A 116,684-nucleotide genomic window follows, 5' to 3' on the forward strand; every position below is an offset into this window, starting at 1 on the left:
AGATAGTTTCGAAACAAATTCAGATTTCTGCTTTAATCTGGAGCCTTCTAAAAATTGCAAGACATGACCAGACGATGATAAAAGATGTTAAAGAAGACATGGGGAATCTAAAATTTGCATTCCACGACATGTCTATTCATCTAGGCAGAAATCCTAACGAATTTGTTTCTCGTACTCATACAGAGTAGATCCGAAGAAAATGAAAAAGACAGAAAAGATTTTATTTCACGTTAAAAGCGTCTATGTATCTATTGATACGTATTTCGCTTTAATAAAGCTCATCAGAATAGTTATTCATAGCCGTTCTTAACGTGAAAAATAAAATTCTCTGTCTTATTAGAAGTAACAATAACATGACTTCGTTATGGACGCAATAGCGACATCTGATAGAAAAATCGGTAAGATAGTTTCGAAACAAATTCAGATTTCTGCTTTAATCTGGAGCCTTCTAAAAATTGCAAGACATGACCAGACGATGATAAAAGATGTTAAAGAAGACATGGGGAATCTAAAATTTGCATTCCACGACATGTCTATTCATCTAGGCAGAAATCCTAACGAATTTGTTTCTCGTACTCATACAGAGTAGATCCGAAGAAAATGAAAAAGACAGAAAAGATTTTATTTCACGTTAAAAGCGTCTATGTATCTATTGATACGTATTTCGCTTTAATAAAGCTCATCAGAATAGTTATTCATAGCCGTTCTTAACGTGAAAAATAAAATTCTCTGTCTTATTAGAAGTAACAATAACATGACTTCGTTATGGACGCAATAGCGACATCTGATAGAAAAATCGGTAAGATAGTTTCGAAACAAATTCAGATTTCTGCTTTAATCTGGAGCCTTCTAAAAATTGCAAGACATGACCAGACGATGATAAAAGATGTTAAAGAAGACATGGGGAATCTAAAATTTGCATTCCACGACATGTCTATTCATCTAGGCAGAAATCCTAACGAATTTGTTTCTCGTACTCATACAGAGTAGATCCGAAGAAAATGAAAAAGACAGAAAAGATTTTATTTCACGTTAAAAGCGTCTATGTATCTATTGATACGTATTTCGCTTTAATAAAGCTCATCAGAATAGTTATTCATAGCCGTTCTTAACGTGAAAAATAAAATTCTCTGTCTTATTAGAAGTAACAATAACATGACTTCGTTATGGACGCAATAGCGACATCTGATAGAAAAATCGGTAAGATAGTTTCGAAACAAATTCAGATTTCTGCTTTAATCTGGAGCCTTCTAAAAATTGCAAGACATGACCAGACGATGATAAAAGATGTTAAAGAGTTAAAGAAGACATGGGGAATCTAAAATTTGCATTCCACGACATGTCTATTCATCTAGGCAGAAATCCTAACGAATTTGTTTCTCGTACTCATACAGAGTAGATCCGAAGAAAATGAAAAAGACAGAAAAGATTTTATTTCACGTTAAAAGCGTCTATGTATCTATTGATACGTATTTCGCTTTAATAAAGCTCATCAGAATAGTTATTCATAGCCGTTCTTAACGTGAAAAATAAAATTCTCTGTCTTATTAGAAGTAACAATAACATGACTTCGTTATGGACGCAATAGCGACATCTGATAGAAAAATCGGTAAGATAGTTTCGAAACAAATTCAGATTTCTGCTTTAATCTGGAGCCTTCTAAAAATTGCAAGACATGACCAGACGATGATAAAAGATGTTAAAGAAGACATGGGGAATCTAAAATTTGCATTCCACGACATGTCTATTCATCTAGGCAGAAATCCTAACGAATTTGTTTCTCGTACTCATACAGAGTAGATCCGAAGAAAATGAAAAAGACAGAAAAGATTTTATTTCACGTTAAAAGCGTCTATGTATCTATTGATACGTATTTCGCTTTAATAAAGCTCATCAGAATAGTTATTCATAGCCGTTCTTAACGTGAAAAATAAAATTCTCTGTCTTATTAGAAGTAACAATAACATGACTTCGTTATGGACGCAATAGCGACATCTGATAGAAAAATCGGTAAGATAGTTTCGAAACAAATTCAGATTTCTGCTTTAATCTGGAGCCTTCTAAAAATTGCAAGACATGACCAGACGATGATAAAAGATGTTAAAGAAGACATGGGGAATCTAAAATTTGCATTCCACGACATGTCTATTCATCTAGGCAGAAATCCTAACGAATTTGTTTCTCGTACTCATACAGAGTAGATCCGAAGAAAATGAAAAAGACAGAAAAGATTTTATTTCACGTTAAAAGCGTCTATGTATCTATTGATACGTATTTCGCTTTAATAAAGCTCATCAGAATAGTTATTCATAGCCGTTCTTAACGTGAAAAATAAAATTCTCTGTCTTATTAGAAGTAACAATAACATGACTTCGTTATGGACGCAATAGCGACATCTGATAGAAAAATCGGTAAGATAGTTTCGAAACAAATTCAGATTTCTGCTTTAATCTGGAGCCTTCTAAAAATTGCAAGACATGACCAGACGATGATAAAAGATGTTAAAGAAGACATGGGGAATCTAAAATTTGCATTCCACGACATGTCTATTCATCTAGGCAGAAATCCTAACGAATTTGTTTCTCGTACTCATACAGAGTAGATCCGAAGAAAATGAAAAAGACAGAAAAGATTTTATTTCACGTTAAAAGCGTCTATGTATCTATTGATACGTATTTCGCTTTAATAAAGCTCATCAGAATAGTTATTCATAGCCGTTCTTAACGTGAAAAATAAAATTCTCTGTCTTATTAGAAGTAACAATAACATGACTTCGTTATGGACGCAATAGCGACATCTGATAGAAAAATCGGTAAGATATGAATAACGGCTATGAATAACTATTCTGATGAGCTTTATTAAAGCGAAATACGTATCAATAGATACATAGACGCTTTTAACGTGAAATAAAATCTTTTCTGTCTTTTTCATTTTCTTCGGATCTACTCTGTATGAGTACGAGAAACAAATTCGTTAGGATTTCTGCCTAGATGAATAGACATGTCGTGGAATGCAAATTTTAGATTCCCCATGTCTTCTTTAACATCTTTTATCATCGTCTGGTCATGTCTTGCAATTTTTAGAAGGCTCCAGATTAAAGCAGAAATCTGAATTTGTTTCGAAACTATCTTACCGATTTTTCTATCAGATGTCGCTATTGCGTCCATAACGAAGTCATGTTATTGTTACTTCTAATAAGACAGAGAATTTTATTTTTCACGTTAAGAACGGCTATGAATAACTATTCTGATGAGCTTTATTAAAGCGAAATACGTATCAATAGATACATAGACGCTTTTAACGTGAAATAAAATCTTTTCTGTCTTTTTCATTTTCTTCGGATCTACTCTGTATGAGTACGAGAAACAAATTCGTTAGGATTTCTGCCTAGATGAATAGACATGTCGTGGAATGCAAATTTTAGATTCCCCATGTCTTCTTTAACATCTTTTATCATCGTCTGGTCATGTCTTGCAATTTTTAGAAGGCTCCAGATTAAAGCAGAAATCTGAATTTGTTTCGAAACTATCTTACCGATTTTTCTATCAGATGTCGCTATTGCGTCCATAACGAAGTCATGTTATTGTTACTTCTAATAAGACAGAGAATTTTATTTTTCACGTTAAGAACGGCTATGAATAACTATTCTGATGAGCTTTATTAAAGCGAAATACGTATCAATAGATACATAGACGCTTTTAACGTGAAATAAAATCTTTTCTGTCTTTTTCATTTTCTTCGGATCTACTCTGTATGAGTACGAGAAACAAATTCGTTAGGATTTCTGCCTAGATGAATAGACATGTCGTGGAATGCAAATTTTAGATTCCCCATGTCTTCTTTAACATCTTTTATCATCGTCTGGTCATGTCTTGCAATTTTTAGAAGGCTCCAGATTAAAGCAGAAATCTGAATTTGTTTCGAAACTATCTTACCGATTTTTCTATCAGATGTCGCTATTGCGTCCATAACGAAGTCATGTTATTGTTACTTCTAATAAGACAGAGAATTTTATTTTTCACGTTAAGAACGGCTATGAATAACTATTCTGATGAGCTTTATTAAAGCGAAATACGTATCAATAGATACATAGACGCTTTTAACGTGAAATAAAATCTTTTCTGTCTTTTTCATTTTCTTCGGATCTACTCTGTATGAGTACGAGAAACAAATTCGTTAGGATTTCTGCCTAGATGAATAGACATGTCGTGGAATGCAAATTTTAGATTCCCCATGTCTTCTTTAACATCTTTTATCATCGTCTGGTCATGTCTTGCAATTTTTAGAAGGCTCCAGATTAAAGCAGAAATCTGAATTTGTTTCGAAACTATCTTACCGATTTTTCTATCAGATGTCGCTATTGCGTCCATAACGAAGTCATGTTATTGTTACTTCTAATAAGACAGAGAATTTTATTTTTCACGTTAAGAACGGCTATGAATAACTATTCTGATGAGCTTTATTAAAGCGAAATACGTATCAATAGATACATAGACGCTTTTAACGTGAAATAAAATCTTTTCTGTCTTTTTCATTTTCTTCGGATCTACTCTGTATGAGTACGAGAAACAAATTCGTTAGGATTTCTGCCTAGATGAATAGACATGTCGTGGAATGCAAATTTTAGATTCCCCATGTCTTCTTTAACATCTTTTATCATCGTCTGGTCATGTCTTGCAATTTTTAGAAGGCTCCAGATTAAAGCAGAAATCTGAATTTGTTTCGAAACTATCTTACCGAAAAATAATTTTGTTATATTATCACTCAATCCACATCTACTTACAAAAATTGAATGTATTTCCAAAATTTGAAGACAGCTAAAAATATGTCAGATTAGGTATAGGGAATGCTATACCATTTAAAAAATTGTATGTTTACTATATCACGTAGTTATTAATCACCCTGTAGAATTCCACATATTTTCCAAGAATGGAGAACATCATTGCCTACATTTTTTATAAACAAGTTTTTTGGATACCATACTTCAAATAGGATATTCATATTTCATAATAATTATCAATTTTAAAGCAAGGAATGTTCTATGAGATCCGTTTTTTTTGTGTGCAACTAAGTAGTTTTTTCTAAGTACTTGTGATTTAATAATTAAAACAAGACTATTTGACTCATAAGAATGTCTTTAATTAAAATATATTATTCTGTATTACAATGATACCTTAAATTTCATGAAAGGACAATAATAATTTTAGTTTTTATTTAAAACTTTTCAATTCAAATGTTAATGGTGAAAATTGAATGACAATTCATTAATGAAACAGAATCACAATATAAATATTATATTGATTACACATTATTAATATTTACTAACAACAACTGTAAAAGTAAGTAAAAAATTAATTCAAATATAATTTAGGGATTATTCAAAACTTCATGAACCTTGGAAATGCACAGGTTCGAACAAAAAAGGAATAAAAAAATATTGACCATTTTAATTTCATACTGAATTCAATACAAAGACAAATAAATGTTTTCAGTAATGTCGGATTTTATAATTTCGGTCGTACATTGACATCACGAAATGAGTGACTCAAGTTCATGAAATTTTTTAAGACCAATACATGTTTTACTGTAGAAAGAAACATAACATAGAAATAAGTAAACTATACAGGATAATTCAAGTGTAGTCAGAAATATTTATTAATACATCAATTTTACTACAACTATTTAAATCTACCACCTATTATTAAAGTTTCCAACTGGTCGATTGAAATCTGGAGCTGGCAATCTCTGTAAACCTCTTGGACCTGGTCTTGGTCCACCTCTATTAAAGTGATCATTGCCTCCCCTCGAACTATTAGGTCCACTCATTCTAGGACCCATAGCTCTTGGTGCTCCAAGTCCTGCCATCCCTCCATCGGGATGACCGAATCCCCTATCAGGACCGCCAAAGCCTTCAAGATTTTCTTCCATTCTATTTGGACCCCCACCAAATCTATTGGGGCCTCCAGCACCAAATCTGTCTGGTCCTGCAGGCATCCTCACCGGACCTCTTGAGTCAAATCTATCTGGTCCAGGAATATCAAATTTATCCGGACCGTCAACCCCGAACCTCTTAGGTGGTCCTCCAGGGCCTAGTCTGTCTTGAGCGCCCAGTCCAAATCTATCAGAAGCTCCAGGCCCAAAGCGATCTGGTCCTCCAGGTCCAAACCGTTCGGGTCCTCCAGGTCCAAACCGTTCGGGTCCTCCAGGTCCAAACCGATCCGGCCCTACGGTACCAAGCCGATCTGGTCCGGGTCCAAACCGGTCTGGTCCCCCAGGTCCAAACCGGTCTGGTCCCCCAGGTCCAAACCGATCCGGTCCCCCAGGTCCAAACCGATCCGGTCCTCCGGGTCCGAACCGATCTGGTCCTCCAGAACCAAACTGATTTGGTCCTCCAGGACCAAACTGATTTGGTCCTCCAGGACCAAACTGATTTGGTCCTCCAGGACCAAACTGATCTGGTCCTCCAGGACCAAAACGATCTGGTCCTCCACGTCCAAATCTATCTTGTCCAAACAGATCTGGTCCTCCAGGTCCAGGCCCCAATCGATCAGGAACTCTTGCTCCCATCATGCCTGGACCGCCAACTGGCAATCTATTTTGATCGAGTGGAAATCTATCAAAATTATTTCCAAATCTATCCATGTTCCCTGCGTCACCTGGGCCAAACCGATTAGGACCAAATTTATTTGGTCCAACAAATGCTAAAGGATTGTCTTCATTTGACGAAACCTTATTATCGTCTGATTTAAGTTGCGAAAGATCAAAATTCAATTTATGTTGACTTCTCTTTGGAGATCCAGGATTAATATTTGTGGTAGTGGGGTCATTTGAAGTCATACTTTTAACGTTATTTACTATACTAGCGAGACTTGCAATATTAATATTCAATAGTTTACTTAAATCAACATTCGTCATAGAAGGATTCGATGAAGGAGGTTTCCCCAATCCTAATAAATCAACACTTTTTGATGTTGAAGCATTCTTCTTGGTAATATTACTCATAAGATCCGATATTAAATCTTTAGCACTCTTTAAGTTAGGTTTTGAGCTATCGTACTTGAGGGTATCTGCTAATACATTTTTTGTACGTTCAATTTCCTTATCTTTGACTGATTTAACGACATCGTCAAATGAATATTCTTCTTCATCAGAATCTACCGTTACCTTCTTATCCTGTTTATCTGATTCTGTGTCTTTTTTTTCCTCGTCTTCATTTTCTTCCTCGGAATCAATGTTGACAAGCTGAAAAATATCTAAAATTAAAATGTGTGAAACATTTGGAACACAATAATTAATTAATGAAGATAGCACCTTTGACTCGAAGTAAATTACTTAAGATATTATTTTTGTAAAATTAGCAGTTAGCGTATTTGTACGAGGTCCCACTGCAAGATAACTATGTTCATAATGTGGTTAATCAAACTCACATTTTTACACATATTTAAAAATAGGAGAATACATTGATAAGGTTGCCAGTCAACGCCACTGGTTTAAAGTGTCCGTTGTATGCGTTTTCAAGCATGCGTTGATAGATAGTGTAAATAATATACATATTATCACTTTTCAAACCAGTGTCGTTGCGCGCTATCTCTATTTTATTTTATCTTTGATACCTCACGTGTTTTCTCAGGCAACCTCATATCATATTAAAAAAAATTAATTTGATTTAAAATTTATTTAATTTGATGTAAAAACATGTATATACGTCATGAGCAGCTTATGTTATTTAAAAAATAAATGAACGAAATAAAAATGTTGTTAAAAAATTAATTATCATTAATTGAATTGTTTGCGGCCACTTTTTGACTGGCAATCTGTTATCAATGTATTCTATTCTTAAATGTATGTAAAATCGTGAGTTTGATTATTTTTAAAGAGGACATTTTAAGAATTTACTTATTATATGACATATTTCGTATATCAAACTCAAAATTAGGATAGATGAACTATAGTAACAGATGACATACTGATCAAGTACGACAATGTTGGGTATTTGCTTCTTTTCGGTTCAATATATTTCATAACAAATTTGACAGTCTTGAAAATACGGAATACTAAATAAAGTCAAAGGATCTAGTCAGGTAAAGCGCTCATCTTTACGTAGGCTTACAGTCAGCGATTCTTGTTTCACTTGCGATTTTTACTGTTTACGTAGACAGTATACTTGTTGTGTACTTTAAACTGTTTTAAAATGAGTGAAATGCGTAAACGTAAGTACAAGTCAATAGAACAGAGACTACAAGCTCTGGAAAGATTGGACAAAGGAGAATCCGTGCAAAGTATTTGCAGAGATTTAAACGTGTGCAAAAGTACAATCAACGACTGGCGGTGCAATAGAAAAACTATCGAAGGCTTTTGTACACAGATTGAAACTAAAAAAGTTTTACAAAAGCGTTGCACACTGAGAAAAGCAAAACACGAATTGGTGGAAGATGCTCTGTGGTTGTGGTTCGTTCAAGAACGAAGAAGAGGAACCCCGTTAAGTGGACCAATCCTAAAAGAGAAGGCTATGATCTGGCATTCAAAGCTTCAACCAGAAGAGGCGTTCTCGGCTAGTGAGGGATGGTTCTTCAGATGGAAAAAGAGACACGGGGTCCATTTTATTGGAGTGTGTGGCGAGAAGCTGTCAGCAGACCCAACAGCGGCCAAAAATTTTTCTGCAAAATTTAAAAAAATCATAGGTGAGCAAAACTTGAGTCCTAAGCAAATCTAGAACATCAAGGAAACTGAGTTAAATTTTAGACTTCTGCCAAGAAAAACCTTTGCCACCCCACAAGAAATATCTAAGGCAAGATTTAAAGTCAGCAAAGAGAGGATAACGGTCGCCTTATGTTCAAATGCCTCGGGGAACAGCAACACAGCAGCAAAACCGAGAGCGTTTAAGAACATAAACATGGAAACTCTACCAGTGTATTACCGGTCGCAGAAAAGAGCATGGATGGACACATATTTGTACAGGAAATGGTTTGTGTGCGAATTTGTTCCGAAAGTGAAAAACCATTTGACAAAATTAAATCTGCCCATCAAAGCACTTCTACTGCTTGACAACGCGCCTACTCACCAGGAAGGTCTTTAGTGTGACGATGAAAAAGAAATTAAACTGCTGTTCCTGCCCCCCAATGTAACCAGTCTTCAACAGCCAATGGACCAAGTGGTCATTGAGTGCTTCAAGAGAAAGTATCGCCGAAAACTGCTTTCTGAAGTTCTTTCCAAACTGGAGGCTGATGACAACTTACACCTCTTAAAAGTGCTGAAGTCAGTTAATATGAAGGATCTTGTGTACATGTCGGTCAAGGCATACGACGAAATACCACCGTCGACGTTTGTAAAGTCTTGGAAAAAACTTTGGCCAAATATAAAAGATAATATTGACCAAGGAAACACATCAGCAGATGAGCCAAACAACATTCTTATTAACGAACCTAATGACAATGCAGCTCTATTGCACGACCTTCAGCAACAGCCGAACAGTGGTCCCATTGTTGAAGAAGATGTTTTGGAGTGGATCAACTTGAAAAGGAGCTACACAACGAGGTTTTCAACGACGACGAAATCGCCGAGTGTGTCATTCGCCAAGAAAAGGAGAAGGATAACGACACAGATGATGCTGAGAATGAAGAGGAAGATGAAGAAAATAAAATGAGTCACGCTGAAGACAAAGCAACTTTGCAACTGGCAGCTACCTACGTCGAACAGCAAAAAGAAGCAACTGTCATCGATGTAATGATTATTAAAAAGTGGCCTGACTTTGCACATCAAAAATCATTATAAAAGAAAATTAAAAAAAAATTACTGACTTTTTTTAGTGTTTGAGAAGCCAAACCACCAATGTGCAATATTTTTAAATTTTATTAGGCCTAGAGTTCTGTAAGTATTGTTTTATAGTATTTTTGTAACGGTCTAACAAGTGCTTTGTTTTTGTACAAATGTACAAATAATAAATCATACCACTCAGGGCATATCAACATTTGACATATTATCAGTACATAAATAAAATGAATAAAAAGAAAATCGCTGAAAACTTCTAAACTTTAGTCTACTTACATTACTATTATTAACTGAACTGGGACTGTTTTGGTCATGTTTAGAGTTTGGCTTATCTTCATCATCATCGTTTTCTGTTTCTTTTTGATCATCTTTATCTTTAGAATTTGAATCTAAACTGACAAATTTCCTTAATTTTTCTACTCGGTCGGGTTCTTGAAGCTCTAGCTTTTTCAAATAATTTATTAGATTGTGTTGTTCTTCAGTTGACAGATCTTTGAAATTTTGCAAAAGAGTCTGTAAATCTGAATCTGATAGGTTTTCCATATTACTTGTAGAATTTTTCCCTGGACTTGGAGTTAGAGGTTCTGTTAGTTGATCTAAGTTGACGTTGTCTGAGGGTTTATTTTGAGATCCTGCACCGGTCATCATTTGTAGGAATCCTGCAGTTGTTACAGGTTTTGTTGTAACTTTGGACGCTTCTGCCATAGCAACCTAGAAAAGAATACATATAATAATACATACGATAAATTAATATTAACATCACTGAAAGGACAAATAAAGATTAAATAACCTTTTCTATAATTATGTTTATTATGTTGTCCGTTTGCAACTGGAAGCTCATTAGCTCATAGCAAAAACAGATTTCTTTAAGTAATGTGTCATCTTTGGGTTATCTGCATGGTGTACAACTAATTACTTAAAATCATCACAAATAAATATTACTTACCACTGCATTAATAAGTTGTTCCAATTCAGCTTGTGTGACATCTGTTTTTCCTTGAGCTATAAGGGCGTTAGCGATTTGTCTAGCAATAGCAGCTTTATCGACCCCAGTACCAGAGTTTTGTCCGGTTTCCTTTGGAAGAAGTTTTTCTCGGTGTTTCTTTCTTTGACCAGCCTGGTGTATCAAAGCCGCTATCTTCTTTATAGCTTTTTTGTAAGCTCGTTGTTGAATATGGTCTACTAGCCCAGCAATCATTTGACCTATGTAAAGCAATATTTATATAAAAAGAAAAAGACAGTGAGGATTTGATATATAGTTGATTTGATATTAGTTTACGGATTTCATTATTTATATTTTGCTTTAGTAGAACTTATAATATTTCTACAAAAATATTATTGTCAACGAAGGCTCATTATTATGTTCAAACTTTAAGCTAATCGAGTAAAATGAACTAGCAACAGTAAAAAGTTGAAGCAGTGATATAGACTGTTATTTATGAATTTATTGGTACAATCAATTAATAGATGTGGCAACAAATTTACTATAGTCTGTCACACATTGACTTTTACGGTACAGGTTCTTATGACCAACAGTGATGCCAAATTTGATCAGAAACAGGTTTGAAGCAAATACACTTTTTTTCTATACCATAACTATAAATCACTTAGAAATTAATATTATTGACTTTTGTGGCTGTCAGGGGTTCTAAAACATTTTTTTTTTTGAAAAATACCTTTATGTGAATAAAATAAAAATAATTTTGTATAAAACATTTGTATAATAATGTATTTAAGCGCATAAATATGTTAAACCTTAATTAATAAGGTATCGACATAAATAATTCAAATGTATTTAAACTGTGTATTACTCCCGTCTTCCTCACTTTCACTGACACTGTCGTCATTAAGGTTTATTATAACTGGATCGATATTGTCCAGTAAATTATCGATATTCCACATCCGTTTTTCTATGCTAATTACGTGTTGCACGTAATGCTTCCATTTTTGTGAAGTAACTTGAGAGTACGCTTTATGTATTAGATTTTATACTTGTTCCTTCTTTAAGTTTATGTTTATGTCTTGCCACAAATCTTTTTATTTCACTCGGTATAATCCTCGATATGGAGGTAATCTTAGCAGCTTAACATTCTTACTTTTTGCAATTTCATCTATGATACGCTCATCATACTGCGATTTAAAATGAGCTACAACGTCCAACAGTTGGGATTTTAGCTATTCTAAATAAACATCCTTTGAATGCAACCACTCCTTTATTTCTTCCGTATTGTCAGAATTGCTCGGAATTCTTTCCAACTTCCTGGAGTGATACGACGCATTGTCCCTTACTATTACAGCTTTATCGGAAATATTTGGAAGAAGTTTAGTTTTAAACCAATTTTCAAAAGAGGTCCATCCATTTTGTCATGATAGTCTGCTGTATTTTCTTTGCTAAACAAGTTACTTCGGATCCATTAACAAAACCATCTTTACTTCCTGCATGCAGTAAAACGAAGCGTTGGCCACGTGCAGTAGGGGGTTTCAAGCCTGTAGTGAGTCCACGAACAAATGCATTCCTACGTGACGATACGGAAGTGTCCCTTCCATTCATAATTGACACTGTGACCAATATTTACCTATGATTCATCCAAATATACAATGCTGTAGTTTTGTTCCCGAATTGTACGAATTTCTCGCAAATATCGATGGCACCAAGAAATAATTTCGGGTTTTTCTATCAACACTGACTTTCTGTCCCGTTTTGTGTACACAAATCCCATGTCGTTTATTATTCTATGCAGTGTAGTTCTAGAAAAAATAGGTAGATGTTCGTCTTTATTTACTACTGCTAATAGAGAATGTAATGTTGAGGGTGTATTCTTATGAAAAAAATCATGCACTATTCGACGAATGCTACTCTTTGTTACTTCATCGTAAGTTTTATCACGCGATAATGAAATTAGCTTGTTCTTGGATCGTCTCTTTGCTGGTTGTAATCCAACTGCCGAGGAATTTTCTTTTCTTACAGAGTAAATTGTTTTTTCAGAAATGCCGGTTTCTACTGCCACTGTTTGTATTATTTTTGAAAGTGAAACATATCCTCGATTTACACGATAATTCATCATGTTGACTAAAATTTATTTCTCCCCTAATGACAATGCCTTCCCTTGGAGGTGTTTCAGAGTACCGTTCTCCATTAATAAATTCAATTGTTATAACACACAAAACCACAATAATAACTATAGTTGATATGAACTTCAACATTGAATCAAATGAACTAACTAAAAAATGAACTAACTAAAATTAATTTCAAGTTTACAATTTATACTAAATTTTAATGAGGGTGTAAAAACATTAAAATGACATTAATTTCAGGTTAGAAATCAGTCATTAAGAATAACAAAAAACTGCAATTAAGATCCAAATTTTCCAAATGAGCAATGAGTTACTCAATACAATGTTATCAGTAATAATTATAAGCTTATTTGATATTCTTTTTTATAATTTAATTTAGGTGAACTGACCATCAACAATTATAATTTATTTATTCTTAAGTGTTGTAGTGTATATATAATATAAAACTTTACTTATACTTGACTGATAATCTATTTTATATTTTTCTTGACATTACTTCAGAACTGTCTAAACTGTCAATACATAAATTAACAACCATAGAACAATATCCACTTTTAATGTTGGATATTCTAACATTCTTTACCAAAAAGTTATTACGCATATCGATTATAAAATTGCTGATTACTTTTCGAAAATGAAAAATCACTCACAAAAAACAATGAAAAATATTGTTTTATTACAATGCTATTGACTGTAACGGGTTAGTTTTAATTTAACATTTTTAGGACTCTGGTACTGTTCGATTGAAAATTCTTTTGAAGAAAATCGGCTTCGCCGCCCTAAAACACCCATAAGGATTGCATTGCCGTATGTTCTTGTACTGTAAAGTCAAGGAGGGACAGACTATAGAACATCATTGTTTAAATTCAAATATGGTCGTGCGAATTAATCGATACATTTCTCCTTTCTGTCAACCCTTCGACTCCTATAGCATCGGTCAGATAATGAATTTCGCTGTCGATAACGTGAAAGTCAATAAGATAGACAGACGCCAGTAAACAGTTGACCAGTACACACATAAAAGTTCGTTCGTTGTGCGTTTTGTACAAGAGTGTAAAAAACCACATTGAATTTACCGGTAAGTCCAAACCCAGTTACCTTAAACTTATACAATCATATGCAAACTACAGTAAAACAATATTTGATAGAAGAAGCTAATATTTTTTCCGTCTATATAGATTACAAGGACAAATAAAAATGCCACTCTTTCTCGTACGATACATTATATTATCACTCCATAATAAATGGTCTTTAGTATTTCGACAGCCAAAATTGAATACCTCAGTCACATCATGAGGAATACCGAAAGATATGGGTTGCTGCAATTAATTCTTCAAGGAAAAGTAGAAGGAAAACGAGGACCAGGAAGGCGAAGAATTTTCAGGCGGAAAAATCTACGTACGTGGTTCAAGAGTACAAGTATGTGGAACAGTTTAGCGATCATGACACGGAATTTGAGCAAGAGGATATCCCGGAAGCAATACCAACGATTGAAGAACAAACAATTAATAAAGATCAATCTGACAGATTATATTATTATGCGAAGGATGAAACTAAATGGAAGACATTTGCACCACCTACAAATATTCGCACACGACGGGAGAATACAGTTTCGCACTTACCAGGAACTATCCGAGAAGCAAAAAACGCAATTAGTCCCATTGAATCGTGGGATCTTCTAATGCAAAATATTATTGAACTTGTAGTGGAATACACCAATATTTATATTAGAGAGATATCTTGAAGATACAAAATACAAAACGACGTCAAACTTACATCTGTTCCGGAAATGAGAGCTTTTATTGGTTTGTTATATTTAGCAGGTTTGGATCACAGCTCTCGAACAAATTTAGAAGAATTTTGGGTTTTGATGATAAACAAACCAGAGACGAATAACTCAAAATCGATAAACTAGCTCCGATAAGAAAGATTTTTGAAACATTTGTAAAAAACAGTCAATCTTGTTATACCGTTGCTAATTATGTAATTCTCGATGAGACGCTTTTTGCTTTTCGTGGAAGGTGTAGATTCCGCATGTACATTCTAAACAAACCTAAAAGATATGGTATCAAAGTATTTGCCACTGTCGACGCAAAAACATTTTACACTAATAATATGGAAATATATGCTAGTCAACAACCTGCTGGACCATATAAAGTAGATAATTCATGTGCAGCAGTTACTATAAGGATGTGTGAACCTCTCTATGAAACAGGAAGAAATATTACGATGGATCGCTGGTTTGTTACTTGCAACCTTGTTATCCAACTGAAAAGAGAACACAGGCTAACGGTTGAGGGTACGATTCAGTCACAAAGAAAAGGATTGCCCCAATTATGACCAATGGGAAATACCGCCCTGTTGTTTTTGGTGTCTGTTTTTGGTTTTATAGCACATATGATGATGAGATCTAATGTAACCAAAAAGAGTAAAAATGTGATACTAATTTCCTCTTTCATCACACTGATACAGTAAACGAAACTAGCAAGAAGCCAGAGATGATTTTATTTCTTAATGATACCAAATGTGGAGTAGATATTGTAGATAAAATGTCGTCATCTTACGATGTGACTATAAATAGTAAACGATGGCCACTTGTAATTTTTTATGGGGCCCTAAATATCGCCATTATAAACGCTTTTGTAATTACCAAACATAATAATCCCAATACGGAATATACTAAACAACGAAGACAATTTATTAAACAATTAGGAGGAGACCTAGTAAAAAGTTATTTGGAATCAAGGGCTACAAGGTCAGGATTACATTCTAACATTCGACAAGCTGTTATGAAATACTCTGGAATGCCGACACAAAACCGACCTAATCGACCACTAGGTAAAAGAGGGCATTGCAAATACTACAAGAAAAGGAAAACCCGATATTTTTGCACATTTTTCAAATGTTAAATATGCATGGATCATATCGTAGCCTGCTGTGAGTATATTCAGCAAAAAAACATAAGAAACTATCCGCGCGATTAATTTTTCTGTAATTTCTGTGTCATAGAATTTTGCTGAACTCTTTGTGTTTTTTAATATAGTTTCATTATTGTTTTGATCAATTTTTGTGAAATAGAAGAACAATTTGATTTTTTGTAAGTGTGGTAAGCTGTCAAAATTATTATGTCAAATATATCACTTATTTTTGATCTACTTTAATTTAATACAAGGTAGGCATAAACAAACAAAATAGTTCCATCAGATGGAAGAAAATACCCTATTCGCTCCGTGCGTGACTGACGCGACACCTACCGCCTTCAATCTGACTGTTTTGGACCTACCAATTTTCAGGTTAAACATATGACATATGTTTGACATTGTTAAATACTTTTAATAATTTTAAATATATTTTTTCAGTTTATGTACAAAATAAATGTAGTATTAAAAACTGGGTTTCTCAAAATTCATCATAATATATCTTTTTAACCCCAAACGGAAAAGGAAGGGAAAAATCTAGTACTGGCAAATCAAGTTTTTCACGTGAAAGAGCATATAATTAAAAACAGTAATAGTAAAAGTTATGATATAAAAGCTAAAATCATCAGGCACTCTGCAGTTAGCTTGAAGCCTTATAAAATATCATTTAAGGTAAATTATTTAAATATTTCCTATTTCAATTGCATAAAAATGAGGTTATGTGATATTTACTTTTTCATATTAATAGCACGGATCCATCTTTTTCTTTTCTCTAATTTATATGTAATCTTTGGGAACCTATAAAAACTACACTTACTATTTTTGCTATTATTAGCACAATTAAATACGTAACATGTATTTGCACACATTTTTGATAAAATTTATGCGTAAAAAGATTCCAATTTTGTCATATTTCGCCGCTACGCACGCTGGCATCGTTTGAAGGTACCCCTACCATGGTCACGCACGGAGCGAATAATCACAAATAAAATATTGAGTTTCAAAAATACTAATTAAAAGAAAATAAAAATATAGCCTTATTTGTGGTCCCAATAGACCACCTTCGTGCGGTCTTGTTATTATTTAGACGTCGTCGATTGGAGTGTTAAACAGCGCCGGCTCTGACTCTGACGGCTCTAAATTAAGTGAGTTATGCGTAAATGTACGATAATTATATAAAGAAAATTAAGTGAGTTATTCGTAAATGTACGATAATTATATAAAGAAATTTGCAAAACGCAATTTGAAAAATATTGAAGATTAAATGCACATACTTTAAACAAGAATAAAATTAATTAAGAAATTGTACTTTTTTGCATTCATAAAATCACCCTTTTATGTTATGTAAGGTAAACGGTAACATAAATGCTATAAAGATTATACTCTACCTTTCAATTTTTCCTTCACCGTTTCAAATAAAACACAATTTATATCATTGTCGAGTAGTTGATCCGAGCTATTAGCCTCATTTTTTTCCAAAGCTAAAGCTTGAGCTAAAAGATCAATAACTTTGGGGCCTAAGGATCCTAAGCGATCTTCGAGTGCAGTAAGAATACGAAGAACTACTACCACATTAACTTCTGTATTGTCGTCATCTTCTTTTGGAGATAGAACCCTCACATCCATAGGAATTCTTTCACGCATAATTGGCATATGGTAAGGATCTACATCTGTAATAATAAAGCTGTTATTCGATATAAGTTATGTTATTATTATGAAGGTGTCTTTTCTATGGATTATACTTAGATTACTGACTTCGTTGATTTTTACGCAGATGTGCTTATGGTTAGAGCAAAAAAAAAAATAAAAAAACTAAAACATTATTTTAGACTTCCTATGTATAAGATAACAGAGTTTACTATTTTTGTTGGGAATTAGCCACACTTTTACTTTAATATTAAGTTTATTTGATTCTTCAATTTCCACTTCGGTAATATAACTACTTGAAATTATGGGAAAGTTATTAAAGTGACCAAATAGTTTGTAAGTTATTCAATTTTTTTATACCGGAGAGCGATTATTTAAACAAACGCAATCGATTCTTTGAGGCTTCAATTTTAAAATATATAAAAAAATTAAACATTCAACAGGTCCCTAGTTCTTCTTTATTAGTTCCTGCAGGTACATATCTATAGCATAAATTTCTGCTTGGAAAAGATAGTAGAGTAATTACCTAGGCTTTTACTCCTTGGTTTCTCTACGTATACTCCAGATATGACTCCTTCATTAGTTTCAGAGCCGTCTGTCAGCATTGATCTGCCACTGAGATTCATTCTATTCGACTTGCATTCGTGCTATCTGGAAAGAGACTAAACGACTTTTCGAAATTATATTTAGGTTGCATTGAATCTGTTACCACTTTCAACTCTGGATGACTTTTTATACCTCTCCAGATTTGATCCCGGTATCATTTCGCCCTGCTTCTTCATCGATCCTGTTATGATTAAGCATGCTTGTCGTTGAAGCTTTTTCAGCTTTAACATCATTCATACCCGTGCTTCATACGTAATCATAGATCTGACTACACTCATATATAACACGTAAATTTGCTTGGATTCCATACCCCATGATTTCCCATCGACATGTCGAAAGGGACAGCTTCGCTTTGTTGGATATTCTTTCTAGATAAGCTTTCCATGTAAGCCGCTTACCTAGCATTACTCCTAAACATTTGACTTTAATTAGCCTCTTTCGAGAGTTTCTCCATATAGAGGACATCCTATAGATATAGATGTTATGTAGGTTCCGGCTCCTTGAGACATTGACTACTACTTTTTTCCTAGGATTGAATGAGTTTTTCCCTGTCGCACGACCTAGTAAGGAAATTTAATGTTCTTTGGAGTGTGTTGGATAGAACATTTCTATATTTTCGTATTACCACATTTAATAGGCATGCACTTTATCCCTCTGCTCCAAGGAGCGACATTGATCATCCCCCTGGAGTGACCACAGAGAACCAGGCTATTTTCCAGCATTGCTTTGATCCAGTTGCAGATGTTATAGCATTAATAGAGTGATTGATTTTCTGAACTACCTCATTCAGTGCTGCTTCTGTTGATTTTCTTTCTTGATAGTCTGCCAAGAATTTTGTCTATTGTCTTTAACAGAAATTATTTAAGACTGATCGGCCTGCAGGATTTAGGTCCAATCCGTTTTATAGTATTCCATCCTCCCCTGGAGATTTAAATAAAGCAAAGTGGTTTATGTAAATTTCCAGTCTTCTTTTCTAGGACGTTTAGGTCGTCATAGGTTTCCATTCTGAGACTGCTCATTATTAATTGCTGAATCTGGGAAGTGGTTATGTAATAAGAGCTCTAACGTTTTCTTTTTAGATTCGGTAAAGATTCCATCAGGTCTTTTAAGTATTCTGTACCTGGTATCTGGAAAATAATCTTGCATTCTATTGCTGGTAGGTATATCTGGAATACTCGTAGATATATCTTTCTCCTACTGATCGTTATATCAATAACGTCCTTACCTTTATTATTCAATATGAGCCCTCCTCATAGAATGTAGTTAAAAAGATACTCACCTTGTTCACTGATCCTTTTCCTTCTCAATAGCATGTAATATGAATTTTTCGTACCACCATAGAAGGGGGATCTTTTGCAGCTCTATCACCTGGGAAGTATGCAGACCATACGTCTATATTCCGTCTGTCCGCTTCTTCCCATATAGTGATTTGAGCTGCAATCACATCTTCCTTACATAACCTGAAAGTAAGATGTGATTAATATCTTTCCTAAGTCCAATATATGCTCTGGGTTTTAACCCTTTTGAGCAATACACTACCTTAGTTAAGACGGATCCTAGGCCGACAATTCGACCTGTCTCAGTAACCCAAGGCTCCTAGATTAGTGCTATACCGGTAGCTTCATTTGCGAATCTTATGTCAATGGTATATGAAGCAACTGTTGCATGCTGAAGATTTGCCTGTATGAATTTAACCATTATTTGCTGTTGAATGATCTTTCTCCTAGACAGTTTACTCTCAATACATTACTATTTCTAGTTTTCGTTCTCCAGTTTCTAGATGAGTTCATCATTTGTTGTTATGATTCTTGCTGGTTCAGAAGATTTCATATGGTCCACGTAACATATTCATCTCAGTCTGCCAAGCTTTATCAGCTTAACCACATGTCAAATCCACACTAATATTTTCCATGTAGTCTTTGGTATATTTGGTATTGCCCCGGTAATTGTTACGTTATATTGGGTTTTCATTTTTGAATATGGGGACTACAACTCACACAAGACTTTTGCCTTTATCTCCAGGAAATAATTTGGCATTTAGAGAAATTTCCAGTCTCCTCTCGTATCGGTTTCAAAAGTTAAATTGAAAAATTTTTAGATTTTCATATTTATAATAAAATCCTCCTTAAAAGGAGGAAGATAAATAGATATATTCAATAAGGTGACTTTTGGCCTATTCCACTGCCATAGATTTTCATATTTATAATAAAATCCTCCTTAAAAGGAGGAAGATAAATAGATATATTCAATAAGGTGACTTTTGGCCTATTCCACTGCAACCTTTTCAGATCTATTGTGGTCCTCTAGCCCTAGATTACATTCTCTAGCCTGTCGCTTTTTAAAAGGTTCAATAACTTCCATGTACCTTTCTGCCGGTGGCTTTTCTTTCACCCAAAAGCCAACACAAAGGGAAAAGGTCAAGAACCAAGGTGCCAAGGTCAACGCCAGGATTCACAAAAGTCTAGATGGATGTGGATAAGCTTAAGACAGTCCAAAAAGCCATCTTGTTGACCACAGGTCTCCACAAGGAGGTAGTTCCAACCCTAAGGCCTTGGGAGGGCACACTTCTTAAGGTTTTGGAGGGGAAAGATATAAGCAAGCGGTACCCATGCACTGTCTTCGTACAGGGTGAAGATGGGGAACGTCTTGAGTACAAAAGGATCCTTAATAGACTAAGGATAAGTAACCTTGGGCTCAGGACACATCTATGAACAGTCTGGGGTAGCAAACCTTCAGACAAAAGGCTTTTATGGATCTTCTCAATAGATTCTGAATCTAGAGAACAGCTCCAGAAACTCCAAATATCACTTTTTTTCGAAATGGGAAAGTTAACTTTCCAATCCAAAGAAGGGAAGACACTGGAGGAGTTCTACTCCTAGTATGAGAACACTATTAGACCGTAGCCAGGTTACGGTGAGGGTCATAAGGGCAATGAAACGGCCAAACAAGGCTAATCAATGTCATTCGTTGGACCAAAACCCTTCTGCGGTGTTGCAAAGGCAGTAACAAAAACGGCTATAAGTGGGAGCTCACAAATCTCTGGAATGGTGAAGGAATTCAACGGGATAAAGACAAGCGAAACAGTTCATTTTTGAACATTTGCCAAAATTTATGGCAGACCTAATGAAAAAAAAAAAAAAGAACACAGAAAAGCAGTCAAAGCCATAGTAAGTCTACTTACATGATACTGTACGCTGAATAGGCAGTTGAAGCTGATGTAATTGACAGATGATGATTCTGTCACCTAGAGGAAGAAACAGCAGAGCACATTTTATGTCAGTAACTACAGTCAAAGTACCATCTAGAAAATATAACCTCGCAGTGGAATAGGCCAAAAGCCACTTAATTGAATTCATCTATCTATGTATCTAATGACTTTTGACGATGTATCTTTTTCCTTTTAGCGGCTTTGATGAAATTTCCTTGATTAAAACCCTTTTCACTGCTATGTAATCATAGTTTTGTTTCACCAGCCTACGGATAATGGTTTTTGATCTGCCAGATAGCTTTGCAGATTTAATCTCTTCGTCTGTCATGAGATCAACTTTCTTCCAACGACATTACTCTCAAAGGTATTTGGGGTTCCTTCCTTTTTAGCGTGGGGGATTTCTCTAGAACTTCCTGGCCTTTTGGCGTTCCAATTTGCTCTAGAACTTCCTGGCATTTCGGCGTTCGAATTTTCTATAGAACTTCCTGACATTTCGACGTTCGAATTATCTTTAGAACTTCCTGGCCTTTCGGCGTTCGAATTTTCTCTAGGACTTCCTGGAATTTCGGCGTTCGAATTTTCTTTCGAAACTCCTGGCTTTTTGGCGTTCTAATTTTTTCTAGAACTTCCTGGCCTTTTGGTGTTCCAATTTTTTCTAGAACTTTCTGGCATTTCGGCGTTAGAATTTTCTTTCGAACTTCCTGGCCATTCGGAGTTCGAATTTTCTTTAGAACTTCCTGGTATTTCGACGTTCAAATTTTCCTTAGAACTTTCTGGCATTTCGGCGTTCGTATTTTCTTTAGAACTTTCTGGCATTTCGGCGTTCGAATTTTCTTTCGAACTTCCTGGCATTTCGGCGTTCGAATTTTCTCTAGAACTTCCTAGCCTTTCGGCGTTCGAAATTTCTATAGAACTTCCTGACATTTCGACGTTCGAATTTTGCTTTCGAAATTCCTGCCTTTTTGGTGTTCCAATTTTTTAACTCTGGGTTTAATGACTTTTGACGATGTATCTTTTTCCTTTAGCGGCTTTGATGAAATTTTCCTTGATTAAAGCCCTTTTCACTGTTATGTAATCATAGTTTTGTTTCACCAGCCTACGGATATTGGTTTTTGATCTGCTAGATAGCTTTGCAGATTTAATCTCTTCGTCTGTCATGAGATCAACTTCTTCCAACGACATTACCCTCAAAGGTATTTGGGTTCCTTCCTTTTTAGCGTGAGAGATTTCTCTAGAACTTTCTGGCATTTCGGAGTTCGAATTTTCTCTAGAACTTCCTGGAATTTCGGCGTTTGAATTTTCTATAGAATTTCCTGACATTTCGACGTTCGAATTTTCTTTCGAAATTCCTGACTTTTGGAGTTCCAATTTTTTCTAGAACTTCCTGGAATTTCGGCGTTTGAATTTTCTATAGAACTTCCTGACATTTCGACGTTCGAATTTTCTTTCGAAATTCCTGACTTTTTGGTGTTCCCATTTTTTCTAGAACTTCCTGGCCTTTGGGCGTTCCAATTTTTTCTAGAACTTCCTGGCCTTTTGGCGTTCCAATTTTTTCTAGAACTTCCTGGCCTTTTGGCGTTCGAATTTTCTCTAGGATTTCCTGGCCTGTCGTGGTTCGAATTTTCACAAGAAGTTCCCTGCACTTGGGCTTTAGAAACCAAAGTAATCGTGATCTGACCAAAGCCGAAGAAGGGTCTGTAGTTTAATTTCTCCAAAGCTTTCACAGATGGATCGTCTATTAAGAAAATCCAGATATTTCCTGGACCAACGTTCTGGCATTCGAGTACTTTCCAGTGTTGTGTTCTCAGATCTCGATTCATCTTACCCAGTATGTTGAAAATGTTTTCAGCCGAGGCATCTTTATCCTCATCGGGTATGTATGCAACACATACCTCAGTTTTGGATAGATCGATTCCTTCGCACGCCTTAAGTTTTGCGCCTTCCCATGGGTTGAGTCTTTCAGTCACCTCAATGAGCCATTTGGAGCTTGTTTCGTCAACACATGTTACCTGAAGCCATCCCACCCGATGTTCGCAGCCGTAGAATTTAACTTCTGGCCGTTCTGGGTATATCCTGGACAGCTTGTAGGATGGCTTTCTGCAACTTCCTAAGATGATCATCATCCATTAGCTGTAGTGGGTACTCAGGGTGGATTATGTCTACCTTGATTCCGCTAGTTGTAGCTTCGTAATTCCTCTCTTCGTTCCGGAAACGTTTCATCTGTACATCCGCTTGAGTTCTTGTATCTGACCTGATTATTTCCCCAGGAGTATAGGTAGAAGAGGGATTATCCCCATCTTTCTCTTTCGGAGGGTTTCTTGATGGTTTTACCTGTTCCAGAGATTTGACATAAGGTATTCCTGGCCTTCTGGCGTTCCAATTTTCTCTAGAACTTTCTGGCATTTCGGCGTTCGAATTTTCTATAGAACTTTCTGGCATTTCGGCGTTCGAATTTTCTTTCGAACTTCCTGGCCATTCGGCGTTCGAATTTTCTTTAGAACTTCCTGGCATTTCGACGTTCAAATTTTCTATAGAACTTTCTGGCATTTCGGCGTTCGAATTTTCACAAGAAGTTCCCTGGACTTCGGCTTTAGAAACCAAAGTAATCGTGATCTGGCCAAAGCCGAAGAAGGGTCTGTAGTTTAATTTCTCCAAAGCTTTCACAGATGGATCGTCTATTAAGAAAATCCAAATATTTCCTGCACCAACGTTCTGGCATTCGAGTACTTTCCAGTGTTGTGTTCTCAGATCTCGATTCATCTTACCCAGTATGTTGAAAATGTTTTCAGCCGAGGCATCTTTATCCTCATCGGGTATGTATGCAACACATACCTCAGTTTTGGATAGATCGATTCCTTCGCACGCCTTAAGTTTTGCGCCTTCCCATGGGTTGAGTCTTTCAGTCACCTCAATGAGCCATTTGGAGCTTGTTTGGTCAACACATGTTACCTGAAGCCATCCCACCTGATGTTCGCAGCCGTAGAATTTAACTTCTGGGCCGTTCTCGGGTATATCCTGGACAGCTTGTAGGATGGCTCTCTGCAACTTCCTAAGATGATCATCATCCATTAGCTGTAGTGGGTACTCAGGGTGGATTATGTCTACCTTGATTCCGCTAGTTGTAGCTTCGTAATTCCTCTCCTCGTTTCGGAAACGTTTCATCTGTACATCCGCTTGAGTTCTTGTATCTGACCTGATTATTTCCCCAGAAGTATAGGTAGAAGAGGGTTTATCCCCGTCTTTCTCTTTCGGAGGGTTTCTTGATTGTTTTACCTGTTCCAGAGCTTTGACATAAGGTATTCCTGGCCTTTTGGCGTTCCAATTTTCTCTAGAACTTTCTGGCATTTCGGCGTTCGAATTTTCTATAGAACTTTCTGGCATTTCGGTGTTCGAATTTTCTATAGAACTTTCTGGCATTTGGGCGTTCGAATTTTCTTTCGAACTTCCTGGCCATTCGGCGTTCGAATTTTCTTTAGGACTTCCTGGCATTTCGACGTTTAAATTTTCTATAGAACTTTCTGGCATTTTGGCGTTCCAATTTTCTCTAAGATTTCCTGGCCTTTCGTGGTTCGAATTTTCATAAGAAGTTCCCTGCACTTCGGCTTTAGGAACCAAAGTAATCGTGATCTGACCAAAGCCGAAGAAGGGCCTGTAGTTTAATTTCTCCAAAGCTTTCACAGATGGATTGTCTATTAAGAAAATCCAGATATTTCCTGCACCAACGTTCTGGCATTCGAGTACTTTCCAGTGTTGTGTTCTCAGATCTCGATTCATCTTACCCAGTATGTTGAAAATGTTTTCAGCCGAGGCATCTTTATCCTCATCGGGTATGTATGCAACACATACCTCAGTTTTGGATAGATCGATTCCTTCGCACGCCTTAAGTTTTGCGCCTTCCCATGGGTTGAGTCTTTCAGTCACCTCAATGAGCCATTTGGAGCTTGTTTCGTCAACACATGTTACCTGAAGCCATCCCACCCGATGTTCGCAGCCGTAGAATTTAACTTCTGGGCCGTTCTCGGGTATATCCTGGACAGATTGTAGGATGGCTTTCTGCAACTTCCTAAGATGATCATCATCCATTAGCTGCAGTGGGTACTCAGGGTGGATTATGTCTACCTTGATTCCGCTAGTTGTAGCTTCGTAATTCCTCTCTTCGTTCCGGAAACGTTTCATCTGTACATCCGCTTGAGTTCTTGTATCTGACCTGATTATTTTCCCAGGAGTATAGGTGGAAGAGGGTTTATCCCCATCTTTCTCTTTCGGAGGGTTTCTTGATTGTTTTACCTGTTCCAGAGCTTTGACATAAGGTATTCCTGATCTCACAAGCCGTACTAACTGCTTCCGAGCCGCTCCACTAAGTCTTTTCTTTTTTCCCCCGAGTTTACGTTTTTTCTGTAATGCGAATAATAAGACTACTGTAATAGTTTTTCTACATACAGTTGAAATCGAAAACAAATAAAACTAAATACCTTTTGTACCTACCAAAGAAAACACAAAGTAAAAATAAAGTCAGTCTAAATCTCTGTACATTTCAGTTAATATAATATTATGTACTTATGTGCACAATCCTGCGTATTATAACGAATTCAGTAATATTTTTAACAGAACCAGGCCCGATCTGTTTTGAGGTGGATGTGAGAAGTGGCATTCTGATGTCTGAACTGAAAAAGTTGTGTGATAGAGCTTGTGGATTATCTTAATCAATCGTAAGTCCAGTCAAAATTTACAATGGTCGGATTAACTATATAATATATAATTATACTATTTTCTAATTAAATAGCTATTAAACCAGGAATATTTCGAAATATTTCTATTCTTAAGGAATAAGTTGAGATTGTTTACAATTATGTTTAACCCTTATCCGCGCAAGGTGAGTCCAACGGGCCCGAGACGCCAATTCTTTGATCATAACCTGATAAAACTTTTTTTTATTGAATTTTATGCATCACTGAATATGTTTAGAAGTAGGTTTCCTTCAACATAGTCATGAGTTATTCAAAATATTCATTATCATTTTTAAAATTATTGCGTCGAAAGAATTTTGTCACGTAAAGGGACAACACGGACCCGCCGGATCCTATTTGTATTTATACCTAAAGTCTAAATCTTTGTTACAGAAGTTAATCTGGCAGTCAGGTAATGTTTTTGTGGATTATCTAAACGACTTTTATGATTCCGGAAATCCAATAATAAAGTCTAAACGTGTAACAAACAATGAAAACATCTCTTTGATGTGAACATCAAAGAGATGCTTACAATAGGTGTTCTATCTATTCTAAATGAATTTTAAAAACTGATAATCATTGTTGGAATGCAATAATATTGTAACTAGGTACCTATACATATTTTGAAATAAATAATACATCTGCTATCAGTCGTTTGATATAAATGTTAGTATCGACAACTTAGCTCCTAAAATTATACTGAATTACAGTGAAAATAGATAGTGCGAATAAAATGTCCCGAAAACCATTATCAGCTGCGGAACTGCAAGACATTGCTAATAATTTATGGGATTCCGATGATGAAGAATCTCCTGAAGTATTCCTGTTGATTCCTTTTGTTTGTTTGTGGATGAAAAAATTGTGAACTAAATAGTGAAGTGTACAAATACAGAAGCCGAAAAAGTCGTGTGATAGAGAACTGAAAATATTGCGACTCTACATAGCTATATGCCTTTATTAGACTACTACTAACTGCAGGACCAATAACCATAATGTAGATATACTTTTTAGTAAGTTTTATGGATCTACTATATTTAAAGCTACCATGGGGTTAAAACGATTAAAAAATTTGCTAAGATTTGCTCGATTTGACGATAAGGACACGAGGTCTGAACGAAGAAGGAACGACAAATTAGCAGCAATACGCGATGTGTGGAATCAAGTCAACTTGTTCCGTACCAAGGTAGGTGTTCTTTCAAGCAGTATATGACTTCAAAGCCAGATAAGTATGGCATGAAAATATGGTGGGCCTGTGACTCAGAAACATATTACCCTTTAGGTGGAATACCATATACAGGAAAAAACGGAAATACAGTAGCCAAAGGTCTTGCATCTCAAGTTGTAAAGCAACTCGTTGAGCCTTATTATAATTCCAAGAGAAATGTGCCTTGCGATAACTATTTCACTGATCTTGCTTTTGCACATGAATTACTGGCAAATTCACTAACTCTTGTGGACACAGTGAAAAAAAAAATTGTTCCTCGGGAATTTCTACCAAACAGAAACCGTTTAGAAAAAAATTCCATTTTCGGATTCACTCCAAAAGCATCTCTTGTTTCTTACGTTCCGAAAAAACAAAGAAGTGTCCTAGTCCTGTCTACCATGCATCACAATGCTTACTGTGCAGATGATGTTGACAAAAAACCAGATATGATACTCTATTATAATAGTACAAAATGAGGTGTCGATACGCTAGACCAAATGGTTAATAAATATATGTGCACAAGACGAACAACCGTTGGCCTTTTGAATTTTTTATGAATATGACGTGGCTGGGGTAGCCTAAGTTATTACTTGGACAAATTTACATCCAAAATGGAACGAATACCAAAATGAAAAGCGAAGATTGTTTCTCACAACGCCAGTAGAACAACTAGTGTTGCCTCAAATTGAGAAGAAAATCAAGGGGACTATAATGGGAAACAAAACAGTGTATTGAAAAATTCTTACAGGAAGTTGAACTACACAATAAAAAGCAAAAACTAGAAAAACCTCCCGTTTTAACAACGAAAAGGTGTCACATGTGCCCAACAAAAAAGTACAGGAAACAAAAACTAATTTGTGAAATATGCAGTAGAAATTTGTGTAAAGATCACTGTATAATTAAAAAAGTTTGTAAGTATTGCAATAAAGAAAAGTAAATGACTAATCTATGTTCTTTTATTTTTATTATTTTTTTTAACGTAATAAATAATAATTTAATTTGTCATATCAATTTGCTATTCTAGTTGGGAATAAGCTGATCTTGTGGTTTAGTCCCAACTAAAATAGTAAATTGATATAACAAAGTATTAATTTGTAAAAGTAAAATAATACTACATATTCTTCTGACTTATGCGTTTTATTCATTTTGTAAAGATTGTTTTTGTCGGAACTTTTATATCTCAGGAACCACTGCTCGTAATTGAACTTTTTTTTTTAAGAAGCGTCTGTCCGAGTCTTTCAAAGTCGTTTTCTAAATTTAATTTAAACTAATAGCTACCGAGATACTCTATTTTTGTATAAGCCACAAAATTATTTGATATTTAAAAAAATTTAAATAATTTTTAAATATTTTAATGTTTTATTAATATTCGCGACGTATTTGAGATGGAGGATAAGTCAATTATTATTACTGAAGTAGTCACACAATTTTTTCTGTAAAAATCAGAATGCCACCTCTCACATCTAAATATATTCGTTTTTTCACACATCCGCCCTGGTCTATAATCTATGTTTTTTAACCTGTTTTTACCAACTTACGTGGTCTAACATCCCAAGGTAAATCAGCTACAGTTCTTATTCTTTCTTTTCCTTTCAAATCTCTTTCAAACGAAGTTTCTCTCACCAATCGCTTTCTTTCCCAACTCCTCTCTCTGGATTTTGATTTTCGGCGTACTGGTGAATTTTTAGAAAGAGATCGATTTCTGGAAAGTGATCGATTTCTGGAACGGGAGCGATTTCTGGAACGAGAACGATTTCTGGAACGAGAGCGATTTCGGGAACGGGAACGATTTATGGAACGGGAGCGATTTATGGAACGAGAACGATTCCTAGAACGGGAACGATTCCTGGAACGGGAGCGATTTCTGGAGGGTGACTTGGAAATTTTGTAATCTCTACCTCGATAGTCCCTAGATCTGTAAAGATTTAATGGATTTTACATAAAACCACAATTCTATAAATAAAAATTTTATGCAATGCATACATGATTATGACCACACAATACTGTAATATACAGTACCTGGCCAAATTATTAGGCCAAACATTAAAAATTTGCATTTTTTTAAATTAATAATTCTTATTAACAGGAATGTTATTTTTTCACATAGCAACATTTAATATAGTATGGTAACATTATTGTACTATTTTAACGTTGGAAACACCGCCCTATCCGCGATTTCTAGACAGCATTGCGTCCTGTCAACTAGTGTGCATTTTATAACCTCAAATACCGTCTGTGAACATTTGAATTCTAAACGGTTTTGACCTAAAATTTTATTGCAGAGGTGAGTGATTTAGCCTTTTTTTTATTATTTTTTAGATTATAAACATATGCAGTGAAGTTATTGGTATAATTAAGAGTATTTTACATTTTTAGATGGGGAAAAACGCTGATCTGTCACCAAAACGAGTAGGCTAGGTATTTGGACTCCTAAAAGCTGGACAAATATCTCAAAATGAAATAGCAGCAATGGTAGGAGTATCAAGAAGTTCTGTCAGGAATATAAAATAGAAAATTGCGTCTGGAGTCAGTAAGGGTCACAACGGAAGACATCGTGTGACTACTTCTAGGGATGATCGCAAAATAAGAGATATTTGCCTAGTAAACAGAAAGAAACCACTGCGAATGCTTACCCAAGAGATAAGAGATGAAGGAATTTGTGTTTCTGAAAGAACAGTTAGTCGGAGACTTATCGAAACAAACAGGTAGCTAGGCCACCAGCTCGAATGCCAAGGCTTACTCCGGCTATGATAAAGAAACGTTTCGAATTAGCACAAAAATACAAAAATTAGACAGTGGTAAACTGGAAAAGGGCATATTTGTGTTGTTTTGCTTAAATATCAATATTAAAAACTAAAAAAACATGAGCATTTATAAAAATTTTGTTCATTTCAGGTCTGCTTCTCGGACGAATCCGTTTTTTAAGTTTTGACAGAAAAAAACGAAGTTTGTTGTGCTCACCATCAAACACCCACCGTCACTCATGATCTGCTCTGTGGTATCCGGCAAAAGTACAGTCCGTCTCTCCGTGGTGGAAAACACGATGAGGCAAGACCAGTACCAGAAAGTACTCGAGACGAGACTTTTGCCACATCAGCAGGAATGGTTTCCTGGAGAAGAGGAACCCATATTTATGCACGATGGTGCTTCTTGCCACAAGGCTAAGAGTACTTATTTAAAACAAAAAAAAAATTAAAGTTCTTGACTGGCCAGGTAACTCGCCTGATATGAATGCTATTGTGAATAGGTGGGAAGTACTGAAGAGGGAGATTGCGAAAAAAAAAACATTACTAATAAAAGGGAGTTACTTGAGTGGGATCATAATCCTCACCTCCAGGAAACTATTCAAGCCTGTATCGAGAGCATGCTTCAACGTGTTCAAGCTCTTTTAGCAGCCAAATGCGAACATACAAAATATTAAATTTATCCCTACTTTGTAACAATTATACTTTTTTAATAAATAAAAGTTTTTGTTAACTTATTTAGTACAGTTTAATTACCTAAGAGGTAATATTCACAAAAAAGAAAAAAAAAACAGTAATTTTTGTCAAATATATTCATAGTCTGAGAGAAATATCTTCATATAGTAAATTTTTCCGTGCTTGGCCTAATAATTTGGCCAGGTACTGTATAGTGTAATCATACAATATATCAGTGAGTTGGAAGTTCCTGGAAAGCGTAGGAGAGAAAGACAAAAGTAGACCTGGTTGGAGACACGTACACAGGACATGTGTATATGTTTGCGAAGAGGATTAATATATTAGTATAACCCAAGATAAAAAACTTATATTGGAATACAATTAGAGAACCATATGGACAAAGAAAATTATGACGCCGTACATTTCAAGAGCAGCGGAGAAAATCATTTCTATCTCATTATATTCTCACGTTTAAATAAAACTCCTACAAAAATAACTTGGGTGTCAAAAGGTTAGAAAAGACTGGTCTTTTTTCACTTGCCCTAGCTTTCGATAATGGTTAACTTTTTCAAGGCTAAAAAAAAAACAAGAAAAAAATGTTATGTATATGGAATTTTGATGTCCCTAATGTATTTTAACCAGCTTATGGAAGAGTCTCTGTTTCCTATCCTTGTTGGAACAGTTGTGTTAATTGGATAGTTGCTATTTCACTGAGGTGTTTTAATTGTCCTCATGTTACTTTCTTGTAATTACTTTTCGCATATTCATTTTCGCTTGTCAGGAGTCAATACGATTAAGTCGTTATTGTTATATAAGATATTTCTGGGTTTTCACAGACTTACGGTCTCTTTAACCTTTTGGTTTAATTTAACCGTCTGTTACATTTCTTTTATCTATTGCCTTTTTTATCTGTTATCTGGCAATCTCCTTAGCGAGTCGTATATATTGCTGCTGTTTCCTCTTCTTAATTTGGCGTCTCTCTTCTATGAGTTTCGTAATTGTGTTTGTCATTCAAGGTTTTTTTCGTCTTTAGGGACTTTTACATTCATATTTCGGTTTCTCCCGCGTCTATAATAGTTGAGTATCAAAAATGTAGACACTAAATTCCAGGAAATGGTGATGACCATTCTAAGTTATTCTTGGTTTTCCAAGTGGCGTATAAAATTCTTTTTGTAGAGTGAGAGGTACAAATTATATATACTTTCTATCACTATATGTATTCTTTCCATAGCGATAAGAAATTTATAAACAAATATGTGAGATCGGCCATAATGCAACTAAATAATTTAGACATCGGATTATATGGACTAACAAAAAAGGCAAAATATGCATCCAGTAGAGAAAAGTCACTAGAATATATCATATATACACACCATCTTTTCGTCGACTTCAAATCAGCCTATGACAGTGGGAAAAGAACTCCCATTATATAATGCAATGATAGACTTTGTGATCCCACCTAAGTTGGTTAAGTTGACCCAACTAAAAATGCAAAACGTAAGCTTATGCGTTAGAATTTGAAGGAGAAAACTCTACGATATTTGCCATTAATAATGGTCTAAGACAGGGGGACGCGTTGGCGTGTCTCCTCTTTAATATTACCTTGGGAAAGGCAATCAGACAATTAAATATTAGAATGGATGGAACTATTTTTAATAAATCGACGCAAATTCTTGCATTCGCTGATGATATAGTTATAGTGGGCAGAAGTATGAGAGACATAGTGCAGTGTTTTACAAGGCTTGTGGACGCGGCAAGTAAATTAGGACTTGTAAACGAGGAAAAAACCAAATATATGTTGGGTTCTAAAAATATTCAACAGAGAGTTCAAATTAACAACCATACCTTTGAGCAAGTCAAAGAATCCACTTATCTTGCACGTTGAACTATTCATCAATTTGGGGAAAAAAACTAAAAATCTTCTTCATAATTGGATAGTCCTGATTTCAACAAAAAATTCCACTCAGAGAGCCGCGCGACCTTGTCGAGCATGAAGAGAATTTCATGCTCGATCCTGGCCGTTAATTATGTGGATTTGTTAATCACAAAAGAGGATACAGGATATTCAATTTACAGAAAACCAACCCACACTAACAGATATTTAAATTATCACTCAAACCACAACGCAAACATCAAATAAGGAATTATCAAATCATTACATGATAGAGCCTAAAACACATGCTATAATGAAAACGCATTTCTGGAAGAAAAACCTGCCAACAAAGGTTTTAACAAAAAATGACTATCTATTGTCATTTATAAACAACGAATTTCTCGCGCTGAAACGTCACAATTACTTCCAAATTGGTTAAATTATCGCACCAACTTTTTCTTGATCTGCCAATACTTCTCTGTCCATTTTGTGACTTATTTCATGCTATTCGTACTATCTTATTCTCTGATATTCTACTAATGTGTTCGTTCCACTCCTATTTCCGTTTTGTCACCCATCCATTTATGTCTTCTATATTGCATGCTCATCTTATGTTTTCGCTTCTCTCCCTATCCAACAGACTTTTCCCTGATATTCGTCGAAGTATTTTCATCTCTGTTGTTTCTAGTAGTCGTCTCGTTTTAGATGTGTCAGGTCTTGTCTCCGCCGTGTATGTTAATATAGGTCTAATTGCTGGTTTATAGATTCTTGTTTTTGTGTCTTGTCTTAGGTGTTTAATCTTCCAGATTGTGCCATTAAGAGATCTCGCCGCTTTACTTGCTTTTACGCTTTGTTGTCGTACTTCTTCTTTAACATCTCCGTATCTTATTTATATCTATATCTATATTTAGCATCTCCTATTTATATTTATCTTGCTTCCTGCTTTATTATTTTCCCATTAATTTCGATTTTACATCGTAGTGGGTATTGTAGTAGTGGTAGTATTGTATTTCTTGGCTGTTGTATTGAAGATGTGTGTTAATCTTTGGAGCTCGTCTTCTGTCTCGGCGATTAATGTGGCGTCGTCTGTATAACATAATATTGGGATTCCTTTGTTCCCCATTCTGTAACCATGATCTTTACGTACTGCTTGTATTATTTCATCCATTATTATATTAAAAAGAAGTGGGCTTAACGAGTCACCCTGTCTGACTCCGCTTTGTACTGGTCTACACTGTGTTAGTTTTCCATTTATCTTTGCCTGTAATCGATTATGGAAGTAGATGTTTTTGATGGTTTGTATAATATTGCTTGGTATGTTTCTTTTAGTAATCTACTGAATACCGCACTTAAGCATACCAAAAAAGTCCTAACCAATAAAATCAATAACCTAACAACTTTATGAGATGAACAAAAAGGATTCAGATCCGGAAGATCTTGCGTAGACGCCGTATATGTCCTAAAACAAATCACAGAAAAGGCCATCGAGTACAATAAACCAACATATCTATGTTTTATAGACCTGACAAAGGCTTTCGATCGTATCCAAGTCGAAGACGTCTTACACCTACTGTTACAACTTCTCTTATGCAATTATTTGTTTCACAAATCACACAATATGGATATTACACATTATGTATTTTTCTTAAGAATATAAACCTATTAACAAAAAATAAAAATATATCTAACATACCTTGAATTCGGGGAAGAAGCACGTCTACCATAAGATAAATCTCTCGATATTGAACGATTTCTAGATCTTGAACGAATAATATGTTAACTCTTCACAAAATATGGATGCACATTATGTATTTTTCTTAAGACTATGAATATACGAACAAAAAATAAAAATGTATCTTAATATACCTTGAATTCGGAGGTGAAGTACGTCTTCCATAAGATAAATCCCTTGATATTGAACGATTTCTGGATCTTGAACGATTAATACGTTTAGGACTACTTCGTATTTTTCTGTCTCTTGATTTCGGACTTGGAGAACGAACTTTCTGTAGCTTTGGACCTATAATACCTGCAATGGAATAATAGTGTTTATAAATGATGAAAAATAATGAACTAGTAAGTGAAGATTGAAGTTTGTACCTGAAACTTTTATTTTGTAATAGTTTTTTCAATTAAAATTATGGTTAATTCTCATTAAATCAAGTGGATAACGGAAAATACGAGTTAAAATGGTGCTACTTGTACATTTATATCGTTACAACGAATACAGACCAAACTATGAATATGGAACCAATAAAAAAGAGAAATTTGTCTTATGTATTCTTTCTGAAGGAAGAACAAATGATGGGCAAATATTTAGGGAAAGAAAAATTCCAAGTATAATTATTTTTATTTTAGCAACGAATACTTGAAAATGGTAAGATGCAAAGTAATGTAAAAACTAAAAAGCAGAAATTGTAATGATTACCTCTTTGTCCCACAGAATTTTTGTCTTTTGGATCATCTTCTTTATCCTCAATAACAATAACTTCATCATCTTGATCGGGTTGAGCTGCCATTGGAAGTGGTTTAGCAGTTGCGGGGACAGTATTAACTGCTCCAGCTCCGATTTTAAAACTGATGACTGGAAGGCCCAAACGATTCCTCAAAGCGTCTTTCCTTTTTCTCACTTCGTCGCTATGTAATTCTACCATGCGTTTATTCCAGAATTGTATCCATTCTGGTTTAAAATCGTATTTGGTAACGTCAACACCTTGCAACTTTAATTCTTTGTACCTGTCAAGAAAATTTAGGTTAATAAAGATTTTTACTGAACATAACAATTCTACCATAATCTCAATTTTCTTTTCTCATCTCCTCAACAATAATCAATCGGAGACCAGAAAAATAAATTTTGACTTCACATCTTAATGGCTAACTCGTAAATTAATGTTAAAACCATATATATGTATATATGTATATATATATATATATATATATATATATATATATATATATATATATATATATATATATATATATATATATACTGAAAAAGCGATAAACGCTTGTCATCAACGCTGATCAAATAGAATACAAAACTCAAATATTTGGGTGTGCAGCGGAAGATAGGACAAAGAAGTACTCTTTTTTAGTTAACCAAGCTTTCGCAAATCTTTATTTGCATCATCAGGGTGCTACAATAAACAAAATTAGTACAAAATACAGAAAAGAATTATTTTGCATCTTACACTAATTGAGGTTAGTTGTCGTGATGTTTATTAAATGAAATAAGCAACTCATTTGATCCCTACAAATGATGGAGAAAACTATCCAAAATCTAATATAATGTATACAAAAACTATATATGTATATATATATATATATATATATATATATATATATATATATATATATATATATATATATATATATATAATATATATATGTTTGACATCAATAGAGATCAACTGGGACCGTATTAGAGGTTGTTGTTCCATGTGTTATGACAGATTCATCAGCATCGTCGAATTTCTCTTTAACAACACTTACTTCTCATTTAATGGTAAATTCTACCAACAAACTTTCGGTACCCCTATGGGAGCAAAGATTTCTCCTATCATTGCAACTTACGTTATGGATTATGTATTAGACTCAGTCATTCCTTTACTATTATTTAAAATTCCATTTATTAAAAAATAATATGTTGATGATATCATTTTGGCTATACCCAATGACAAGGTAGATGAACTATTAGATACTTTCAATGGTTATGACCCCTACATCCAGTTCACTATAGAGAGGGAAGATGATAATTGGTCCGTCCCCATAAGGACGGACATAAGGATGATCAGGGAAAACAACAACATTAAAATAGATTGGTATCAAAAACCGACCCATTCTGGTAGATACCTTAACTACCACTCATACCATAATAATTCTGCCAAACTCAACTTAATCAAACAGATGAAAAATAGAGTAATAAAACTATCAGATCCTTCATTTCATAAAAAAAAAACTACAAATCCTACAGAAACTTTTTATTTCAAACGCTTATCCAACACCATTAGTGAATAAGATTTTGCTTAATACTATCCATGACGAAGATACTTCACCTTCCTTCGCGACTAACAATGCTGATCCTGATGTCTTAAGTGGGAACCCAGTCTCGGATACTCCTATCAACAAATATTTTTCATTACCATATTTCAGAGATATTACTCCGGGGTTAACAAGGATTCTGAAAAGTGTTGAAAATAGCTTTGGTAATAATAATAACAACATTAAACTTAATGTGGCTTGTAGATCAGCCCTAAAAATTAATAATCTTTATTCTAAGATAAAAGATAAGACTCCCATAAATAGGCTTAGTAACACTGTCTACAACATTCCATGCCTCTCTTGCAGCAATTCCTACATCGGCCAAACATCTCAATTATTAAAATCACGTATTACACTACACAAAAGTGATTCTCGACTTCACCCTGGCCGCTGTGCATTAGCTAAACATGTCCATTCCACTGGTCATCTCATGGACTTCCTTAACCATTTCTCCATCAATGTTAAGAGTGACATTAAGAATCTAAGCGATATATACCACTTACTCTTACTTAAATCAGATACCAAGAACAATACAACATCACAGATAACTAACTTGACTGATATATCCATTAACAACTAATCTACTTTAATAATAATTTTCATTAACTAAAAAAGATAACATTCCCTTACTTTTCTTAGATACATCTCAATAAGATATTATTATAATAATACATGAACAATATAATATAATTATAAAAAAAAAGAATCAATTAAGAAAATCTAAAATAATATTTCCCTATACTGGGATTTAACTTCATTCGGTTTTACCAATGAACCTTAACGACATAAAGATTCAAAAGAACTACTTGAATTGTCAGCACATGCGTTCTGGTAAAACAGAACCTCCTAAAAGTTGTAAAAAATGTTGTAAATATTTACACTTTCTTCTAATTACAGTGTCTTGAAGAAGGAATAAAAGAATTCCGAAAGCTCGACCAAAAGTCAAAAGAGTGTTTCTATAACATCCCGGCCAAACCTACTGACTGCAGCCCTAATAAACTGTGTTGTTTGTTTATATATATATATATATATATATATATATATATATATATATAATCTTTATTTAGGGGTTTAAGTCTGATGCTAGGTCTTCATGGTCCTTAGTTACTCTTTGCTTCTTTTATAGCTTGCATAACTCGCATTTAAATGGAGGTTAACAACTCAGCACTCAAACTGAACATGCACTGAAATGAAATTTCTTAAAATTGGACTATACTAAATTTCAATAAGCGGTGCAGGGCGTGTAACGATAAAATTGTATTTTAATTGTTGAAGATGTTCAAAATTTATCTACTTGTTCCGATAGTAACAGTGTATTATTAAGATCACTTTATCAATTTTTCTCTTTTCTCGATTATTAGTTTTTATTGCATAGTATATATAAATTATTGTAATCATTGAATGCATGGTTAGTGAAAAAATATTTATATTAATTAAATTAATTAATAATTTAAACGATTAGGCAAATAACGATTGTCCAAGAATATTTCATCCCATCTCTATTTTGCTGGAAAATTGTTACTCGACGTCTTCTGAAACTGATACAGATTTGTATGATTTACTATTTTGGCATTTGAAGTGGCATTTAAATGGATTCACTAGTAATGTTTTTGTCGTTTTGGCGGTTAAAGGACAATTTATGTTTACGCTGTTTATATTGAACTAGTAATACTTATTTATTATTCGTTTTAAAACTACTTATGTATTTATTTTTATCTGTATAACGACTTTAAAGTGTATACGTGATTACTGTTGTTGAAAACAAAAATTACATTCACTGATTCTGATAAATTAGTGGAAATTACATGAAGTCCTTCTCGAAAACGAACTACAAGAAGTTTTCTTAGCGCTGGAGTAAAAGAAATAATTTGAAATGTATTTCAATAAGAAACAATAGAAAATTCCAGGTTAGTGGTTGGAGATATTGTAAAAAAAGTGGCGAGTAAAGTTGGAGTTTGTGATCAAAGTGTATTTACGGTGATTAAGGAATTTTTTTATGAGAAGCAAATAACCACCGTAGATAGAGTTTTAAAGGAGGTGAACGATGATCCTGATTTGCCAAATTTGACGAAAACCTCATTTTATAGAATATTTAAAAAAAAATTAATTTTCAATATCAACGCAGGAGAAGAAACGTCGTTTTATTACAGAAAGACGACACTGTGGTGTGACAACGAGAATATATTCAACAGATAAGGACTTATAGAGAAGAGAAGCGCAAAATTTATTATCTGAATGAGACACGGTTGAACGCTGGACATACAAAATCTAAAATATTGGTAGACACCACAATAAAATCTCCTAAACAAGCTCTTTGGATGGATTAACAACGGGATTAAAAAAAATCCTTCAAGTGATTTATTACATTCTACATATTTCAAAACTTACAAATTTTTAGGAAAAGGTAAAAGACTTATAATTTGAAAGATTATTTGTCACATTAGCAGCGAGAATGAGTTTGTTCCAAATTCCCTCTGTGCATTTGAATCGAATAAGTCTGGTGATTACAATGAAGAGATAATCAGACCCAGAGACAGATCAATCTTTTGAAAATTAGTAAAAATTTTCAATGTCTTACGAATATCAGAAGACAAATATATCATTGTTCTTGACAACGCATTGTACCATTCTCGTAAAATAGAGAAAATACCAGCAAGTGCATCTAAAAAAGCAATATCAAGAATTGGCTCCCTTCGAAAAATATTAAATTTTATCAGCATATGCTTAAAGTACAGCTTCTTTCAATCGTAAAAAAAACATGCCATACCATAATAATCGGGTATTGAGACTTCCTCTGTATCACTGTGGGTTAAACCCCGTAGAACTCATCTGGGCAAATATTAAAAATGATAGTGTAGAAAAAAACACCACCTTCAAATTTTCAGATGCCATAAATCTATTTTATAATTAAATTTCATCAATTATATATATGTTCAAGAAAAAGTAGAATAGGAAATGTGGTGACTAGAAAATATAATTGAAAAACATTTTAAATCACTTGTTGTAAACATTGATGATAGTGACATATTATCCAGTTCATCAGAATAATCTTTAAAAGTAGCCTAAATCTCGATCTCTGCCATATACTTATTCCGAACTCAAATGAATTATGAATCACTTTGTATTTTTATTCTAAAAAACTAACCGTTTTGTTAATTTAAACTTTTTGGAATTGTACAAACAACTACAATAAAAATTATAAATAAAACTTGTTTTGAGAACACCCTGTATATAAAATTTTTTGGCCGTTTTTGTCATAAAAATATAATTTCTTGGTTTTTTTCGTTTTGTATAAATGGTTCCTATTGTAGGATATCAACTAAAAACAATCAGGTTCTTTGTCTCGCATTTTTGCAAAATTAAAATATAAATTTCATATTTTACAAGATAATACTTCTGGCCAAACGAAAATATAATCGTAAATGCGGTCCTGTTAGAGGTATACACGTGCTAATGTTTACGTCTACTGCATCGCTTATTGAAATTTAGTATAGTATCGAAATACAGAATCTAATAATGGGGAGAGGCTAGTAATTCAACATTGCACACGATAAGAACAAAATTTGTAGAAGAAAATATTGATACTGGTTTAAATGATATTTGAAATTATTATCATTATCTAGTCTTTTCAACCGTTTCAAATTTTTTACCATTTTCTAAATATGCTTATTTAACTAATGTAATAAATTGTAAATGTTAACTAGGAAATTAAAAAGAATTGATATGATTTATATTTAGTTTACCTCTGATTCCAAAACTTCTTCCATTCTTCATTATATTGAGGATGTTTTTCGGGATTTTTCTCATGTTGCTTTAAAGTTTTAATCATATCATTTTCAATTGCTCTTGAAAGTTTTCTGAACTCTTCAACTTTTCTCATTTTTTCTTTTTCTTGTTCTTCCCTGTAAGTGGGAGATTGAGAACGGCGTTTATGTTTAGGAGATGGCGGCAGTCTTCTGTACGGAGAGCGACGCCTAGGCGATAGCGGAGAACGACGTCTAGGTGATAGCGGAGAACGACGTCTAGGTGATAGCGAAGAACGACGTCTAGGTGATAGCGGAGAACGACGTCTAGGTGATAGCGGAGAACGACGTCTAGGTGATAGAGGAGAACGACGTCTAGGTGATGGCGATCTACGTCTAAACGGAGATCTTCGTCTAGGGCTAAGTCTACGGCTAAAAATAATTAAAAATTAATATAAATTGTTTAAAACATTTCTCGTTTACTGAATGGGTCTCCCAAACAAAGTTGTACACACTCTAAATGTCAGAGGCATAGTCTTGGCAAGAAACGAGTAAATAACATTTTATCCTTAAAACCAGTCCAACGTTTTCTTATTACTAGGAGGAAAACTGACTATAACTAAGGGGAACAAACAAAGAAAGACCGTCATGTCACAAGGAAAATGTAATTTAAGAAAGGCTTCAAGATACTATGGAGAATTATTTACATATATTTCATCTATAGACCAGGACAAATCTGTTTTAACCCATTAGTGCCTAGAGTTACATATATGTAACTCAGAGCAAGATTTAATTTATCCATTGTAAATTTTTTGCATCGGTGCATAACAAAAATGCATTTTAAGTGCATCTCGTTTATATTTTTAATGATTTTTGTTCAAAATTTTTTAAAACTGGCTTTAATTTGTTATTTTGACTTATAGTCCAGGATATGATTGTAAAAATAGTAGAAAATCTCTGAATTTTTTTATACGCATCGATTTGCTTGCAATTTTTAATTTATTAATTATAAATTTTTAAATTAAATTATTGTATTAATATTCTCGACTACTATACACAAATACCGGTATGCTATTGCGTATGCTAGCTCTCTCTCTCTCTCTCTCTCTCTCGGTCTCTTGTTAGTCGGGTAATATCAAATATATAAGCAATTAAATACCCAAGAAAAAATAAAAACATTGTAAACTTCACATCTTATAATATAAAGTGCCAAATATTCATGCTTAGGTTTTCTGTTTATTGAAAAATAAAAAAACTTTTTTCGACGTTTCGCTGCATAAAGTGTGTATACCTACTTATACAAGGTGGTCCAGAATTATGTACATTAATTTCTAGAGCTCATAGTACGTCCAAAAATAAGGGTACTTCTTTATGTACACTTTTTTATAAAACTGAATAATAAGGGAGATACAACCCTTTAGAGGGGTGAATTGAAATTCTTATTTTTTCAAATATCTTCCAAACGGTTTTGAATACGGAGTTCATATCTTGGGAGTGATTATAAGACATTAGGATAATTAATTTCATGTCACCACCTACCACATCCTATATTAATACAGGGTAGTTTTGGAGGGTAAGTGGGGGTTATTGCGTCACATGTTTTTTAATTTTTACATATTTTAAAAAAATATTTTAAAAATTGTTTCCTTAGACTTTTCTACGCAAAAAAGTTGCTCTTGTAATATTTCGATAGATATCACCGTTTTCGATTTATTTAAACTCGAAGGTATACATGTATTTTATTGTAATCGTTACATTTCTTAATATTCATCAAGTATGCTTTGGAATTGACACTTGTGTTAGCAATAATATTACAAATTAATGGAAAACTTAATTAATACTTAACATTTAATTAATGGCGAAAATAATATTTCACAACTGTTCAAAATGTCCTCCATTTTGTTGAATACATAATCTAATTCTTTTATTTAGCAAACGCATTAATCCATTTAATGTTACTGGATCGTTTTGTAAATCGGTAAATACTTGTTCAATTTTGTCTCTTAACTCATTTACTGTATTAATTGGAGTGTTATACACTTTTGATTTCAAATAACTCCATACTGTAAAGCCCATTGGATTAAGATCACAACTACGAGCAGGCCAATGAATCGGTGAATCCGCACCCCGGCCTATCCACCTATCAGGGAAATGTTCATGTAACCACCTTCTACAAATTCTTGTGTAATGTGGTGTAGCACCATCATGCATGAAAAACATGTTTCTTCGTATTTGTAATGGAATATCTTCCAAAATATGTAAAATATTGTCTAGAAAATTGTAATACATGTTACCATTTAAATTTCCGGTAAAGATGTGGTATCCTATGAAACTATTTCCTAAAGTAGCTGCCCAAACGTTTATCTTGAACGTGTGTTGGAAGTGAGTTTCCATTGTAGCCCTTGGATTTTCTTCAGCCCAGAAGTGCATATTTCTAGAATTGAACATACCTTGTCTTGTAAATGTGGCCTCGTCTGTAAACAGAATGTTGCTTAAAAAATTTGGTGCAGTTTGAACTTTATTTTGCAATACTTCACAAAAATCAACTCTAAGTGGAATATCGTCAGGTAACAATTCCTGCACTTTGTTACTCAGGTAACAATTGCTCTTCATGCAGAACTCTTAAAACACTTTGATGGGAAATATTCGTTCTTAATCCTAACCTGCGTGTACTTATTGTGGGGTCATTTATTACAGCATCTAATATTTGCTGTTCAACGCGAACATTTCTTGCTTCTCTACGACGACCAGCATCTGTATTCCTTCTTTGAAGACAACCGGTTTCTCTCAGTCGTCGTTCAGTACTTACAAAAGTCCTGGCATTGGGAATATTTCTGTTCGGATACTTTTCTCTGTAGCGTCTTACAGCGGCAGCAGCATTTCCCGAACATTCCCCTAATACTAAAAGTATGTCTGTCATCTCAGAATTTGAATAGTGTGCCATATTGCGGGCAAACAAATTTAAAAATATAGCAAAAGAGACGTGTTAAACAAATTTCACTGTCGAGTACAATAAAAGTGTAGATAAAATAATTTAATTGTTATTAAACGTCACTGACAATTCATAGACTACTTGAGATTAAAGTGTTGTTGCTAACACAAGTGTCAATTCCAAAGCATACTTGATGAATATTAAGAAATGTAACGATTACAATAAAATACATGTATACCTTCGAATTTAAATAAATCGAAAACGGTGATATCTATCGAAATATTACAAGAGCAACTTTTTTGCGTAGAAAAGTCTAAGGAAACAATTTTTAAAATATTTTTTTAAAATATGTAAAAATTAAAAAACATGTGACGCAATAACCCCCACTTACCCTCCAAAACTACCCTGTATTAATATAGGATGTGGTAGGTGGTGACATGAAATTAATTATCCTAATGTCTTATAATCACTCCCAAAGATGAACTCCGTATTCAAAACCGTTTGCAAGATATTTGAAAAAATAAAAATTTCAATTCACCCCTTTAAAGGGTTGTATCTCCCTTATTATTCAGTTTTATAAAAAAGTGTACATAAAGAAGTACCCTTATTTTTGGACGTACTATGAGCTCTAGAAATTAATGTACATAATTCTGGACCACCTTGTATTAATGTAGGAATATAATAATGCCTTTTCAATTAATAAGTATAAAAATTAATTCTATTTTATACATATTTCGATGGTGGAATTCATTACTACATATATTACTACAATATTTCTAAAATCATGTATTTTGAACAAAAATATTAAAAACACTTTCTGAATCACTTAATTTAAAATTAGAGAAAATTGTTTTAAATGAATGTATTACAAAATATCTTCGAACCTTGACTTACATTTCCAACATTAGCTTAACTTACAATGTTCCAGTAATGAATCCGGCCGACAATTCATAGTAAAAATTTATTGAATATTTTATACTACATTATTAAAATTTATTTCTTAAAGTTGACAAACTTTGATATTTTTTTGTAAAGTTTTTCTTTGATAGTTACTGAAACTCATCTGTCTGTTTATTTCTCTTAATCTTATATATGTGCCTGTCCTACTGAGACCTAGGAGTAGGTACCTCAAATGGTATCGTGGTATTCTCAAGCTGAGCTAAAGTTTTCTGTGCCAGCTGTTGAAAGATTTTAAGTTTTTTTGATAAAGAGCTACAAAACAATGATTCCATCTTTACTGTAGCTTCCCACAATTCTTCGTTTGGGTACAAAAGAGAATCTCTAGACACTGTATATAGCCAATCTGGTTCCACATGTGTCTCATAAGTTTTTATAGAGTTTCCTAAACTATATTTATGTTTGAATTTATTTGTATGCAACAAGACCAGCAACATACTTCAAAGTGTCCCGATGAATTTTTTCTTTCATCTCATAATTGTCTGCGACTTTCAAATGTCATCGTCAATTATATCATCCTCCTTCAAGTAGTGAGCTTCTATAAATATATTTTGAAGTATTTTGTCCTCTTCAGACTGAGATTCGTTTTATCTTTTGACATAAGTCCATTTTCTCCAGCATAACTAATAGCTTTTGCTACAGAATTTTTCGCTTGCTTTCGTTACCCTATTATAATTTTTACAATTAGCTACGGCACAACCCGGCATGTTTGTCGATAATACACAAAAACTGAACAAAATTATACTAAATTCTAGAAAAAGAGATCCGAAATGAGAGGCTTTGTAAAAACAATTAATCTACCGCACGATGCAGAAATACATCTACCAGGACAGGGAATCTTAAATCTCGAACACCGTAGTATCCTGCATTGTTGCTTCGCAGGTGACGTCATGTGCGTCGGAGTACACATTTCTGTTCCTTGAGTAGCATACCGGTATTTTTGTATCGTGTTCTCGACCTATCTGTCATAGAAGATAAGTCATTACTGAAGTTATAACACAATTTTTTCTGCAAAAATCAGAATGCCACCTATCATCCAAATGCAGTCGATTTTTCACAGATCCGCCCTGGTCTATGATAAAACAATGTTTTTATATATATTTACTTTTTTAACATACCATTTAAAGAAATCATTTTAATTTACCTGGCAAAAGGAGGATCCTTACGTGGTGGAGATCTACCTCTTGGTGCATCTCTACTTAGTGGAGGTCTGCCACTTAATGCAGGTGGTATATTACGATCGTTACTTTGATTCGGCACGTTTTTTTCACCATCGCTTAGATCTGAAGCGCTAGATACACTGGACAACGACCTTCTCCTAATACCAGGGCGAGCTGCTGTTATACCAGGCTTATTTTCTTGTGCCTTATCTGTTGAGTGAGAAACAGGTATGTTAAATGTCATCAAATCATCAGCATCAAATAATCAACCACTTTTAAGACATTTAAGATTTGATTTCAAGTATAGTGCCTCTGTATATTCGCTTATACCTATTTCATCCTAACAGGACTCATCAGAACTACTGTTAAAGAAGTTCTGAACGTGAAAACAAATCTTTTCCATCGAAAAGAAGCAACAATAAAATGGCTTCAGTATAGACGCATAGTGACATCTAATAATAAATCGCGAAAGTAGAAATCCGAAGATTTCTATTGACGAACACATATCTGTGCTTTAATCTGCACAGATTAAAGCAAAAATTCGCGGTGGGCCTCTCTCAGCACAATTTAGTACATTTGAAATAATTTAATCTATTCTTCAACTAAAAGTACGAATAAAATACTCTCCACCAACATAGCCGGTAGTAAAAAAGCCGGAAAAGTAGTTTGTGAATATTGTAAGAAAACGGCGGTAAACGCCAGAGTTAAATGTTTAAATTGTGAAAAATTTTACCATGATGGTTGTGCAAATAAACCAGCAAAAAAGTGTTGCGACAATCAAAACCTAAAAAGTGAAAAACAAGAAAACAATGAAGAAACATGTGAGTACTCTGATTCCATTACTGTTGATCCTAGAGACAACGAAATTAAATTATTGAGGATGTTGGTTGACGAAACGAAAAGCAAAAATATAATTCTTGAAGAGAATTCATATCTTTTAAAAGAAAAAATTAAATTTTTTGAAGAAAAATTAATGTTTATCCAACAAAAGATAGGTTATATTGGCGAGGAAACCACATCCAAAGGAAATTTAAAAGAGATGGCAACACCGTAAGTCAACGTAAAATCCCATTCGACCTGGCGAGATGTGGCAAGTAGTTCAAGCGATAGTAGGTTAAATGATCCAAAGTCACATCGTGTCAAAATCCAGACAACGACTGGACAGGCGCCACCTATAACAAAAGTAAATATAACCAAAAATAAAGGTAAAGAGGATGGAAATGAAAGTGCTAATGCTAATATTGTTAATATACAGCAAATTAGGGCTGCAGTTCATGAAGCTGAAACTGCCCAGAAAATGGTTTCCTTGCAAAACCTTGTCTCTGAAGATGAAGAAACAGGATGGCAAAAGAAGAGGAGGCGCAGAAATAAACAATTCGTTGTTGGGACAAACAACAATAACTCTAATATAACAAGTATTACCAAGTCTATATCCATGCACGTAACAAGATTAACACCTGATACTAAATTAGAAGATTTTGAATTGATGGTAAAACAACACTTTCCAGAAGCCAAATGTGAAAACCATCAATTAAAATATCCAGAGGTTTATGCATCTTTTAAAGTAACCATTAACCAGCCAAATGTCAGGACAGCTTGGCAGAGAGATGTTTGGCCAAGTGGGTCACTAATTTCTAAATGTTTTGCCTGCAAAAGGATACCAGCACCGATGAATGTAACAATGGATCCTTCAAACTAAACAATCAAGTAAACCCAGACAAACTAGAAAAGTCAGATACAAATGTAAATGTTATTAGCACAAACAGTCTTATAAGTAGCAAGCTGCAAACTCTTTTAAATTCCTTAACCTACATTTATATTATCAGAATGTTCGTGGTTTCTAAAGTACATGACTTTTATACTAGTATGTTGTCTAACTTAAAATATAAAGACTTCTTGATCAAATAAAGTTCTTGGTACCTAAGATTAACTTAAGGTTAAGTCATAAAGGGCTGTTTTTTTTTATTTGTGAGACAGACTGCTCGCCCATAAACAACATGATGAGGCAGTGCAATATAATACTAAAAAAAATAGCGACATAGATATCTTCAACACCAACATCAAAGCAATTAAATCTAGCTTTCTATCCGCTTCGATCACTTTATATTAGCATGTAGGTATATCTAATGTCAAAATCCCTACTTGTAATTACATTTTATTCTGTAAAATGTGTTTGTTGTGGAATAAATAAATAAACTGCAAAACAGTACATATTATGTCTATAGTTGCCGTAAATAAATTAAACCGGGATAATTTTTCTATGCACACCAGATAAAATGTCACTGAGAACAGCACTGGTTTCGACTAAAACATGGCTGATTCCGTCTACGCGAACGAGATGCGCGTACTTATTTTTTCAAGCAGAGTGGGCATTCTGATTGTTTATTATTCTGTGGTACTGTGTTGAACATTGATTTATAATATTAGCAAGCGGTCTGTAGAAAATAAAACTCTATTTGTTTTATGTCTCAATATTTCGTCACGATTTTGTGACTTTTTCAGGAGAAAACTGTAATTTTCTCCTGAAAATTACAGTTTTAAACACTAAATTTAAATTTTGTTAACATAACTAAATGACATTATTTAGGATTTATGGTAACCGCAATACATTATATTTTATAGAGTTAATTCTAATATTGGACAATTTTTAGTGAATAAGTTAAAGTTGACAATTGTTATGACAGTATTATCGATATTATAAAATGCAATTAATAGTGGAGGAATGAGGAAGAATCGGGAACATGTTAAATTGATCTATAAAATGTAATTGATGGTACGCAGTCAGTTATTGTAATACTGATATTTAGAAATGGAATCAAATTGTAGGTAGGATTACTAGAAGTGAGTTTGTTTATCTATCATATCATATATTGTTTAGTATGTTGCAGTAGATATTACTTAAATGGTTGGTGTCAGTCTTATAATTGATAGATCCAGGAGTTTTGTTAATGTGTACCATTTATTGGAAAAGTCGATTTTTATAATTATCAACTTGCTCCAAGATTTTTACATTATCAAAGTCAAAGTTATGTCCTGTCTTCAAGTGGTGGTCCACTAATGCAAAAGAGCTTTTTCTTACGTTACAGTCACTTTTGTGTTGAGTGACACTTTGTTTAAGCCACTGTTGCATTTGACCAATATAACAACTTTGACGTTGACTGCAATTTATTCAGTAAATTATGTTACTCATAAGTGAATTTGGAGTTTTACTTTTATTTTTAAGAATAGCCTTGAATTTAGAAGTGGATTGTATTTAATTAATTTAATGTTCGGAAATATTTTGAAAAGTGGGACAATTTGGTCTGGTAAATTTTGTATGTATCGGTGTGCACCGACGCTATATTTATAATGAGACAAGTGCAAGAGAAATCCTTAGAATAAAACAAACCGGCATATCTATGTTTCGTGGACGTTAAGAAGGCATTTGACTGGGACAAATTAAAAGACGCTATCCACTTACTGTACGCAAGAGAGATACCTCTAGGAATAATCAAAACGATCGAAAATATCTACCAAAACAACACAATAAAAGTAAAAGTAGAAGAACTAACCGACCCTATTGATGCTGGCAATGGGATAAGACAGGGAGATTCCCCGAGTCCTCTATTGTTCAACCTGATTATAGATGAAATAATAAAAAGTAAGAACTAAAAAAGGATACCAAATGGGAGAAAAACAACTTAAAGTAATTTGCTATGCAGACGACGCAATACTACTTTCTCAAAGTGAAGATGATTTACAACGTATGCTGCACCAATTTAATATAACCGCCAGAAAATTTAACGTGTTAATTTGACCAAAAAAGACAAAATGCATGGTTACAACAGCAAATTTACTAAGATGTAAATTGGAGCTGGAAGGTCAGATGACAGAACAAGTGAGGGGTTTAAATATATAGGCATCACATGGAAAAATAAAAATATCGGGAAAGAAATGAAAGGCAGAATTTACAAAACAGTCATCAGACCAATAATGACGAACGCGGCAGAAACACGGCCTGACACAGAGAGGACAAAAAGGATGTTAGAAACAGCAGAGATGAAAACACTTAGATAAATTGATGCCAAGACACTATGGGACAGAGCTAGAAGTACAGATATACGACGTAGATGCAAGGTGGAGAACATCAAGAACTGGGTAAGAAATAGAAGAGTAGAATGGTACAATCATATAAGCCGGATGACAACAAATAGAGTAGTAAAGACGACAAGAGACGGTTCCCCAATAGGAAGACGATCAGTAGGAAGACCACGAAAACGATGTAACGACAACTTACTGGAGGCACATTAAAAAACAGACAGTCATGTCTATATAAAAAGAAGACGAAGAAATTTTGTATGTAAGGTATTTTTTTGTATGAAACTGGTTGTGGATTATTTAATAAAGCTCTATTATAAAAGTGAGTTATAAATAAGTTTTTTTTAATATATGTTTTGGGTAGCCATTGTTTGAAAACATTTCAAAAAGTTTCTTTAAATTGATATCTAGGAAACTCCGATCACAGATTGTCGTTACTCGATTTTTCATAGATATAATTTTTATAATTAAAAATATAATTAAAAAAATGTTTACTCTTCTAGTTGTAAGTATTGAAATATTTACTTTGTTTACATAGAATAATTATTCTAATAAATTTATAGTTTTCTCCTGAAGAAGTCACAAAATCGTGACGAAATAATGAGACATAAAACAAATAGAGTTTTATTTTCTACAGACCGACTGCTGATACTATATATATATATATATATATATATATATATATATATATATATATATATATATATATATATATATATATATATATTCTTCTTCTTCTTCCTATGCCGTCCCCATTAACGGAGGTTGGCGACCACATTTTTAAAAGCTTCTCTGTCTTTTGCAACGTGGAATAATTCGTCTACAGTCATGTTTGTCCAGTCTCGAATATTTCGCAGCCATGACTTCCTCTTTCTACCTATTCCCTTTTTGCTATCGACTCTACCCTGCATGATGACCTGCAGAAGACTATATTTATTATTTCTTAGTATGTGTCCAAGGTATGCAGTCTTGCGTACTTTTATCGTTCTCAACAATTTTTTGTCTCGACCCATCCTTCTCAGCACTTCCTCATTGGTGACCCTGGCAGTCCATGGAATTCTTAACATTCTCAGGTATATCCAAAGTTCAAAGGCTTCAATCTTTTTAACTATTTGCGCTTTTAGTGTCCATGTTTCTACCCCGTACAATAGTTGCGACCAGATGTAACATTCAACAAACCTCAGTCTCAGCGCAGTATTCAGATTTTTGTCACAGAACAATTGTTTGAATTTTAAGAACGCTGCCCTTGCCATTTCTATTCGTACCCGGATCTCTTGGTCTGGATCTAATTCTGTGTTGATGTAAGCTCCCAGATATTTATATTTTGTCACTCTCTCTATTTGCTGTCCACCAAGAGTTAGTTGTTCATTATTTATTGGACTCCTTGATACTATCATAAATTTGGTCTTATCTGTGTTGATGTCAAGTCCCATTTGAATGCATTCACTATTTATTGCATCTAGTAAAGTTTGTAGTTCTTCTATACTCTCAGCCATAATTACCGTGTCATCTGCAAATCTCATGGTGTTTATGATTTCTCCACCAATTCTTATTCCCTCTTTTCTTTCCCATAAGGCTTTTCTGAATATGACCTGTGAGTACACTTTGAAAAGCGTCGGAGACAAGACGCATCCTTGCCTAACCCCTCTCGCAATCGGTATATTATTTGTTTCTATATCGTTTACCTTTACTACTGCTTTCTGGTTCCAGTATATAGCCTTAATAAACTCAATGTCTTTTTTGTCTAAATTGATGTTTTTTAATTCATCTATTAACTTCATATGCTGCACTCGGTCAAAGGCCTTCCTAAAGTCTATGAAGCATACATATGCACTCTTGTTATATTCCCGACATATAAAATATATATATATATATATATATATATATATATATATATATATATATATATATATATTTTATTAAGCTAACTACTGTTGTAGTGAAGTTTTGGGAGACATTCGTTGGATTTTCCGAGTTTGAATTTGTATCAGCCCAAGTGTCTGATGAGGCTGGGATAGGCCGAAATGATCATAACACTTTATTGATACCGATTCGAGCACGGGAAGTTTAACGAATTTGTCCTCCTAGGCCATTTAATTTAATAAAGCGATAGCGGCTTTCGCTAAAAGATTTTATCTTTTACATATATATATATATATATATATATATATATATATATATATATATATATATATATATATATATATATATATATATATACAGTACGGGGTGTTTCAAAAGGCATGTCATAAATTAAATCACGTATTCCGGGGACAAAAATAAATTGATTGAATCCAACTTACCTTAGTACAAAAGTATACATAAAAAAGTTACAGCCCTTTGAAGTTACAAAATAGATTATCTCCTAAACTACGTGACATTTTGTAATAAAAATAGACATGTTACTTTCTTGTTCTGAAAGCATTTTTCATACAAAAGAAACAACAAAATCTAAGCGCACAGAAAAATTTTAAGGTGGGTGTGCAGCCCTAAATCCTCCCAAACTTTTGAGTACGTTCAAATCAAATGAATTTTGTGGCATCATTAGTTTAACACACTATTTTTAAAACTTTTTTGCCTCATCTCTTTTTCGAAAAACTAGTTTTTTCCTAGTTGAAAATAAAATTACAAATAGTTTCTACGGAAACAATAATTACAAACAGTTCTATCAATAATAGTCAATAATTTGAAGCTATCATTTATTGTGTGAATAAGATAATTTTGATATTACAATGGCCTACGCATTTCAGGAAATGACAGATATGCATTTAACTTTGGGTAAGTTGGATCAGATTAAATTATGATTTCAATAAACTATCGGGAATATCGTAGGTGAATGTCAAGGAAATAGTGCAGCAGCCGCAAGGCGTTATGCAGTAAAATACCCCAATCGAAATACACCCGATAGACGATTATTTCTGACCATTGACTGTCGTTTACGGGAAACGTGTACATTCCAACCGCAAGTTGCTGGCAATACTGGCAACTGATGAAGACATTTTAGAAATCATTGAAGAAGTCCCTGGAACAAGTACAAGGGTAATAGCTACTCAACTAAATGCTCCTCACGTAAGGGTTTGGAGGCGTTTGAAGAATCAGCTGCTTAAACACTATCACTTAACAACGGTTTAAGAGTTATTATTATCCTAAAAGGATTGGATTTTGCGATTGGTTGTTAATAGAAAACACTCGAAATGTTAATTTTATTAGAAATATTTTGTTTACCGACGAGGCTACCTTCAGTAGAAATGGAATAATAAACCATCATAACGAGCACCTTTGGGCTGACGAAAATCCTCACGCCAAAAAAACGACTCATCACCAAAGGACTTTCAAAGTTAATGTTTCGGCGGGAATTGTGGATAACAATCTAATAGGCCCAGTGTTTCTTCCCAACAATTTAAATGGTGATAATTAGTTGCAGTTCTTGGCAAACGATTTACAAGAGTATTTGGAAGAAGTGAATATTGCAATAAGGCAAAATATGTGGTTTCTACAAGATGGCGCTCCACCGCATTACAGTAATGAAGTCCGGGAATACCTTTGCAAGCAGTATCCTGGTCGGTGGATTGGAAGGGGTCGTGACGCACCTATTTCTTGGCCACCCAGAAGTCCAGGTCTTAACTCCATGGACTTTTGCTTTTGGGGGTTTATGAAAGAGAAAGTGTATTCTGTAACAATAGAGGACGAACAACAATTGAGGGTTAGAATAATTGAAGCTGCAAATCAATTTCGTCAGAAAAATATGACTTTTCAGCGCATTCGGTTTTCCTTATTAAAACGATACATAATGTGTATTGAAGAAAATGGGGGTTATTTTAAACATTTATTGTAATATCATATTTATAGAGGTTATAGACATTTTTTGTACTTGTTAATTCATTTAAGCCATTTATTTAGTTGCACATGATTTTATTAATAAGGTTAATGAAAAGGGCCGTAACTCAATAAAATCTGTTTTTTGAAAAAAGTGATAAGGGGCAAAAAAATTTTAAAAATAATGTGTTAAACTAATGACGCCACAAAATTCATTTGATTTGAACATACTCAAAAGTTTGGGGGGATTTAGGGCTGCACACCACCCTTAAAATTTTTCTGTGCGCTTAGATTTTGTTGTTTCTTTTGTATGAAATATGCTGTTAGAACAATAAAGTAACGTGTCCATTTTTATTACAAAATGTCAAGTAGTTTAGGAGATAATACAAAAAAACAATTTTTATTTTGTAACTTCAAAGGGCTGTAACTTTTTTTGTGTACACTTTTTTTGTACTAAGGTAAGTTGGATTCAATCAATTTATTTTTGTCCCCGGAATGCGTGATTTAATTTATGACATACCTTTTTGAAACACCCAGTATATATATGTTTTAATTTTGTTACATTATTCCTCACTTAATGTCAGTAATATTGTGGAATATTGTATATTTATTAAATTACCCGAAACTAATTTTTTAGCTTGGGAAGGAGCAGTATTTTTATCTTGTATAAAAGCTGGCTCTTGTTTTTTCTTACTTCTCTTAGAAGGCGTCTCAACTACAGGGGGTGATGGACTTCGTTTTTTAAACGGTTTCTCAATGAAAGATGCGCTGCCCCAATTATTAGTAATGGAAGATTCATAACTTCGTTCTTCGCCTGAAATTTATAAAGATAAATGTATTAAAAACATAAAATAAATTTACAACTATGTAATTATGTAATATAAAATTATGTTAGCAAATAACAAAGATGCATCGTTATTTCATCCCGAGTTAAAGAAAATTATCGAGGGAGCAATACTATACTAATTTTAAAATTGTTTAAAAATATTTCAGTAATAATTAATAATGATATGACCCAAGATAGACACTTATGGAGAAATGTAATTCGAGAAGCGTACCCCGCATAGGGATACAGACAAAGAGAATGATGATCATTGGCGTAGCCTAGGAGGGGACCAGGGTGGGCCTGCCCCCTTGAAATATTCTAATAGAAAAAATTGCAAATTCTTACAATAATGTAAACAAGAAACAATAAAAAAAACCAACGTATCAATCGCCTATAATATAGCCGTCGGAATACAATCCTGCGCGTTTCGTGTTTCACCAACATAGATTCAAGGTTCAAAGATCTGTCAGTTTCAGTTAGATACTTTGACGTGTGTGGTTAGACAGTCTACAGCAAACAATAAAACGGCGAGCGGTAATCGATAGAGTAGTAACAACCATGGATAACACACTAAATTTTTGGGTGTTGATAGAGCAACACTGGCGCAGCTTATTGTATCAACTCAGTGTTTCAACACTATTGTGTCATAAAACACAGAAGGCATTGACACTACTTGAAAGTTTGAAACCTTCCCTAATGCGTATGTCGTCAATAGAGTTATTGCAAACACAGATTTTATTCTTTTATTTTGACGAATCACATTAAATATTTTTGTATATATAAAAATAATCTATACACTATAAATTGCATTGGTTACCTATTATAGAATCCTATAATAAAAATTAAAATAAGAGCATGGAAAAAAGTAAAACATTGAATTTAATTATTTTCTCATTTAAAGAATAGGTACAATAACCCATAATACTCGTCATACAATATGGAAGTGCAATTATTAGAAGTAGCTATTTTAGGAGTTGTTAAATACTTTTACACATTATGGGTATATAAAATAGGGAATTTATGAACCATGAATTATTAGGAAATAGTGGATATCCAGTTCTCAACTACCATTGTAGAATCTTCAGACAGCAGTTCGAAGTGCTGTATAATCTATTAAAAATTGCGTCAGGACTTGTGAATGACAGAGCTTTTGGTATTTTAAAGAGATTTACCATTTTAACATGTGGAATGAGATGTAAGTTACCTTTTGTTCAAAGAACAATACCTAACAGGTTGTTCAGTTTTATATAACATTGTAGTTAATAGAGAAAACATGGAAATACTGGCAAATGTGGCTGCTGTTGATATTTGAGTGTAGTACTTTCGATTAAAAACTTTTTATTTTTATATAAGGTTGAATGCTCGAATAAATGAACTTTGATAAAATGAAAGGCAGATATAGAGCACACTTTTCTTAATTTAATCTTGCCCAAGTACTTTCGCTATCTAAAGCATCCTAAGGGCATTTCGTCAATTTAGAGCTATCCAACAAGTGCAGAATGTAATAAACATAACATAAAACATAAAACTGTACAAACACTACACTAAACAAGGACAAACAGTTTAAAATTATTTAAAAATTGGTCGAAACTATATTCTTGTCGGCAACAGGAGAGAGAATGGTATAAACGGAAATGTTAAGGTTAACATCATTTCGATGATTTTAAACTTTTTGACTCCACCATATTATGTACATACAATAGTATGGAGGAGTATGTGATCGTTTTAAAAATTGAGAAAAAAAAAATGTTATTCCATTTAAAAAATTTTGTAAGCAATTATCGTTAGTCTTTCAATTTCTTTTTGTTGCAGGTAATGGACATAAGAAAATTTTTCAAAAGACAAACGTCTTTTGAAAACCAACTACACTGGAAGATGATGAGAATAGTCAGTTTGAACAGCAGCCCGGTACAAGCAAGAATCTGGATCAGAATATTCAACCAAAATCAACCATGCACCAAGTGAAAATAGATGCTTCTGACTTGGAACCAACTAGGAGAAAACGCATCGCAACCAATTCTTAAAAGTTTTCAGCAAACTATGTTTGGTAGTAAAAAAAAGGTAATTCAGCTCAAAATATTATAAAGATTTTGATTGGTTGGAATACAGCGTCAAAACAGATTCAATTTCGTGCTATGCTTGTCGTCATTTTGGAGCTGCTATGGATGAAGAAGCTTTTAGAATCATGCGATTCCGTAATTGGAAAAAAAACTGGCAAACAATTAAAAAAACATGGTGCATCACATTGAAAGTTTCAGTAAATGGCAAAACTATAAAAGACAATAAAAAGCTGAAATGTTTTATCTCATCTTTCACAAGCATATAGCACCCAGATAGAGAAAAATAGGAATTACTTGAGAATGTTGGCAGATATAAGCTTAACAATGGCTCGTCAAGGCATGGCTTTCAGAGGTCATGACGAAAGCGAAACTTCATTATATAAAGGAAACTTTAAAGAAATATGTGCCCTAATAGCAAAGTATAACAAGGACTTTGACATTCTACATAATTCGCATAAAAACTATACCAGTCCCCAAATACAAAATGAAATTATTGCCTTGTCACGGGCGTCTTTAAGAAATATACTTGACGATATTAGACAATCCGGAACTTTTTCAATCATGTGTGATGAAGCTCGTTCTTTCTAAAACGAACAATTGTCTTTATGTGTTCACTATGCATCGAAAGATCTAGAAATTCGTGAAAGATTCCTTGCATTTCTTGACTGCTCAGAAGACAGATCGGCCACGGATATATTCACTTTAATCTACAAAAATTTGAAAGAGTTTAATCTTAGCGACTTGCAGATGGTAGAAGCAAGCCAGTAGCAAGCTCGTTGACTTCGTCACCAAAACAACCGTAGGATTGGGTTTGATAGACGCTACATGCTCCAGAGCTAACGTAGGAGTCATGGAGTACTGGAGGGCAAACATTTTTTACCGAATTATTGATACTGTAAGAGAATTTCTGAACAAAAGGTTCTCACCAGAAAGTATGGCGCTTGCCAATTCAGTAGATCATTTCTTTTAGTTAGATTTTTAGGGTTCACAGAAATTCATTGAACAATATCGCAAAATTTTAAATATCAACACTTTTGCTTTAGGAGCAGAAATGACCGTTTTAAAAAATTGTATTTAACAATCTAACGAAACTATTTGTCATGAATATATAAAAAAACTTAATTGACTCAGAAAAAGCATATCACAACCTATATCAACTCCTTAAAGTATCGATTGTTTTGCCTATTTCAAGCGCAACGTGCGAGAGGCCTTTTTCTGCCATGAGGCTGATTTTTAACTGGTTGAGAGCGACAATGACTCAAGATAGACATTCCGATTTTGCTTTGTTGTATATAGAAAAATATATAGACATAGATTTGGAGAGTGTTGTAAATTCTTTTAGTGAACAGAGTACAATGTTTCTCTTGTAAGTAATATTTTGTTTTTGTAAATATTTATCGCAGTGTATATTATATGTATTAGGTATATTAAAAAAATAAAACCAGTATACTATTACAACGCATTTTTTCTATTTATTTGTTCATTGCACGGCAAATAAAAAAAAATTTAATCCACTGTACACTGGGGCCAGGCCCTCCCTGAAAACTGAGGATAGCTACGCCGATGATGATGATATAATAATGATTTTTTAGTAATTCGACCAACAATTACTACTTACCTTCGTGAGTTTTGATTAGCTCATCATGTACGATCAATTCTTCAAATGTATAGCCACTACGTTCAGAAAAATGAGGTCCTTTGACAACAAGCTGGAGATAATGCATTCTATCTTTGTCAAATTTATCTTTCTCGATGGGAAAAGGCTTGAGGCGTCCAAATTTTTTCTCTATTCCTTCCGAGACTTTATGTAAGGCATTTTGCCAATTTCGTTTGTATTGTTTGGTATTGTAAGGAGCAAGGAGCCGCCAGCTGGTCGGAAAATGTTTTTGCAAATACTGCAACAGAAAGCAAATTAAAATAACATTTCCCTGTTAAATATTATGTTATTATGGGATTAAGCCACAATCGATTGTAATGAAAACTATATTTTATAATTTTGAACATTTACTTTAGACTTATTTTATAATTTTTGTTTGTCATTTCGATTTGCACTCCGGAAATCGTAAAGATTATTTTAAAAAATTGTGCGGAAAGTATAACCAAAAATAAAAAGTTATTCGGCGAGTTATGTTTATCAAAAGTGACAGTTGACTTACTTGGCCTCGATCTAGTAGGCAATAGCTATGCTTTTAGTTGAAAAATTATGTGTAGTTATTTAGGAAGTAGTAGCATTGCTCAAAAAACTGGATGTGAGCAAAGATCTGAACGTACCGATGAAGATATTGTAAGCATTTGATAAAGTTCCAACAAAATCAATTCCGGAGGGTCCAACAAAGGAACTTGTCTTAGTGATACTTTTCAAATCTTTGGAAATAAATTTTACGCTCTTTCGCACAATTTACAATGTTTTTATGAGCTTTCTTAAACGGATTATCCAAGACGAGTTAAATTCTACAGTTCACTGGGCCATACTGTTATATTGAAATAACTAGACTTGAAGCCAGTGTATTATTACGTCATTTATTGCAAAAACATGTCTCCAATAAAGAGATTTTATATATTCGGCAAATGAAAAATTTAATATATTTATCATATATATTTCTGTATCATCCGTGAATAAGTGGATAAGTCAAATTTTCGTAAAAACAAGATATCTCAATCTTGAAATAGTTATCTTTCAATTTCGTCAGGTGAATATATTTGTTTGAAATAATGTATCTTAACTTGACCATGACCTATGTTTATCAACATAACAAAACAGTAGAGGCACAGTATATTGCTTTAAAGCAATATACTGTGGTAGAGGTTTTACATGTAAATGGAGAGTAACTAGATATTCAAGACTAGTCCGTCAGTTTTTGTTTTAAGGTTATGCAGTTAACATGCGAGCCGGTATTTTAACGACTATTAGGTATTTGAATTTGAAAAACCTAAATGGCATACACTTGTTCTAAATGTGATATTTTCGAAACAAAATTAAAAGTTCTTGAGGAGGGAGAAGAGAAAGAGAATTTGAGCAGACGATGCTTACAAGGCAAAACAGGTGGATAAGGAGGTTGCGTCTTCAGACACTAAAAAAAGAGCATACACTTGTGATCTTTAACAGTGCTTTCCAACCCTCTTTTTAACAGGGAACACTGTCTTTTATAATCGTCAAATGTGGACGTTTAACCTTACCGTTCACGATTTAGCAACAAATGAAGTTACATATTTCATGTGGGACCAATCAACTGCTGGAAGAGGTGGCAATCAGATAGCTTCTTGTATTTACCACCTTTTATCGGAACTTCATGATGTGAAAGAGGTAACTTTCTACTCAGATACTTGCGGAGGCCAAAATAAGAACCAACAAATCGCTTTTGAATTTGTTGGTTCTTCGAAAGAAAGAAACGATGAGAACACACATTAAGATCAATCACCCTAATGACTGGTGTATCAGCAGATTCTGCAAAAGGAAGCAATTATTCAAAGTAGTGGTAAAGAAACAAGAAGATTTCTTGGATTTCAGCAGTCCAGGAAAAGGAGCATTAATCATTAAAAAAGTTAAAACCGATGGAGAAGTTTCTGTGGCAGTTCCAGTGCAGTGGTTCCAATATAATAGTAATATTGGAATAGTGAAAGCATAGTTTAGACGACTTCATTCCTTTTAAATCTGTAATTTTCCAAAGAAGAGGAAAACACGTTGTACCAAGCACATTGCCCCAAATCACAGACAAGCTTCTGCCAACTAGTAAGGAGAAAAAGAAAGACCTACTTGATCTTTTTCCGCTCATCGATGAAGTTATCCATAATTTTTACCAAAATTTGCCCACTACAGATATGGAAGACTTTGACCGCGATTTGGAAGAGTTTGATGCAGATAATCAGTAGTTCTTTAGTTTCCTTTTCCAATTAAAGTTGATGTTGCGTGTTATAAAGAAATAAAGTATAAAAAAATGTTTCATTTTTTGTCCTGGAATTTATGTACAGTAAGTACAATAAGTCGGTAACTCAATAAGAACACAGAAATTTGGCATGAATAAGTGGGTAAGTTAGATTTTTTTAAGCGTAAGTGATATACTCACAGCTCATAATTATGTACGTCATTCGTTGCATGATTATCTACCAATTTCTATGAAAACGAAATTAAACTTAAATTTTTTTTTCAAAACTATTGAAATGTTTAAAATTGCCGTACTGAAAAGTTTATATTTTTTTTTTATTTATCGACACAGATGGTACAGATTTATCCTAGTTAAAAAATTATATAGAATTGATACAATATTTTACCTGAGAAATATGATTATAGCTGGACAAATGAATTAAGATAGTTCGTGGGTCGCCTCTTTTATCGCACAATAGGCACAAATACAACGGCTCTTTACTGGCATCATCATCCTGTAGTTCAAAGAGATATTCTAGAGCTACTAGTGGTCCCACTTTAAATCCATCAATGCGTTCCTAAAATATTACAACAAACTATTTCAACAAAAATATTGCATAAACCTTGTATTGCTTGGGAAGTAATATAAAATGTAGGAAACAGCATAAAAAACAATAAAGAAAAAATCTAAACTGGAGTATTGTGACCAATTTGTTTCAATTATTATGTTATCATATAAATCGCACATCAAAACAATTATATAATTATGTAAAAACTATTATATCTTGAAAATTTCTTCGAATTCGGAAGCCGAAATATTAAATAAAGAATATATTTCATTATTTGATTTAATTAGAAAAATATCAGATCGACGAAGGTAGGGGCTATTGATGAAATAGTGGTATGCAAGTAATAGCCTCTACTATAACCATACCAATTAAAAATTACTATTTATTTATTATTATGACTATTATGTACATTGTTTCTTTGAACAGTATTTGTTTTTACGATTGGTAGGTTGCTAACCTTGCTAATCAGCCTCCAAATTTTATCCAGGCTTGGGACCGGCTGTGGTAACTGCAGAGCTACTCAATCCACCCCGCAATCACCCCAGGCAGTGAAACTGAAGTGGAAAATCAAGAAAATAGAGCAAACAGAGCCACAGGCTGCCTAAACGAAACAATATGGAGAAATAAAAATATCGGGAAAGAAATGAAGGGCAGAATTTACAAAACAGTCATCAGACCAATAATGACATACGCGGCAGAAACACGACCTGACACAGAGGACAAAAACAATGTTAGAAACAGCAGAGATGAAAACACCCCCAATAGGAAGACATTATGGGACAGAGCTAGAAGTACAGATATACGACGTAGATGTAAGGTGGAGAACATCAAGAACTGGGTAAGAAATAGAAGAGTAGAATGGAACGATCATATAAGCCGAATGACAACAAATAGAGTAGTAAAGACGGCAAGAGACGGCTGCCCAATAGGAAAACGATCAGTAGGAAGACCACGAAAACGATGGAACGACAACTTACTGGAGGCACATTTAAAACAGACAGATTTCTACATAAAAAAAAGAAGAAGACAATTATGTCGAGGAATGACAAACAAAAAGTTAATAACAATGGTTCTAAGAAACTAAGATTCGGCAAGGGAGGATATGACAAAAGCAGAACTTTGTAAATCAGAAAAATTCCTTCCATTACATATACCCAAAAACCTTAACATTGCGACATATAATGTAAGAAGAAAATTAAGAAACATTGAACAGGACACCTCGACACCTAACTGTAAGAAGAGAGGACCGATTATATACATTACATTCAACCAACTTACACCTCTAAACGATTATTGGAATTCGCAGAAAACCTTTCGTTTTCTGCGAATCTTTTTAAGTATTTACTTTGTTTAGAATATTTTTGCCTGTATTATCAGTTAGAGCTAATTTGTATAAAATGAGGAGCAAAAATTCAAATGGAGTTTTAAATATTATTGTTTTACGAAACGATTATCCAGGCACTTGGATCAACCTGGTCTATCAATTCGACTTGGTCGAGCAAAGAAAAAGGATAATTCGGAAGCTAGATGTCTTTTTTTAACGCAAAAAGGTTACGCCATGTGGAAAAACATACACCTATAAAAGGAAATACGAGAAGATGTTGTGATTGTAGTACTAAACATATGCAACATCTCAACGTTCTTAGCGTAGCATTCGTTCTGTGACGTCATTATGTCTTGAGTGTTTTGCGCCTTTTCATGATTATTCTGATTGAAATTAAGTTTCTTAGCTGAATACTTACAAAAATTTCTATTATTTATTAGATTTTAAGTCATTTGATTTACTTTAGGTTCGTACCTTATAACTTACATAGTTGCTAAAATTGTTTAATCCATATTTAGGACAGTAAATCTTTATATTGCTTTAAACAATATAATAATTTAATAATAATACATGGTATACATATAATACAGGTATTTTGTAAGTGGTATAAATATTCCTAAAAAACTGATACGACTCTTAAAGCGTATTTTGTAGAAAATTGAGCAGTGTATTTTGAAGGATAAATACTTTTACATATTGTCACTGCCAAATCTTAAAATTTGTCAGATAACTTATCCTGTTCAACCTCAAAAAATGACTCCACTTGCTAGCAAAGAACTAAAAGCAAGAATTGTAACGAAATTAGACGTAGCGAACCATTTTAACGTAAACAGAACAGTTTTTAATATCAATAAAAGATGGAGAGAACAAGAAACTCTCCAAAGAACGTATCCAAACCGTACGATCTTCATGAGCGGTAGATATTTTTGGTCTTCCAGATCCTCGCTTTCTTCCAAGAGTTTCTCGTTCCCTCCCTTTTTTATTAATAGAAAAAATTGTGGTTCTGCTTATGTTAAAATGTTTTGCTGCCTCTAATAGTACCCAGTTATCTTTTAATTTGGTTACAATTCTTGCTTTAATATATTGTTGAGTTAAGTCGTTTGATTTATTCCTTAATAATGATAAAAATAATAGCAACAACCCTATTTTATGTTTAAACTATAATTTATATACTCTTTATAAAATGCAAGAATTCAAAATAATATCAAAATTTAGACCTTAATAATTATTGCAATTTATAAATTAACATATATGTAATCACTTGTTTGTTTATTTTACTATTTGTCTGTCATAATAAATATAATATATCAGACCAATAACATACACTGCTCAAAATGATCAAATCTTACTAAGAGTCGTATCAGTTTTTTTAGGAACCAGCTGTACCACCAAACTTTTACAACTTTTTTCCGGGAACGTCCAGTGGTACATATATGAACCTCCACAAAACTTAAAAACTACTAATTTTTGGTAAATTATAACTTATTACAAAAACACAATATTTAAAAGTTCCTTCGATTTTGCTAAATGCTCGATATAATCTTTGATCAAACAACAAAAATAGTCTTAATATCAAGTTTAATTTAAAAATTTTGTTAGAAGGACCGATTATTAAATTAAAATTACCTGAATTTGTGCTATTCTATCAGTTTCATCAAAACCTGGAGGCAAAGGTTCTCCTGGTGCTACCTCGACGGTCTCCCGTTCTTCTTCGACAACGGGAGTTTTATTCTCATCTTCGGCGCTATTAGAGTTCAAAACCAAATTTTGCATGTGTCTTCGACCCGTCTCATGTTGAAAAATACGTCCCATAACGGGACACTCGCATATATTACAATACCACTTCTCGATGCCACCCGAGTACGATAATTCAAAGACATTTCCATATTTGTTGTTCTTTAAGAATGCCTTCAAGCCGAGTACTCGTTGCTGCTCGTTTTCCTGCAATATAAGATTTATAAAATATGTGTCATTGCTTTGATGCGTAGAATTTATTATAATCATAAAACCTTTTTAACACACACTGAACAATTTTCAATTACCGATTAATTGTAATGCCGATATTGTCTTTTTGTAAGGCACTAATCAGGATTATACTGAGCGGGTTGAAGCCCGATTCTGTATACATTGAGCCGGTTAAAAACAAAATAGAATACCGAATATTCGCCATTTTGACAGAATATTATTAGAAATCGATAAGTATTGTAGTACATACACTGAATACTTAAAACAAATTGTAGTTAATTGTTTAGAAGACCTATAACACAAGTATATATACTCTCTTTATTCGGGGATAACAATACAAAAAAACCCTTAAATTATATTAAATAAAAATCACACAGCTCAATAAAAATAAATTAATTTTCTTGCATCAAGAAGAGCAGTTTTTAAATATTTTGAACAACCTGATTCCAAAAATAGAATTTTTCCTTTAGCTCTAGTTTTTGATATGGACCAAAAGAAACTATTTTATACATGTTGATCTTTATTGCTACAGCAAACTATTGAACAAATCTTTTTTACTGTCAATGGTGTTATCCAAAATCTCTAGTAGGAATTTAGAAAGAATAGGTCCTCTAAACCTAGATGGTATAAATCTGAATTTGGTGAGTACATTGGCGTAATATTAGACTCAAGCATTACTTGGAATCAGTAGAACGAAGGAATAGATAACCAGGAAAGCGGTAATTACGTTACATGGATGAGCCCCTTCCCATATTGGTTGGCCCAACTATGGAATTTGCAGTTAAGTCGATTACCATAAACAAATTATACTCTGCATGTTTTTATAAGTTCCCATAGTAATTAATATGGCATTTTTATTAATATTGCCACTAAACCCTGGCTATGTCAACATACGTTGATTTTTTCATAATTACGTTAAATCCAGAGGTATAATAGCTATGGATTTGACAATAGCTAAATGACATCAAAACAATAATATTGTCAGTTAATGTCCAATGTATTTTGTAGTATTGTAAAGCTTTTTGCCGTTTGTGGATTGTACAATGGATCGACGTAAAGTTATCGATGAGAAAAATTTTTCAATCATTATTAGATTTTTTAATTCTGGAAAATCCAATTCGGAAATCGCGAATATGTTGCAATTGTCACGCTGTAGTCAGAAGATACAAAACTACAGGTTCGGTCGTCACAAAACCTAGAAATATGTATAAGAAAAAGTAAAATAACCGAGGTACATCGAAGGGCATTAAGACACATTATAGTGAAAAATCGACAAGCAAATTATATGGAGTTAAGCGTTTTATGGAGTGACTTAGTGAATACTTACAAAGTAAGTTTTATAGTTGAAAAAATTGGTACGAATTGTTTTGAATAAATTTCACTTTATTTTAGGCTAAGAAAAAGCCACTTTTAACATTAAAACAAAAGAAAAATAGACTAAGATGGTCAAAAGAGCATAAAGAATGGACTCAGTCGCATTAGGATTCAATACAATGGAGTGGTGAGTCCAGATATGAAGCGTGTGTTGGAGACAGTACGAGTCGCGTCATTCGCAGGAAAAATGAAGCTTTCCTACCCGACTGTCTGAAGAGAAAAGTCAAATTTCCTGCATCTGTCATTATCTGGAGCAGCACGTCGTCTGAAGGTGTGGGAAAGTTACATTTTATGTGAATATTTTAGAAAGAATCTCTTTTACCGATTATGGAACACCGTTTGACATCAACGGAAGATTTTGTCTTCCAACAGGACTGCGCAGGTTGCCATACCTCAAAAAAGAGTTTAAAATGGATTGAAGACCATGGCATACCACTTCTGGAATGGGTTTCTAACAGTCCCGACTTTTCCCCGAGACTTTGTGGCGCAAAATGAAAAAAGCTTTGAGAAAACACCCTGGCAGGTTCGTCAACAAATTGAAGGAAAAATTGCATGAAATATGGGATTCGGTTACATTAGAATTTTTTCAGAACTTGGTAAAAACTATGCCTCGAAGAATTGTGATAGTCATTAAAAATAAAGGAGATGTAACTCAGTGGTAAACTTTCTTTTTTTTTGTTAATATTACATATTCTATGCGCTTTTTAAAATTTATTATTATTCTGTTTAATCAATAGTTATCATTAGGTTATAAAATATTTTCTATAATTAGGAAATTCAAAAATGTTGTTCGATGCATTAAAACTTCTCAAATTTACGCTGCGCTTTTATTTTTGTTCTCTGAAATTTAATTTTCTTATCAATCTAACGTTGGGCCAACCGATATGGGAAGGGGCTCTATACCTAAGGTATAAAAAAATATATGATAATAGTTATCATTTCTCAGAAATTAGTGTCTATATTTTTCATACCCAACTATAGATAGATTCTTCGCCTAATTTCCGTCTTTGTATTGTTGTCCCTATTAGGATGATTCATGCATTCCGGTCGTTAAGGGCATGTACACAGTGAATGGGACTAAATATAAATGACCAAAAGATCAAATATATGTGTTGTACCAAGTTAATCAATCGGACACCTAAAGAATAATAATTGACGATGTAAAAGTGGAAGGTGAGGACACCCTCATATACTCGCTGTCAACTAAAGATAACAATGTCAGAGAAGAAACTAAGAAAAAAATAGTACTTGCCAATAAGTGTTAGTATGGCTTGAGAAGACATGGCCTCACAACTACCCAGAAAAATGAATGTTACCGTCTATAAAACACTAATAAAAACAAATATATGTAGCAGAAACGTCAGTTACACAGAAGGACCAAGGAGGAGGAATGATAGAGCAAGTTTTCTGGCGCAGGCGTTGTACATTTAAGTTGTATAGAAATCGTTAACGTCCCACGCCTTACATGGATAGGGCACATAATAAGTGAGAGGAAAGTGCAACAGTCAAAAAAGTTTTTGACCAAAGAGGGCCGATGGAACAACGAGCCAGAGGAAGAGAGAGACTTAGGCATCAAGACAACTTAGAGGACGATTTAAAATCTATTGTGAGTTAGAGCATTGAAGAAGAGTAGCCAACGTAGAATTGTTCTGAAAAAGGCTTTGGTTCATAACCAGCTGTGATGACACTGATGATTATGGTAATTTGGGTCATTTCTCGGCTACTATTTACTGGCATATATTTGGTTTTATCAAAATTCAGCTCGAGTCTCATCTCAGTGGCGAATCTTTCTATACATAATGACTCCAGCATTTGCGCAACCTATATTTACATCATTTGTGTGGGAATAGGTTTATTTTTATTTAATCTTTTCTAATACCTTGTCACCTAAATGAGGAGTCAGGGGAAAACAATCTTCCAGTCCACAAAAACAGTTTTCCTGGAAATCGACATTTAATGTTTCAAATTAAAACAAATTGTTTTAACACAACCATATAAATCAGTAAATTTTTTTCAGTGGTACGTCGACATGTTTACAAAGGAAAAATCAAGAGAAGACAAAAAAAAGTTTATTTGCGACACATCATACAAAAAATTGAGTGTGCCGACATGGACCATGAACGTTTTTTCCCAGTACCTTCAAGCTCCTACGTCAAAAAATGTTTCTTCCTCCGAACTTCCCTCCTGTTCAGTACCTTGTAAATCAGTGTAAAACTGTCTAGAGTTTATGTTTTCCAAATATTTGGTCAAGTGGAGAATATCTTGTAACTTAGCATCTTTGACCGGGAGTGGGCCGTTGCACAAAGCTTCGGGATGATTGTGGCTAGTAACTCCTTAAATTTCTTTTCGGGTTTCGTTTAACTTTGCATTCAAACACCGAGTTTGCAAATAACCCAGAATAGGTACTCTTGTGAAAGATAAATTGAGGACTCTTTTTCCTGATTTCCAACACTCGAATAGGTCTCGTAGGAATTGGGCATTTCTTAGGATACTTATTGGAGAAATGCTTAGTCCAATTCAGAAATTTAATATCTTTCCCACAGTCCACCACTTGGAACGGTTTCGGTTTCACTCTGCTGTTGCGGAGGGCTTCTCTCCAATCCGTCATTAATTAAACTCATGCCCCGGTCACACTCTAGATAGGAAAAATTACTTTCACAAACTCAAACGGTCCTCCTTCTGTCTGAACTAGATAATGAAGGAACCGAAAAACTGTGTAATTTTTATTTTGCCCTCCAAAATAAGAAGCAAGATTAGGTGTCCTTATACCCACTCGAATTCGTCGACGTATAACTGGGAGAACGGTTATCAGATTACCTAAATACCGATTTTGATCGGCGTAGTTAGCAAGTTCATTGAATTGGCAATCAAAACAAAGAAAACGGTGGCACTTGCAATCTGACCCTAACTCATGAGTGGTGGCTCTCAGAAGTTTCATAACGTCACGAACACGGCCTGTTTTTCTTCTTTTTTTAGCAGCAGTTCCAACATTTACGTCACTACAATCGCTATCACTACTATCCATTTTAATCAGTATGTACTCACTACTTTACTATTGTTCAAATAGAATCAACTGGCAAACTAGAAAATACCAACGAAGTCGCTAAACTAAAAAAGAGAATCACAAAAATGCTGCACCCGACTTGACCTGTTGAGACAGAGAGAGACCCTAACGGTTATTCCCTCGCAGCGCGCGGACTATGACGGTTCTTCCCCAGTACCCCGTTTCATTTAACATTTGTAATAAAAGGACTGTAAATGTTTTCCCTTTTACTCCGTACCATCCGAAAGTATGTATTCATCACTAGAAAACTTCGTCATCTCAATTTCGACCAAAAGTGGACTAGATTGTTTTTCCTCCTGACTTCTCAAAAATGTATTTATTCAAAAATCAGGAAATTTGGTTGCGCACCGTAAATAGTGTAATACACATTCGTAAATATATGTAATATGATTAAAAAATTATAAAATAAATCATTATATTCTACAAGGAAACCCAATGACTCTCAAATCTTTAGTACTTTTATCTTTTATGCAAATTAAGATGTACTGCTATAATATCATTGTAAATGTAACAAACCAGTCTAATATAGTGTTCTGTATCTAATTTATAACTATAATAGTTATATCGTTTTACATAAGATTCGCTAAAATGAAACTGTAGAGTAACATCTGTTTGCACTTAAAAATAAATTTTCTACCTACACTCAAAACTTACGGCACTATAGTGTTGACACGTTGTATTGCTCTTTGAAGTGTCAAAAAACAGAACACAAAAATATACTGTTCTTATATCAGCATATTCATACATTATAAAATCGAAAGACACATGTTTCGGGGTAAATAAACCCACAGAGAGCATAATGAATTCATTATGCCCCCAATAAACAGAATACCCTTTAAAAAATTGCTAAGTTTTCGTATTATTTTTCATATATTTGTATCCCTTTTGGCCATAAATGATATACTCATATTGTTGTACTCATCTAAATTCTACAATATATTAGTAAGATTGGCACAATCCGCACATTAAACCTTCTTATAACGGTAGTAACATAGTTCTATCAAAAATATCAGATGTATAGTTACGGTGAAAGACTGAAATCTGGAAAACATGGACTTTTTTGGTGAATGTCAAAATTGGCTATTTAGGTGTCCATCCGAAATGTTAGCTTAATAGTCTCACTTACACCCTCAACTTTTTTCAAGCATTTATTACGATTACATCATAGTACCTATTATAGAAATATATAAATATATATAAATATATATATATATATATATATATATATATATATATATATATATATATATATATATATATATATATGTATAAGAACACGATTATTGGATCAGCAGTTAAATTAAACAAAGCCAAGTGTACTCTTTTTTTTTTAATCAGATATATTTCAGTATACTTTATACAATCATCAATGATATCTAGAATGTTTTTGGATGAGTTACATGTCGAACAATAATTATAGATTAAAACTTACAAAAGTGAGATTATTGCTATAAGGGTGGAATTTCTGTATGTAAAAAATCCTTTGTTGAACAAATATTGTACCATGTTAACTGGTATTAATTTTTTTTTAAACAATTGTTTAACAATTAAATCACAAACTACTTTTACAAACAATTTAAAAATCTCTCATAATTTAATATACTATACACTTAGTATGTTTTTTTTTTCATTAAAAAGTACCAAAAATCTTTGTTCCAATATTTGTTCATCAAAAGATTTTTTAGATAAATAAATTCCACACTTATGGCCATAATCTTACTTTTGTAAGTTTGAATCTTCAATTATTGTTAAAGATGTAGCTCCTGCGTTTTAGCTAGTGATTTTATTGGAAGTTATGTGATTTCTGTGGTTTAACAGGTCTGACACTGCATTGAATAATTTTGGTTTTTATAAAAATCATTGTTTTGACGTCGTTTCAGCAAGGTCACACTTGTCATTGTCAAGTCACACTATTTTTTCTTCACACTGATGTTCGAGGAGAACTGAACCATTCAGATTTTGAACAAAGGCATCCAGGGGTATCTATCCAGTGCTGTTGTTATTCATCTTGTTGCAGAATGTTTCTTAAGACTACAGCTCAATTTGAACTGAGTCTTTCTTCCTGTTTTTACACCTATAGCATTCAAAAAGTATCTGCTTATTACATCTGTTATTATGCTGTCGAATAGTACAATTTGTAAGTTCTCCTTTCACTATCACTACTCGCTGTGTAACAACCTCACTTTGGTTATACATACCAATATCAATTGATATTGGTATAAAACCTTTTTAATTATATGACTGACGTTATACTTTCTTCTCTCTATATTGTGATTAATATAAGCCTATTTATTGGAACAACTTTTTAAACTGTTTATAATACTAAATTGCACAAGAGCTTTTACAACCACATTAGGTGTAGAACTCCCTTTTCAATGACTGCCTGGATATTTTTTAAAGTTTTAATAGGGGACTTATCGGTATACTTGGCGCCAAACATATATATCGCCTGTCAACCTAACCTAACAACTTTTTAAACCGTTTATGACACTAAATTATACAAGAACTTTTACAACTACATTAGGTGTAGAATTTACAAGTGTTTACCGATTCCATCATTGACTTCTTCTGTAGCTTCTTATAAACGTCAGTTGTGGACGATCAATTTGACCATACATGACAATAAGACCAGAAGAGCAGTACGTTATGTGTGGTATAAAACTATTGCTGCTCGACGAGCGAATCAGATTGCATCTTGTCTCTTTAAACATCTTCAAACAAACCCATCTAATAACACAAGAAGCGTAATATTTTACTGTGATAGGCTGTGGAGGTCAGAATAGAAATTCTCACGTCAGTTCTATGTTTACGTGAGCTATACATAAGTTACAGTTAGAGAGAATCGACCATAAATTTATGGTTCCCGGAGATAGCCATTTAGAAGTTGATACAAATCATGGTATAATAGAAAAGAAGAAAAAGAAATCAAAATATATCATCCTCATGAGTAAAGGGGCAGCAGGACTATGGGCGCAAAACAGGCCATTTCCCATGTAAATCTCCATAAGAAATTCTAAGGTCCATTCTGGTTAGGTCCATTCTGGTTATTTTTACGCTTTTCGTTGTGGAGGCGCGACGGCTTATCGGATCGTGACATGTCAGGTATCATCGGAAAGGGGAGGAGTAACGAATACGTTAACACAAAAAACAAAGATGGCGGCATTGCCAAAAGGACACTAAGCTTTTAACGTCTAAACGATACAACGTACAACAACGTGCAAGGTATCGATGGAATTGGGAGGTGGTAACGAATATGTTAAGACAAAATAAAACGCAAAGACTTTGTTAAAACGACACTATATCGTATTTCCGTTGTTATTAGTCAGATAACTACGTGTAACACATTAAATAAAATATGAGGGGATATTGAATACGTTGACACAAAAAACAAATTCAAAGACATTGCCAAACCGACACTATACCGTATCTCCGTTTCTGTTGGTCCAATCTTTGCGAATGAGGGCTCGTTGGAAAGAGGAGGAGCTATCGAATATGTTATCACAAAAATCAAAGACAAAGATATTGTCAAAACGGCAATATATCGGATCTTTGTTGCTATTGATCGGATTTTAGCATAATAGACTTTGAAGGAAAGGAGAGTAGTCACTGAGGCTAACAGAGAAACAAACAAACATGACAACATTACCAAAACAGCGCTATATTATATCTTTGTTGCTATTGGACCTATTTTGACGTTTGATTGGATTTCGTCTATTAGAGTTCATCATCTCATCATACAAATCGCCACCTGTCGGCTACATCCTTTAACTATGCCCAAACCATCCAGTGCCTGTCATCGTAAAAAGACAGTCCTTCAGCCTATCATTTCTTCTCTCTTTCTCTCGAAACAATGTATGAAAGGGGAGGTGACGCTGAAAACGATATAACGTACAACAACGTGTGAGGTATTACTAGAAATAGAACATGATTAATCGAAGAACGTATACCATTCTTACAGTATGAACAAACCAACAAACATCCTCTATATAATCTTCTCTGATTGAGTACTACTATACACAGATCTACACTTAAAGTACAGAACTCATCGAAAAAAGGCTCTCCCTCTATCTCGAAACAATTTATATATGTTATTGAAATGGATATAACGTACAGCAGCGGCTATCGCTGGAAATGAAACGAATAGGAACGTATACCATTCTTACAGTATGGCCAAACCAACAAACATCCTCTATATATTCTTCTCTGATTGAGTACTAGTATACACGGATCTCTACTTAACGTGCATTACTATACAGCACTATTATTCTGAATACAGATGGTATTGTAAGTTGCATCCTATATTTTATCTACGGCAAGTCAGGTAATATTATGTTTTTATTTTATTTTGGTATTGTACTTCAGGTCTCTAATAAGAAATAGAAATATATATTATATTAGAAAATCGTTTAACAATTTAACATAACACAAACAACTGTTTGATATATGATGATAATATAATGTATGGGCATAGAAAAGATATTTAACATAGTGTAATAAGCAGTATTATTGAAATAAAATAAATACATATACTGTATTTTATCTACAACCATAACTTAATTTAGAATGTACAGCGACTACCGGGAAAATATAATAAGTATAATACGTTGCAAGCTTAGTGTCTCTTTAACAATGTCGCCATCTTTGTTTTTTGTGTTAACGTATTCGTTGCTCCTCCCCTTCCCGTCGATACATCACACGTCACGATCCGATAAGCCGTCGCGCCTCCACAACGAAAAGCGTCAAAAATGACCAGAATGGATCTTAGAATTTCTTATGGGAGATGTACATCGAAAAATGGCCTGTTTTGCACTCATAGTCCTGCTGTCCCTTTACTCTCATGTCTGTATACAACTATTAAGTCTAGCAGTAACAAATTTAAAGTTGTGGAAATGCGGAAAACTGACTTTTTGGACTTTGCATCGTTACGGAAATGTTATTTGGCATTAAAAAATAAAGATGTAGATGGAAAACAGTTTAAATGGTTGGACAAAAGGTGGCTCCGCTATGACACGGAATTTGGAATGGTTTCTTACAAAGACACCTTGCAAATGAAATCAGAATTTCAGTATTTCACTAATTTTTGCTATTATGTACTGTTTTGTGTATTTATTCGAGTTTATTAGTTTCGGTTTCATAATTAATTTTTCACAAGTTGATTTTTGTAAGTGTAAGAGTCTTTCTATGCAATATGAGTGAAAAGCCGAAGAGAGTAGTTGTATCTTTGGAAACAAAAGCGAATGCAATTAAGAGATTGGACAAGGGTGAATCAATAAAGAAGGTTGCTTCAGATTTAGGTGCCGGAGAAGTAACTGTTGGAGATTGGAAGCGTAAGCGGAATGAAACCGAACAGTGGGTCAACCGAAGTGTGAGTGGTGGTAGTGGATTGGCCCGGAAGACTGAAGAAAGGGGACCATGAACAAACTTCTGAGGCGTCGTTCTTGTGGTTTTCACAAATGATAGTATTGGGCAGCCCGATAAGTGGTCCAATACTCCAAGCAAAAGCTATTGAATTCCAGAAGAAGTTTATGGATGGAGAAAACTTTTGTGTTAGTGAAGAATGAATTGACTTATGGTAAAAGAAATATGGCATCCGACAATTGAATATTTGCGGCGAAAAACTTTCTGCTGACTCAACTGAAATTCGAACATTTTATTTAAAATTATAAGACATTATTCTTAAAGATGGACTAACTTCAGACCAAATATTTAACTGTGATGAGACAGGCCTTAACTTTAAAATGCTTCCATCGAAAACACTAGTAGCTGCTAAAAATTAAGGAACTGCACCAGGTTACAAAAAAAGCAAAGAGAGAGTCACAATCATGATTTGCAACAATGATTCTGGTTCATTAAAATCTCTTTTAATTGGAAAATCCAGAAATCCAAGGGCATTCAAAAATGTCCAAATAAATTGCTTACCTATAATCTATAGCAACCAACGCAATGCATGGATGGAATGTAACACTTTTAAAGATTGGTTTTTTAATAACTTCGTGCCAGTCATTGATAGCTACCTAATAAACAAAAATCTTTCCCGGGAAGCTTTGTTGTTGTTAGACAACGCATGATCGCACCCAGATGCGAGTGAATTGATTAGTGGTGACATACTAGCTGTGTTTCTTCCACCCAATGTGACGTCTCTCATCCAACCCCTAGACCAAGGCGTTATAAAATCAATGAAGAGGAATTATCGGCGGAAGCTCCTTCAGGTACTGCTAACTAAGCTGGATGAAGGGCTGACTGTAATTGAGGCATTGAAGAAGATCACGGTTAAATATGTTTGCTATTGGATTGCATCTGCTTGGGACGACGTAAAAGTGTACACTATTCAGAAGTCGTGGAAAAAATTATTTAAGATAGACAACACAACACAAGACTTTCAAAATGAAACTGATAACTGTGAAGTTGATTCTATAGCCAACCTAGCAAATCAATTACCAGTAGAACAAACAATCGGAAAAAAAGACATCATCGATTTAATAAATCTTGATGAAGAAATAGAAGTGACAGATGATGCAATTGCCAATCTAGTTCTAAACGTCACCCATGAAGAAGAAGATACAGATGAGATAACTCAAAAGATTTCTCATTCCGATGGATTGAAGTCCCTTGAAGCAGCTCTCGCATACATCGAGCAACAAGAAGAATCGACACCACTAGACGTCTTCCATTTTCAAAATTGGCGCAACATCGCCGCCTCAAAAAGAGGAATGAGTTGAAACAAAAATCAATCAAAGACGTTTTTAAACAGTAAAATTTTAGGTTAAAGGTAAATTTTTTTATCTTTTATACTACTTTTATATTAGATTTTAGTTATTACAACAAACACATTAATCATTATTTACGTAGCTACACATTTTTTCTTTCAGTATAACCAATCTCAGTGTTAACCAAGTTTTTTTCGGTATCGGAGGTAGTCACGGTCCCAATTACCTCGGATAATCGTGAGTCTACTGTATATATATATATATATATATATATATATATATATATATATATATATATATATAAATATACTCTAAGATAGCTGGTTGGACCATACATGCATATATACTTGAAATATTGTGACTCAATGAAAATATCATTTGTTGATTATCGTAACAGCGGTAAAGAGTACAAATCTCGCAGTAATAAGGTATCGTAATTGAAGATATTTCCCTCTGGATATGACTGTAAATGCCTCAAAAAGTGCATACAGATGTTTAAATAAAACAAAATTACTGCCGTTATTGACGTATTGAGATGAGAAATCCTTTGAAAGAAAAATATTACTAACAAGTCTTCAGTCAAAAATTTAAATTGCACTTTAAACATACTTCAAATGACACTTGCAGCAGCTGTGAGAAGTTATTTCAAAAAATTCGTTCTGAAATTGATGAGAAAAAGACAGCTGACCTAAAGACATAAAGAGAACTGCACTTAAGGCGAGCAGAACAAGCGCGTACAGAACTAAAAAAAGATTCAGCAGAAGTCTCGCGGGATAAATGTTTGCACATTTGACCTTCCAAAGGCATTGCCTTTTCCCAAACTCACAACTTCAACAGCTTACTATAAGACAAATCTTTATATCTATAACTTTGGCATTAATTATTTTAATAACATCACTGCCTATATACACGTCTGGGATGAGACTAATGGTGGAAGGGGTTCTGAAGATCTGGTTTTATGCCTTAAGAAACATTTGTATGAACATACCAGGACATTCAAACATGTTGTTGTTTTCTGACTCATGCACTGAGCAAAATAGGAATATAAAAACTAGCCATACTCTACTAAAACTTGTTCAAGACCCTCTATTGGATGTGGAAACAATTGATTTAAAATTTATGATACCAGGCCATTCATTCCTTCTTAATGATACTGAATTCGGATTAATAGAAAGAGCAGCCAAGAAACTTAGGACCATCAATGTGCCTGATGACAGGTACATCATTAAAACTGCAAAAGTGAAAAAGCCTCAATTTGAAGTTGTAAAACTACAACGAGACGAGTTTTGAGCACAAAATCCCTCGAAGATTCAATCATAAGCAGAAAAAGGATACTGAAGGTAAATCAATTGGTTTAAGATACGGTGGTTGAGGTTTAAAAAGGAGCACTTTTCCAAATAAAAATAAATTAATCTTTTAGCGAAATTTCGAGTTTCCGAACCTTGGACATTTCAAACACGGCCTGGAAGACTTTTGGAATTGCAAACCTTGTTGACTGTATGTACAGCAGGATCAGCTTTACCCAACCACAAGACAAATGAATTTCAAAAAGGAGGACATATTGTCTCTGCTACCTTACATACCCCCTATTCAACATGGATACTTCAGAAACCTTCCAGGGAATCAGCTAACTCATCAAATCCAGGATAACGAAGCGACTGAGGGAAATGATACCGACTGTGATGATTCGCTTTTTTATATCAATTAACTTTTCCTTTCTCTAAGAAGTGATATTTTGTTTTAATATGGTTCTAAGTAGATGTAAAAAAAGTGTATTTATTAACAACACTTGGAGTTAGTTCATTATTTTCCTAAAATTCTTCAGAAAACATTTGAACCAAGTCCACTTTTTTGCATTTTTTGGGGTTATTACATTAAATTTGGCCAATAAAAGCAATTTAAATGTCTAAGTTACTCCTTGACCTTCTAAAATTGAATATATACTTTTAAAAATGTTAACGGGTAATTTTGTTATGAAGATTTAACTTTAAACCTCTGTAGCTCAAATGTAGATATATTCTGAACCCTCTATATAGACTACTAAATAAACTCTAAAAAGTGAAAAAACACCCCACCTTTTTAGTACAGGTGTAAATTCACCCCCCAAACAGGCGTTTTTTTCGAACTTTTTATAAAATCACATATAAAGGCATTAAAAATATAAAAAAATTAACTTTTTAAAGGATTATTTATTAGTTTTTAATTCTCACGAATTGAATTCCGTTGGAATAAAAAAAAAAATGTTACAAAAAGGCAGAAAAGTGTCTCCCAAAATAAAATACATCTTTTGGAAGATAACCTCTGCTGTGGTGAAAAACAAAAAAAAATTTTGTATACCCCAAAACCTTAACAATGAATAGAAACCATTATGACCATAAATATATTAGTTTTTTTTTGTTTAACCCATTAGTTCCCAGCGTTACGATTATGTAACGGCGAAGTGGTGCCATCTAAATATCACATACGTCGCAAATTTTCAGTTGAAAACAGGTTAGTTCTTGTCAGAAGGTGCTAGTGTTTACATCGTTGTAAATGTGCGATTTTATTAGAACTTTGTTTTGAATCTGTGCCTGGATAAAATATAACGAAAGAAATAAAGCTTCAAATAATGGACTTCGTTGATAAAGAGTAAGTATATAAATCTTATTTTGTATAATAAAGTTAATATTAGAAAACAAACAGTATTTTTTCAAATAAAAAGTTTTTCGGTTAGGAAATTGACTGTTACATATTTGTACGGCTAGGATGTAGTGTAAGCATATTCTCCAGTTATTTTGTACCGATATATCATGTTTTGTTTTCATTGTATGGTATTTTTAGTAACATTTTTCGAGGTATTAGTATACAGAGTGTGAGAACTTTAAAATTTAAAAGTGGAGTATGTATGTACTAAGTTGTTTTTTATTTCAGAGGCTGCAGTTCTTCAAAGAGGCCTGACTGTTCAAGAAGCTATTGATATAGCCTTTAGAGAATACGACGACATAGATAACTCTATATAGGCAATTTATATAGCGCCACCGGATCCAGCTACTCTGACGGATGAGGATTCCGGAGATGACGACGAGGGCGGAGATTTTGAAAATTTGAGCAAACGTCAGCTACTTGCCGATGCAGAAGTTAAAACTGTTGATAGAATTATACTACGAAAAAAAATTCCTATTCAACAGTTAGAATCGACAGAAGGTAACATTTCTTTGGCAAATGATTCGATATTACACCTGCTCATATGGTATATCCAAAAGATTCTGAATCCCGGGATTGGGTTTCGGGAGATTTCACATATAACAAGAAACAATTTCCTGAGTCAGATTATTTACTGTTTGAAAACAAATCAGTTGTTGATATGAAATGTTTCATTGCTGTATTGATTCTTAGGGGTTATAATAATCTTCCCAGCAAGCATATGTATTGGAAATTCACAAAAGAAAAAAAAACACATACAAGTTAGCAGATCAGCAGTACTTGCAGAGTATAACGGAAAAATGGGTGGTAATGATCGAATGGATCAGAATGTTGGACAGTACAGGATTCAAATTAAAAACAGAAAATGGTACTGGGCATTGTTTACATCGCTTCTTGATGTTTCAGTCAATAACGCGTGGTGTTTGTATTGAAAATCAAACAACTCTCAGATGTCCCAAATAGACTTTTGAAGGGCTATTGTGTAAGTTTATTTGAAGAAATATTCGTCATCTCCCAAAGGCACTGGAAGGACTACATCTCCATCTTCTAATATGCAAAGAGTAGCTGATGAAATTAGAGTGGATAAAGTTTCAAACAACAAAAGACGACGTTGTGCTGGAAGATTTTGCAAAAGTTCAAGATGCATGATGTGTAAAAAACGTATTTTAGGTTTCTGTATTGATTGTTTCGTTACCTATCACACAAACCAAAATGTTTAAATTCCTTTTTCATTATTTTCAGTTTTTAAATAAATAGAACTGTTTACAGATATATTTTGTGTTTGTGCACCCATTAGCTCCTAGCGTTACATATATGTAACATTATATACTGAGTGATTTATAAATCCAAATGTGTAAATTCATTTATTTTTATGTTTTTTAATAAAACTGCTCCCAAAAAATATTAGCATCACATTAAAAACTATGAAAAAAATAATCTGGGCACTAATGGGTTAATATTTAAAAATTGTGTTTTTTTTTCTAATTTAGAAAGTAAAAGTCTCCAATATCATGTCATATTAACTATATGTACTGCACTCCCTAATGTCTGACAGCATGATAAGAATGAATAATAATAATCTACACATAAATACTAAAATTCTCCTAGCGGCAGAGATTAAGTTATTAAAATAATTCATTAGCATTTATGAAGTAAACTTACATGTTTATATGGGATGGAAAATTATTTAACTAGTTTGGGGAAATCACTATGGTTCTAGAATTTCACTTTCTTCTCTCTGTACCATGTCCATTACTGAACATCATAATTTTGTTCACTGTAGCTTCAAAAAGTGACGATTAAGACTTACTAAACCACTCACGTAAATTATGAAGCCATGATTTTCTTCTTCGATTATAAGATGGAGGACTTATGGTCTGACATGGGCAAAATATTCTAATTTTGGTATTTCTACAATTTTCACTACTCCGGATTGCTTTTTTAGATGTAATACCTCTTCATTTGTCACTCTATTGACCCAGGTTATGCATATCAGCCTTCAATACACCCACTTTCTAAATCTTGATGTTTATTTAATATTTAGTGAGCATACAGCTTTCAACTCGTTAAAATAATGTTACAAGATGTAACATTTGACAAGTCTTATTTTCACGTTTTTATTAATATGTCTATAAAATACTTTTTTATTTGGAAGAACACTGATCTGGCCTTTTCAATCTAATTTATGCATCTTGAGTAATAAAGAGTATGGTATTTAACCTTCCAGTATCCATTCATTCACAACGAAGTCCATTTTTTTGACATTAGTTCTCAGTAAAGCTCCAAATTATCTGAGACCCAGATTGCTAATGTTCCAGATTCAAGAAGATTCATATTTTCCATAACATTATTATGTAGCAGTATTTTGGTTTCATCCAATAAACAGTGAAGCAGAATGAACCAAAACATTTAACAAAATTTATGAAAAACAGAAATAAAATAGCATTTAACATAATGATTCAATAATAAATCATTGTTTGGTTCCTATAAGATCAGATATAACTGTCTTCTAGTTACCATGTTCCTTACTACTTAAGAAACTTATACACATAAACTGAACCATGTGAAAGATGTTTCATCTCGTAGTATATTTACTACACACATTTATTTAAACATAATCAGTTTTCCCACAATACAATCACTTTAGCAGTTGACACAGCATGCTTTCTGGGTTTGATTTTCCAAATCCATTAAGCTGCCTGTCTCAGTTTGAACTTTGTTTCACAATAAATTTAATTGTGCAGAAATTAAACCCTTAATATAATCTATTATAGCCAATGACAATAATATTTTTGTATTTGTATTAAAAACAAGCATAAAAACTATAAATTCAAAATAGTGTGTTTATTTAATTTAGAAATAACATGAATGGATGCCTATACATCTATGGGCAGTAAAAAACCTGTCCATTAAATTGGGTACTTACTGTCACAATGAATATTTACAGAACACATACCGAAATGTTTAAAATTTTTAAACATTCTTTAAAACATTTGTAAATCAACTTATGTGATTTGCATGTTGATTTGTTTAAAAAATCAAATAAAGGAATATATTACTTACCTATAATACAAACTAAAATTAATAAAAAAAATCAATGTAAATCTTTATAGAAATTTAAATTACCTTCATTGTTAGTGTAGAAAACATGATCGGAGGATCATCTTCAGTACCTGGAGCACAGGGTTCCATTTTTAAAACACTACACTGACGAGGGTTTCCAAAACGTCAACTATCTCAAAAAGGTATGATTTCTGTAAAAAGAATGCAATTTGTAGAAAATGTATTCATGCGAAAATCGTCCTTCTGGATTTTTTAGCTGAACTTACCGTTAAATCTATGTACTACAAATTCTAAAGGTAGTTTTAAATATACCGCCACATATCACAACACAAGATGGCCGACTTTGGAAAATGAAGAGTTCACTGCTTTTAATTGATGGAACGTAATTATTACATCCCAAAATGGAAAAATACAATTTGATAAATCAGAACAACATAAGCTGGCTAAAGAAAGATAAATACGCAATCAGTTTCAGTACCCTATTGATTGCTGAATGTATCGACCATTGAAAAATCTGCAGTTTTATTTGATGAGTCTTACCTTTCTTAAATATATTCACACCACCGTAATATTATACATAATACAGTTTATGTATAAAATTTCAAATCCAAAAATTTATGAATATTAGTACAATAATTAACAGGATTTCATCCAAATTGAAAAAGTACCACAAGGACTTCGACTCCTTGATAATATACCCTGTCGCCGTCGCCGCTCGCTGTCGCTGTCGACGACAATCACAGGACATAACTGTCTAACGTGGTGTGGTATCTCTCATAGTACGAAGTAAGGAAAGAGTGTCTAGCGCCATAACTAGTCGGGCAGTCAACTAAAACATTTGGCGGCAAATTCAAAACGTACGTTTTGAATAATTGCTATAAAAAACTATTTTAAAAGAAATGGAAAATAAATATAGCAGTGAAATAACAAACAAAAACTTATTCTATGTCATAAATATGTTCCCTTAATCCGAAAATCTACTAATAAATAATGTAATTGATGGCTTCGACCGTTACTAGATGGAAATTCATTTTATATAACAATAAAACACTGAACTGTGAACACACTAATCTTAACCTATCTTTGTTAGAATCTATGGAAATCAACAAATTAAAGAACACATATATAATTCTGAATGACCAACTTGAGACAAACAGTTCTCCCCTCCTCAACCTATTATAACCAACTATAAAATGTAAACGCATGCCAAAAATAGATCACTTGAGAAAGGCAATCAGCCGAAACAGCTGTAGTGATAAGAGTTTTAAATAAATTTTGTGAAAGTTTTGAAAACAATTTTGTGTTTTATTGTTATAATAAATAATGTATATCATATTATACAATGAGAAATATATTTGTTATTGTACAGGATAAGTTTTATTTCTTATTTTATGACTATCAGTGGCGGATCCAAGGAGGGGTCGTGAGCCACCCCCCCCACAAACAAAATTAAATATCAATCAAATAATCCTAAAAAAATAATTTAAAACCTATCAACCCTGTAAGCAGATAGTCAAGAGTTGAAATGATTCAAACTCATTTATTCTAGGGGTAAGTGTAGAATTATGCCGAAGCCTTTTTACATTGCTCTTTAACAAAATCAACCATTCTGAATACAGTAATACCTCGAATAACGCTACCCCGACTTCCGCGAATTCAGAGTTACGCGATTTTCAAATTTTGTCAATTCGCCATTTTGAGTGCCAGAGAATCGTTCGATTATCGATAAGATAGAATTACCGCACACACATTATTGGTCATTCGATGTACATGACATGACTTTTCGCACGAAATCAGCACATTTTTATTTTGTATTAGGTTTTTCTTATTGTAGCTTTTTTAAATAAAACGAGCGGTTCGAATTTATATAAATATATTTATTTATAAGTTTACAGTTCGGTACTCTTTTATCCACTAAACTCACTCATAACATCGTTACATATATATATATATACCAAAAAGTATTATTCTCGAATCTTCTGGGGTAGTCCCACCTCTAATTCGTCTCATCGAAAGCGCATCGAAGACGGGCGCTATTGAAATGCCAATTCTTGAGTTGTCTAGATGTATCCTTCTAAGAATTATGACGTATAGGAGATGGGCTATTTCGTTACACTGCTCCTCTCTTAGATCTGAGCGTCCCGATCAGCAACTACAGATGTAGGCACATGATGGCGAAATCTACAAAGCTCTCCAGCTCTGTATGAACCCCTCAAGGAGAAATAACAGTCTACAGACTTGTAACGGGTAGCTCTTTCGAAGCGAAAAACTCAGTAAAACACAGGTTGAAATAAAAATAAATCTATTAGTTTCAACGTATATACAAAATAAAGAAATAAAAATAAAATGTACTCTAGGTCCCCGTCTGGATCCCGCAACAGTGGATTCCCTGGCGGACGCCTGTAAAAGAAAAATTTATTACGCACTCGCAATCGAAATGGTCGGTTGTGCAGATCCACGCTAGACGGTAACGTTCAATGCACGATACCCACAGGTTCTGCTTGATTCAGGAGAGAGTATAATCCTCAGTGCGGAAGTCTCTCTGCCCGGGTCGGCTCGCAGATTCAATACAACAACGAGCCAGGGAGTCTAGAGGGTTAGCCGCAAGACTAATCTATCTAATTCAGCCAGTCACTCGCCTTAAATAGCCGCTCCGGATCTCACCTCGTCGTGTCGTTGTGGAAATGGGTGCGCGGTTATCGACACTCCCACGGTTCGAACTGTTGAACGTCCAATGCATTGCTACAGACTTTGAAGGACACGATATCTTCGGGTTAATACAACACACAGTAATTCGTACGCCGGTTTCTCGGAAGATCACTTCAAACATACTTCTGACAATATTCCAATCCAGATTCTCTAGTGCATGGACTATCTTGGGTAAGGCCAAATTCTTGACGTCATAATTGCACACGACTTTCTTCAAATTAGTTAGAGCATGCCATATATCCTCGTAGCTTGCCCTGTCTGTATACGATTTCCTGGTCACCATATACAGCAAAGATCGAGGACCATCTTCTAATCTCAGTACTCTTCCAACTTTAGGCTGCTGGTTTTTTAACTCGTCCAAACGATCGAACTTCCTATAGAATACAGATGAGATTCCTTTAGTCATCTCAAGATCTTGGGCAACACAGTGGGCTAGAGAGACGTTATGCGGAACACTAAAAAGATCCTGCTGAACTTCTGTCGTCACACCGAATCTAGCACTCTTTCTGTCTGCGTAATTTGACATAAATTCAATAAAAGCTTGGTCGCCGGTCATCTTTGATCTCATGTTGAAGGGTTCGTGCTTCTTCTGTTTCATTGGAGCCAGCATATGGTGCAAGACGATTTATGTGAACTACTTTTGGTTTACCTTTCGGCTACTTCTTAATTCGGTATATTACGTCATTTATTCTCTTTTTAATTTCATACGGACCTTCCCATTGTCTTTGCAGTTTGGGAGACAAGCCTTGACGACGTTGTGGATTATAAAGCCAAACAAGATCACCTACTTCATAGCTTTCATTCTTGCATCGAAAATCATATTGATCTTTCATTCTGTCACTTGCTAACTGGATGTGTTGTCGGGCAAGTCCATGAATGTTATTCATTCTTAACTTCAGGCGGTCGACATAATCTTTGCTTACCACATGTTCTTCGGAAGGTCTGCAGCCAAACTCTAGGTCGCAGGGCAAACGAACTTCACGACCTAACATCAGGCAGGTTGGAGTCTGGCCTGTAGTTTCATTCACGGCCGAGCGGTAGGCCATTAGGAATAAATGAATGTGCTGGTCCCAATCTCTTTGATGTTCTGATACAACTTTGGAGAGGTGTTTACACATCGTTCGGTTCATTCTCTCGACCATTCCATCTGATTGAGGATGCATGGGTGTCGTTCTGGTCTTATTGACACCAACCAATTTACAAACGTTTTGGAAAAGGGTTGACTCGAAGTTTCGCCCTTGGTCAGAGTGGATCTCCAAGGAAACACCAAATCGGCTAAAGAATTCTTTAACAAGTACCTCTGCAACGGTAGCAGCTTCTTGATTTGGTATCGCATAGGCCTCAGTCCATTTCTTAAAATAATCCATGGCTACCAGGATATATTTATTTCCATCATTTGTCTCTGGAAGTGGACCTGCAATGTCGATTGCTACTCTTTCCATAGGACTACCAACATTGTACTGTTTCATGGGTGCCCTCTTTTTACCAACTGGACCATTACTGGTTGCTCACAGTTCACATTTCCGGCACCATCTTCTTACATCATCTTTACAGTTCACCCAATAGACCGTTCTCGAACCTTTTACAGAGTCTTCGTAATACCAAAGTGTCCTCCTGATGCACCGTCATGTAACTGACGCAATACTTTGCGGTTGCTGGTTGATTACTGGTTGCTCACAGTTCACATTTCCGGCACCATCTTCTTACATCATCTTTACAGTTCACCCAATAGACCGTTCTCGAACCTTTTACAGAGTCTTCGTAATACCAAAGTGTCCTCCTGATGCACCGTCATGTAACTGACGCAATACTTCTGACACTTTACTTTTAGGTACAATCAACTGAAGCTTAGATTCTGTACCATCATCGTTCTCAAAGGTTTTATACAGAAGATCATCTTTTAGCACTAGACAATTCCATTTACTCCAGTAACACTTGACTTCGGGACTACATGCACTAATGTCTTGCCAAGAAAGTCTTTCACTTCGACGCATCCAATCCAATACTTTTTTTATACATGGATCATCTGCTTGAGCGTCTTGTAGCTGTTGAGGCTGCCATTGATAATTAATAATGGTGGTTCATCTCACGGGGCAAAGTCGTTCTTCTAATTTAAGACAGTGATTACAATTTGCACTGCACGGTCATCTCGAAAGGGCATCAGCATTTGAATGAACTCTGCCAGCCCTGTGTTCGATCTCGTAATCATATTCTTGTAATCGTTCTAACCATCTTGCCATCTGGCCCTCTGGATTACGGAATTGTAGGAGCCATTTTAGAGCAGCGTGATCCGTGCGAAGACGAAACTTTCTGCCATACAAATATTTATGGAAATGCTCGCAAACCTTCACTACGCCTAGCAATTCTCTCCTGGTAACGCAATAGTTTCTTTCTGGTTTCGACAAGACTTTGCTAAAGTAAGCGATGACTTTCTCCTGCCCATCTTGGATTTGCGAGAGAACAGCTCCTATTGCACTGTTGCTTGCATCGGTGTCCATTACAAATTTTCTTGCCTGTCTAGGGTAGCTTAAAATCGGTGCACTGATCAGCGCCATTTGTAATTGTTCAAAAGCTTTTTGACACTCTTCGCTCCATGTATATTCTTTGCCTTCTTCTGTCAACTTTGTTAATGGCTTGGAGATGTTGGCAAATCCTTTGACAAAACGTCGGTAATATGTACATAGGCCAAGAAAACTTCTAATTTCGTGTTTATCTCTTGGTACTGGCCAATCCTTAATTCTGCAAGTTTTCCAGGATCAGCTGTTACACCATTACTTGCTACAATATGTCCTAAGTACTTCACTTCTCGTCGAAACAAGTGACATTTCTTCGGACTCAACTTCAAATTCGCTGCCCACAATCGTTAAAAGACTTCTGTCAGATTATTGGCAAGTTCATAGAAGGATCTTCCAACTACAATTACATCATCCAAATAAACCAGGCATGTTTTCCATGTTAGACCTCTTAAAACTGACTCCGTTAATCTTTCAAATGTGGCCGGGGCATTACATAAACCAAGAGGCATAACTGTGAACTGCCAAAGCCCTGATCCTATCGAGAATGCGGTTTTTTCACGATCAGCTGGTTCCATACTTCTACTTGCCAATATCCACTTTTCAGATCGAGTGTGGAGAACCAACGAGAACCAGAAAGTGTATCCAAAGTATCGTCTATTCTGGGCAAAGGATAACTATCTTTTTTAGTTACCGCATTGAGCTGTCCGTAGTCAATACAAAAACGCGTTGAACCATCTTTCTTCTTTACTAGCACTACTGGTGATGTCCATGGACTGTTTGATGGTTCAATTACCCCTTGTTTGTTCATATCTTTGATGATGTCTTCGGCTTCATTTCTTTTCGCAAATGGAAGCCGTCTAGGTTGTTGTCTGATTGGCTGAGCGTCTCCGGTATTAATTTTATGCTTTACTATACTTGTTTTGCCCTTATCATTCTTATCAATGGCAAAAACATCTTGAAATTCTACCAGCATAGACTTCACTTTTTTAGTTCGTTTATCATCAAGATCTTGGCACGTTTTAATCACCAGCTCAACAAGCTCCTTTCGATACTTAGATTTCAATGGTTTCTCATTAGTATTCGTAGAACAAATCGAAGTCACGGGAACACACTGTCCGATCAAAGTTCTTTTACTTAACTTAATAGTAGTTCCCTTTAAGTTCATAACTCTTACAGGAACGACATCTCGAATTCTCACCAAAGCTTTTGCCTTTAGGAATTCAGCATTGTTTACATCTTCAACCATCCTTAAACTTCCCTCTCGACAGTAACCATCAGGTCTGGTCATCAAAATTTTCTCACTATTACCGGGTATTGTTACGTCACAAGTAGTTATTAAGCTGATGACATCTTCTTTGTCTTCATGAAACGGCAACTTTTCACCACTGATCTCGAGAACTCCATCTTTGACATTCAATACAGCCCCAACTTTCCTTAGTAAATCCATCCCCAATATGAACTCGTCGGAGATCTCTGCAATTAATACTGTATGTTTCACTGTGGTCTGGCCAATGGATACTGACATATTAGCCTCGTCATATGTATTAATTATCTCACCAGTTCCTGTTCTAAGCTTTACTGTTGCAACGATAATTTAAGATGGCTTCGTACAACTTCTGGACGTGTAATAACTCTTGTTGCACCTGTATCTACCAAAAATGATCTACATATATTATTGATACGACCCTCGATGTACAAGCTATGAATTCCACCGGAGGACGTAATGTTAACAGTTACTATGGGGGCTGTATTTCTCGAGGTCGGCAGTTGCCCCTTGGTGTCGACCCGTTCTAGTTTTCCGACTGTTGTATAATTTTCTTGCAATTACAGCGAATGTGACCCACGTCACCACAATTCCAACATCTGGGCTCGCGTCTCTTCGGCATCGTTTTACGAACTACTTTTCGTGTCATTTCTTCCAGACGTTCATCGTTTGGTTTGTCACCTTCTCCGAGGGTTTTTACTCGATGGCTCCGTGAAGTTTGACTAGCTGTTTCATTATGTTCCAAGGCAATAGCGAGCGCTTCATCTAGAACTTTCGGTCTTGCTAGTCGTAAAGCTTTCTGTAATTCACTTTCTTTTAACCCATTGGCGAAGGTAGCTACACCAATTTCTTCCAAAATGTTGTCTGGTACCGCCGGATACGCCAACCGCACTATACGAGCAACATCTGCTTCAAACTCTTGTAAAGTTTCACTTGCTCGTTGAATTCTACTTCTTAGTTACGCCTTGTAGACTTGTTGTAGATGGGCATCTCCGCAACGTTTGTCTAGTCGAGTAAACAAGGTCTGGTAACATTTTTCTTGACCCTTAGGAATTGATCTTAAATATCCGCAGCATCACCTCGTAAAGCAGCAGTCAAGGAAACAGCTTTTTCTTGTTCTGTTCAATGATTGGCTGTCGCAATAGCTTCAAATTGTCTAAGGTATATGGACCAAGAGGACTTTCCATCAAATGGTGGCAATTTGAATCTCATATAATGTGTCGTTTTGTCTCTAGGTGATTCTTCTTTCACTACCGGATCTAAGGCTACTGTATTAACTGGTGGTAGCACTTTTGTGTTATTTATCATGGTCTCTAATTGTTTGATCTTCTCTTCTACGTCTTCTATTTTGTCGTTTACATTTTTCTGTATCTTATCGAATGTTCTTGAGACTTCTTCAAATTTCTCATTGTTCTGAATACATACTTCGTCGAATCTTCTAGACATATTTTCGAATTTCTCGTCATTTTGTCTAGCTGTTTCTTTAATAATTTGAGACGTTTCATCGAATTTTTTGGAAACGTTCTCGAATTTATCATCATTTTTTTAGAAGATTCTTCAATCATTTGTGAGACGTTTTCAAATTTACTATCATTTTTTGTAGAAGTTTCTTCAATCATTTGCGACACATTTTTTATTTTCGTTAAAACTGCTTCTTCCGCTGACTGGAACTGGAATGTCTCTGGGTCTTCTCCATTCTTGTTGAGGACAGTCTTCAGTCAGACCCGCTGCAGTCTTCATCGCGTTCTTCTAGCTGCTCACGCAACTGTTTTACTGCAAGTTCTACTAGCAGCATCTTTGGTCAGGCACACACGTACTTTTTTTTTTAATGTTCTTTAGTACAAAGATCACTACCGAACTACGCGGATGTTCCCGACGAACAATACTTTTCAAAAATTCAAAAATCTTTTTCAAAAGTCACTGCTGAATTTATTTTCAAATCTCACATCGGACACCAACTGTTGCGTTTTTAAATAAAACGAGCGGTTCGAATTTATATAAATATATTTATTTATAAGTTTACATTTCGGTACTCTCTATCTACTAAACTCACTCATAACATCGTTACATATATATATATATATATATATATATATATATATATATATATATATATATATATATATATATATATATATATATATATCTTCTTCTTAAAGTGCCTATCCGTTCCGGATGTTGGCGATCATCACGGCTATCTTTACTTTGTTTATTGCAGCGCGGAACAGTTCAGTGGTAGTCGTGTTATACCACTTTCGTAAATTTTGAAGCCAGGAAATGCGTCTTCTTCCCGGTCCTCTCTTACCATTTACCTTCCCTTGGAGAATCAGCTGGAGAAGGCCGTAACGTTCTTGATTTCTCATTACATGTCCTAGATATTCCAACTTTTTAGTTTTGACGGTCATGAGAATTTCACATTCTTTCCCCATTCTACGCAGGACCTCCACATTAGTAACTCTGTCAACCCAGGGTATACGTAAGATGCGCCTATAACACCACATTTCGAAAGCTTCGAGCCGATTCATAAATGCAACAGTTAGTGTCCACGCTTCCATTCCGTAGAGCAGAACTGCGAATATGTAGCAGTTCAATAGACGGCATTTTGTTTTTAATGATACGTCTCGACTGTTGAAAATGGTTCTCATTCTAACGGCTGTTTAATTTCTGTTGAGTGGTCCCATTGGCTATTTAAATTGGTGCCTAGATATGTATATTGCTCGACTCTTTCGATATTCTGTTGGTTGATTGTAAGTTGAGCGTTTAGTATTGGTTTTTTACTAATTGTCATAAATTTGGTTTTCTTTATGTTAAGAGCTAGTCCGTATCTGTTGCTGACTTCTGTTATGCCATTTGTTAATATCTGTAAGTCATTCAGATTATCGGCAAAAACTGCATCTGCATATCTAATGTTATTCAACCATTCACCGTTTATTAGTATTCCTTTCGCACAACCGTCTAAAGCTTCCTTAAATACCCATTCAGAATAAATATTGAACAACAATGGAGACAAAATACAGCCCTGTCGTACTCCACGTTCTATTGCAATTTTATCAGTTAACTGGTCTTCTATTTTGATTTTGGCCGTTTGATTGTAGTAAATGTTTCTGATAATTCTAAGATCTTTTTTTGTCAATTCCAATTTCTTGCATTAGAGTCATTAATTTGTCATGTTTTACTCTGTCAAATGCCTTCTGGTAATCTATAAAGCATACGTATATGTCATAATTCACATCCCTGCATCTCTGAAATAGCACCTGTGCAGCAAAAAGGGCCTCCCGTGTTCCCAGAGCATCACGAAATCCGAATTGTGTTCTTGTTAGTTGTTCCTCACATTTTGTATATATTCTTTTGTGAATGATCTTTAGAAATGTTTTAAGTAAATGGCTCATAAGGTTTATAATTCTATAGTCTTCGCACTTTCTCGCATTGGGTTTTTTTGGAAGATTTAGAAAAGTTAACACTAACCATTTTTGGGGAATTATGCCTGTATCATATATATTGTTAAATATATTTGTCAACCATTTTATGCCATCATAGTCCATAAGTTTTAAGAATTCTGAGTGAAAATTATCAGGGCCTACTGCTTTACCATCTTTGGTGCTTTTGATGGCATATTTTACTTCTTCGACTGTAAATGGTGGTCCAGATTCGCAATTGGTGTTTGTTGTAATACCAGTGTTACTTCGTATATCTTCAAAAGTTTTTTCCACGTATTTAATCCAAATATCCCTTTTATGCTCTATTTCCAGTACTATGTTTCCCTGATTATCTGTCAGGAATTCAGTGTTCTTGTGTTTATATAAGCCTGCCGCTTCTTTAATCTTTTTATGGAGGTTAAATAAATCATGTTTTTGTTGTAATGACTCTATCTCTGTACACTTCGAGCTAAACCAATTTTCTTTTGATATTTTAATAGCCCTTTTTATTTCGTTATTCATGTTGTTGTAGTGATTCTTATTATCTTTAGCGTTTCTTCTGTCTTCCATCATACATAGAATCTCCTCCGTCATCCAATCATTTTTATTTGTTCTTTCAGGTTTTAAGTATTTCTCTGTTATTTCTTGACTTACTTCGTGCAAATTTTCTAGTTCTACATCTGTGTTATCTGTTTCTGTACGAGCCCATGGTTTTTCTGCACGAGCCCACGTTTTTTCTTTTAGGCGTTTTTGTACCTTTTTCCTTTACTGTTTTATTTTTCAGTTGGTTAATATCGTACTTCATAATTTTTGGTCTTTGAACTTTCTTTAAACTAAGTTTCATTTTGGCGATAAGTGGATTGTGGTCCGAATTTATGTCGAATCCCGGGTACGCTTTAACAGATGTTATAGAGTTTCTAAATCGATATATATATATATATATATATATATATATATATATATATATATATATATATATATATATATATATATATATCAAAAAGTATTATTTTCGAATCTTCTGGGGTAGTCCCACCTCTAGTTCGTCTCATCGAAAGCGCATCGAAGACGGGCGCTATTGAAATGCCAATTCTTGAGTTGTCTAGATCAGCGGTTCTCAACCACCGTATCGCGACACACTGGTGTGTCGCGAGATTTACGAATACGATACTTTTATTTATATTTTTTTACTGGTTATAATATACCAATCATGTATTCAACCATTTTTTTTTAACTGTTAGGTATATACCACATTATACCAATCAATAAAGTTCCAATCCGTAATTGTTTCCTCTCTGTTTAAAATCTAACCGACATAACTTTATGAATAGTTGCGCAAAGCGAGAGATCTTGTTTCTTATCTTTAAGACGGAACAACACGTGACGTACGCCGACGCGCACCGATTAAACTTGTTTTTGCTTTGCATTATGCTCTCAGTCCCAGCCCAGTACGCAGTTTCTTGCTACTGACCAAATTAAACGTGGATGTGAAAAATGTAATGTAAAATAATTTTATTTTAATTACAGAGACCATGGACAAATTTACGGGAAAAGCCAGCTTCAGAGAGCCAAAGCTCTTCTGAAGTAGAAGAAAATAAGGACGAATGCACTAGCGCCCAAAAAGAAAATAAAAACGGATAAAGAAAGTTTTGCCTCTGCTTCGCAATCTAGCAAGAAAATTATAAAACCAGGATCAACAAAAGGACACAAGCCAGTACAAAGAAGAGTATTTAAGTTATGGATTTACCTGGACAGGTGACGAAGATAAATCTAATCCGAGGTGTTTGATATGTGGTAAGAATCTTTCAAACGAATCGATGGTTCCCAACAAAATAAAAACATTTGGAACAAAATCATCAAAGCGTTTTCCAAAAACCGCGCGAGTATTTTCAACGTCTACGTTGTTCCAATCATCCTCAGTTATAATGGAAAAACGAATAAAACTCCCAGATAATACACTTTTAGCATTATATAAAGTTTCTGAATTGATTGCCAAAAAAAAACAGAAAGCCCATACTATTCGTGAAGAGCTTATTTTACCCCGCATGTAAAGAATTAGTTGCTACAATGTTAAATATCAAAGGTACCTTTATCAAATGACACAGTCCATCGACGTATATTAGATATGTCAATCGATATTCAAAGTAATGTTGGGGAGGTATTGGCAAATACACAATTTGTTTTACAACTGGACAAAAGCACGGACATTTCGGGAAAGGCCCAATTGATATCTTTTGTAAGATTTGTGTACGGACCGGAAATTATTGAACAGTTCCTATTCTGTCGTGAATTGGAAACAACAACCACTGGAGCTGATATATTTTCTACTGTTGACACCTTTCAGGATCACGGACTAAAGTGGTCGGATTGTATTGCGATATGTACAGATGGTGCTGCTGCATTGACGGGAAATGTCAAAGGATTTTTAAGTTTCGAACTAAAGAAAAACCATCATCGTCAATCATCAATTAGCCTATATTTGTCCACTGCTGAACATAGGCCTCCCGTAAAAGCCTCCCTTTTTTTACGGGAAAGAAAAACCAGTTGATAATAATTACTCATTGCTTTTTACATCGAGAAGCTCTGGTAGTAAAAACTACGGATGGAAGCCAACTGGGTGAAGTTATTCATACTGTTGTTTCTATGATCAACTATATCAAAACTCGTCCGGTGAGTCGAATTTTAGAACTTAAAGACGAACTACTCGAATTTTTTAAAACAGAAGATGGCCAAAGTCGTTTTTATAAAAATCTTAAAAACCTTTGGTGTGCTAAGTTGTCTTACCTTACTGACATTTTTAATAAGCTAAATTCTTTGAATGCAACTATGCAAGGACAAAAGAAAACCATAATATCATCAACTGATAAAATAAGTGCGTTCTCCAAAAAACTTACATTCTAGAACTCGGTTATAGAAAAAAAAACGAAACCTCTATAACTTTAATTAATTTGAAATCTGAAGAACAGACTCTACTAAAGGAGAGCATGAAAGAGCACTTATGTAAGTTGCAAGAAGGGATAACTAAATACTTTCCCTTTGTTTTGAGTGCTAACTGTGAATGGTTGATTGCATTTGACGAGAACAACGTAAGCAAGGCAGAATTAATCTGTTCTGAAAAGGAATAACTCATTGAAGTGTATTCTGACACAGTTTTAAAATAAAAATTTAGAGAAGTAGCTCCGGATGGTTTTTGGATTTCAGTTAAGAATGAATACTCAGAATTAGCAAAGAAAGCAGTATCCCTTTTACTGCCGTACTTATGTGAATCTGCATTTTCTGCGATGAAAAATATATTGTTACGATAAATATACTGGCCTAACTTTTATGACTAATTATTCTGTTTTATTGTAGAAATTTCGGTGGAAGTCTAGATTCAAATTATGGTGAATTCTCCAACTTGATGTTCTCGACTATTCCAGTATATCAGGATTTCGTATATAAATACAACATTTTTATATGGAGAGAGTTAATACTCAAGACCCGCGCTCGCGAATTTGTACGTACGGATATAATAAATTATTGTCAGATAAGTTAATATAAATAAAGAAATAAATTAAATCCGTAGGTGTTATAAATATTGAACCTTTTAATAAATTCACAACAAATGGTGTCAGAGTGAGATCGAACATAAATTAGACTTATAATAATAATACAAGTGAATATAAAATAAATTGTGAAAATGACGACGATTTATGAGCTGACAGTGACTACTTTAAGAAGACATCTAGAAGACAGAGAATTAGCTTCTACCGGAAAAAAGGCTGAGTTAGTCCAACGACTAAAGAACGCTTTGCTAGAAGAAGGACTAGATCCAGAGACTTATATATTTGAAGACAAACATGATGCTGTCATCTCGTCGATTTCGAAATTAGAGAACAAAGTCTCTGGCGATATTTCGAAAGTTTCCGGCGACATCGCTTCTTTAGAAAGCAAAGTCACTTCTGAGATGTCTGCCCTGGACGATAGAATATCTTCGTTAAAAAACCAAGTTGCTGCCGATATGTTAGCCTTCGAAGAAAAGATTAAAGAGATGGAAAGGAAGATGGAAGAAACAGGGACAGCAGAGAGAGGTAACAATCCGATTACAGTGGAGATAAAAAAAAGAAGACGAGACGAAATTTAAGTTGGAGACACGGCCGAAATTTGAAGGAAGTGGAGGTTCTATTCATGTTAAAGTCCCAACTTTCGACGGAAAATCATCATGGAACAACTACATGAAACAGTTCGAATCAGCCGCAAGAGCAAATGGATGGTCTGAAAAAGAAAAGGCTGTAAACCTGACTATCGCTCTTCGAGGAGATGCCTTAGATGTGCTTCAGACCATAGCCGTAGAGGAGACCGATGATTTCGAACAACTGAAGAAGAGGTTAAATATGCGATATGGCCACGAACATTTGGAGCATGTATATCAGTCGCAGCTTAAAAATCGTAGACAGAAGAAAGATGAGGCTCTTCAAGAATATGAGGTAGATATTGCCAGATTAGTACGATATGCTTATCCAACAGCTCCCGAAGACATGATGGAAAAATTGGCCGTTCAAACGTTTATTGATGGTCTTCGTGATCATGAAATGCAGAGAACACTACGATTAGCTCGTCACAAGACGCTGGTTGATGTCTTATCCGCCGCCCTCGAATACGAGTCAGCTACGCAGGCCTCTGGCGGGTACAGTAAAGTTAGGACTGTAAAAGAGGAAGGAGATGAAGATAAACTTGACCAGCTCTTTAATTTGATGAAAAGCATGACATGCAAGAAAAAGAAGACCATAAAATCAAGAAACTCACCATCAGGAAAACCAGAACGAGTCAACCCTAGGGAGGCAGCTTCGACCCGGAACTCTTCCAAAGACCCTCTTATACTAATAGCTTCTTTGAAATGTCGTGAAGATAGTGTATATGTAGATGGAGACATAAATGGTAAAAAGCATACGTTGTTGGTGGATACCGGAGCGACCAGAACCATTATACGCCCGACAGTTCTAAACAGCCGAAAGAAACTGTTACCAACGAGGTTGCGACTTCGGACCGCTACAGGTGAAAATGCCAACATTCATGGAGAAATCCAGGTACAATTGGGAATTGGAGCAGAAAAGTTCGTCCATACTGTTATAGTTGCTGACATCGAAGAGGATGTTATATTAGGAATGGACGTAATGAATATGCATGGATTCCAATTGGATTTTAAGAATAAGGTAATCAAAGTTGGCAACGAGGAGGTATTTCTCCATCCACATAATGACAACACTGTGCAAGCAGCCATTACAGAAGATACAGTCGTGCCTGCGAGAAGCGAAACGATCATAGTAGCGCGGCTACAGGGACTTGTGGACGAAGGGAGACCTGTTATGATGGAGCCTTGGAACCACGACGATGAGGTTGGCCGTGGAATCATAATTGGAAAGGAATTGGTGACTTCGGCTAAGGAAATTCCTGTGAGACTTATCAATGTCAACGACTACCCAGTGACCATAAAGAAAGAGACAAAAGTAGGAACTTGTGTACCTGTGACATCCATAATCCGTCAGGCGACAACATCTGATAATTCCAACGACAAATTCGACCAAATGGTTGCAGTTGCAGGACAGTCTCAAAATCAGATGGAGAAAAGGAAATTAAGGGAATTTCTGCGGCAGTATCGTGATATTTTCGTACCGAAAGGAGGAAAGACGGGAAGAACTACCGTTGTTAAGCATAAAATTGATACTGGTAATGCTAAGCCAATTCGTCAAACAGCTCGACGATTACCACAGGCGAAGAGAGAGGAAGCTGAAACGATTGTTCAGGAAATGAAGAAAGACGGGGTGATAGAACCTTCTACGAGCCCATGGGTCTCTCCGGTGGTCCTGGTTAAGAAGAAAGACGGAACGACGAGGTTCTGTGTGGATTACCGTTTGCTGAACAACGTTACCAAGAAAGATAGTTATCCTCTGCCTCGGATCGATGACACATTGGACACATTGGCTGGAAGTAAATTGTTTTCTACTTTAGATTTGAAGTCTGGATACTGGCAGGTAGAAATGGACCCAGTCGATAAAGAAAAGACAGCCTTCACCACAGGATCTGGATTGTGGCAATTCAACGTTATGCCATTTGGACTTTGTAATGCTCCTGCGACATTTGAGAGGCTTATGGAAAATGTGTTGAGAGGGTTATCTTGGAAAACATGCCTGGTTTATTTAGATGACATAATCGTCTTGGGGGAGACATTCGAAGATCATTTGAGGAATTTAGAAAACGTTTTTAATCGACTTAAAGCTGCCCAATTGATGTTAAACCCCAAGAAGTGCCAGCTATTTCAAGGTAAAGTCAATTATCTGGGTCATATAGTCAGTAAAGAAGGAGTGGCCGTGGATAAGGGAAAAATCGATTCCATTAAGGAATGGCCAAAACCAACTGACAAACATCAAGTGAGAAGTTTTCTTGGACTATGTACTTACTACCGGAGGTTTATTAAGAAGTTTGCAGATATCGCTAAGCCATTAACGCGACTTACAGAGGAAGCAAGAGAATACCGCTGGGATATAGACTGCCAAAATGCCTTTGAAACGTTGAAAAAGCATTTAATAACAGCACCAATTTTGGGGTATCCACTGCCAGAAGGAGAGTTCATCTTAGATACGGATGCAAGTAATGTGGGAATTGGAGGAGTGCTGTCTCAGATTCAAGGAGGACAGGAACGAGTCCTCGGATATTTTAGTAAAGTTCTTTCAAAACCTGAGCGGAATTATTGCGTCACGAGAAGAGAACTTCTAGCAGTAGTTAAATCAGTAGAGCACTTCTATCAATACCTCTATGGAAGGAAGTTTTTAATCCGAACCGACCATGCCGCCCTTAAGTGGTTGATGCAGTTTAAGAATCCAGAGGGTCAGATAGCCAGGTGGATCGAACGACTCCAAGAATACGATTTTAAGATTGAGCACCGAGCCGGAGTTAGCCACAGAAATGCTGATTCTCTTTCCAGAAGGCCATGCCCCGCAGAGTGTTCCCACTGCAACAAAACGGAATCCAAGGAAGCAGCAGTGCTAAGAACGACGATTGTCAACGACGACTGGACGCCTACTAAGATAAGGGAAGAACAAGAGAGAGATCCAGTTATACAGAAAATCCGAAAATGGAAAGAGGAAAACCGTCGACCACCTTGGCAGGAAATATCAAACCTATGCTCAGTAGTTAAGACGTATTGGGCCCAGTGGGACTCATTTATCATCGAAGATGGCTTGCTTAAACGAGTCCTGGAAAATGATGACGGTTCAGAGAAGAGAAGACAGTTGGTGATCCCAAAGAGCAGAATAGCCGAAGTACTTCGTCAGTTACACGACAGTCCATCGGGAGGGCATTTTGGTGTAAGGAAAACCCTTCAGCGAATTCGGGAACGGTTTTATTGGATGAACAGTTCCGACGACGTAAAAGACTGGTGTAAGAAATGTACTATTTGTGCTACGAGTAACGGGCCTCACCGGAAAAGGAGAGCTCCTATGAGACAATATAATGTTGGAAGCCCGTTTGAAAGAATAGCTTTGGACATTGCAGGGCCATTTCCAGAAAGTGAAAATGGGGGCAAGTACATGTTGGTAGTAATGGATTACTTCACTAAGTGGGTCGAGATTTACGCACTTCCAGACCAGAAGGCCGCCACCGTTGCAGATAAGTTGATCCAAGAATATATCAGCCGATTTGGAGTGCCTTTGGAGATCCATAGTGATCAAGGCAGGAACTTCGAAAGTGATCTATTCCAAGGAATATGTGATAGACTAGGCATGAAGAAAACAAGAACTACCGCGTATCATCCGCAATCGGATGGTATGGTAGAACGAATGAATAGGACAGTTGGCAAGTATTTGACAAAGATGGTGTCCGATCATCAGCGAGACTGGGACCAATACCTTCCGTTCTTCACAATGGCCTACAGATCTGCTGTTAACGAATCAACAGGCCAGACACCAGCCAAAGTCCTATTCGGACGCGAAATGCGACTACCTTGTGATCTAGAATTTGGGTGTCGACCTGGAGAAGATGTAGCAGGTGAAGATTATGTGATCGAATTACGAAGAAGAATGGACGATGTACATGAGTTGGTCCGTTCCCACCTTCAGATCGCTAGCGACCGAATGAAGAAACGGTACGATACACAAGCCGAAAAGGGTTGCTTTAAGAAGAACGACAAAGTATGGCTGTATAATCCCAAGAAGCGAATAGGTTGTTCTCCCAAACTGCAGCAGTTTTGGGAAGGTCCATACCTCATCATGGAGAAGATCAACGATGTCATCTACCGAATAAGCAAGATTCCGAGGGGAAAGCCGATGATAGTACACCATAACCGGTTGGCATCTTTCGAAGGTGACCACGACGTAGATGAAGAAGTGGAAGTAAACCAAGTCCAAGACGTGTCTGACCTCACGTTTGAGGAATTCATGGGTGCCTATGGAGGTACCGGTAAAGCAAGACATGGTGTTACCACTGAAGAAAAGCAAGATCTACTCGCGCTCCCCGATGACTACTCGCTGGCCCTTACCATCCCGGCCAGTATCAAAGACGCACCAGGGTTGGCATCCGTCTTTCGAAGGAAGTTTGGTCGAGTTGCAGAACTTCAATGCCAGGTGCCAGCTCCCGGTAAAACCTTGAAACTCCAAGATGCATCACGTTACCTTTTCTACCTGGTAACAAAAGACACTGCCCGTGACCAACCTACCTACCGAGATGTATGGGAAGCCTTACTTCAATTGAGAGAGCACGTACTAGAGTCCGACGTGCAAAAGTTAGCCATGCCAAAGTTGGAGTGCCGCCAATTAGATTGGAGGGTTATCCGAAATATGGTGGAGGAGATCTTTAAAGACACCGAAGTCCAGGTGTTAGTCTGTTGCAATCCGCATAGTTACTGGTGCGGAGAGAAAACCGTCCCTTGTCATTTTTATACAACTGGAAGTTGTAAAAGAGGGTCCAGTTGCCGATACCAGCATACAGTTCCGGTTCCAGTCCCGACAAGGTTCCAGGAGGAACCATCTTTTAAGAGGGGGGCAATGTTACGATAAATATACTGGCCTAACTTTTATGACTAATTATTCTGTTTTATTGTAGAAATTTCGGTGGAAGTCTAGATTCAAATTATGGTGAATTCTCCAACTTGATGTTCTCGACTATTCCAGTATATCAGGATTTCGTATATAAATACAACATTTTTATATGGAGAGAGTTAATACTCAAGACCCGCGCTCGCGAATTTGTACGTACGGATATAATAAATTATTGTCAGATAAGTTAATATAAATAAAGAAATAAATTAAATCCGTAGGTGTTATAAATATTGAACCTTTTAATAAATTCACAACAATATAATCTAGCTACCGGTCTCGACTACTTGATGTGCACAGCGAGATGAGAGTGCGTCTGTCTACAATTCGTCTTCGGATAGATATACTTTGCAAAAGTCATCAGGGTAAAATTTCACACTATTCTTTCTGTTTTGTTTTTTGCTTGTTATGTTCTTACGAAATTAAAAATAATATGTTTAATATATTCATCTCTACTTACCTACCACTAGCAAAAATTTGTACATGTAAGGGTGTCGCGAATCTGTAAAGAGTAAGTTAGTGCGTCGCTGAGTAGAAAATGTTGAGAACCGCTGGTCTAGATTTATCCTTCTAAGAATTATGACGTATCGGAGATGGGCTATTTCGTTACATTATCTTCAGTTTTGTCTACGAATTGGTTGTTTGGAACTTGAATATGTATTATAATTGTTGAGACTGTGTGCTACATTTTATAATTTATCTATAATAAATATCAAAGTGAATATTGTTGTTGCATTAGCTCTATCTGATACGTTAGTAAATACAAATAAAGGAACTGTGGGCTACTGTCCAAGGTATTTGTGAAACTCAATGGGTTGAAAGGCATGAAGGTCATCTTCAGTTCCAGGGCGAATCAATCAACAAAATATACAACGCTCTTGAAACAATTTCTACGTGGAAGACAGTAAAATGTCAGCTGATGCATTTTCATTATTGCAAACTATTAACAGCCCAGAATTTCTCATTTCAGTAGTTTGTCTTAGTGATGTTTTAGGTTCAACTGTATCACTTAGTCATCTTCTTCAGTCACCAAAATTAGATTTGAAGAGGACTACTGACGCCATAGAGGACACTAAATGATCTTTAAAATAAAAGATCAAATGCTAAATCTGCTTTTAGCAAACTTTACTATGAAGTAAAGGAAATAGCTGAAAAACTAGACATTGAATTGAAGATGCCTCGTATAGTTTCTCGTCAAACCTGTAGTCAAAACCAACCTGCTAACTCTTGCGAAATATATTTCCGAAGATTTATTTATTTACACCTTTTAGATATCTTAACTGATTTAGAAGAACGACTTACACCGAAAGTTATGAATCTATTTAATCTTCGAGTTGTTTGACCTAAAACTAATAACACACCAGAAGATAAATTTGCAATAAAAAAATTGTTGACACCTTCCAGGATATTATTGGACCATCTACTGCATATTCCATAGTAGAACAAGAGTTTTCACTGTGGAATCAAAAGTGGAAAAGAGACGTGCAAAATAATGGAAAACTTCCTGATTCTATTTTAGAAGTATTAGAAAATTGCGATATTCATATGTATCCAAATATCAAAATACTTCTGCAAATATTAATTACACTGCCAGTCAGAGCAGCAACAGCAGAGCGTAGTTTTTCTAGAGCGTCTAAAGATTTGGCTTAGAAATAGAACTTCGGAGGAAAGGTTAACTGGTTTAGCACTCATCAATGTGCTGTGCATCCTGAAATTTCTCTAGATGTTGCCATCATAGAGCAATTTTCTAAATCGGATAAGCGAAAAGAATACATTTTATAAAATTATATAATATTTACTTATCTTATTCTTATAGTATTTTTAAGCACTGAACTTTTATTTACCATTCGTTGCCGGCTGTTACTGACAATTAAAAAATATTTCACTCACTTATAGCCTAATATGTCCAATTATAGAAATAACAATTCTTAAATTATAATATGTTTTTTGTTGAATAAATTAATTTAAATAAAATGCTGTTTATAATTCTTCTTAAGGTTCCTTTTTTATTACGGAAGAGTGGCTAAAACTACAGCAAATTGATTTCTATCTTAAGCTGTTCTTAGTATCGAATGTGTGTTCTTGCCTGTCCAGTCTCTTACTTTCTTTAGCCAGGAGCATTTTCTTCTTCCTGGATCCCTTTTTCCTTCTACTTTCCTTTCCATTATGAGTCGTACAAAGTTATATTTTTCTCCTCTATAAATATGTCCTATATAACTCGTTTTTCTGTCGTTTACAATATTTAGGAGTTCTCTCCCAGTCCTCATTCTTCTCAGCACCTCTTTGTTGGTCAAGTGCTCTGTCCACGAAATCTTCAGCATCTTTCGAAAAACACACATTTCAAAGGCTTATATACGCCTCATACTTGTAATTCCGAGAGTCCATGTTTCCACTCCGTATAGCAATAAGGAATAAATGAATGTTTTTACAAATTGATATCGGATATCCAACGATAAGACAGAGTTTATTCTTCTTCTTCGCGTGCCATATCAGAATTATCCGACGTTGGCGATCACCATTGCGAAGGCTTTTCGATCTTCTGCAATATGGAATAATTGTCCTGCATTTTTATCTGTGTTCATTCACGAATGTTTTTTAACCTAGAAAATTGTTTTCTTCCTACACCTCTACGGCCCTCTATTTTACCTTTAAGGATCAACTAGAAAACTAAGTTCCTGTAGCTGGCTGTATACCATGTATCACAAAAAAAATTATTTTACTTTACAAACAAACTTCCAAGCAACCCTTTAACATCCAGAATCCACGCAGATTGTGAAAAACCCTGAAATACTCTATTGGTTTCGATATGTTGACGACTGTTTAGTCTTCATTTCAGGTAACTCCAATTCAGCTGAACTATTACTTTCTAAAATTAATCAAATCCGCCCCAATATCAAGTTCACCATGGAACTAATATCATCCATGTCAATCAATTTTCTGGATCTCACCATTACCAGATTAAATGACCACTTCGACTTCAGTATCTATAGGAAACCCACACAGACTGATCATGTAATACCATTCTCATCTACCCACCCCATGTCTCATAAATATGCAGCTTTTCATAGTTACATCCATCGCCTGGAAACCATTCCACTTTCTCACTCAAACTACAAAAAAAAACTCAACATTATTAAACAAATAGCAGTCAACAATGGTTATGATCACAACATCGTTAATAAACTCATCCATAGAAGATGTCTTAAGAACCTACAGGAGACTGCGTTCCTCAGGGACCCCACCACCAAACCCAATTACGTTTCACTTCCATACCATCATGAGAGTCTTTCTGGAGATATTCGAAATCTAATCAAACGTTCAGTTGAAAATGTCCATGTTTCTTTTAAAGTACCCAATAACTTGGGTCAGTGTATATCCAACTCTAAAGACCCCATCAATTATATGAACCGTAGTGGTGTTTATAGACTCGAATGTTCTGATTGTGATGCCACCTACATAGGAAGAACATGTAGATCATTGTCTTCACGCTCTCTAGAGTACACAAAAAGAGAAAACACTTATACTTTCTCTCAGCATCTTAAAGAACATAACCACACCCTCAATATCCCAGAAGACGTTTCAAGACAAATTGTGTTAATCGTCATGTCTCATTTAATCGAGACTTCCTTCCGCTCCATCGTCAACTATTCTCATAACCCACATTCTTACTTTACTTCTTCATTAGTATTAGATTTTTCGTTCTTCTTCTATCACCTGTTAATCCTCCATAGTCCTATCAAACTTTTTTCAATAAATCCAACTCCCCCTCTTTCCTCACTTCTTTCTAGGAATCTAAACGCCAAGTCTGACCCTACACCTAATATTCTCCATGCTCCTTTTCTACAAACTAATTTCAGAGCTGATTATTCCACTTTCCCTTCAAAAATTTTTTCATTACCATACATCTTTATCTACATGACCACATATCATCACATTTTCATACTGTTTTCACTACACTTTATTTTACTTATCCACTTTCCCTCAGGGTTTGGTTCCGGATCTCTGGAGACTTCAGCCTCTTGTAGAGTCTTTTCTCCTTTCACAATAATATTAAAACATCACATAACTTTAGTAAATTTAACAGAGCCACCTTAAAACCCAACTACTCTTGCAGTTTTTACATATCGTTACAATATACACCAAAAGCCTATTAACTTCATCTACCTACCTTAAACTCAAACTTATAACTCATCCTTTTTATATTTTTCAGGTACCAAATGTTCCTTTTAACATGTAGGGCCTTTTTATTTTTCTTAACTTATAACTTGAGCAATGTTTGAACAATACAATACCAAACCACCTATCAGCCATCAATTTTCTGTTTATATTGCATACTGGTCAACACATAAAACAACTTACCATCTTTACCCTTTAAACCGAATCAGTAATTTATGTTCATGAGAACTTATAACTTAAAAAAATCTATTATATAAGATAGAGTTTATTCTTCTTCTTCGCGTGCCATATCAGAATTATCCGACGTTGGCGATCACCATTGCGAAGGCTTTTCGATCTTCTGCAATATGGAATAATTGTCCTGCATTTTTATCTGTGTTCATTCACGAATGTTTTTTAACCTAGAAACTTGTTTTCTTCCTACACCTCTACGGCCCTCTATTTTACCTTTAAGGATCAACTAGAAAACTAAGTTCCTGTAGCTGGCTGTATACCATGTATCACAAAAAAAATTATTTTACTTTACAAACTTCCAAGCAACCCTTTAACATCCAGAATCCACACAGATTATGAAAAACCCTGAAATACTCTATTGGTTTCGATATGTTGACGACTGTTTAGTCTTCATTTCAGGCAACTCCAATTCAGCTGAACTATTACTTTCTAAAATTAATCAAATCCGCCTCAATATCAAGTTCACCATGGAACTAATATCATCCATGTCAATCAATTTTCTTGATCTCACTATTACCAGATTAAATGACCACTTCGACTTCAGTATCTATAGGAAACCCACACAGACTGACCATGTAATACCATTCTCATCTACCCACCCCATGTCTCATAAATATGCAGCTTTTCATAGTTACATCCATCGCCTGGAAACCATTCCACTTTTTCACTCAAACTACAAAAAAAAACTCAACATTATCAAACAAATAGCAGTCAACAACGGTTATGATCACAACATCGTCAATAAACTCATCCATAGAAGACGTCTTAAGAACCTACAGGAGACTGCGTTCCTCAGGGACCCCACCACCAAACCCAATTACGTTTCACTTCCATACCATCATGAGAGTCTTTCTGGAGATATTCGAAATCTAATCAAACGTTCAGTTGAGAATGTCCATGTTTCTTTTAAAGTACCCAATAACTTGGGTCAGTATATATCCAACTCTAAAGACCCCATCAATTATATGAACCGTAGTGGTGTTTATAGACTCAAATGTTCTGATTGTGATGCCACCTACATAGGAAGAACATGTAGATCATTGTCTTCACGCTCTCTAGAGCACACAAAAAGAGAAAACACTTACACTTTCTCTCAGCATCTTAAAGAACATAACCACACCCTCAATATCCCAGAAGACGTTTCAAGACAAATTGTGTTAATCGTCATGTCTCATTCAATCGAGACTTCCTTCCGCTCCATCGTCAACTATTCTCATAACCCACATTCTTACTTTACTTCTTCATTAGTATTAGATTTTTTGTTCTTCTTCTATCACCTGTTAATCCTCCATAGTCCTATCAAACTTTTTTCAATAAATCCAACTCCCCCTCTTTCCTCACTTCTTTCTAGGAATCTAAACGCCAAGTCTGACCCCACACCTAATATTCTCCATGCTCCTTTTCTACAAACTAATTTCAGAGCTGATTATTCCACTTCCCCTTCAAAAAATTTTTCATGACCATACATCTTTATCTACGTGAACACATATCATCACATTTTCATATTGTTTTCACTACACTTTATTTTACTTATCCACTTTCCCTCAGGGTTTGGTTCCGGATCTCTTGAGACTTCAGCCTCTTGTAGAGTCTTTTCTCCTTTCACAATAATATTAAAACATCACATAACTTTAGTAAATTTAACAGAGCCACCTTAAAACCCAACTACTCTTGCAGTTTTTACATATCGTTACAATATACACCAAAAGCCTATTAACTTCATCTACCTACCTTAAACTCAAACTTATAACTCATCCTTTTTATATTTTTCAGGTACCAAATGTTCCTTTTAACATGTAGGGCCTTTTTATTTTTCTTAACTTATAACTTGAGCAATGTTTGAACAATACAATACCAAACCACCTATCAGCCATCAATTTTCTGTTTATATTGCATACTGGTCAACACATAAAACAACTTACCATCTTTACCCTTTAAACCGAATCAGTAATTTATGTTCATGAGAACTTATAACTTAAAAAAATCTATTATATTTACCAGGTACCAAATGTTGTTTTCTGACATAGAGGGCCTTCCATGCTTAAGTTGTAAGTTAAGCAATACATGAACATTACATTACAAAAACATTCTTTTCATATTTAAATTTCATCTCAACAGCCAATTCAAACATATCATTTACTATATCACCCCTCAACAATAAATTTTATAGAACCATCTTCCTACGTATGTCTTTTTCATTATTTCCTAGGTCCCAAATGTTTTATAACATACAGGACCTGTTGTTAAAATCTTTAGTTAAGAACAATCAAATTTAGACACATGTATAGTTCGTTGCCAAAAAAATATAATTAAATTGAGACAAATAAATAAAAAATAAAAGCAACATTAATATATCTAAATTCTGAAATCAATTATTTATTCTCTTTTAATTAATCTAAAAATTAAAAAAGACAGCTAGCTTTATTAGCGGTGCGGTAGGTAGAGACTTGACGGTCAAGTCCTGACCTGTGTCACTCGCTGTGTAGTGCGTATCACTCGGTTGCCATGGCAACGTGACGTCAGCTTGTCGTTAGTGATAGTTGAGGTTGAAAATTGAGAAAAATAGCAAAGGAAGTGCAGTGCCATTGCCCGTTGAAATTGAAAAATATCTTATTCGTCTTCACATCGTCTTCATCCACTGGCCACTATAAGTTATACCACTTATTGTTGCATTTTGCATTTTAAATTTAGTATTTGCAGCGACAATATTTTGAAATTTAGTCTATTATATAGATATTTTTTATATAGTATAGTGTATAGTATAGTATTTATAAGTTTAGTTTAGTCACAGTATTAAGTTTATTTGTTTAGTGCACTTTATTAATACATTTCTCTGTGGTTTGTTTCGGATTTCGGATATAAAGTGTTCTCGTGGATTTCGTTTGGACAAAAATAATTTTAGACAGACATGAATCCCATTAATGACTTGGTGTGTAATATATTAGAGACTCCGTTTAGGCATTGGAAAAATGAAGATAAAAGGGATGTTCTTTTACATGGTCGACCAACCAGTATTTTAAACATAGGACTAAAAAAGGAAGTTAAAAAAACAGGCAAGTCGTATAACATTAATTTTAAGTCTTCTTGGTTCACAGAATTCAATTGGTTGTGTAGTAGCACAGCGTTAGAAAAATTGTATTGTTGGCCATGTCTCCTCTTTTCAAATAAACAATCTGTGTGGAATAGAGACGGTTTTGTTGATTTTTTGAATATTAATAGATCGATGCATAAGCACGCAGATTCTGGAGAGCATTTAAAAAACCAATTAATGTTTAGAAATTTCGAACAAAATCAAAATACGATTGCCGATGCCTTAAAAGAAAACGCTAGATTACTTAAACTAAATTTTAATGAAAATATTCGACTAAACAGGATTTGTTTGCGGACAGTTATTGACGCAGTTTTGTACCTCAGCAAACAAGAGTTGTCTTTTAGGGGACATGATGAGAAAAGTGACTCGAGTAACAGGGGTAATTTTAAGGAGTTATTAAATCTGTTAATTGTTCAAAGCCCTTTGGAAACTAAAAATCATTACGAAAAAATCAAAAATGTTTTTAGTGGAGAATCAAAAACAATTCAAAATGAATTAATTGAGTGTATTTCTGGTTACATAAATGATAATATTATATCTGAAATTAAAAACAGTCCATTTTTTTCCCTCCAAATTGATGATACTACTGACATAACGCAGATGTCGCAGACTTCAATAATATTAAGATGCGTAAATTCTCTAGGACTATTAATTGAAAGGTTTATGGGATTTTACGATGTAAGTGCCGGTAGAACAGCTGAGCATTTATTCACTATGGCTGCGACAGTTTTAGAGCCTTTGGAATACCGACATAAGCTTGTAGGACAGTGTTACGATGGAGCCAGTGTGATGTCAGGGCACTTAAATGGACTTCAACAAAAAATTAAATCGCATGCCCCACAAGCAATTTTTGTGCATTGTCTAACCCATCGACTCAATCTTGTTTTACAGCAGAGCTTTAAGAAAATATCAAAATGTCGAATTTTTTTTGCAACTATTACCGGAATCCCATCTTTTTTTCATAGTTCAGCAAAACGATCGTACGCTCTTGCATCTACATCGGCTAGACGTATGTCAACAATTACAGAGACAAGATGGTCGTCTAATTCAAAATTATTCACTGTTATTATTGAAGACTGGGAAAAATTAAAAGAGGTTTTTGATAATATAATGAATTCTGAAGAGTCAGACGGCAAATCAGTTCAGCTGGCTAAAGGCTTTTTAAGAGATTTAAATGATTTTGAGTTCACATTTTTAGCAATAGTTTTTAGCGACATTTTTCATATAACAGATATTTTATATGATGTCCTTCAAAAAAAGTCACTAGATATTAATTTTTGTTTAAACCAGATAAGGAGAACTCGTCAATTAATAAGTGATAAAAGAAATGAAGAATTTTTTAATTCTATTTTTGAAAAAGCAAGCACAATGACGGTCATTAATACTTCCAAAAGGTTTAGGTGTGATGATGGTATGAGCAAGAATGCAATTACTACTCAATACAGAGCATTATGTTTTGAAATATATGATCATATTTTAATGGAAATGGATATACGTTTTCAGGATTATGATAAATTAAAATTCATAAGCTTAGCAGATACAACAAAGTTTGAGTCATACAGTTTGACCTTCCCTTTCGACGCTTTTCAAAATTTATTTGAGTTTTATGGCACACAATTTACTAAAGATCAAAGACTTAAAAGTGAGCTCTGCCTTCTTTATGCCGACGAAAATTACAAAAATGTGAATTTACAAGAATTGGTTATAAAGTTACAACCAATTAAAGACATTGTTGCAGAAGCCTATAATTTGTTTTGTTTAATTCTGACAATTCCATCGACAAGTGTATCTGTAGAAAGAAGTTTTTCGTGCTTAAAAAGGTTAAAAACTTTTACAAGAAACACTATTTCACAAGATAGACTATCCAGTTTGACTGTTATCGCACTTCATAAAGAACTGTTGAATGAAAGGATGCAGAAGCATCCTTTCTATGAGGATATTATTGATAGATTTGCCTCCCTAAAAGACCGAAGGATCGACTTGGTTTATAAAAACTAGGTAAGTCAGTTCTATTAGTCTATCTAATACTGCTTTTTTTGTTTAAGTATCTCTTCACCCTCAGTTCTAGTATCCTCACCATCATCATTCCGCAACCTTTTACATCCACTTTTGGATATAGGTCTCCTCCATATTCTTCCATTGTTCTCTATCTTGTGCCATCTGTATCGAATTTCCCACTGTTTTTCTCAAGTCATCCATCCATCTTTTTGGTGGTCTACCTCGGTGTCTTTTATCTTCTCTAGGTCTCCATTCTATGAGTCTTTTGGTCCACATCATTTAAACGTGCTACATGTCCAGCCCATCTCCATTTGGCTTGTGCAATTTTTTCTATGACATCTGTCACTTTAGTCCTCTCTCTCTCTCTGTCATCCCGTGAGAGGTTGTTGGTCCTCCATCGGGCGCCTCCCCAGGTGGCGGATAGGGGAATGCCTCCTAGATATAGGTGGTACCGGGGAAATGAAATACTCGGGGCGGACCAAAACCAGTACACTGCAGCGTCTGATCCAGAGTGGTCGGCTGCAATCAGCATCTGACCCAGAGTGGGCGGCTGAATCGAAACTCACCAACCCGTTTTAGCAGGCGAGGTGTTTTAATCGCCAAAAAACCCTCAATGAAATGTCAAGGTTCAGAACTAAAATACCCCAAGCAAGTAGAACGAATCGTATCTAGTATAAGTGCCCTAAAAAACTGTTTTCAAGTTATTAGGGCCCTAAACTCTATTTTTTTAAAGAATTTTTAATGAGATTTGGACGCGACTTAGGTACCAAAACTCCTTTTGGCTCCGGCAAGCTTTCCTCATCTTCACCACTTTTTTAGGCCACGAGCCGCTGCTGGTTGCCTATCGATACCTACAAAATTTCATGTACTCCAGTTTATCTAAATTAATTTATAAAACAAATTTTTTCAATGTTTTTCAACATAAATATAGGACACATTCACATTGCAGACTACAACATTGATGGTTGATACTGTTATATTATTACAATTTTAAATAATGCTGGCTTCTGTCATTTTAGACAACTACCGTAAGTTGCACTGACTGCTTTGTTCCGACATCCGTCCTAACATGTCAATATTGTCATTTTTATTTTTATCAGTTGTTATCAACAGATCCTCGAAGACACTTTGTCTCAGGACCAAGTAACCGATGTAGAGCCATACGTTGCCATGTTACCAATTCCAACGGTAACTTAAACATCCTAATTTTTGATAACATATAATGTAACATATTTATAACATTTAAAGGGTTTTCACCCATATATTTTAGTGGCTCATAGCATGTACACTTTGTAAGTATTAACCACATTTTGCATAACCATAGTCAACATTTTAAATCTTACGTTCTTTTTAATTAAAGTGGTTAATTACTTTCAGGTCACACTGATGATGGAATTTACATTCCGAAAACATTCTATATATTTTTTTTTTTATTTCAAATTACATGTCTCGGCTGCTGTGGCCATTGACACGAGGAACTGTATTACAGAAAACAATAAATTAAGTTACATTGATATCTAAAAAAAAAGAAAAATAAAAAACTAGCAGATGAATACAAAATTGAAATATAGATAGGTGATACAATTACAACAGGTGATATAATTTACAGTTTTTAAGGAACTCTATCACATTAGACATATTGTTTTTGGAATTTAAGATATCACATAAACTTCCGTGGATACCATGTTTGATCCGTGCTGCTGCGTACTGGTTACATTCCACAAGTATATGGTGTACACTTAGACGGGAGTTGCAATATTGGCAGTTTGGAGGTTCTTCTGGAACCATCAGATATCCGTGGGTTAGCCGGGTGTGCCCAATTTTAAGCCTTCTAATGATGGTCTTCGATTTTCTTTCCGTAGAAAAAATTCTAGGTCCTAAAATGTTTGGTTGGATGGACTTTAGTTGGGTAGTGCACCTGTTCCATTGATTTTGCCACATTGAGGTAGATAACTTTTTAATTTCAATTATTATATCTTGAAACAATTGGCATTTTTCATCTGTAAGGTCAGAGCGACGTGCTTCATTTGCTGCGTGGTCAGCATTCTCATTTCCTTTAATACCAACATGTGAAGGATTCCATATCATCGAAACCGAAGTGTTGGATTTAGCAAGTGCTGTACATCTTTCGTGGATCTCATTAACTAAAGGATTTGATGTGTAGATTTTTCTAATGGAATTTATGGATGATAATGAATCTGTACAGTTTGCTAAGTTTTTGGTACCCTGCATTGGAACCTCTAGAGCTTTAAGTATAGCGTAGAGTTCTGCTGTGAATATACTGGTCATCTTGGGTAGTCTATACATTGCTAGTCTGTTATTTGTGGAAGTAACAGCACATCCGACACTTTCTTCGTCTTTAGATGCATCTGTGAATATTATGTTATCAAACTTGCCTCTATTAATTATGTCATTAAAAGTTTGTTTCATGAGTATCGTGGAGGTTTCCATTTTCTTATATCTGCACAAATTTACGTTAAAGTCAGGTAATATTTTTAGCCAAGGTGGAGTATTGGGCTGATTAATGGGGGTGGTAAGATTTAGGTCAAAATTTTCTAAGAGTGGCAATAGAAACTGTAGTGATGAATTGGCAGTAGCTCTACTGTGTGCTCCTGTTAATTGAACATTTTTAATAAGTTGGAATGATATATTATTTGGGTTTGCAGAGACCTTAGCAAAATAGGAGTTTAGTAGACGTTGCTTTCTAATATTTAGAGGGGGTTCACACGATTCGACATATATGCTTTCTGTAGGGCTAGATCTGAAGGCTCCAAGGCATATTCTTATTGAAGTGTACATTCTGTATTTGTGATATAGCCCGTTTGGGTATTTTATTTGTACCTTTTACTAAAGATTTGAAATAAAAATTTTTTTGTGATACATGGTATACAGCCAGTTACAGGAACTTAGTTTCCTAGTTGATCCTTAAAGGTAAAATAGAGGGCTGTAGAGGTGTAGTAGGAAAACAAGTTTCTAGGTTAAAAAACATTCGTGAATGGACACAGATAAAAAATGCAGGATAATTATTCCATATTGCAGAAGATCTAAAAGCCTTCGCAATGGTGATCGCCAACGTCGGATAATTCTGATATGGCACGCGAAGAAGAATAAACTCTATCTTATCGTTGGATATCCGATATCAATTTGTAAAAACATTCATTTTATTGCTATACGGAGTGGAAACATGGACTCGGAATTACAAGTATGAGGCGTATGAGGCATTTGAAATGTGTGTTTTTCGAAAGATGCTGAAGATTTCGTGGACAGAGCACTTGACCAACAAAGAGGTGCTGAGAAGAATGAGGACTGGGAGAGAACTCCTAAATATTGTAAACGACAGAAAAACGAGTTATCTAGGACATATTTATAGAGGAGAAAAATATAACTTTCTACGACTCATAATGGAAGGGAAAGTAGAAGAAAAAAGGGATCCAGGAAGAAGAAAATGCTCCTGGCTGAAGAGAGTAGGAGACTGGACAGGCAAGAACACACATTCGATACTAAGAACAGCTCAAGATAGAGAGCAATTTGCTGTAGTTTTAGCCACCCTTCCGTAATAAAAAAGGAACCTTAAGAAGAATTATAAACAGCATTTTATTTAAATTAATTTATTCAACAAAAAACATATTATAATTTAAGAATAGTTATTTCTATAATTAGGCATATTACGCTATAAGTGCGTGAAATATTTTTTAATTGTCAGTAACAGCCGGCAACGAGTGGTAAATAAAAGTTCAGTGCTTAAAAATACTATAAGAATAAGATAAGTAAATATTATATAATTTTATAAAATGTATTCTTTTCGCTTATCCGATTTAGAAAATTGCTCTATGATGGCATCAACATCTAGAGAAATTTCAGGATGCACAGCACATTGATGGGTGCTAAACCAGTTAACCTTTCCTCCGAAGTTCTATTTCTATGCCAAGTCTCTAGACGCTCTAGAAAAACTACGCTCTGCTGTTGCTGCTCTGACTGGCAATGTAATTAATATTTACTGAAGTATTTTGATATTTGGATACATATGAATATCGCAATTTTTTAATACTTCTAAAATAGAATCAGGAAGTTTTCCATTATTTTGCACGTCTCTTTTCCACTTTTGATTCCACAGTGAAAACTATTGTTCTACTATGGAATATGCAGTAGATGGTCCAATAATATCCTGGAAGGTGTCAACAACTTTTTTTAATGCAAATTTATCTTCTGGTGTGTTATTAGTTTTAGGTCAAACAACTCGAAGATTAAATAGATTCATAACTTTCGGTGTAAGTCGTTCTTCTAAATTAGTTAAGATATTGTCTAAAAGGTGTAAATAAATAGATCTTCGGAAATATATTTCGCAAGAGTTAGCAGGTTGGTTTTGACGACAGGTTTGACGAGAAACTATACGAGACATCTTCAATTCAATGTCTATAGAATTCAATTCTATAGAAATTAGGAAATGCCGAAAGGTCTAAATCAAGATGAAGGAAAAAGACTAAAGCACTTGACAGGGCTTCATCGCCACACAGCTCATCAGTCACTTTTCTCTGTCTTTTTTATGAGAATTTACTGTTTACTTTTCTATTTACAGAATTTTTTACTGTCAGAAGATTGTGAGGAAAGTCTCCCACATGCTGGGTGGATCAAGCCCAGAGGAATTATTGGCCATGACCATACATAAAGCTTCCCTATCAATCAAAAAAAGAAAAGGATGGAAATTAACAATCCAAGTATCAAGAAATGATATCACTATACTCTTTTGAGAGTCAGTAAATGAAGAATATTCCTTTAATACACAAAACATCTTCAACAGTAGAGGAACTTCAAAGGCAAAAAGACATTTATTGCTCTTTGCAATAATTAATCTTAAATGATTTTATCAGTGAATTTTCTTATTATTTGTAATTTGAAACTTGACTGTTTGTAAGACTTCAGTTTATGTGTTTAATAATACGGATTCCATAGAAATATTAGGGCTATTCTAATACCAATTGTTGTGTTTGTTGTTTCTTTAATATTGTTAACTGATCTTCAGCAACTGTAGAACTCTTGCAACAATTCCATTTATGGGGAGGTAAAATGCAAACAAGCTTAAGTCACAAATAAGTAATTTTTTAGGAAGAGCGTAAAACTGATAGTTTTGCTCTGAAAAAGGATAATGTGTTTTAATCGATGTTATATGTAGCACACGTACAAAACGCATTTACAAAACACTTGATATGGATATTGAAGAAACTCAATTTGGATTCCGTAATGGCGTAGGTACCCGTGAAGCTCTATTTGCATTCAACGTACTAATCCAGAGATGCTTGGATGTGAACCAAGATATGTACGTCTGTTTCATAGACTACAACAAAGCTTTCGACAAAGTCCGCCACAAAGAGCTAATGGACATCCTCAAAGCAAAACAAATACAACACAATGACCTTCGAATTATAACAAATCTATATTATAAACAGCAGGCACACGTACGCATTAATGAACACAAATCAGAAGAGTTCGAAGTTAAAAGAGGAGTGCGACAGGGGTGTGTATTGTCACCACTACTATTCAATGCATACTCTGAAGAAATTATGAAAAGAGCTCTTGAGGGAGAAACAGCAGGAATCAAGGTCAATGGAACACCAATTAACAACATTAGATATGCGGACGATACTATCATTATAACAGACAACCTCCGAGACCTCCAAAAGCTAATGAACAAGATAGTTGAGTATGGAGAGGAATATGGATTATCAATAAACACCAAGAAAACCAAATTTATGAGGATATCAAAAACCCAAAATAATGGTGAAAGCCTGACAATTAACGGTAGTGTTTTAGAACAAGTTGAAAACTACCACTATCTTGGCACAATAATTAATCACACAAACGATTACTCCAAAGAAATCAAAGTTCGAATAGAGAAAGCACGTACAAACTTCAATAAAATGAGAAAGGTACTTTGTGCAAGAGAACTGAAATTGGACTTGAGAGTTAGGCTGGCAAGGTGCTATATTTTCTCGACTCTGCTTTATGGGATAGAAGCATGGACACTTAACGCGTCGACTGCTAAAAAGTTGGAAGCATTTGAAATGTGGGTGTATAGAAGAATCTTGAAGATATCATGGACCGAGCATGTGACAAACAACGAAGTCATGAGAAGAATCAACAAAAGAATGGGAGTATTATAAACCATCAAGACAAGAAAGCTGCAATACCTGGGGCATGTTATGCGTAATGAGAGATACAACCTACTTCAATTGATTATACAAGGGAAAATCCAGGGCAAGAGAAGTGTAGGAAGAAGAAGAATCTCATGGTTGCGTAACTTGAGGGAATGGTACGGATGCACATCAATTGAACTATTCAGAGCAGCAGCATCTAAGATCAGAATAGCCATGATGATTGCCAACCTCCGTCGCGGAGATGGCACGTGAAGAAGAAGAAGATTGATTATTAACATGTGATTAGGGGCCGGGGGATGCGCTCTTCTTCTAATCGGCATAAAGCTGAGCGGGAAAAGAACAAATCTCAGGGGATAAGTTTTGCACGGAGAGTCTTAGGACTTTGCACCTCCTTAAACTATCCCAAGACCGCTGGATACCCCCAACAATGATTGGGGGTGTGTAATCAATCTTTGATTGCACCCTTCACGTGGTGGCCCTGTTGAAACTAAACTCAGCGGATCTAGACTAGATAGTCGATAAACAATCCCCACGCCAAGCCGTGAGACACCGTGGTGAAGGCTGTGAGGCACTGGGGTGACAGTGTCGCAAACGGTTCCTTTGGGGCAACAGGTCACACCCCTTAGTATTTAGACCTTACCCTCGCAAGCGGGGCTCTGCGAGGAGTTGACTGTCTTTCCCTAGCTACTCGTGGGATCAATATGGAATCTCAAAAACAAACAAAAACAAATACAAAAAAAACTCAGTGCCAAAGGGTTCCCGATGCCGAAGGGCCAGGGAACTCCAAAGCCAAAATCACAGTTCCTAAAGCCGAAGGGCAGTGAGCTTCTGGAGAAAATCCGAACGCCGAAAGGCCCGGAATTTCTAAAGAAATCTCTCAAGCTGATAGGCAAGGAAACAAAATGGCTGTCAGAGTAACAGCGTTGGAAGACGTTGATCTCATGACAGACGAAGAAATTAGGGCTGCAAAGCTATCTGGCGTTTATAAAGCCAAAATCAGTAGGCTGGTGAAACAAGGCCAAGATTACGTTCAAGCCAAAAGGGCTGTAATAAAGGCTAATTTCACCAAGGCGACTGAAAGGGCAAAAGAGATGCCGTCAAAGCCAATAAAGGCCATGACAAAAGTAATACAAACCCAGAAGATCGATGGCCCAAAAAGGCTAAGGTCAGACGGAAGCACACCACCCGAAAGCCAACGCAAAGGGAAAAGGCCAAGAACCGAAGGTGTGACTTTCAGCGAAGCTGCCGCTTCTGTTAAGGTTGCAGTGGTACTAACAGGATTCCCGGAAGCCAAGATGGATATAGACAAGCTTAAGGCAGTCGAAATAGCCATCTTGGGTGCGTATGACAAAATTCCGGAAGCAGGACCACAGGTTCGCTTCCTGAAGAGTAC

At 34.8% G+C, this 116,684-nt stretch overlaps 2 protein-coding genes across 6 annotated transcripts; one reads left to right on the forward strand and one right to left on the reverse strand.

Annotated features, from left to right (window-relative positions):
- Positions 1-5,159: 5,159 nt before the first annotated feature.
- Positions 5,160-81,402, reverse strand: LOC140445678 (uncharacterized). 5 transcript variants are annotated; one of them, XM_072537920.1, is made up of 16 exons: positions 80,934-81,179; positions 80,731-80,858; positions 63,439-63,753; positions 60,327-60,497; positions 57,676-57,952; positions 53,791-53,985; positions 45,263-45,488; positions 40,230-40,661; positions 34,874-35,181; positions 34,312-34,474; positions 34,139-34,204; positions 28,692-29,068; positions 17,150-17,431; positions 10,715-10,971; positions 10,045-10,479; positions 5,160-7,242 (listed from the first exon to the last, which is right to left on the reverse strand). In XM_072537920.1, the coding sequence occupies exons 2-16, from the start codon at positions 80,794-80,796 to the stop codon at positions 5,689-5,691; spliced, it is 5,124 nt and encodes a 1,707-aa protein (XP_072394021.1). In that variant the 5' UTR covers positions 80,797-80,858; positions 80,934-81,179; the 3' UTR covers positions 5,160-5,688. The 5 variants fall into 5 exon arrangements, with proteins under 5 accessions (XP_072394021.1, XP_072394023.1, XP_072394020.1 ...); XM_072537922.1 differs by lacking the exon at positions 80,934-81,179 and adding an exon at positions 81,208-81,402 and having other exon boundaries at positions 5,161-7,242; positions 53,866-53,985; XM_072537919.1 differs by lacking the exon at positions 80,934-81,179 and adding an exon at positions 81,208-81,402 and having other exon boundaries at positions 5,161-7,242.
- A 25,871-nt stretch (positions 81,403-107,273) lies between these two features.
- LOC140446576 (zinc finger MYM-type protein 1-like) lies at positions 107,274-109,139 on the forward strand. Its single transcript, XM_072539140.1, has one exon. It carries the CDS (start codon positions 107,274-107,276, stop codon positions 109,137-109,139), a length of 1,866 nt encoding a protein of 621 aa, XP_072395241.1.
- Positions 109,140-116,684: the final 7,545 nt, after the last annotated feature.

Source organism: Diabrotica undecimpunctata, chromosome 7, assembly GCF_040954645.1.
Source record: "Diabrotica undecimpunctata isolate CICGRU chromosome 7, icDiaUnde3, whole genome shotgun sequence".
Taxonomy (NCBI): domain Eukaryota; kingdom Metazoa; phylum Arthropoda; class Insecta; order Coleoptera; family Chrysomelidae; genus Diabrotica; species Diabrotica undecimpunctata.

What these genes read in the sequence shown, in the direction of transcription:
- LOC140446576 (XM_072539140.1), top strand. Translation starts at nt 107,274, where the DNA reads ATGCATAAGCACGCAGATTCTGGAGAGCATTTAAAAAACCAATTAATG.
- LOC140445678 (XM_072537920.1), bottom strand. Translation starts at nt 80,796, where the DNA reads ATGGAACCCTGTGCTCCAGGTACTGAAGATGATCCTCCGATCATGTTT. An exon ending in TTTCTACACTAACAATGAAG is followed by an intron (nt 63,754 to 80,730) that starts GTAATTTAAATT and finishes CTTATATTGCAG; the next exon opens with GAAAACGAGCAGCAACGAGT. An exon ending in AAGAAGTTTTGGAATCAGAG is followed by an intron (nt 35,182 to 40,229) that starts GTAAACTAAATA and finishes TTTTCTTGACAG; the next exon opens with GTACAAAGAATTAAAGTTGC.